This window comes from Pelophylax lessonae (genome assembly GCF_965119305.1).
Source record: "Pelophylax lessonae genome assembly, chromosome: 4".
In the NCBI taxonomy this organism is placed as follows: Eukaryota; Metazoa; Chordata; class Amphibia; order Anura; family Ranidae; genus Pelophylax; species Pelophylax lessonae.
Window position 1 is genome coordinate 317,577,549 of NC_138771.1, and position 144,179 is coordinate 317,721,727.

Consider the following 144,179-nt stretch of genomic DNA (forward strand, 5'->3'; position numbering starts at 1 on the left):
GAGAAGGGATGAGTGGGATACTCCAACTGAACAAACTATGCACAATTACTGGGACTTCTGATTATAGATGGATGCGGCAAGGCCGCTGCTTCACCATGCCACTAAAGTGGAGTAGAATTAAGCAAACTGCACTGTACTCTTCAGGGTCCTACTTGGCTGGCACCCCTTTTTTCCCTACTCTTCAGGGTTTTACACGGCACCCCCTTTACTCTGACACACTGTGTGAGCTGACCCTTTATCCTCTGACTTCACTGGAGTAGTCCCCTTCCTGGGCAGATCCTTTGGCAAGTCCCCTGGTACTCACGGACACTGTTTTTCCCGGAAGACTCTGACAGCAGCTCCACTGTCAGCTTTACAGGATCCTTTGCAGCTCAGCTCCAAACCTGGTTCGCTAGGCCGACCGCCTATAACCACCTTCCTCATGCAACAGGAGGAGAGACAGCCGTCCACCTCCTCCTGGGACTCTGCTTCCCGCCAAAGACAGCCCTGTCACATGTCCCCTCAGTTTTATGAGCAAGCCCAGGATGCACTGCAAGAGTGCCCTCCCACTGGAACTCCCACAAAAACCAACGTGTCACTGGCCAGGTTTCCTCCACTGTCCAACAGGCTCCCCTATTGGATGCAGTTAGGACACTCCCTCAGACCCAGTGAATCACCTGGGAACATGCAACAGGCAACCTGTAGCAGATGGAGCATAAAATTCTTTGAACCTAGCATCTAACTAGGAGGATGCTACACTTTATTATAAGTTTCCTCTGGCTGGCCCAATGATTCCACAGATTCTTCATCTTCTGCTCCAGCAGCAGAGAGGAATGGCCCATACATAATAAATTGTAAATTACTTTCAGTGCAGTAATTCTTGGAATCCATAGACAAAAGATATCCAGAAGTACTTAGGACCCACTGTATTTGTACTTATAGTCTTTCACTGGAACATCTCCTGGGTTCAGTGTTAATAAAAATAAATGTAGTCCATCATTCACTTAAAAAGGATAAAACTACAGTTTATTTATTTATGGACTTATTTTATTTGTATTAATACTGATCCATGGTGAAGGAGAGGTTCTAGTGAGAGACTATAACTACAAATACAGTGGCTCCTAAGCGCATCTGGATATGTTTTGTCTATGATTTTTTTTATCCACCTTTCCAAGTGGTTATATCAATAGCAGCTGTGGACAACCTCTGGGACTCTTGTAATTTTCCATTCATACAGATTTTGGCACCAGATTCCTTTGAGAATTTATACTTGGAACCCAGGCTGCATAATGATGCCACCCCTGGGGCCAGTTCCATGACAGCCTGAACCCTGACGAAGTGGGTTGAATCTGGCCAGTTGAAGGAGTTAAAACCTCTGTAAGTTTTCCTACTTTCTGCATCCCTGCTGAGAAGATTTTATCAAGTTTTCAATTCTGTTGACCATACATTCAGTGACAGAAAATGTCTTTAACTATGATAAAGATAGCAATCAAATTTCAAACTATTTTACCAGACTATTTTTGCCATCTCTGTCATTGTTTTACATTTTACACTCACTACCTTTCCTGGTGACCACACAGGAAATGAGGGGACATTTCTCCAGTTGGAACACATGATGGCTGTCTTTGGGTAAGTGAAGGCACCAGAGTATAATGAATACAGTAGTAACACAGAAAGCAGACAAACAAAAATCATTGGGCACCTGGAAAAAAACATTGTTAAAATGAGAAAGGAAGAGTGTGTCAGAGATGAAAAAAAAGGATAGAAGGGCTGTGCTAGGTCAAGATAGCTGCACAAGGAAACTGGCCAGAAGGCCCAAAATTCAAGACCACAATCGAGGAAATTGGAACAGAAGGTAAAAAGAGAATCAAATATATAAAAACAAAAACAAAAAAGGGTTAGGAGTGCAATAACCTCCATATATTCAATTTGCAATATCTAATGCTGGAAGGCCTCAGGAGTAGGGAAAAACAAGCTAAATGGCACAACAGTAGGCACAGGAACCAGGAACAAATGGAGTCAGATCCTAATAAATAATATGGACAAATACAATATTATGGACGCAGGCTTTTGTTTGCTTCCAAGATCCTTTTTTCTCCATACAAGGGGGACCTCAGATCCCCCCCCCCCCCCATTTGAATGAGTATCAGGTACATTGTACCCCTGCTCATTCACCAAAAAAGCATCAAAGAGAAATAAAAATAAGAGTCAAGTTTTTGACAAAACCTTTATTAAAAAATAGCATCCCTCGATGTAAATCCATCGTCAATAACGCCGCCTGCCGCATCGCTGATCCGAAAAATCTAAAAATTCATAAACGATCCTCCCCCTGGGACAGCCTCCCAGTGAATGCCTGCTCTGCGTTTTGACATTTCTTATATGAGTAAGGGGCGGGGCCACCTGGCTACATCACCCAGTGGCACCGCCCCCTTCTGACGTCACAGGCCCAGCATGCACCAGCCCTGCTCCTTACCTATATAAGAAATGTCAAAACGCAGAGCAGGCAATCAGCAAGAAGCCGTCCCAGGAGTGTTTTTTTTTTTTTTTTTCCAGATCGGCGATGTGGCGGTCAGCATGATTAACGATTAATTTACATTGAGGGACACTATTTTTTTTTTTTTATAAAGGAGTTGTCAAAAACTTCTCACTTGTTTTTATTACTTTTTGACACTTTTTTGGTGAATGGGTAGGGGTACAATGTACCCGATTCTCATTTACATGTCGGGGGCTGGGAGTTTCCAATTAGCACTCTGCCTGTACACCCCCACAACCACTGGCGATGATTGTGAGGGTTGAGGCACTTGTTCCCATCAACATTGGGACAAGGTGTGTTGGGGTGGGGGGGTGGGGGGGTGAGCCCCCCCTGCCTCAAAGCACCCGCCCCCCATGTTGTGGGCATGTGGCTTGGTATGGTTTAGGCACTCACTTGTCCCCCCCTTTCCTGTCCTGCCAAGCTACATGCCTGCATAAGGGTCTGGTATGGATTTCAGGGAGGACCCCACGCCATTTTTTTTTTTATTTTGGCATGGGGTTTCCCTTAAATACCATACTAGACCCAAAGGGCCTGGTATGGACTAAGGGGGGCCCACACCATTTTTACTCTTTATAATTTTAATAGCCAGGTGCCAGCAATTGTAACTGTGAGTCATTTTAAATGGGATTTTACGCATTATTTTTCTTTAGAAATATCATTTTTGCTGCAGCATGTTTTTTGCATGCTACAGATGTGCTACTTTACAGGCACATTAAGAGGACCCCCCAGGCACTATACGTTGAAGAATTTTTCTTTTTTTTTTTTCACTTTAGGCATAATTAAAATCATTGCTTCTGAAAAAACAATTATTTAAAAAAAAATTGTTTTTATTGATACATGTCTCCTAGGACAATACCAAGACAACCATACCAATTTTACTGCCAATTACTTGCATATAAGCCTTCAAAATGGGCACTTTCAATTTTTCCTGCTCGTATCCCATAGACTTCAATGGGGTCCGCCGTTCGGGTTAGAACATTTCCCCTGTTCGGGATTTCTGCTGCGAACCGAACAGGAGAGTGCCCATGTCTAGTTGCAGCAACAGATAAACAGTTCTTCATTACAAATGTAAGCAATCTGAATAATTTACAAACTCAATGTTTACACACTCCCGCACTCAAGATGGCCGCCAAAGTCTATCTAGAGTTCAGTGTCTAATCCAATTACTTTCCTCTCTCAAGACACTGAAAGAAGTCTCTAAGGGACCAATTCCCTTTACATGGTTCAGCCTTCCCATGCCTTCCTGCAGGTAGGAAGGCTAACTGCTCCTGCCTACAAGTAGCTGGAAGAAACATACTTGACCTAATCAAAGCACATCAAATGTAAGTCTAGGCATCTCAGAAGCACATGAAAGCACACCACATTTGACTCACTCAGTCAGAAGCCCACCTCTACAGAAGCCCATAAAGAGAAAGTAAATCAGGAAAACAGTGAGCTTAGCAGCAATGAGATGTCTAAAGAAAAGTTGATTACAGGGAATGAATTTAATATTTGCAGTTGTTATGTGCTAATTACAGTATACAAAGGTGATGGGTTTATGAACCAAAGCTTCCTTTTTATTGTAAAGGTATGCATGTGTATTAAAATACACAAACATCTACTGAACCAATGTTCGTATTGTTTCTTCTTTGATAATTACTTTGTTTATAAAGTTTATTACTTTATTAAATAAATATTAAATGCACTTTCTTTACTTTCAAAAACTAACCACACACCGAGATGCCCTTTACACTCTGATGCAACCATCATTGAACACAATCGATATAGCAAATTTTCCCTCATGCATTAAATATATACTCGTTTAATGTCTCATAACTCTGATAGGGGTTGTGTAGACTTTGAGTGTCCTCAGAGTTGTTCTTGAGAAGACTGGAGACATCATTTAGTGGACTCCACAGAAGATAGCGGTCACCAGAATTCATTGGAGAACATTCATCTGGTTGAGGCTTTGGCATTGAATATGGGTTTTCTGGTGCAACTTCTCTTTTTGGTATCCGACCAATGACAAAAGTCAATAAATTCAGTATTAGCTCTAGGAGCTCAGCCACTGTGCAAACAGACACTCCAATCCAAAGGCCCACCAGACCTCCTATACTAGAAAACAGGTCCACCAGCTACAAGACAGAGAAAAACATATAAATTAAACTTTACATATAAAGCACATATTTGTGCAGCTCTGCATCCTTTAATAAACCATTAAATGCCTTTTTTTGTAAATGTAACTAGTGTAAGTACTGCCCACCTCTGTGACCAGGTGCCCGTAAGTGGGGTGAAACATGTCAGAGGGGCATGGCTGGAGCAGCGCTGGATGAGCCAACATTCATCTACATACTAATGCACTGGGTTGGTTAGCGGTGCCTTTGCTTCTCTTTGATAATGCTCTTACACCTCTTAATGGTGCTCTGGAGCCAGCTCCCTTCACTGCAACCAGCGGGAGACCTCTGTCTCAGCTTAGAGCCACACTGCAAGTTTCATTTGGATCATAGTGTATATATGATTTTGACTTGGTATTAACTTCTTATAAATAGCAGAACTCAAATCGGGAGAGGAAGGGGCAGGACTTGGCTCCAATCAGAAATGCTGCAGGAAAATCTGCTGACAAGGAATATGCTGATAGGAGGAAAAAGTAAAGTGTGTAGAGAGATGTCCTCATCAGTCTACTGTCTCAACTTCACTGTTCAATCAGCAGTCTGGAGAAGGAGAGAGGATACAAATATATTCTTTTTATAGTCTTTTAAGGTAAAACAAAATGTTGTGTCATCCAGCTGACTGTGCTTTGTGGCAGGACTGTGTGAATCTTAGAACATGATGGACAAAAATAGAGTAGTAGAAGTTGGCAGGTATTCCTTCTCCTTTATATATATATTTTATTGGGGTGTTTATCTGGTTGTCTAGAGTTCAGCTCTCATTCAGCGGTTTTCTAGTAGGTTGTAATAGAGCACAATACTTTAAGGCTCCGTTCACGCATGTCCGGCCGAGGGTTCGTGCTTGGGGTCCAGTGTGTTCCTGTTCACCCAGGTCCGAATCGGGTCCGACTTTTAGCCTGAATTTGCAACTGAATCTGACCAGAAGAAGCACGGGGCCTTTTTTTTTAATCCAGACCATAGCTGTCCTGCACATGTGTGAACCGGCTCCATTGAGAGACGGTCACCGGCATCCAATTCGTCTTTTGTGTGAACCCAGCCTTAACCTTTTTCTCTATCCCATTAATATAGTGGTAAAAGAGCTGCAGTGTGCAATTTAGCCGAGCTTTTTGGCTTAGAGTGCTGCCCCATTCTTCCAGTCATAACCCAGCTTTTTAGGAAATTACAGAATGCTGAAATAGAAGCAGGCCTGGATACTTTTGCAAGCTGTGTACAAAAATATATTGTATTGACTGTATTAAATAGTCTTTTCTGTAGCTGATGGAAGTTCAGTTTAAACTGAAGGCAGACAACTCCTATGTATATCTTCTAAGATGGCCTCACTTTTCCTCACCCGTTTTAATTTCGTTGACTAAAATATTTTCATCAACTAAATTAAAACTATTTTAGTCAACTTAGATACAATTAAAACTAAAACAATTCAGATGACTGAAATATGGCTAAAACTAAAATGGCCTTTTAGTCAAAGGACTAAAATATGACTAAAACTAAAATGGCATTTTAGGCAAAGGACTAAAACAAGATGTCAAAAAATTAACACTGCACTACCACATAAGAATAAGTAGGGCGCATCTATTAGGCTGCTGAAAGAAAAAAAAAAATAAGAAAAAGGCTTTTCTTATTTTTTTTCTTAATTTTTAATGTTGGCAATGTATTCAGGTAATATGTGCAATGACGTTACAGCCAATTTAGAGTTTACAGTTTTCTCTGGGTTTTTTATATTTAAAAGTTGCACTTTTGATTGTCAAAAAGCAATATTTTAGTATATGAAACTTCGTTTTATTTATAAAGACGTTATATATCACAATGAATAAATCTGTGTCTGTAATGCACGTTCAAACTTTAATACCATAACTAATAACATGTTATTAGATTTTTACATCGGGAGTATATAATGAGTTTAGAAATTCTAGAGAAATGCTTAAATAATGCATTACAATTTAAATAAACCCATTCAATTTTAGTCAACTAAAATGTACTGGAGATTTTAATTGACTAAAATGTACTGGAGATTTTAATTGACTAAAATGTACTGGAGATTTTAATTGACTAAAATGTACTGGAGATTTTAATTGACTAAAATGTACTGAGGATTTTAGTTGACTAAAATACAACCAAAACTAAAAAAATTCAGATTACTAAAATATGACTAAAACTAAAATGGCATTTTAGTCAAAAGACTATGACTAAAACTAAATCGAAATTGGAAATCAAAATCAACACTGTTCCTCACCTGTATAAGGTACCATAGTTTGTTTCATATCTTACCTGCATTGAGGGCACTTCTTCTATTAGTTCATAATTTAGCTGCTGGTAATAAACCACAAGCTTTACTATATTGTCCCTGATGGAAGAAAAGAACACATTTTAGGGCATTAAACTGAGTTTATAATAGAAAACTTTTTAAAAATGTTTAAGTAAAATTTAGTAGAGACAACTTTGTAGGACACAGGCTCCAGGCGTAAATTTCATTTGGGTACGGCGTTGCATGACCACGCAATTGTCAGTTAAAGTTGCACAGTGCCGAATCGCAAAAAGTGGCCTGGACGTAAAGCAGGAAAATCCTCCGGTGGTAAAGTGGTTAAGAATAATCTGTGCGGACTAGCTTTGTGATATATAGCGGAAAGCAGATAGCAATATCTGCTCTCCATTATAACTGTCTCCCAGTTTTCAGCAAAAGATAAGGCATTGAAGTAAAACGTTTTTATATTGGCTCACTTACACTACACATTCTGCATTTACTGTATGCACAAAAAATAGCCTTTGTTGAATACTTGTTCCACGTAACACATTTTCAGTTAGTTCACATCAAATCCCTAGAATGGTGTTAATCTTAATGCATCAAAAACACAATATTTTACAAATGTTGATATGTTTGTATATGTTCAAAGCGGAGCAAATACACGGCATCTAGTATAGACAACCTAAAATGTGAATGGAGTGACTTGCACCTTTAAGGTTAAGTGTCTGACTTTTGAGAGGAGCTATAGGGGAAGGCATTATGGCAGAAGTACAACCATTGTTGTCATAGGCCTGCACTAAATATAAATCTAGAAACAATGTGAATTAAAATAACAAGCAGAATAATATAGGAACATCTGACTCATTTGGAAGAGCTGCATTTTCCTTTTTCATCAGCAATTTGTGTGTTTTTGCCACTTTAGTGCTTCTTCGTTTGTTTAACAATATTGTCATTTAGCAATGAAATATCCACAAAGCGAAGGATATTGTGTCTTCCTTGCTATATGACTCTAGTGTAGATAAGAGTAATGGCTGTTATAAGGTATATAGCGGTTATAATACTAACATAGTTCAAACATCTGTTTTACAACTCATTTGTTTCTTAGCCATTTCTTTCTCTGCCCTATGCACATTACATTATAAATCAATGCTTTTTGTCTAAAATACTTCCTGGGAGACAGTCCATAAATTAATCAGTAATTATGTTATTGTTTTTATATCTCTAGTATGATTACACTGTGCCTTTTATTCAATCATTTCTTATTTTTAATAAACCTTTTTTATTTTTCTAAAATATTCTTCTTTTTTTAATATCTTTATATCCTTGGAGGATTTAGAGGTCAACGTAAACTTGAGGCTGACTTGATTTACACATTTTATTGAAATCCGTAGGTGTCTGGCTTGGTTTCTGCTTTGCTGGTGTGAAATTAATTCAATAATTCACATATGTGTCTGCATTCTCACATATCCATTCTGTATCTTAGACTACTGGGCAATTAATAAATGTAACCAAGCACAGGTACTATATCTTGATGAGTTACTGTGTACTGTATGGCCCAAAAGGTACTATTTTCTTTCTTTTTTCACACTGCTGTTACACCAAATCTTTGCCAACATAGGTTTTAATAAAAATTGCTGGGAAGACAATAGAGGTATAGTTCACCTTTACCAACAAAAATGCCTATACAGATAAGGGATGTCTGTAGATAAAGCTGTGTAGCTTTGACCAGAATTGAATAATGCCCTTGCTATAGGTGTAGGCCATTTGCATATCTCATGAAGCCTAACTAGAAAATTCACAGTGAACCAAAATAGATTAGCCTGCCGCTCAGGGCTCTAATGAACTTAGGAAGCACTGTGAACGATATAGATGTCCGCTGCTGTTGGAATGCCGACTGGGGAATGGAGCTTGTTCCAGCTCCTGTGAACACTGAAGAGAGGAAAGGGGGGGTCCCCAGTGCCGCACGTCCAAACATGTAAAGTGAAAGTGAAGAGAGATAACCTCAGCATGGGCTCCCACCAGGCCACGCCTGCTTCTTGTTTCGCTCCGCCCCTTGGTGCTTAGTCATGGGTTGCTAAGGACGTTGCCAAAAGAGGCACCGCTGTGACTGTTTGCCTTCACCATCACAAGAGTGAGCTCTTTCTCTGATTCAAACCCCTCACATGTGCTTTCTCTCCCCTGATGCAGTAGCTCTGAGCTCAGCGTTTAGGAGCGTTTGAAAAGTTAAACTACCTCTTAAGACTGCATGCAAGCCTTCAGTCAGGGGAGTGGTGAAATAGGCATGTAAACCACAGTTTTAGTTACCCCCTGAACCCCACATGGGGTTGTACACATGCGGCAGCTGTGATGCTTTGTGGTGTGGGAAAAAAATACCTCCTGTTATATTCAGTGGGCAGTATGGTCACTGAACACAACCCATTCAAGTGAATAGGGATGCATCACAACCACGAGTTAAACACTAGACTAGTAGTTGTGGAGTGTTATTCCCATTCACAACACACATCATTGTTTGGTCTGTTAAAGTGGACCTTGCACTACAATATAAAGTTTGCTCATAAGGTCAAGTTTCCTTCCCCAGTACAACTCGCTGGCTGATAGTGTTTCCAAAATAGACCTGTAAAGAAAAAGTTAGATTTGCCTTAACCTCCCAATACTTATTGCTGGGCATGATGTCATTATCCTTCCAGGGAGATTCCTGGAATTATGAATACAGTCATGAGATGATAGTCCCTTAACCACTTCCCTCCCAGCCTATTGTCAAATGATGGCTGAGTGGGACATTTGTCATTCCGGGTGGACATCATATGATGCCTCGTTCCCAAAACACTGTGGCGCGATGGAGTTGAGAGGTAAGATTACACAATGCAGAGAGTTCAAGGTTGAGGAGGTTGAGGTTCAAGGTTGAGGAGTAAGTAACAAAGAAAGTTTAGGGTAAGGATTAAATAATGCACAGAGTTCAGAGGTCAGAATTAAGTCACACAGAGTTCAGGAAAAAGTAGTGCAGAGTTCAAGGGTTTAGCATTAAATGACACAGAGAGTTGAGGGGTCTGGTTTAGGCAGGTAACTCACAGATTACGCCTGCTGCCCCCCAACATCCAGCATCTGACTTCCATACTATGCTTCCATGCTTCCTGGTCATCCTGCTGGGGCCCAGTATCATCCCTAGGGGAAGGCTCCTTAGAGTAAATTGACACTTGGGTTATACTGTACAGTGCAAGTTCAGTTTGGGTGTACGCATTGCAAAATGTACTGTATGGTGTCTGGTTCCTGGGGACGCTCATTTCCCAAGGACAGACCTCTCACAATGGGGATGAATGATAACCTTACTTTAGTATGTTCTCCATAATGGATGTGTGAAAGGACGTACAGAGTTCAAAGGGCTGCAATTAGAACACATTCATTGTAGCACACCTACAAATTACCTGGTAAAAGAGCTGTATTCTCAAAAATATACAGTACCCCACAAAAGTGAGTACACCCCTCGCATTTTTTGTAAATATTTTATTTTATTTTTTTATGTGACAACACTGAAGAAATGACACTTTGCTACAATGTAAAGTAGTGAGTGCACAGCTTCTATAATGGTGAATATTTGCTGTCTCCCCCAAAAAAAAACACACAGCCATTAATGTCTAAACTGCTGTCAACAAAAGGGAGTACACCCCTAAGTGAAAATGTCCAAATCGGGCCCAATTAGCCATTTTCTCTCCCCGGTGTCATGTGACTTGTTAGTGTTACAAGGTCTCAGGTGTGAATGGGGAGCAGGTGTGTTAAATTTGGTGTTATCGCTCTCACTCTCTCATACTGGTCACTGGAAGTTCAACATGGCACCTCATGGCAAAGAACTCTCTGAGGATCTTATACATAGTAGGTAAGGTTGAATAAAGACAATAGTCCATCCAGTTCAACCTGTGTAGGTGTGTGTGGACCTATTCATTTCTCATACCCCTAAATATTTTGATCCTTGAGATGTACATCCAAGAGTCTTTTAAAAGTAGCCATACTCCCCACAGTTACTACCATTTGTAGCAGGGAATTCCACAGTCTTGTAGCTCTTACAGTAAAGAACCCCCTGCGTAGCGAGGTTAAATCTCTTCTCCTCTAAACGCATTGTATGACCACGTGTCCTCATGCATTCCTTGTGACTGAATAGTTTTTGTTCTATGCTCTGATCACCGTTGAGGTATTTGTAAATCGCTATCATGGCGTCTCTACTCCAGGGAGAATAAATCTTGTGCTTCTAAACGCTCTTCGTAATTAAGGTCCTCTAATCCCCTAATAAGTTTTGTTGCCCTTCTCTGTACTCTCTCAAGCTCCAATACATCCCTTCTGAGGACTGGCGACCAGAACTGGATAGAATACTCCAGATGTGGTCATACCAGAGTTTTATAAAGTGGTAGGATTATAGTTTTATCTCTGGAATACATCCCCTTCCTTATGCATTCCAAAATTCTGCCAGCTTTGGAAGCTGCAGCTTGACATTGCATGCTATTGCCTAATCTACCTTCCACTAAGACCCCCAGATCTTTCTCCATTTTTGATACCCCCAGATGTTCCCCCACTAGCTTGTATATTGCTTTTATGTTATTGATCCCTAAGTGCAATACCTTGCACTTATCCACATTAAACCTCATTTGCCATGTAGTTGCCAAATCTGTTATTTTGTTCAGGTCATTCTGTAAGATTTCTGCCTCACGATGTAAAGTTCTTGCCCTGCTCAATTTTGTGTCATCTGCAAAAACTGAGATTGAGCTACTGATCCCGTGCTCAATGCTTTTTATAAATAAATTGAACAAAATTTGTCCCAGAACTGAGCCTTGGGGGACCATACTTACCACCCCAGACCAGTCTGAGTATGCATTTTTTATTACCACCTTTTGGACATGCCAGTTCCGTATCCAAGAGCAAACCTTGTTTTCCATGCCTGTCGCCCTTAATTTATAAATCAAGTGTTTGTGGGGAACTGTATCAAACGCCTTAGCAAAATCCAGGTACACCACATCCACAGGTCTCCCACTGTCTAGCTCACAACTAACTTCCTCGTAGAATTTTAACAGATTGGTTTGACAAGAACACCCCTTTGTAAACCCGTGCTGATTACTGCTGATGATGTTGTTTTCTTTAGCAAACTCTTGCATATAGTCCCTTATCATCCCCTCAAGATGTTAACATACTATTGATGTCAGGCTGATCGGCCTATAATTTCCCAGGACTGTAACGCTCCTGCGTTTTATGTATAATGTGGATTTACAGCTGCAGAAATATTCCACTTCAGTAGTCATGTAGAGAAACGCTGAGACACCAACCCCAACTCCCAAGACTCATCATGTGTGGATAGTCTCAATTCAGCAAGTAGATACACACACTCAATAAGATGTTCCTAGAGTGACTTATATGTATAGTAATATAGTGATGATAGGCTGAAGAGACAGGTTGGGTAGAGATGGTAGATGACAGACACTTGAAAGGAATGTTCTTGAAAGTAAGATAGTAGCAGATGGGATGCAGATAGGTTTAGCAATCATGTATGGTAGCAGATGATAGAGTAGCAGGTGAACATACAGGATAGACCAACCCAGTGCAAGAGCAGATGGTATTAGTCTCAAGAGCTAGCAATCTTAGTTAATGCAGATATAGTAATAGTCCTTAGTATGCAGAGCTAGATAGTGTAAGCTTTAGTATGAAGGTTATAGAGGTTTCCCCTGTGGGGTACTTATCACTAGTAGCAATGTAGTAGAGGAGAGGTTCGGCAAGAGCGGATGATCCGGTAGTGGGATACAGGGATCAGCAGCGTGGTTCCGATAGAGAGGTATGCTTGCAAGCATGAGAGCTTCAAGGCAGATTATGCGGCGTTAAACGAACATGTGAGTGAGACCACCGGAGGTTGAAATAGCCGCTCCAGCGGCGCTCAGTGATGACAGCATCGGTCTTAAAGGTGTATGCGCACCTTACCAAAAGAGAATGGTGGGGCGCATACACTTAGGAAAAGTGGAATTAGGGTACCAAAGGTACCAGAACATTACAAGGACATGCCTCTGCCCTTGTTTGAATATCGGTATCACGTTGGCTTTTCTCCAGTCCATTGGTAAATTTCCTGTCAAAATACTGTCAGCAAAGATCAGGAACAGTGGTCTAGATATAACCTTACTGAGTTCTTTAAGTACTCTCGGATGTACGCCATCCGGGCCTGGTGATTTATTTGTGTTAATTTTATCTAGCCTTTCCCTTATTCCACCCTCTGATAGCCATAGTGGCAAGTCCTGTAAAGTACTGCCAATGCCAACCAAACCGTCATGGTCAGTGTACCCATCCTTTTCTTGTGTAAAGACTGAGGAGAAGAAAGCATTAAGCACAGCTGCCTTATCCATGTCCTCTGTAACCATCCTCCCCTCATCGTTAATTATGTGTGCAGCATGCTCTAAACTCGTTTTTTGCTGTTGATATATTTAAAGAATTTCTTAGGGTTCTTTTTACTATCCTCCGCTATTTGTCTCTCGAAGTTGATTTTAGCCATTTTGATTTTGGATTTACATTTCTTATTTAATTCCTTGTATAGCTGGAAAGCCGATAACGTCCCCTCCGATTTATATTTCTTGAAGGCCATTTTTTTTCCCTAATAAGTTTATTTACATTATGGCTAAGCCAGCCAGGTTTGGCTTTGGCTCTTTTAAATGTATTTCCCATTGGAATGCACTGTGAGATGCTTTTGTTTAATATGTTCCTAAAGCATTCCCATTTTTCCTCTGTGTTCAGTGTTCCTAGGGTTTGGTCCCAGTTTATTTCCTCTATCATTGAGCACAATTTGGAAAAGTTTGCCCTTCTGAAGTTTAGGGTTCTTATGTTCCCCTCATGCCTTGCTATGTTGTGATTTACGGTAAATGGGATCGTCCTGTGATCGCTAGAACCCAGGTTGTCGCGGACTCCTACATCTGAGATTAGATCTGGGTCATTAGTAATTAATAGATCCAACACTGCATTCATTCTAGTAGGAGAATCCACCAACTGAGACATGTAGTTGTCCTGTAAGGTTTTCATAAAGAGACGGGCCTTTAGTGAGTGTGCAGTCCCCTCTTCCCAGTTAATGTCGGGATAGTTGAAGTCCCCTAATATGATGACTGGCCCCAGCTTTGCCACGCTACCCAACATTGACATGAATTCCAACTCTACCTCCTTCCTTTGGTTAGATGGCCTATAACAAACCCCCACAATTACTTTCCCCTTTTCACCTTCCCTAAGGAGCTCTACCCACACGGATTCTAACTCCGTACTCATCCCTTCCATAATATCATTCCTTTCCACCACCCTTACATTATTCCTTCCCTGTCCTTCCGATACACAGAATACCCTTGGATATTGGCCAGCCAGTCGCGCCAAGTTTCTGTTATTCCCACAATGTCTATGTCCTCCTCATGTACTAACATTTCCAACTCATCCATTTTATTAGCTAGGCTCCTGGCATTTGCATATATCCCTCTTAGTTTTGTGGAAGTTGATATTGCATAGTGCCTAATTTTATTTCTGTTTGGGCTGAGGGTTGTCCGCACAGACCCCCCAATTTCAGACGCTACGGACCTGCTGTCGCTACTGCCCCCAATAATACTCTCTGTCCTTAGCTCACTCCTAACTGACTCTACCACTGGGCCCTCCCACCTTCCTCCTAGTTTAAAAGCCCCTCCAACTTGGTGGCCATCTTTATCCCCAAAAGAGCTGTACCATCCCCATTAAGGTGCAAACCGTCTTTACGAAAGAGCCGGTAGCCGACTGAGAAGTCAGCCCAGTTCTCCAGGAACCCGAACCCCTCCTTCCTACACCAATTCCTCAGCCACTTGTTCAGTTCCCAAAGCTCCTTCTGCCTCTCTGGTGTGGCTCGAGGAACAGCCAGTATTTCAGAGAAAACCACCTTGGAGGTACTATTCCTCAATCTAGTCCCTAAATCCCTGAAATCATTCTTTAGGATCCTCCACCTTCCTCTTACTTGGTCATTGGTGCCAACATGCACCATGACTGCTGGGTCCTCCCCAGCCCCACCCAACAATCTGTCTACTCGATCCGCAATGTGCTGAACTCAGGCGCCCGGTAAACAACATACTGTTCGGCTACCGCAATCGTTTTGACAGATTGCCCTATCTGTCCTCTTGATAATTGATTTTTTTTCTGAAAAAAAGAATTGTTGCTCTACATAAAGATGGCCTAGGCAAAAAGAAGATTGCCAAGACCCTGAAACTGAGCTGCAGCATGGTGGCCAAGACCATACAGCGGTTTAATAGGACAGGTTCCACTCAGAACAGGCCTCGCCAAGGTTGACCAAGGAAGTTGAGTGCACATGCTCAGCGTCATATACAGAGGTTGTCTTTGGAAAATAGACGTATGAGTGCTGCCAACATTGCTGAAGAGGTTGAAGGGGTGGGGGGTCAGTCTGTCAGTGCTCAGACTGCACGCCGCACACTGCATCAAATTTGTCTGCATGGCTGACGTCCCAGAAGGAAGTCTCTTCTAAAGATGATGCACAAGAAAGCTGCAAACAGTTTGCTAAAGACAAGCAGACTAAGGAGATGGAATACTGAAATCATGTCTTGTGGTCTGTTGAGACCAAGATAAACTTATTTGGTTCAGATGGTGTCAAGCGTGTGTGGCAGCAACAAGTGTGTCGACAAGTGTGTCTTGCCTACAGTCAAGCATGGGATGCGAGTGTTATCATCTGGGGTTGCATGAGTGCTGCTGGCACTGGGGAGCTACAGTTAATTGAGGGAACCATGAGTGCCAACATGTACTGTGACATACTGAAGCAGAGCATGATCCCCTCCCTACGGAGACTGGGCTGCAGGGCAGTATTCCAATATGATAACGACCCCAAACACACCTCCAGGATGACCACTGCCTTGCTAAAGAAGCTGAGGGTAAAGGTGATGGACTGGCCAAGCATGTCTCCAGATCTAAACCCTATTGAGCAATGAGCATCTGTGGGGCATCCTCAAATGGAAGGTGGAGGAGTGCAAGGTCTCTAACATCCACCAGCTCCATGATGTTGTCATGGAGGAGTAGAAAAGGACTCCAGTGGCAACCGGTGAAGCTCTGGTGAACTCCATGCCCAAGAGGGTTAAGGCAATGCTGGAAAATAATGGTGGCCACACAAAATATTGACACTTTGGGCCCAATTTGGACATTTTCACTTAGGGGTTTACTCGCTTTTGTTGCCAGCAGTTTAGACATTAATGCCTGTGTGTTGAGTTATTCTGAGGGGACAGGAAATGTATACTGTTATACAAGCTGTGCACTCACTACTTTACGTTGTAGCCAAGTGTCATTTCTTCAGTGTTGTCACATGAAAAGATATAATAAAATATTTACAAAAATGTGAGGGTTGTACTCACTTTTGTGAGATACTGTATATGTGGTATTCATATGAATATAGCAATACTCTAAATAAGGAAATTCAGGCTCACCTTAAATTTTCCACATCTTCATAGCCGTGTCTGATTTGAATGTGCTGTGAAAAGTAGTCCTGATAAATGAATACAACATGTATATATATATATTATCTATAGTTGTTAAATATTTACATGTTTTAGCAATATGTGTACTGTATATAAAATTATTTGTTTTCAAATAATTTTATGAAACCATGCCTGAAGAAGGAAACTAAGGGGGAGATTAACTAAAACTGTTGCACACAGAATCTGGTGGAGCTGTGCTGAATAACCAATAAGCTTCTAATTTCAGCTTGTCCAATTAAGCTTTAACAATACAACCTAGAAGCTGATTGGTTACTATGCATAACTGCACCAGATTCTGTGTTCATCAGTTTTATTTAATCTCCCTCTAAGTGTTTTGAAAACATGCACCTCAAAATATATTCAGTTAGTCGCACACAAAAGGTATCTCTTACATTTCTACTTTCCTACTGCTACCCATGGCTAACATGGTACAACATTTTAGAATACATCTATCTATCCATCCCACTATAGGCTGTTTTAGTTCATGAAGGTGCCCCAAACTTTGTGGTTAGAAGAAGAACAGCAACAAATACCTGGGATGCTTTTTTTAAACAGTGTGGATGGCGAGTTTGGGTTTAGGCCATTAAAGGGAATATATCAGGAAGCAAAAAAAAAACAAATATAGGCCACATATGTGTTTTGGGACATTGGAATGGGATGTATTTTGCTATTACTGCCCTAGAAACTATTTGCAGCCCGGACCCGTTCCCTTTACACCTTTTCTTGCGCTAATGCCCTAACAAAACACATAGTAACGTGCAGGGCTCAGGTCACAAATCTAACAGACCAGGATAAGAATCCCTATTTTCAAAAATATTTGATGTTGAATTTAATGACATTTGTCAAATGGTTTAAAACAGGGTGCCTTAAAGTTGAATTAAAGTGTAACAATAATAAATAAACTATGAGCACTGTTAGGCTCTTTATTAGGGAAAAGACATGGAACTAAACCCATCAATTTACCTATTTCCCAAAACAGTTGCTTCCAAGGAATGCCATGCATGATAACTGTCACAGTTGCTTGTACTTTCAACTGAACTGTCAAGCCATCAAATGGCTGGTATCATAACTGATCACATGTGCAGCACCATGGCAACCGCAGAGCTGCAGATCAAACAGAGGCTATGATGACAGCTTCCATAGCTGTAAAGGATAGGAGGGTTTAGTTTAGCTTTAAGTTGATGTTCAAGCTTTGTCAATTGGGCCTACTGTGTGTGAATGACATCCAATGCACAAGTACAGTAGATGCTAACAAGCGTATACTGCAGTACACCACAATGCACATATGTGTTGCAGTCCTGTTCAATAAAAATTAGTTTTATTCATTTATTTGCATTGTGGTGCTTTGGCATTTGGAATAGGCTGCATTAACACAATTTATGTTAAGGTGTGTGCGATAATTCACAGTAAAACTATGAAGGGAACCTAAAGGAGCACTAAGCAGTGTCTATGTACATATCTGTGTATAGTCACGTTGTTGTCTTAGGCAGACAAACTCAGCTTTGCACTGCTATTTGCGCAAGTCCCAGTGATGCTTCAAGGGTTCAGCAGATATTTTCATGTTGTCCTTTTAAAGGAAATCTATACTGGCAGCAGTGTGTTGGCTGTCATTGATGACACACTTTTTACATATCTAGATGTCCGACTGTATTTGACTTTATTGTGTTGTAAGTCACTAATGGGAAAAAAAGCATGCAGCAAGTAAGATCAGTAACTGAAGTCAGACCATCTGACCTACATACTATTTCCAGATCAGAAACCCTAGTTTCACATATATACAGCTCTATGAGCTTCCATGTCTCCAGAAACACAGGGAAAAGGTCCCAGCAGCATTTTAGAAATCGCAGTCTACACAGGAACCGCAAATATGATTCCCAGTGAGTGCTGTATGCAATTAAGTTTAATGGGACTCGCATGCATCCAGCACGTTTTTCTGTGTGGGTGGTTGCGGCTGCAGGAACGGTTGCAGACCCACATTGGGAACCACCCACACAAATGTGAACCTAGCACGACTCAGAAATGACCAAAGACAATATATTAGCATTAGAGCCAGGAAACCAGCATTTTCGGAAGGAGGGATCAGTAATGACAACCCGGACATTATTCTCATTACAGGTTTCCTTTAACCAGTTTCCGACCACCCACCACAGTTTCACTGCGGCAAGGTGGCTCGGCTGCACGAACCGATGTAACTGTACATCTGTCACAACGGTGACTGTAACTGTACATCGGGCCCACGCGGGGCTAGGGGGAAATTATGCAATCTTCTCTCCTGGAACCCTTTTCGGTTCCAGAGTGAGAAACGAGAAAATAAACTGTGATTACACAAGCACTACACTGACACCAATACACATAGGCACACATTTAACCCCCTGATCAACCCCCAGTTAAACCCTTTCACTCCCTGTCATAATGCACCCTATATACAGTATACAGATAATTTACTGATCACTGTATTAGTGTCACTTGTAACTTCAGTTAGTGTGAAAGACAATTAGTGGTAGATAGAGGTAGTCCTAGTTTAGGGTACACGCCATCCCCTAAGAAATATTTAACCCCTGATCATCACCAGTTAACCTCTTCATTGCCCTGTCACAGTGTCACTATTATAGTGCACAGATCTATTTTCTGATCTCTGTATTAGTGTCACAGGTGACATCAGTTAGCGTTAACGTTAGCGTCAATAAGGGACAGCGTCAGATTGCCCGCTGTATATTTAGTAATACATTTTAACCCTTTAATTGCCAGTGACGCACACACACACTAAACACCTCCATTACTAGTTTAGTGTCTGAATGGATCAATATCTTTGATCTGATCAGAACGATACTAGCGTTCCCAATAGTTTAGTTTAGTGTTCCCAAAATGCAGCGTTAGCACGACAAGCCCTAACATCTACCAGCACATGCATTTAGCCCCTCCGCAACCCCCCCCACAAGAAGTGCAGAATCAGCAGATTACTGTCACTTCCAATACACAGCACACTAAGCCGCAGCATTAGCAGAGTCAGGCCTGATCTCTGCTAGCACTAGCAGCTCATTTTTTGGTAGTGGTTTAAACAGGTGCTTTTTTACCCGTGAGTCCCACAAGGTACCTATAAATTTATTGGCCAAAATGTCCAAACAGAGGTACACTAGTGAAGAGGCCTACACAATGCTGAGCATGACAGATGAGAGTGATGGGGAAGCCTCACTGTCAGAATCAGGCTCAGTATTCGAACCTGTAGAGAGCAGCGGCACCCTGACAGATCGCTCAGACAACAAAGTAGTGGTCCCTGCTAAGGTCAGGTGTACCCGACCCCGCACTTCTGTTGCTGAGGTGCAACAATTGCAGGGTTCTAGTATGAAGCAGAGTGTCCGTACTAGTGCCGCTCAACCTTCTGGTGAACTGGCAAGCATCAGTGGAATAGTACACCCTGGTCATAGTCAAACCAGCACTGCAGTAACATTTGGTGATGTGGTGAGTCCCATAAGTGCAGTGTAAGCTGATGCGGTGGCTAGCACAAGTAGTGTCCCGCAGCCACCAATAATTCGAAGACCGGCCCGTAGAGCCCATAGTGTCCTTCCTGATGCGCTTGCAAATCCTGATTGGGAGCCCACCACTTCTGCAGTGCCCGTATTTCCCCCATTCACTGGCCAACCCAGAATTCAGGTGGAAACAGACGATTTTACTCCCCATGGTTTTTATGAGCTGTTTTTCACGGAAGATCTTTACAGATATATTGTGGACCAAAGCAATTTATATGCTGATCAATTCATTGCCACAAATTGCAAATTTGACCCTTGCCAAAAATTTGCATGAGAACGTATCACTGTTTCCAAATGTAAAACTCTTCTGGGCTTATCCCTCCTCATGGGCATTATTAAAAGAGTGAATTGCAGTCATATTAGTCCACTGACCCAATTCATCATATGCCTGTGTCCTCTGCTGCCATGGCCAGGACTAGATACGAGCAAATCTTGCAGTTCATGCACTTCAGTGACAATGAACACTGTCATCCTCAGGGTGACCCTGGATATGATTGGCTCCACAAAATTCGGCCCCTCGTAAATCACCCATGGGCTGAATGAAAAAAAAGAACATTGCATGTATGCCCATCATTAGAAGTGGGTGAATGCTGGGAGGTCTAATGGTGGGCAGCGGTCGGCTTTCATGTAAAAGCAATCCTAGCAGATAATGAGCTGCTAGACTGCTTTTACAAGCCGTGGGAGGGAACTCCCCCCTCCCGCCGCCTTCCACAGTTTTCTCGGGCTCTCCTGTCCCACCAGGTAACCCAAGACTGCAGAAGGTGGTTCCATCAGCTGACCATAGAGCTGATTGGAGACCAGAATGGCTCTAATCATCTCTATGGCCTAAGTCACCGGAAGCTACGAGCATTTCATGACTTCAGTTTCGCCAGATAGAAACAGCACCATTGGGAAATTGGGAAAGCATCTTTTCACACCAATCTTGGTGTGGTCAGATGCTTAAAGGGCAGAGGAGAGATCTAGAGTTGAATAGACCCCAATTAAAAAAGAAAAAAAGAGTACCTGTCACTACTTATTTCTATCATAGGGGATATTTAAATTCCCTGTGATAACAATAAAAATGATTAAAAAAAAAAAAAAAAAATGAAAGGGAAGGGAAGGTGTCAAAATAAATAAAAAAAATCAAAATAAATAATAAAAAGAAAATACAAACAAGCACCCCTGTCCCCCTGTGTTTGCACACAAAGGCGAACGCAAACATAGGTCTGGTGTCATAAGTAAACAGCAATTGCAGCATGCATGTGAAGCATCGCCTTGATCATCCAATGAGTGCCGGGTCACACTTGTGCGATGCGGGAAGGCTGCGAATTTGCAGCCTGTTCCCGCATCGCAAACGCACATCTGGCAGTTCACACTGCCATACGCGATACGCAGGGGGTGTCAATGAAATGTTAACGACACCCCCAGTTTGATCGCATATCGCAGTGCGATCTGACAGTTCGCACAGGATCGGATCGCACAAGTGTGAACCACTGTGCTATCCGATCCTGATGCGGCTGAAAAAATGCCTCATGTGCGTGTTTGGTGCGGGTGCAGTGCGAATTTAGCCATGCAAAGTGTATGGCTGAATTCGCACTGCACATCCGATCGCATGTAATGAAGGAGCAGTGCGCTCCGATATTACATGCGATCGCCGCACACGCGGAAGTGTGAACCGGCACTCAAGGTCAGTAATTCTTGCAGAAGACCTCCTCTGTAAATCTAAAGTGGTAACCTGTAAAGGCTTTTAAAAGCTTTTAAAAAGTTACATAGTTTGTTGCCACTGCATGGGCAAGCGCAATTTTACACAAAGTTGTCACACATGTACATGGGTATATGTGGAATGACATCCCAAAATACATTCTACTGCTTCACCTGAGTACAGGGATTCCACATGTGTAAGATTTTTTGGGAGAATAGCTGTGTACAGGACCCGAAAACCACCTTCAGGTTTTCTAAGGACGTAAATTGCCTATTTTACTTCCTCACTAGCTATCACAGTTTCGGAGGCCCTGTAATGTCAAGATAGCACAAAACCCTTCCTAAATAACCCCATTTTGGAAAGAAGACACTCCTTGCTATTTGCTGAGAGGTATGTTAAGTTCATTGAATATTATATATTTTGCCACAAATTTTGGGAAAATTACTAAAATGTTTTTTTTTTACACAAAGTTGGTATTTAAATGATATATTGCTCAAACATACCATGGCTATATGTGAAATGACACCCCAAAATACATTCTGCTGCTTCTCCTGAGTATGGGGATACCACATGTGTGAGACTTTTTGGCAGTCTAGCCGCATACAGGACCCCGAAAACCAATCACTGCTTTTAGGCTTTCTAAGGGCGAGAATTGTTGATTTTTCTCCTCACTACCTATCACAGTTTCAGAGGCCATAAAATGCCAAGATAGCACAACCCCCCCCAAATGACCCCTTTTTGGAAAGTAGACACCTCAAGGTATTTGCTAAGAGGCATGGTGAGTATTTTGCAGCTCCTATTTGTTTTGGAAGAAAAGCAATTTTTTTTTTCCTTTTTTCAATTTTCAATACTTTGTGACAAAAAGCAAGATCTGCAAAATACTCAAAATGCCTCTCTGCAAATAGCTTAGGGTGTCTACTTTCCGAGAAGGGGTCATTTGGGGGGGGGGGGGGTTGTTGTGCTGTCTTGACATTACATGGCCTCCTAAACTGTTATAGGCAGTGAGGACTGAAACCAACAATTTACACCCTTAGAAAGCCTGAAGGCAGTGATTGGTTTTCGGGGTCCTGTACGTGGTAGACTGCCAAAAAGTCCCATACATGTAGTATTCCCATACTCAGGAGAAGCAGCAGAATGTATTATGGGGTGTCATTTCACATATACTTATGGCATGTGTGAGCAATATATTATTTAAATGACAACTTTGTGTAAAAAAAAAAAATATATATAATTTTCCCAAAACTTGTGGCAAATTATAAAATATTCCATGGACACAACATGCCTCTCAGCAAATAGCTTAGGGTGTCCACTTTCCATTAAGAGTTCATTTGGGGAGGGGGGGGGGGGGGGTTGTACTATCTCGGCATTTCATGGCCTCCGAAACTGTGATAGGTAGTAAGGAGTGAAATCAACAATTTACGCCCTTAGAGAGCCTCAAGGCAGTGATTGGTTTTCGGCAGGGGAGGACTGGGCCGCTCTTATGTCCTGTAAAAAGGCTGCACCACCTCTGCCCCAGACATGCCTAAAGGATTCCTTGTGAAGAGAGGGAAAAAGTCCCCATCGCTGACCTACTGAGTGTGAGTTGAAGACAAGGACAGAGTGCAGGCCTCCCTCCCCAGCATGGATGGTGTAAACTGTGTCTGAGCAGAGGCCAGTTTTATGGTTCCATGCCCCACTTGAGACTCTCCTCCCCTGGCCAGCCCCAACTGAGCTGTCCCAACTTCCCCCCAACTGTCCCCTGCTGGGCAGGTTGGGAACCCGGATTCAGCTGGTGAGTAACGAGTACCTAGAGCAGGCTTCAGCTTGGAATGGGGGTCAGGAGAAAGATGGGAAGAGGGAGAGTGGGGCCGAGTCTCTGCAGCATGGGCCTCTGGTTTCTACTTGCCCCCTGGGGTGAAAGTTGCCAGTCTGCCCCTGGTTTTCGGTGTCCTGTACGTGGTTAGACTGCCATAAAGTCTCACACATGTGGTATCCCCGTACTCAGGAGAAGCAGCAGAATGTATTTTGGGGTGTAATTTCACATATACCCATGGCATGTGTGAACAATATCTCATTTCACTGACAACCTTGTGTAAAAAAAAATATATATATTTTTTGTCATTTTTTAAAATTCCTTGGGGTGTCTACTTTCCAAAAAGGGGTAATTTGGGGAGGATTTGTACTGCCCTGCCATTTTAGCACTTGAAGAAATGAGATAGGCAGTCAGAAAGTAAAAGCTGCATAAATTACAGTATATACACCATAATTTGTAGACGTTATAACTTTTGCGCAAACCAATAAATATACGCTTATTGAGATTTTTTTATCAAAGACATGTAGCTAATACATTTTTGCCTAAATGTATTACAAAATTGGGTTTATTGGATATCTTTTATAAGAAGTAGAAAATGTATTTTTTTTCTCAAATTTGCAGTCTTTTTTCATTTATATCACAAAAAATAAAAACCACAGAGGTGATCAAATACCACCAAAAGAAAGTTCTATTTGTTCGGAAAAAAAGGACATACATTTTGTTTGAGTACAGCATTGCATGACCGCGCAATTACCAGTTAAATTTACGCAGTGCCAAATTGCAAAAAATGGCCTGGTCATTAAGAGGGTAAAACCTTCCGGTCCAGAAGTGGTTAAAGCAAAGTTTTACTGAGAGAATCACAGAGGCTACCATTGCTGGTCTTCTTTTGTAGATGTTAGTTGCCTGGCTATTACTTTGAGCGACTTCATTACTTTGAGTCTCTGACATGGAACAAGTATAAAGATCAGTTAAATCAGAGTAAAGTCAGAAGCCCCTATCTGCATGCATAACAATTATTTTGGCTTTCAGCTTACAAACTAATTTCTTCATTCACAGTGAAGCAGAGTACTTCAACCTATATTTTCATTTCATATTCTAGGACCCACAGCTTTAAGAGTTCATTCAGTAAAGGAGTAGAGGCTATTCACTTAGCAAGGTAGATGTCCAAATCTTTATAAGTGAATGTTACTAAATAAGGTAAACATGATCACTTTGAAAACCCAATTACGTTTTAGAAAAAAATCCTTTTTTTTTGTTTTCCCTACACATGCTTGGGAAGTCAAATGGAACCCAGCTTCACCTTTTTTTTACCAATGCTGACCATACATTTTTATCCTTTAGTAAAATGATTTATATACTGTATGTTTTAGAAGCTAAACTTACCAAATATTTACTGCTTGGCCATTGTGATGAAGACAGCGTGAGTTGAAAATTCTCATCCCTAGCAATAAATAAATATTGTAAATACCATTAGAAGGTATAATATCAATCTGTTATATGTATATATATATTATATATATATATATATATATATATATATATATATATATATATATATATATATATATATATATATATATATATTTTTTTTAGGAAACATACAGTAGAAGAGTGATGGCAAGTAATTCCTTAGATAAGTGGATGACCAAATGGTCCATCGAGTCAGCCTCATTTTATTTTTGATTTATATATATAATCTTTTTTTGTCTCAGTATAGATAGTTACATAGTTACATAGGGGTTGATTTACTAAAGTCAAATTTGATGTGCACTTTTGAAAGTGCAGTTGCACTCTGTAAGAACAGTTTCTCCAGAGCTTAGTAAATGAGGAAGAGCTCTGCTGACGTCTGTCATCCAATCATGTGCAAGCAAAAATGCTGTTCTTTTTTTTTTACTTGCATTCAATTGGTTGTATTTTGTAAAGTGAAGCTTTACCTCATTTTCTAAGCTCTGGGCGTTTTCAAAAGTGCACAGTCTATATGCCTTTAGTAAATCAACCCCAGAGTTCATCAGGTTGAAAAAAGACACAAGTCCATCTAGTTCAACCAATACAAGGGGGAAAAATATCATACAATCCTTTATACACAATCATATACCCACAGTTGATCCAGAAGAAGGCAAAAAATCCTAGCAAAGCATGATCCAAGCAGGGGAAAAATTCCTTCCTGATCCCCCAAGAGGCAATCGGATTTTCCCTGGATCAACTAGATCTATGTTTGTCCCAAGCATGTTTGAATCCACCTACTGCTGACTGACTCACTACCTCTGCTGGAAGTCTTTTGCAAGCATCATCTACTCTGTCTGTAAAATAATATGTTCCTAGATAAGTTTTAAACACTCCTCCTGCTAGTTTGAAGTCATGTTCTTGATCTTGGCTTCATATTGGAAATCCTGACTTCTTAAACTTTATGTATTTAACTATTTCATTTATGTCTGTACATATTGAAGTGGACCTTCAGTCATTTTTCCATCTTTCAATCTAATAAATCCTCTGCCCTTCTTGTTTTACTTTGGATAGTAAAACATTTTATTTTCCTGCCAGTAAATACCTTCTACAGCCCACTTCCTCTTTCTTGTCTGGTAATTAGCCTAGGCTAATGACATCATGCACAGCTTTCTCTCTCACTCTCGTGGGAGTTTGCCAGCAAGGGAGGAGGGGTGAGTCATAGGAAAGCCAATGAGAGCTGCAGAGCTGGAGGGGGCTGAGAAGGGTGGAGATAACAGGAGACTGCAGAGATCCATGAGTATTCATCAAGAAAGGAGAAATGTGCAGGCAAGCAGTGGTGTGAGTGTGTCTGTATAAATGGGTGTGTGTGTGTGCCTGTATATATGTGTATGTGTGTGTGTATACTTATGTGTATGTGTGTCTGTGTGCCTCTGTGTGTCTGTTTAAATCCAGGAAGTGAACAGGCAGCAGCTTCAGCTGCCCACAGTTAAAATGGCTGCAGCCAGACCTAGTGTAGGGAGATTTCTGCAGCATATTTGGCAAGTACAGAATCACAGTATATATAAAATAATATGTAAAGTGGTTGGAGGGAAGCCTCAGAATGTCAAATATGTTTTTATTACAAAATATGTAAACACACTGTAGTTCCTCTTTAAGTTCCCGAAGTCTCCTTTGGTATGTTTCATCCCTCAGACCTTGCAGCATTTTGTTGCCCTTCTCTAGACTTGTTCTATCTTATCAGTACATTTTTGTAAGCAAAGCCTGTAATCAAAATGAGGTCTAACTGCAAATCTACAGTGTATAAGGGAACGATGACCTTCTATACCTGCTGGTGATCCCTCTAGTGATACATCCAAGAACTCTATCCTAGGTCTTTTTTTCTCAGAAAAAGGAACACAACCACACCGCCCAAAACCCCCTCCACCCCTCACACACACCCTCCAAACCTCATCAAATAGTGCGTACAGTCTAAATTTCACTAACAATGGGAGGGTCTAAAGGGGCATTAAATAACAGGAGTGCATTACGTACAGAGTGCAGAGTTCAGAAGGGGGGGTACACAGAGTTCAGATTTCAGGGGTGCAGTACAAACATAGTGCAGAGCTGGGGGGGGGGTACACAGAGTCCAGAGTTTGGGGGTGCGCTACATACAGAGTGCAGAGTTCAGCCGTCTTCCACAGCCACTTTCCTCTGCATCCCCAAATCCGTATCTCACTTTTGCCCCTCTTGGGCTTTTACCTCTCCATGCAATCCCCCCTCCACTGCCTCAATCTCCCCCTCCCTCCCTTCTTCAAAGCTTTACCATTGTCCACATGTCTTACTACTTTTGCTGCTGTAAGCACCCAGCCAACTCTAGTATGTCTTCTTACACTGTAGGTGGTTTCCGCCTCTCTCAATTGCAGGGAAATTGCAGTGCTCCCCAGGCACCTGCATCTCCTTTGTCCCCTTCCTGCAGTCAGTGGGAGCTGTTCATGGGGGTAAGATCTGCAGGAGCTGGCGGGGGACAAGCTGTCACTTGTAAACACAGAAGTCGGACTGGGATACCATTAAAGTTCATGTGCATGTAAAGGTAGGTGTCCCAATACTTTTGACAATATAGCATAGTATATATATATATATATATATATATATATACTGTATATATATATATATATATATATATATACACACAGTGCCTTGCGAAAGTATTTGGCCCCCTTGAACTTTGCGACCCTTTGCCACATTTCAGGCTTTAAACATAAAGATATAAAACTGTAATTTTTTGTGAAGAATCAACAACAAGTGGGACACAATCATGAAGTGGAACGAAATTTATTGGATATTTCAAACTTTGGTAAGAAATAAAAAACTGAAAAATTGGGCGTGCAAAATTATTCAGCCCCTTTACTTTCAGTGCAGCAAACTCTCTCCAGAAGTTCAGTGAGGATCTCTGAATGATCCAATGTTGACCTAAATGACTAATGATAAATAGAATCCACCTGTGTGTAATCTATTGTCTGTATAAATACACCTGCACTGTGATAGTCTCAGAGGTCTGTTTAAAGCACAGAGAGCATCATGAAGAACAAAGAACACACAAGCCAGGTCCGAGATACTGTTGTGGATAAGTTTAAAGCCGTATTTGGATACAAAAAGATTTCCCAAGCTTTAAACATCCCAAGTAGCACTGTGCAAGTGATAATATTGAAATGGAAGGAGTATCAGACCACTGCAAATCTACAAAGACCTGGCCGTCCCTCTAAACTTTCAGCTCATACAAGGAGAAGACTGATCAGAGATGCAGCCAAGAGGCCCATGATCACTCTGGATGAACTGCAGAGATCTACAGCTGAGGTGGGAGACTCTGTCCATAGGACAACAATCAGTTGTATACTGCACAAATCTGGCCTTTATGGAAGAGTGGCAAGAAGAAAGCCATTTCTTAAAGATATCCATAAAAAGTGTCGTTTAAAGTTTGCCACAAGCCACCTGGGAGACACATCAAACATGTGGAAGAAGGTGCTCTGGTCAGATGAAACCATAATCAAACTTTTTGGCAACAATGCAAAACGTTATGTTTGGCGTAAAAGCAACACAGCTCATCACCCTGAACACACCATCCCCACTGTCAAACATGGTGGTGGCAGCATCATGGTTTGGGCCTGCTTTTCTTCAGCAGGGGCAGGGAAAATGGTTAAAATTGATGGGAAGATGGATGGAGCCAAATACAGGACCATTCTGGAAGAAAACCTGATGGAGTCTGCAAAGACCTGAGACTGGGACGGAGATTTGTCTTCCAACAAGACAATGATCCAAAACATAAAGCAAAATCTACAATGGAATGCTTCACAAATAAACATATCCAGGTGTTAGAATGGCCAAAGTCCAGACCTGAATCCAATCGAGAATCTGCGGAAAGAACTGAAAACTGCTGTTCACAAACGCTCTCCATCCAACCTCACTGAGCTTGAGCTGTTTTGCAAGGAGGAATGGGCAAAAATTTCAGTCTCTCGATGTGCAAAACTGATAGAGACATACCCCAAGCAACTGATAGCTGTAATCGCAGCAAAAGGTGGCGCTACAAAGTATTAACTTAAGGGGGCTGAATAATTTTGCATGCCCAATTTTTCAGTTCTTTATTTGTTAACAAAGTTTGAAATATCCAATAAATTTTGTTCCACTTAATGATTGTGTCCCACTTGTTGGTGATTCTTCACCAAAAAATACAGTTTTATATCTTTATGTTTGAAGCCTGAAATGTGGCAAAAGGTCACAAAGTTCAAGGGGGCCGAATACTTTCGCAAGGCACTGTGTATATATATATATATATATATATATATATATATATATATATATATATACACAGTAAATACCCACAGATAGATAGATACAGCACATATACTGTGTATATACTGTATATATATATATATATACATATATACATATTTATATATATACAGCCATGCAGTCTTTCAAAAAATCAGCAGAGTAAGACACTTCTCCCGCCATTGCTTTCACTTTGCTAAGTGTGTTCACTGTCTGATGGAGCTCCCAGTGGCAATGCACTGTGGGGATTTGGTCTGACAGCCTTTCTCTACCAGCCACGCAGGCGTCTCGGAGCAGGGGTGGAGGTCACCATTGCGACTCCTGTAGCTACGCCACTGCCTATATATATTTATTGTGTGTATTTAGCTGTTTGCTTGGTGTTCATCTTTCATCTCAGCAGGTACTCTGACTAGCCATTATAAGTAGCATTTACAAATCTGTACATTGCAGCCCAAAGGTAGCACAATGGGAGTGTCAAATCAAAATGACTTTTATCTAAGCATTACCATGATATCTGAATATGGGCACTTGCTGAAAATACCCTAGCATAATGTTTTTTTAAGTAATCCTCAATGCCTCCAAATTATATAATTATGAGTGCTTTGTTGATACTCACTGACACTGAAGAGGACAGTGGCATTTCAGCTGATCGTGGGATAGTTTATATTCATACATTTCCACACAGTGATCTAATAAGAGAAAGCAGAACAGATTATTGGAGAGTGAGTTAAGTATCAGGTGCTAGTACATGTAAAGAAGGGGTTGACTGCACTCCAGTCCTCAGATAAATGCAAGCTATATTGGGTAAAATCCAGATAAGATGTACACACAAGCCCAAGACATGAGATGACAACACAAATGGTAACGCGTTTCAAGCAGATTGCGCTTACTCATAACACAATATACCTGTGTGGCAAGTTAACTTAAATATCAGCAATCTCAACTGAGAAAATTGGATGCAACCAGGTGTAGGTTCTGTCTACTTGTATCATGTGCTGCTCATAGATTTCGGGAATGTGTACTTACTGACAGGTGGTTCGCTGATATTACATATAGGTACATCAGTCCCAGGGGGTACTGGGAACTCCCACATTCTGCACCCACAGTTTTTGATCATTTTGGTCTGAGCGCAGGTTTTCCTGCAGGCCTAAGGAGAAATATGCATTTATATATAGTGTATATTTTATACATATGTACAGTATATTGTTTTTAGATGCAAACAAAGATAGGGTGCTACTAGAAATTTATGACTTCCTTCTGCTCCACAAAAAGCATGACCTAATGAAATGTTCTATCAGCATTAGCCTAATTAAATTTAAAATACTAAAAGTCATTCTAAATAAATCCTAACAACAACTTTCAGCTAGTTTATTTATTGCTTGCTGTATCTATGACATTTTTCTACACTTGATAACAAAATACATGTTTTATACATCCAGAAGACAGTATTCCTTAAATGTATTGACTTTCTGCACCCTCAGCAACTGAGTATCCAGAATTGTATAAGAAAGACTTGGGAATATTTTTTAACCTTCTTTTTATTCGATTTTTGTGAGTAGGAAATATGAAAACCACAAATTGCAACACAAGAGAACAGTATGATACACTACAGAAACACATCTCCCAACTTTTGATCTTCATAATGATCTTCATAATGAGGGACACTGGAGGAAGGAAAAAAACTGTGTCACGCTGGGGCGTGGCCAAACTCTTAACAGTGGGAGGGGCTTACAGGATGTGGTTAAACAAAACTTGGGCTTCCTGGTACCTATAAAATATGCTTTGATTGCTTTGCCTGTGTCTACCTTAAAGAAAAATGTCATTAAAATCAGGGACAGCAAAGCAACCAGTAACTGTTGAGACAAATAGTTCGATGAGATATATATAATGTACAGTATTGTGTATATAGTGCAGGAGTGTGTAAAGCAGAGCACAGGGGTTGGGTTTAGGATACATAACGCAGGCTGCAGGGTTTCAGGATGTGTAATGCAATGTGTTCAAGGATCAGGAGTATGTACCGCACAGAGGGCTGTAGCCAGTGCTGGATTTAGGAGTACATGACATATAGAGCACAGTCCAGGAGTGTATAATACAACACAGAATGCCAATATGTAAATGGACCCTAAGGCTTTTTTTTAGAGCTAACTCAATGCACCAAAACATCCAGAAAATCAGTTGGACTGAGAGCTGCTCAACCATTCACTAGAAGCTTTGTATTTTATGAATGACGTCCCGCTCTCCACCTCAGGCAATCAGAGAAAGCCTTGTATTCATTTATAAAATACAAAGCTTAATATGAATGGTTGAACAGCTCTCAGTCTGACTTAATCTTGTTCCGACATGGGAAACCCCATTCTACTATCGGAACACAATTAAATTTATGTGTAAATGCTTTACTTTTTAGTGTTTGCACTTTATAACCATACTTACCTAGGTGGATGCAGCATTGGTTCCCGCACCGGCTCTAAGACTGAGAACTGAGCGATCAAAGACTGCTGATCGCTTGGTTCTCGCGACTCCCTGAGCAGAGAGCTGGTGACTGTCAGTCAGCAGCTCTCTGCTTTGCCCCACCGCTGGAGCCCTGGGCTGTGGAGGGGATGGAAGCGGCTGATTCAGCATCTTAGCGGTCTGCTGAGAGGCTGGACCAGCTAACGGTCCAGGCTCCTGGGGGGATCCTTGGAACAGCTCTGTGATTCAGCAAACAGTGGAAAACTGTCTGCTAAAAAAGGGGTCACAGGAGTGCAGAACGAACTGCACTCCTATGAGCCATAGGAGAAGTACAGCCAAATTAGCTTTCCCTGTACTTCTCCTTTGATGTACAAGCCCCCATCCAATAAAAACAGTGCTATGCCTTGCTAAAAAAAATAGCATGTACCTGTGCAGCTCGTCTTCCCTGCATGTCTCCTAGTCCCAGAAGAAGCACTGAAGCAGCATCTCCTCCATGATGACAGGAAACATATCAGCAGCAGTGTCATGGTAGGCAAGAGGACACTTTGAATAATTCATCCACGCTGTGCAAACTACATGCTGGCTCCAACATCACAGGTGCCCGAGTTCAGACAATTTAACATTGGCTGGTTTAGAGGCTGCACATGTGCAGTGTGATCTAATCAGAAGGGGGACATTTGCACTGGCACCTGCTGCAGTCCGGGCAATTTTATACAGGAGCAAAGCCACTTTTTTTGCCAACCTTGGGCAGGACCCTCTGGGGGGGGGGGGGGATGTTTAGATCTCCCCTAACCCTCCACCCTTATCTACATCCCTGCAGACCTCAGATCAGTGCTGCCCAGAGTGGTGTGCCACCTCCAGGAAACATTACAGTAGGAAGAGGAGGAGGGGGGGGGCGGGTTCTGTGTCAGAGGTAGGTGGCGGAGAGATGCCAGTTGTTGTAGATACCTTTCCTTGTGGTGCGCGGGACCCAGACACCCCATGCCCTGGGATCCATTCCGGGACTTAGACCTGATTCGCCGGGACTCTGGGACATACATCATCTTCCAGAACGGTCCCAGCGAATCAGTTACGGTTGGGAGGTATGCAGGCTTCAATATGTTAGTGTATCTAAATCTGCTAGTACATACAACACTCCCTCCAGACTGACAATGCTGCTGTCTGCCCTGCTCTCTGTGATCCTTCATCCAGGGTCACTCTAATAAGAAGGTGTGATCCTGGCCAAACCACCTGGTAAAAACCGAAGGGGGAAAAGCTTAAAAAAATCAAAATCAAAAATAAAGTCACCATATTTTATGATTAGTAAGCTGCAATATATACATTTTTTGGTTTTGGGTTTAATACCGCTCTAAGGAGGATATAATTCCCAGAACCAATAAATAGTAAAAAAAAAAAAAAAAAAAAATAAATAAATTAATAGTAAATAAAAAAGAGGTACGGGGGGGGGGGATTTCAAGGGGAACAAGACAAGATTGGTAAAGCCAATGCCTCCCTGTAATTTATGTTTGGCGAGGTTTCTAGCGAATACCCAATGTTGCTTATTGGCCCAGAGGATGTTTTGAAACTGACTGGATTTGTTTAAGAAAAGAACTCAGAATTTTGATTGGCTGGGTCTGTAGTAAATAAAGAAGGCACAGATGGACATTCAGTTTTTGAATTCCATTTCTCCCAAAATAAGAAAATGTGTCCCTTTTCCAGTCTTTCTAATTTGTCACAAGAAAGGGTGGAAAGTTCAGTATGAATATTTTGTCCACTGAGATGGTGATTTTAACTCCTAAGTATTTCATGTAGTTGGCAGTCCACAGAAATGCAAAGCTTTGTTCTAGAGTATGAAGGAGCCCAGGAAGAATATTGATATTAAGGACTTCTGACTTTCCTAGATTTATTTTGTAATTGGAAAGGTTGCCATAATCTTCTAAGGTCTCCTTAGGTTTGGTGGGACATTTCAGGATGCGTGATAGAGAAAAGGAGATTCTCTGTGAAACCCACAACCTTATGATTTGTAGGCAATCCCTAAATGTTCAGGTTTACACACATGGCACACAGTAAAGGTTCTAGTGAGAGGATAAGAATTAAAGGGGAAAATGGGCCCAAGGCAATCTGAAGAAGTTTCATTAAATCTAACTACAGCAGAGGGACAGCAATAGATTCTAGTCAACAGAATATGCACTTACCTAGACCAAAGTATTCAATGATTTGCTTCATTAAAGAGGAAGTAAACTCTTAAAAATTGTTTTCTTTTTTTTCCCCCTGCAAAGTAAATGCATAATGTGCTAGAATGCATCGCATACTAGCACATTATGTGACACTTACCTGCATCGAAGCCTGCATTGTCCCTGCTGCCGGGCGCATCCATCTTCACCCGTCTTCTTCCGGGTCTGCGGACCCTGGCTGTATTACTGGCCGGAGCCGCATGCGCACGGGAGCATCCAGTCACAGCACAGGGCTCTGAAGAAACGGCACGGGCGGCCGTTTCTTCAGAGCGCATGCGCCGATGACGTCATTGGCTGCATGCACTGTAAATATCTCCTAAAAGGTGCAAGTTTAGAAAATATTTACAGCACCTATAGGTAAGCCTTAATATAGGCTTACCTATAGGTAAAAGTAATTAAAGTGAGTTTACAACCACTTGAACAACCAATTTACTCTGTCAAAAGCCCTTTTGGCATCAACAGATAATAGGCTTGTAAAGGATTTCCTCATATAGGCTGGATGGATTGTACAGTATTTAGTACTCTTGTAGTGTTATCTTTATGTAGCACAACCCCCTTTTGGGCTGCTGGTTAGCGGTATATCCTCTGCACTACCTGGACCCTGGGAAACATCCAACCCGCTAGGCACTATAGGTTCAGTCATTTTCTGTATAGTTCTGGTAAGAATACACTCAACACAACAGAAACCAGTTTATATGTTTACTGGAATGAAATGAGTAAAGCAAATAACTGCATAAGAAATATCAAAAATACTTATATAACCGTTGCAAATAACTGCATAAGAAATATTAAAAATACTTAAATAACCGTTGCTGTGGTGTTACTCCTCTAAAGCCCAATAATAGAGGTGGAGCCTAGAATATTGACACCCAGGTAAATGCTTAATTCACAAACAGTATATGAAATAAATGAGAGTGACAATAATGATCATCAGTTGTAGCTGCAATAACTATAATCCAAGTGTAACAACCCCAAGTTGTACTCTGTCCCTTTAAACTCAAGCCAATAACCTAAAGCAGATTAATAAGATTGTATCCTATATCAGGTAGCCCCCTTCAAGAAATATGGAAAGTGTAGTCTCTACTCTAGCAAGGCCTTCCAAATTCTTTGCCGGCAGTTGGAGCTCTTTATCACACTTCTGTGCGATATTTGTAATCCAGGGATAAAGATGTTTGTGAAACCCTAACTGCTGTCAGTGTATTCTGTATGCAAAGGTATACTTGTGGTTACAGGTGTCACCAGGCACTCTTATGTAGCCACAGTTTCCACATGTGACCCTCTCATCCACATATAGAGCCTCTCCTCCTGATGCTGCATCACAGGAAGACTCTCATCTTTCACTGTCTCAGACCATTAGTACAGCGCCACCCACTCTCCTCTCAGTTCTCTGGATCCATCACTCCCCGGTGACCGCCGACATCCACTCCACTGAGGAGGGGCGCCCCTCGCTCTAGGCCGCACTCCCAGGCCTCTGTCTCCAACAGTCCTTCAGCAGCTCTTCCTCTCAGGTCTCTCCTCCATGAATCCCAGAAGCAAGAGTGCGCACACTCGGCCCCACCCCAAGTACAGTGGGTATGGAAAGTATTCAGACCCCCTTCAATTTTTCACTCTTTGTTATATTGCAGCCATTTGCTAAAATCATTTAAGTTCATTCTTCTTCCTCATGAATGTACACACAGCTCCCCATATTGACGGAAAAACACAGAATTGTTGACATTGTTGCAGATTTATTAAAAAAGAAAAACTGAAATATCACATGGTCCTAAGTATTCAGACCCTTTGCTGTGACACTCATATATTTAACTCAGGTGCTTTCCATTTCTTCTGATCATCCTTGAGATGGTTCTACACCTTCATTTGAGTCCAGCTGTGTTTGATTATACTGATTGGACTTGATTAGGAAAGCCACACACCTGTCTATATAAGACCTTCCAGATCACAATGCATGTCAGAGCAAATGAGAATCATGAGGTCAAAGGAACTGCCTGAAGAGCTCAGAGACAGAATTGTGGCAAGACACAGATCTGGCCAAGGTTACAAAAAGATTTCTGCTGCACTTAAGGTTCCTAAGAGCACAGTGGCCTCCATAATCCTCAAATGGAAGACGTTTGGGATGACCAGAACCCTTCCTAGAGCTGGCCGTCCGGGCAAACTGAGCTATCGGGGGAGAAGAGCCTTGGTGAGAGAGGTAAAGAAGAACCCAAAGATCACTGTGGCTGAGCTCCAGAGATGCAGTCAGGAGATGGGAGAAAGTTGTAGAAAGTCAACCATCACTGCAGCCCTCCACCAGTCGGGGCTTTATGGCAGAGTGGCCCGACGGAAGCCTCTCCTCAGTGTAAGACACATGAAGGACTCCAAGATGGTGAGAAATAAGATTCTCTGGTCTGATGAGACCAAAATAGAACTTTTTGGCCTTAATTCTAAGCGGTATGTGTGGAGAAAACCAGGCACTGCTCATCACCTGTCCAATACAGTCCCAACAGTGAAGCATGGTGGTGGCAGCATCATGCTGTGGGGGTGTTTTTCAGCTGCAGGGACAGGACGACCCTGCAACCGAGGGAAAGATGAATGCGGCCAAGTACAGGGATATCCTGGACAAAAACCTTCTCCAGAGTGCTCTGGACCTCAGACTGGGCCGAAGGTTTACCTTCCAACAAGACAATGACCCTAAGCACACAGCTAAAATAACGAAGGAGTGGCTTCACAACAACTCCGTGACTGTTCTTGAATGGCCCAGCCAGAGCCCTGACTTAAACCCAATTGAGCATCTCTGGAGAGACCTAAAAATGGCTGTCCACCAACGTTTACCATCCAACCTGACAGAACTGGAGAGGATCTGCAAGGAGGAATGGCAGAGGATCCCCAAATCCAGGTGTGAAAGACTTGTTGCATCTTTCCCAAAAAGACTCCTGGCTGTATTAGATCAAAAGGGGGGTTCTACTAAATACTGAGCAAAGGGTCTGAATACTTAGGACCATGTGATATTTCAGTTTTTCTTTTTTAATAAATCTGTAACAATGTCAACAATTCTGTGTTTTTCTGTCAGTATGGGGTGCTATGTGTACATTCAAGAGGAAGAAGAATGAACTTAAATGATTTTAGCAAATGGCTGCAATATAACAAAGAGTGAAAAATTTAAGGGGGTCTGAATACTTTCCGTACCCACTGTATATACTCTCCCCCATGATCCTCCGCGGGTCCCAAAGCTCCCTTGGAGTATAGTCCCATCTGCCATCCATATCACAGTTTACACTCTCCTCCAGACTACATGCCCCACAATCCAGTTCGTCTATATATATATATATATATCCATATTTATGCCATCTTTATATATATATACAATAATCCCAGCTTATCTTCCCGGTGTGACATGAAGCCTACCTGATTCAAGTGTATGAGAGAATGAAGGTAGAGCACAAGTCTCTCAGCCAAGGAATTACATTTTGTTTAACTTGATTTCCCTTTGTACAGCATTGTCCTAGGGGAAAAAAATCTTCTGCTGGCCCTATATATTGTCATATGGAATAGCTTGATCATAAAAGTACAACCTTCTTCATTTTGGCATTCTTAAACCCCAAACACACTGGCCAAATGCCGGGCGACATCGGCCGGTTCAATAAAAACCAGCCGACACGCGGCCCGTGTGTGTGCCAGCCGGTCAGACAGAAGCTGGCCGTTTGGCTAGCTTCTGTCAGACATGCATACTGGAAAACCATTATCCAACTGACTCCCAATCAGCCATTGGCTGAGAGCGCTGACCAGAGTGTTCTGGTGGGGTGGGGGGGGGGGGGGCATTACCCTGTCAGAACACAACAGATAAGCGGGGGAGAATGGAACAAAAAACTCACAGTGTGTACCAGGCTTTAGGTTGACCCATACTGAGTTTGGTTTATCAAGATAAATATATAAAATGGATCTGTGTGGAAACATTTTACACAGCATTGACATAATTAAACCTTTTCCCACCCCAATTCTAAGGCTTTTCTATCTAACCCTGTCTAAAAAGAGATCTGTATACTTACCTATTCAGAAGCTACTCCAGTCCGGTCTCCAGCGTTAGATAGGCGTTAGATAGAATAGCCATAGAAAGGGGGTGGGAGTAGGCTTAGCCTTAGTTGGGTTTTGCCTGAGCTGCCACTTTAAATGTTCCTGTGCAAAACTGTTCTTAGCATGCAAGGTGAAGATTAGCAATACTTGCTTACACACTACCTATATTTGTCTTACCTATATAAACTGACTATTTGTTTTATTACTATTTAAATGAGAAATATAGTCAAAACTAACAAAATGCAGTCCTGTGACCCGTTTTCAACCGACAGTAGGCTAAAGCCTGCTATCAACTGACATCACTCAGACGGTCCAGGCTCAGGAAAGATCTTGACTTTAAAGTCAGGATCCACCCAGATGCCTCGACAGGCAGCTGGCTTAGCTCCTCATTGAGACGCAGGGAGACTGAATCAGTCGCTCCCACCCTCTGCACAGCCCAGAGATCCAGTGAGTGCTGGGGGGCAGAGCACAGAGCTGGTGACTGACAGTCATCGGCTCTCTGCTCACTGAAGACTGAGAACTGAGCAATCAGTGGTCTTTGATCACTCAGTTCTCAGTCTTAGAAGCTGCAGGGGACATATGCAACATCAATCAACTTAGGTCAGTATAATTTTTATTTTTAAACCCATATACCCATATATCTCTTTTAAGTGCACAGACTTTCTATTGCTTTCTAACTTCTACTTACTTGCATAAACTTACTATTTCTGTCTTACTACTACAAACACAAACTTTCTATTTCTGTCTCACTATTACTCACACTAACTTTCTATTTCATCTTAACCACTTTACCTCCGAAAGATTTACCCCGCTTCCTGACCAGGTCATTTTTTGTGATGCGGTACTGCGTTAATTTAACTGACAATTGCGTTTGTCATGCGACGCCGTATCAAAATTAAATTTATGTCCTTTTTTCCCACAAATAGAGCTTTCTTTCAGTGGTATTTGATCACCTCTGCGGTTTTTATAAACAAAAAAAACACTTTTGAAAAAAAAAAACAATATTTTTTACTTTTTGCTATAAAACATATCCAACCAATTTAGGCCAATATGTATTCTGCTGCATATTTTTGGTAAAAACATTTCTAATAAGGGTATATTGATTGGTTTGTGCAAAAGTTATAGCGTCTAGAAATTATGGGATATTTTTATTCATTTATTTATTTTTACTAGTAATGGCGGTGTTCAGTGACTTATAGCGGCACTGCAATATTGCGGTGGACAGTCAGACACTAACTGCCACTTTTGGCACTTTTTGGGGACCAGTGGCACTGATACAGTGATCAGTGCTAACAATATGCACTGTCACTGTACTTATGACACTGGCTGGGAAGGGGTTAAAAATCAAGGGGCGATCAAAGGGTTAACTGTGTGCCTAGACAATGTTTTTTTACAGTTTAGGAGGTGCTTTTACTAGGGTAAGGCATGGATCCATGTCCCTGCTTTGCAGGAACACAGGATCCATGCCTTCCCTACTGACAGAATGGCGATCTGTTTCAGGGCACCAATGGCAAGAGAAGGGCTCCAGGACCCAGCATCTCTACCAGCACTTCAGCAGGAGAAGGACTCTAGGACCCAGCATCTCTACCAGCACTTTCCTTTATAAGGAAGCCTGTCAGTGATTACAGTTACTGGTTGATCTTTGGCTCCTCCAGTGCGTTATCTCCCTGATATTCCTGTTCCTGTATCTTCTGTTACCGACCCAGCTTGTCCCTGACCTGTCTCATGCTTGCTTCCTTTGTTCGACCTCAGCTATACACCTGACCACATCTGCTCTGATACCCACCTGGCTCCTGACCTAGGCTACCTTCTGACCACGCTCCAGTCTCAGCATTATCCTGAGATAAGTCCTGCAGATTCCTGCAACACCTCACGGGCGCCACCTGTCTGCTGATTCTACGCCAGGACACCAGCTGTACTCTGGAACCTCCTGCACACAGTTCAGCAGGCGACCCGTGCTACTTTGGGCCTGATCTCTCCTGTTTTCACCCTCGGGGGGGGGGGGGGGTCTGGAACTTAGCCGCAAGGAAAGCCTTCTCTTCATTGTGGCCTCCAGCACCAGGTATGTGATAATCTGCCTTGTTTACTTAGGCAGACCACCGTTCTGCCACTGTGCTGGATGATCAGTCGGTGCCCGAACATAAGCTCCCACTGTGCATAATCATAGCAGGAGTGGGCTGCTGGTGGCATGCATGTGTGCCCCGAACCTGCAGGTGTCAGATCATATACTAGGTACGTGATCTGGCGCAGCAGAGCCACCTTGCCACTGTGTATTTAAGTTATACAGTCGGCAAGTGGTTAAAAGAGAAGTCCTTTGTTAATAGAAAACACACATACTCACCTAGGTGGATGAAGTATCAATCTGATGCTACATCTGTCCCCTGCTGTCTCTAAGACTGTGACAGTTACTGGCTCTCCACCCTGCTCTCCAGCACTCACTGGAGCGCTGGGCTGTGGATGGGTGGGAGCGGCAGACAATTTAAAACAAAAAAAAAATGTTTTTATTATTTTTCTGCTATTAAACACATCCAATAAAAAAAAAATATAATAACTCAAATTTCTACATCAACAAAATGTATTCTGTTACATCTTTTTAGAAAATAAATCCCAATAATTATATATTGATTGGTTTGCTCAAAAGTTTTAGCATATACAAACTATGGGATATATATATATATACTGTATATATATATATTTTTTTACTAGTAATGGCAGTAAACAGCGACTTATAGCTGGACTGCGACATTGCAGCAGACAAATCGAACACTAAGTGATACTTTTGATCCTTTTTTGGGGACCAGTGCCACCAATACAGTAATCAGTGCTAAAAATTTGCACTGTCACTGGACTAATAACACTGGCAGGCAAGGGTTTAACATCAGGGGTGATCAAAGGGTTAAATGTGTTCCTAGGGAGTGCTTACTAACTGGGGAGGATGTGCTTGTATTGTGAGGAGGCAGAGATCTGTGTTCCTGCTTACCAGAATCACAGGATCACTATCTTCCCTTCTCACAGAACGGCGATTTTCCTTGTTTACATAGGCAAGCCGCCGTTCTGCTTCTCTCGGGAATGATCAACAGGTCCCGGGGGGCGACACTGAGTCTGCTGGAACCACTGACTGGCTCCCGCTGTGTCCAATCACAGCAGGGACGGGTCAATGGCAGCGCGCGTGCACGCCCCAGACCAGGAAGTGCAGATTTACATACAAGTATGTGATTTTGCACAGGAAAGCCACCTTGCTGCAATATATATATATATATATTGTGACAGGAAGTCAGGTAAATCTGGGAATGTAGTCACTGAGAGGAGATACATTCCCACCTGCTTTGAAAAGTTCACTGATACTATAGGGTGTTGGCTGCAAAAAGAGCCAGCAGGAAGTTGAAAACCATTCAGCTGTTCAGAATGAGGAGATCAAGGCCTCTATAATTTGTCCAGAGAAAATCTATTGAGTGCTGCCTCCTGTCGCCGTGTGGGCTGGGAGAGGAAGGCAGACATACGTGTACCTCCCGACGCCGTGTGGGCATGGGAGAAGGACTGCTGCCTCCTGTCGCCGTGTGGGCTGGGAGAGGGGGACAGTCGGATGTGTGCCTCCCGACAAGCTGGTGAGCATGGGAGAAGACCCCCTACAGCGATGTGAAGCTAAGGAGGGTAACCACGAGTGAAGACGTCTCAAAGGTGAGAAGACAAAGTGTTCCATGTGAAGAGTGTGAAGAGTAAAGGGACCTGTTAAATGAACTGTGTTCAATGTGAAGAATCTGAAGAGTAAAGGATCCTGTTATAAATGAACATGTGCTGTGTGAAAGAAAACAAAGGGACATGTTCAATGGACAATGTTTGTGCTGTGTGAAAAGCAAACAAATGGACATTTGAGTGTCTGCTGTAGGATCAGCAGTGTCGGCCCAACAGTAGGTTGGAAAGACTTCTTAGGTAGGTTCCAGCGTGAGAAGGTAGCCGCCCACAGAGGCAAGGATTTATTTTGTCTTTTATTTTATTTTGATGTTTTTGCTGCATGCACTGGTATGAAGAAAATTGACCTAATAAACCAAACTATTGTTTTCAACCTCTGCTCGGCTATCTCTCTGTGAAAACGCACCCCCAAAGGGGTCATCCACGCCTACCACCGAGCTAATCCCTTACATATGGTGGAGGTATGCAGTGGGCATAAGCAGAGATCCCTGCAAGGAAGTGCAAATGTTTGATGAACTTTGTCTGGTGCATGAGATTGCACAATCTATGTGTGCAGGAGAGAAGATCCTGAAAGAAAAAAAAAAAAAAAAAAAGTGTTTTAAAGAGACAGCGGTCTCAAAATTATTTGATGAACTTTGTTGTGTCTGGTGCAAGTGACTGCACAAACTGTGTGCGCAGGAAAAGAGATCTTGCAAGAGAGAGAACAACTACATGTGTTAAAGAGACAGTGGTCTGAAAATTTTTTTGCTGGACTGTGAAAAATTTGTTTGTGGAGTTATTGAAGATGGGGCGATCCAAACGCCTGAAAAATGCAAAGATAGATGAAATGAGAGACCGGATTCTATGGATGGAGGGGATGCTACCATTTGAACCAGCCCCATCCATGCCTAAAGAGAGTATACTAAAGAGGAAGGTTGTTGTCCCTAGCAACACTGATGAAACTGCTATGGAGACGCAGTGTGCTCAGATGAAAAGTAAGCTCAAAATGGAGGAGATGTTGAAACAACTGATTATATCAAATACAGCTCAACAGCAGGCAAATGCAGCTCAACAGCAGGCAAATGCGGATTTTCAGCGGAGCTTTGCAGCTCAACAAAAGGCTCATCAAGAGAGCATGGCAGGCTGGAAACAGAGACGCCAGCAGCCAATGGAGGCCATCGGTTTGGAGGAAACCGAGTATGTGTGCAGGGCTGAGTTGGATGCCTTGCAACGGAAAATGGAAGAAAAGGAACAAGCCTTGGAATTGCTTAAAATGGAGCATAGAAACTTGCAGGAAACGAATGAACTACTCAAGTCTCATGTGTTACAGTGGGAAGAATCCACTGCTCTTCTTTTGGTCGAGTTGCAAAAACGCAGAGAGACTATAATGGAGAAAGATACCATCCTCATGGAAAAGGAAAGTGAAATTCAGACTTTGCAGAAGCAAAGTATGGCTGATATGTTGGAGTTGCGTAATCAGCTGGAAAAAAGTCTTCAGTCTTTGGGAGCTACAAAAATAGACCTGCAGGAGTCGCAGGAACAGAATGTTGCTCTGAAAGCGACATTGTCTCTCAGCGACAAAGAGAAAAGTGAAAGAGAGGCTAAATTACTGAGTACTGTGTATGAGCTCACCACTTTGAGCAATGTGGTAGATGAATTACGTGCAGACTGTGAAAGTTGGAAAGGTGAAGCCCAACGTTTCCAGCAGCAGTTAAAGGAGAAAGAAGCCTGTGTGGCAGAATTACAGTCTCATTCCCAGAAACTAGCCAATGAGGTGAAGGCTCTTATGCAGGGAAAAGGAGATTGTGAACATAAGAGGGAAAAAGTAGAGGCACAGCTTCTGGAATCGCAAGTCAAGGTGTCAGAAGGTGACCGATTGTGTGCTAAGCTGTCAAAGAAGGCAAACCGACTGCAGGTTGAGTTGGACAATGTTACAAATCAGCTTTCTCAAGCAGACAGCAATTCTAGAGAAATTGCGGAAGATTTTTCTATCTTGGAAACGCAGCTGCAAGACACGCAGGAACTCTTACAGGAAGAGAGGTGTCAAAGGCTGAGTTTTAGCACAAAGCTCAAACAAATGGAAGATGAGAAAAATGGCTTCCTGGAACAATTAAAAGAGGAGGCGGAAGCAAAGAAAAACCTATCAGAGCAAGTCGCAACATTGCAAGCTCAGATAGCGGATATGAAAAAACGCATGGAAGAAAGCGTTGGTTCATTACAATGTGTTGAAGATGTGAAAAAGAAGTTTGATCAGATGCTTGGTGAAGAGAAGACTGTGTCTGCAAAATATGCAGAAGAACGCGCACGTGCAGAAACGGAGGTGCGTGATAACGAGAGCAAAGCCCTGTTCTTGGCTCGCTCTTTGGAGGAAGCTCTAGAGTGTAAGGCTGAACTAGAAAGTGTTAACAAACAGCTGCGTACAAAAATGGAAGAATTGGTCAGCTCCAAGGATGATGTTGTGAAAAGCGTTCAGGAGCTAGAAGAGTCTAAGTGAGTCTTAGAACAGCAAGTAGAAGAGATGAAGATTCCGTTGCAGGAACTGGAAGAGGAATTCCAGGCACCAGAGGATCTGTCCCAAAGAGGGGATAGTGTGCCTGATGCAGTTTTTAAAAGGATCAGTGTTTTGGGGTCTGTCCTGAGTGAGCCTCAGAAATGTGATGACACGTGGCTTGAATCACCCCTTTGGAATAAACCGTTCCTTCAAAAACTTCAAGCATTGGAAAATGTATCATTAGAGCTTCAGCAAACAAAAGAGTTGTGTAAGAAATGTGATGATTTCTCAGTTCAGGCTGAAAACCTAGTGGAGAAAACTAAAGCGGAGAAAACTAAAGCAAGTGATATAAATCTGGGAGAAAAAAGCAAACGCCACCTAGTGGAGAAAACTAAGGCTGTTGGTGAAAACGTGAAGCAAATGAATAAGTGCCTTTCAGGGAGTGTTTCCAAAATGGAACTGGTGAAAGACGGGTGGCAGAAGTTTGATCGTGATCTTGAGATACATTCCATGTGGAATTCAGATAGAGAAAAGGAACTAGGTGACCTTGAGCGGTCAAATAGTTCAGCAGAAAGTGCATTGAAGAAACCTGTAAAAGAATGTGTTGCAGTTCCATGCTTCTTCACTGATGCAGAGAGGAGGTCTATAATGGATACCACCCAGATCGCTGGGTTCAACTGTGTTGTTGCCTTTAACCCCTATGTTGGTGGAAGGAAAGTTGATGATGTTCTGGTTGGCTACTTCTGTGAAGAGTTTGGCAAGAAATATAAACTGAATATCAAATCAAATAGTAGGCCTTTACTGCGACTCGCTCAGGAGGGCGAAAAGTTTAAGAAGTTGATGAGTGCAAATGCTTCAGATCTGCCTATGAATATGAAATGTTTGAATGATATTGATATCTCTGGGAAAAGGAACAGGGGTCACTTTGAAGAAATGTGTGACAGCCTGTTGTCTCAATTGGAAAATCCTCTGCACAGCATCTTAGAGCAAGCAAAGCTCAAGAAGGAAGATCATTCCCTTTTACAACAAAAAGTCAATGATTGTGTACAGCTGTATGGAGAGGCAACTCAAGTCACAGAGGGATGTCAAGAGTCCCTACTTGGAACAAAGCTTAGTGAAGCAAAGGTTCTCAAAGTTTTGTGGAAAACATTTATGGATTGCAGAGAGAGGCGTCTTAAGAATGTTGAAGACATTAAGACTAGCCCAATTGAGTTGCCTATGGATCACGGTCCTCCATGGTGGATTGGACAGACGGTTATGAGGGACAAGCTGTCTGACATTTATGAGAAAGCTGTCAATGAAGATGACAGAAACGAGAAGGAGCAAAATTATGCCAAAAATGCAGTTGAAGAATGTGTATATGAGATGAGAGACAAACTGTGTGGCATTTATGAGAAATCTGTCAGTGAAGATGACAGAAACAGTTTCATCCGGAAGCTTGAGGATAATAGGAGGCTTATCAGTGAGTCAGCAGTGCCTGACACATGCGTGCCTGGAAATATGTGTCCCAACCCTAGGGTTGAAACAAGAGGGGGGGGTATGTGACAGGAAGTCAGGTAAATCTGGGAATGTAGTCACTGAGAGGAGATACATTCCCACCTGCTTTGAAAAGTTCACTGATACTATAGGGTGTTGGCTGCAAAAAGAGCCAGCAGGAAGTTGAAAACCATTCAGCTGTTCAGAATGAGGAGATCAAGGCCTCTATAATTTGTCCAGAGAAAATCTATTGAGTGCTGCCTCCTGTCGCCGTGTGGGCTGGGAGAGGAAGGCAGACATACGTGTACCTCCCGACGCCGTGTGGGCATGGGAGAAGGACTGCTGCCTCCTGTCGCCGTGTGGGCTGGGAGAGGGGGACAGTCGGATGTGTGCCTCCCGACAAGCTGGTGAGCATGGGAGAAGACCCCCTACAGCGATGTGAAGCTAAGGAGGGTAACCACGAGTGAAGACGTCTCAAAGGTGAGAAGACAAAGTGTTCCATGTGAAGAGTGTGAAGAGTAAAGGGACCTGTTAAATGAACTGTGTTCAATGTGAAGAATCTGAAGAGTAAAGGATCCTGTTATAAATGAACATGTGCTGTGTGAAAGAAAACAAAGGGACATGTTCAATGGACAATGTTTGTGCTGTGTGAAAAGCAAACAAATGGACATTTGAGTGTCTGCTGTAGGATCAGCAGTGTCGGCCCAACAGTAGGTTGGAAAGACTTCTTAGGTAGGTTCCAGCGTGAGAAGGTAGCCGCCCACAGAGGCAAGGATTTATTTTGTCTTTTATTTTATTTTGATGTTTTTGCTGCATGCACTGGTATGAAGAAAATTGACCTAATAAACCAAACTATTGTTTTCAACCTCTGCTCGGCTATCTCTCTGTGAAAACGCACCCCCAAAGGGGTCATCCACGCCTACCACCGAGCTAATCCCTTACAATATATATATATATATATATATATATAGTATGCGGTCAGCAAGTGGTTAAAGTCATGATCTCAATAGAGTCTGGACTAGCTGAGTGGTGTCAGCCAACAGCTGACTTTAGCTGAATATCGGCTGAATGCGGGTCACAGGAGTACAGAACTAAGTGTACAAACTTACAATTACTGTGTCTTACTATTACTTACACAAGTTGGCAATTTTTGTCTTACTAGTCATTACGTACACCAATGTACTATTTTTGTCTTAGTATTACTTACATAAACTTTCTATTTCTGTCTTACAATTACTTACACAAATGTTCTAGTTTGGTCTTTTAAATTTTTTTTTTAAATATTGCTTACAAACTTATTATTTATGTCTTACTAATACTGTTGTTTGTTAAAAATGTACTGTTTCTGTTTTAATATTATTTATACAAACTTACTGTTTCTGTCTTACTATTACTTCCATTTCTGTCTTCTGTCATACTATCACTTGCTTACACAAACTTTCTATTTCTTTGTTAGGGTCCTTTCACACGGGCGGTCCGTATGTCCGTTTTTCATCCGCAATCGGATAATGCATGTCAATGGGATTGCGGATGTCAGCGGATGACCATCTGCTGACATCCGATTTGCGTCCTTTCCGATCAGTTCAGTTTTTTGGAATGGAAGAGAACCCTATTTTTCTTCCATTTAAAAAACGGAACGGACGCAAAGACGCAATCCCATTGACATACATTATCTCCGTTTATCATCCGCAAACGGATGGGATGATAAACGGACATACGGAATGGACACTCCAGAGTGTCATCCGTGTCCGTGTAAAAAAAAAAAATAAAGTGCCCGAGCGGAGGAAAATACGGTCCGCCCCGTGTGAAAGGACCCTTACTATAACTTACCCAAACTTACTATTTTGGTCTTACTGTTGCTTACACAAATTCACTACTTTCTTGGGATTACTTATTTACCCCAACTTACTATTTATTTTTTACAATTGTAGCACCCCCTTCCCCAAAGGCATGGCGGTACACCAGACACCGGGTGGGCTGACATGTCACCTCAGGCTTAAGTCTCTTAGTCATGGCGGGACAAGTAGAACAATGGGTGCCAGTCACTTTTAAATAAATAAAAAGGGTTTTAATATTCACAGCCAAATGGGATAGAGGGTTAGGGGTTGCAGATACTCAGAAATAAAGCATGCCTCTGGTACTACATGCATCGCATCACAGAGAAAATAGCTTTTAAGTCGGGACTCATGTTGCTGTGTTAGGACTCTCTAACAACCAGCACTAGCACCATCCATGTTCGGATTGCTTTTCAGAGGCATTCGACAGGTAGTGTTATGATGCCTCCTCATCACCTGTTTCGACCCTTTTAATGCCATACCAACTTGTAGCAATCATGTGCATTGCATAAGGTTGCGGGGAATTTGTGGCGTTTCCCCATTCACTTGAATGGGTTGCATCTGCTAAATGTGTTGGAGGGGGTTATATTTTTCAATGGGTGCAAAGCATGGCAACCTTGGCATGTGAATACTGCTGCCTTTAATGCTTAAGGGGGGGGGGGGGCACTAAAACACTAAAAACGTGGCTCAACTGCACTTCTGTATCGACCCCCCCCCCCTCTCAACTACAAGTCTAGAAGAGCCCTTAGAGTACAGGAAATTGTGGGTTGGTAGTAAGATTCTGAATTCGTGGGCTACAGCTCTAGTAAATTTCACAGGTTATAGATTTGTGATTTGAAGTTAATACATTTATTACCTAATCAGGGTCGTTTCAATGTGGCTATTAAAATGTGTAAACAATAATTACCTATAGCAATCAATTATGAGTTAGTGAACAGTAATATAAAATCTGTTACATTGTTGCTGTTTTGGGTAACTTTAGCTGATTGTACCATGTTATAGAAAAAGAATGAATAACAGAAAAGTATGTTTGAATTTTTATGCATCCTGGCCAGGCTAGGCCCTCCAATTTGATCTATTCCATTATGTACACAAAGCTCGTCCTTTTTTTTTTTTTCTTCTAAATATAATCATAATGGGTTATAGTCATTCTTCCAGAGGATCTACTTAACCATCAGGTGACTGTAATCAGATAAGTAGTGAGAGGCTCAGAAAGCAGATTATATGAAATGTTGGAGAAACTGGACAAAGCATTTCCATGTACAGTATTCAGATGATTCTCACAGTCAAAGGCTTACCTCTCGGCTGTAGTCAGTTCCATAAACATCTGCATAATAATTCCTTACGCCATGACCACTGCTACATCGGCTGTTGTATGGTTCTTGCAAACGTTTGACATGGACCTGTCACAAAGAAATGTTTTTATTTTTTGCTACAAAAAGTGCTTGCAAATTCCAATCTTTTACTGGGATAGGTAAGTAAAGAGTAATAAAAGGGTTAAAAAAAGACTGAGAATAACATTAATTTAACAATAAAGTATAATTATGCTTTAGAACATTTCTCAACAAGCTGGAAAATTGAGGATATTGATTTTATAGAAATCTTTGCTCTAAAAGAAATGTTCCCAACAATCTTTTTCTTGAAATTTGTTCTGGAATAGGGACAGGGTCCCAACTGTAGGTTCATTGGATCCAGTATAAAATTGGCCCTATTATGTATGTATGAATGTGAGTTAGGGACCTTAGATTGTAAGCTCCTTGAGGGCAGGGACTGATATGAATGTGCAATGTATATGTAAAGTGCTGCGTAAATTGACAGCGCTATATAAGTACCTGAAATAAATAAATAAATAAATAAGTTACTGGACCTTTATTTCTGAAGACCTGTAGGGATCCACTTCCATTTTCTCACAAGACCACAAGTTGTTATGGAGTGCAAGCATCAGTTTTAGCTTTGCATGGTGCCCATTTTTTAATGGCGGCACATTTACATGCAGCACATTGCCTGTCAGTGTAATAAATAGCATCATCCTGTTCACAGTGCCATGATGAACCATTGAGGGTGTTACATCACCTCTCATTGTCCTTCTTTGTAGTAAAGGTGAAACAGTGCACCATTTTTGGTGTGGCTTGGTGGGGACAGAGTTCCATTTGCTTCTTTTTTTTAATTAATTATATTGTTTTGGAATATTAACTAAAGACTTGTTTTGAAAGCACAGGTGGTAAGGCTCTAAAACTAGTAATGTACAGGGGAAGTTGGGATGCTCAAAGACAGAATGGGCTAGCCTGCTGAATGTTATCTCAAGAGAAAAAGGCAGAAACCTTTTGGGTGCATTATTTCTATTTATTGGACTGCATTTATTTCATTTACTAAACTCTGAGTTAAAAACCAGATTAGAATGGGAAGGACTGCAATGGCTATTATAATGGAAAAGCAGGGGTTGTTAACATGCCATATTTTAAGTAAGTGACCATAGTCCTGCTGTTGGGTAAGTTACATTTTAAGACATGAAATAGACTCACATTATCTATAGAAAGAGTTGTATTTGCACAAAATGGGACTAATTAAGACTTAAGAGCACATTGGCCACTGACCAATGCAGAACTAGGAACTGGCTATGCCTAAAATCAGCATGCTTTACTGATAGCGTGACTAATCCAGCTGCCTAAATTTATGTTATCAAAAAAGAAGGAGCTTGCTATAGTAAAGCTTAAACTTGGTGTCTGCAGGATCTTAGCTTATAGAGTATCTAAGGTCAAAATGTAAAACCATTATATTCATTGAACACACACATCGAGTTTCACTTCATTCCAACAACAGCACAACCTTATAGTGAAGCATTAATAATTAAATGATAATTTACTGAAAAATAGAAATGCACCTACAAAAGTGTGTAGGGCATGGCATGAAGGTGACTTGGGAGACAGAAATGCCTGAGGAGCAGTCAGAGAACCGCTCAGCTGAGGAGGGAGGAGGCTGCTGTCACTGCAACTGCAAATAGTGTTCAACCCGGGACTGGAATGTCCATTGTCACTGTAGATACATGAGCTGTAGACACAAGGCATGTTTCAAAGTCAGTCAGCTTCTTCATCAGCCTGTCTATGCTGGGCAGTATTAACTTGGTTATTCTATGATTACCTTGGTCACATGGAGGCAGCTATCCAATTGGATGCTGGCGCCCCATGTGACTCTGGCAGCCATCTCGGGTCAGACAGTGTCTATTAAAGCTCCCAGGCTTGGAGTGCTTTTTTTGACTTGCTAGTGTAGGGAAAGGGTCACTGTCTGTCAGGGACAGTACTTAGAGATAGGAAAAGGACCAGAAGAGAAGGGACAGTGAAGGGCCCAGGTCTTGCTCTCAGGAAACCTTCCCTTTTGGGTGTAGACCAGCCAGGCTGCATTCTGCTCTTCATCGTAGACGCATCTTCCAGTCTGCATTTTACTGGTGCACCAATTTTTCTGTTGAAAGTGGCTTCGGTCGAGTGTGCTCCCTGCTGGGCCTGTTGTATTTTCTGAAGTTTTCTACAATATATTGCTACAGAGAGTGGATGCCTTAGAGACTGCTTTTACACAGCCACTAAGCTACATTCACCACTAATACTCTTAAAGGGATACTGCACCACCTAAAGAAGGGCCCCACCGAAAGCCAGCCAACATTACCTATTAGGCGCCAGGTATTTCCTGCCACCTTTGGGGGAATCCCTATACGAGAAACTCATACGTCAAGCAGCTATAGGGAATGTATTCATAGTGTGCACGCAAGGACAATATTATAGTTACATAGTTTGCGAGGTCGAAAAAATACATCAGTCCATCCAGTTCAACCTATGATGTGTGTGCGTGTTTGCTGTTACCTATAGGTACAATTATACTATATTATACTTCTGCGTTTGTGGATGCCATTCTAGAGACTCTAGTTGCCCCCGTTACAGTTCAGTTTAACTTGCTATAGTCTTTTGAGTGCCATCTAGTGGGTCATTGATCACTCATTCATGTTAGTGCCCCTAATACTGTGTAATTGCCTGCTCATTGATTTATGCCTTGTTTGATAGCATTTGCCATACTACATTTAATTAATTCACCTCCAAGTTGTTTGTGGCCTTATTCCTGTGTATTATTAGATATAATGGTACCTTACTAACTCTTAGGTCACACAGGTATAAAGGGTTTTGGTCTATGACCAAGTGTGTCAGTGGGAATTGAGCAGTTAAGAGAGTTGTGGCAGGACAGAGTACCCACCAGCAAGAAAGGGCTCCTGCAGGGGTAAGCAGTACATCTGTATGCTGTCACCATAGAACTCCTTTAAAGCTCATCTCCATGCAAGCAGCTAAATACACAAATTAAATATATGTATGAGAGCTGCTCTACCTGCCAAAAGTTTTGTATTTTTGTCAATAAAGTTTTGAGATTTACACAGCTCTGCATCATAACACAGTCTTGCCTGATAGGGCTGTAGACCTTACCTTTTTTTCTGCTGCAGTTTTACTTTCACTTGTAGGTCTCCACCCTACAACCTCACCTTGTGACTGGACAGTGAAAACACAAATGAGCTAATGTATCTGTCAGACTGAGCTCATGTATCTATTACATTGCTCTTTTTCCTATCAGTGTGCTCTTTGCTCTACATCACTTTTAAAACAGTAGTAAACCGCCATGCTTTTTTTTTTTTTTTTAAACCTGCAAGGTAAAGTTTTATTGTGCTAGTATGCATCGCATACTAGCACAATATGTGAAACTTACTTTAAAACGAAGCCATTCAGCGATGAGCTGTCACCGCTGACAGGGCTTCCATCTTCACCTGGTCTTCCTTCCGGGTTCACATCCCCTGGCATGCCCATGGTAGCCGCTATTCATGGCACAGGGCTCTGAAGGAATGGCACGAGCATGCTGTTCCCTCAGAGCACATGCGTCGGTTCCGAGTGCATGCACGGATGATGTCACCGGCCCATTCACAAGTAAATATCTCCTAAACGGTGCACGTTTAGAAGATATTTACTGTACCTATAGGTAAGCCTTATTATAGGCTTACCTATAGGCAGAGATCAACCATGTGAGTTTACTCCCACTTTAATTACTTGTGTTGCATTTCTCTGAGTTCTGCTTTTCCTTGCGATGCATTCAGCTAGGCCATAGAAGTGCATAGCTGTATGCACTTGTACTTATGTAAACGCCAATACTTTTTTTGTATCATCATCTGCCTGCGTATGTACGATTGACATATTTCCCAAATGTGGAAGTTTCACATTTCGGAAATACTTCCTATGTGTAAGTGTGGGTAAATGCCAAATCAAAAGAGCATCAGTGTTTCCACAAGTACAAGTGCGTACAGCCATTCAATTCTTTAACTGAGCTGTATGTGCTACCTGCTGCTTTCCAGGCATGGGAAAACACTGGGAATGGTTTGCTTTCACCTCTCACTGTCCGTGTGCATGTATCCTCAAGGATTAGAGTTGCAATAATTAGTGCATTTTATATCTGCCTGGAGATAAGCTTCAAACCCATTTAGTACAATAACCTTTGGAACATTCTTTGTCTTGGAGCAATTTAGAAGGAGTAACTTCATACCTTCACTACGCCAATGTCTGACTCCTGCCCAGGAGGAATGTTGACTCCCTCATCTTCCGGGAATGGCATCTTCCCTTGTCCATGCAGAACTACTCTCAATCCTGCTGCTGTGCTCACATTACTCATATATTCATTCTGCTCAATATAAAGCTCCATAGTCAGACCTGTCAGTGACATAAGCAATGTACATATTATTGTATTGGCAGCATAGGTATTTGGTTACTAGTATATTCACAAGAATGGTCTTATGGAGCTTCTGGCCTAAAATAATTGTCCGCAGTGACTGGAAACACAGTTCTTCTGTCTATAAACTTGGACTCTGGAGGGTAAAGGGGGGCATTAAATACTGTAGATGCAAACCCCAACTGAGCCCCCATTCACATTGAATGTGGCTTTGAAATCGCACAATTTCAAAGCCGCATCTCAGTGTGACTTTGGGTGCGACTTTGAAGACATCTGTGTGGCTTCATGCACAGATGTCTATTGAAGTTTCACACAAAACTGCTAAGAGTAATGCATGTACTACTTTTTCAAATTGATGTGGCACTGCAAAGTTGGCATTGCGTCAATTTGAACACTGCCATTGTCGGCAATAGGATCCGACTTGTCTTGCAATTTGACCGGTTAAATCGCATGACAAGTCGCTCCAATTTGAACAAGGACTGAATGACACTGATTGTTGAAGCATTGTGTATAAACCTAAACAATGGCCATACAGTGCCTTGAAAAAGTATTCATATCCCTTGAAACTTTCCACATTTTGTCATGTTACAACCAAAAACGTGAATGTATTTTATTGGGATTATATGTGATAGACCAACACAAAGTGACACATATTTGTGAAGTGGAAGGAAAATGATATATGGTTTTTAAAATGTTTTACAAATAAATATCTGAAAAGTGTGGTGTGCATTTGTATTAAACCCCTTTACTCTGATACCCCTAACTAAAATGTAGTGGAACCAATTGCCTCCAGAAGTCACCAAATCAGTAAATAGAGTCCACCTGTGTGTACCAAGCTTTGAACATTTCATGGAGCACTGTTCAATCCATCATCCGAAAATGAAGAGTATGACACAACTGCAAACCCACCAAGACATGACCATCCACCAAAACGGACAGGCCGGGCAAGGGGAGCATTATTTACAGAAGCAGCCAAGAGGCCCATGGTAACCCTGGAGGAGCTGCAGAGATCCACAGCTCAGATGGGGTAATCTTTTCTAATCTAAACTATTAGTCATACACTAATACAAATCTGGTCTTTATGGAAGAGTGGCAAGAAGAAAGCCATTGTTGAAGGAAAGCCATAAGAAGTACAGTTTGCAGTTTGTGAGAAGCCATGTGGGGGACACAGCAAACATGTGGAAGAAGGGGCTCTGGTCCAATGAGATCAAAGTTTAACTTTTTTGCCCAAAAAGCAAAACGCAGATGAAGCTGATTGGTCAGCGAAACGCGTTGGCGGAAGGTCACCCACCTGCTGCTGTTCATCTGGAGCTGTGCTTATGAAGTGTTTGGAAAAGTTTTTTTTAGAAAAACTGTGGTGGAAGGCAGAACGCTATCAGTGCAGTGCGGCTCTATCAGCCAGGCAGTATCAGTAAGGCTGGGCTCACTCATCCCTGGATTTGGACTGCATAGACTGCACCGTTGGGATGTGTTCACGGTAGCACTGTAGAGCAGGGGCTAAGACCTGGTGTATCTGCTTAGCATAGCATCAAGGCAGTGACAGAGAGGAGTTCAACAACGGTCTGGTGGCTCAGTGACTGCACATGTCTGGTGCAAGTCTGAGCCAGCTTCTTACCTTTCCCGCTGTCTTCACCCTGCCTTCCTCTGGGACCCCAACTGGTCTAAGTTACCCCCGTGAGCTGTCTGAACTTCAAGCCCTTAGTGCCCTCTTACATAGCAGTGGATATGTGAGTAATAGAACTGTCTCTCCCTTCTCTTGAATCTGTATGCTGCTGCTAATGGCGATATGAAGAGATTTCTGTTTCTGTGATCACCTTTTCACTGCACTGCTTATCTACATTTGCTGTTTCTGTGCATGGCAGTTTCTGGAGCCCCTGGGACTATTCCCCCTACATTATCTGTGGACCACAAGACTGTGTCACTCCATCTACTATTAATCCATGGTGGAACTTAATAAGATTTTGAGACTTTTTGCTCCATTGATCAGTATCTCTTTCCATGCAATCCTATCAACCACAGCTGTGTGATCAGTGTTGTGAGGGCTCCATTCTATCACTCAAGTCATTTGGTTCATTCACATAGGATCACTAACATTTCCTTTACAGGTTTATTTGTGGGATTTTTCCAATTCTGTGAAGTGCCATATTTCTTATTGCCTTCTTGACTGTTTATTGTACTTCACGTGTTTTTTTCTTATTAGCTCTCCAATTGCATACCGGTGAGTTCAGTATGTTTCATGGATACCCATTATTTGGGGCTATCAGTTTGATATGATTGTCCAAGATGATCAGCACTGATTTTTACCAAGCTGGTCTGAGCCCTTGTTTTGATTGATTTGTTAGACATTTGTGGGCATTTTTTCATGACGCTACTGCTCTCCACCGGTTTTGCCCGTCTTCCAGTCTGAGCACAGAGCACATGAGGGCAGCAAACAATTCATCTGTTGTTGCTGTACCCTGGTGTTACTCTGCTCATTAACTGGATTTCAATTTGCTCCTTGTATGCCATAAATCTTCATTGGTTCAGATCATTTATGATGTTGAATTTTTGCAGCGGATGCATGTAGTGTGCATGTTTTTAGCGACTAGGTAGTCAATTTTCTATGGTGGTGTGATGGAAGGTTTTTTGTCTATTTTAGCTCCCTTGTTCCTGGATTCAATAAACTTATTTTTTTTACTTGGAACTCTGTGGGTGTGTTTTTTGGAAAAATTACTCAATCTATACCTCTATACTCTATAGTATATGGGACTTTTGGACATTTTCTTCTGTATGTCCTCTCTTTTTCTAGAAAAACTAACACTGCACATCACCCTGAACATACCATCCCCACCGTGAAACATGGCGATGGCAGCATCATGTTGTGGGGATGCTTTTCTTTAGCAGGGACAGGGAAGCTGGTCAGAGTAGACGGGAAGATGGATGGAGCCAAATACAGGGCAATCTTAGAAGAAAACCTGTTAGAGTCTGCAAAAGACTTGAGACTGGGGCGGAGGTTCACCTTCCAGCAGGACAATTACCTTAAACATACAGCCAGAGCTACAATAGAATGATTTAGATCAAAGCATATTCATGTGTTAGAATGGCCCAGTCAAAGTCCAGACCTAAATCCAATTGAGAATCTGTGGCAAGACTTAAAAATTGCTGTCCACAGTTGCTTTCCATTCAATCTGACAGAGCTTGAGCTATTTTGCGAAGAAGAATGGGCAAAAATGTCACTCTCTAGATGTGCAAAGCTGGTAGAGACATACCTAAAAAGACTTGCAGCTGTAATTGCAGCAAAACGTGATTCTACAAAGTATTTACTCAAGGGGGCTGAATACAAATGCATGCCACACTTTTCACATATTTATTTGTAAAAAATGTTGAAAACCATTTATCATTTTCCTTCCACTTCACAATTATGTGCCACTTTGTGTTGTTCTATCACATAAAATCCCAATAAAATACATTTATATTTTTGGTTGTAACAAAATGTGGAAAATTTCAAGGGGTATGAATGTTTTTTCAAGACACTGTATTTAATTTAAATAAAATATTTATTTTCACCTTTTTTTAACCTTTGTTGCATATCAGCATGGCAGATCTCCTGAAGTTCCATTGCAGGCACTTTCTGCCTACATACGTACATGCACTCAATTAGAAGAGTATGTGACATGTGACAAAGCAGCAAAACAATTAGTAGACAGGGACATAGTGTTGTACCCTGTGGAAGGAGGTGCTTGTATATAGCAGGACCTTCTTAGCAGGACCGCCAGGTATTATTTTAATTAACAATGCAGATTTACAGAGTTTGTCAAGACAAAAACAAAACATATCGAGATTGAGAAGGACTTAATAATAATTAATAACATTAAAATGTTAAAGGTTTTGGTTAAGACTTTAGTGAGTGGGTTAACATATGCTCAATTATGGGACAGGGTCATCCAGTGCCCAAGCCAAAGAGGACAAACTACAACACACAGTGGCAAAGTTATAAAAATATCCCTGCGTCAGGAGTGTCACTGGAAGGAAAAATATGTCTCAGCTGAGGTAGTGTCATTGGAAAGAAAAAAATTTCCCGCATTACTGGAAAACAAATGCCCTTGCATTAGTGATGTCACCAAAGGGAAAAATGCTACTGTATTTGTGTTATCACTATAAGGAAAAATGCCCCTGCATCGGTAGTGTCTCTGAACTAAAAATTGTCTCTGCATCGGTAGTGCCACGGGCAAGATAAAACATTGTCAGTGGTGTCACTGAAAGAAAAAATATCAATGAGTCAGTGATATCACTAAAAAGGAAAAAATGCCATTGAGTTGGTGGTTTCAATGGAAGGGGAAAAAAGTCCCTATATCAGTGGTGTCACTGAAAGGAAAAAAATGTCCCTGGGAATGATAAAAGCTTTCATTCTATGCTATCTAGGTTCATATGATACCTCACATGACAAGGGAAGACAGAAAGAAGGCCAGTCCACCCTCATTGCCCAGTGGTGCCTCACTGAGATGGAGAAGTGTTCTCAGTAGGCACCTACTCTCTTCCTCCCCAGTCCCACAGTAAGCTGCAATTGGAGGAAGGATAGAGCACAATCCTCCCTCCAGGGACTATAGAGGCCCCTGTTCCTTCTGACCGGTGTGACGCTGCAGGAGAATGGAGTAGCTGAAACTCCCAGTGCACCATGACCACTCCACATACACTATATTACCAAAAGTACTGTATTGAGATGAAGATTATATACAGACAGGACATATAGAGAGAGAGAGAGAAAGAGAGTGCGAGTGCAAAACAGTTTGTGTTGTGTGACAGTTTTGCAGTTTTTTTTTCATTAGTGGGAAGGGCCGGCGTGCAGTGGTAATACACTATATTACCAAAAGTATTGGGATGCCTGCCTTTAACTGCACATAAACTTTAATGGCACCCCATTCTTAGTCCATGGGGTTCAATATTGAGTTGGCCCACCCTTTGCAGCTATAGCAGCTTCAACTCTTCTGGGAAGGCTGTCCACAAGGTTTAGGAGTGTGTCTATGGGAATGTTTGACCATTCTTCCAAAAGCGCATTTGTGAGATCAGGCGCTGATGTGGACAAGAAGGCCTGGCTCACAGTCTCTGCTCTAATTCATCCCAAAGGTGTTCTATCGGGTTGAGGTCAGGACTCTGTGCAGGCCAGTCAAGTTCCTCCACCCCAAACTTTCTCATCCATGTCTTTATGGACCTTGCTTTGTGCACTGGTTCAAATCATTTGGTGGAGGGGGGATTATGGTGTGGGGTTGTTTTTCAGGGGTTGGACTGGGCCTTTTAGTTCCAGTAAAGGGGACTCTTAATGTGTCAGCATACCAAGGCATTTTTGACAATTTCATGCTCCCATGAGCATGGGGATGGCCCCTTCCTTTTCCAACATGACTGCGCACCAGTGCACAAAGCAAGGTCCATAAAGACATAGATGAGCAAGTTTGGGGTGGAGGAACTTGACTGGCCTGCACAGAGTTCTGACCTCAACCCGATAGAAAACCTTTGGAATGAATAAGAGTGGAGACTGCCAGCCAGGCCTTCTTGACCTTACTAATGGGCTTCTGGAAGAATGGTCAAACATTCCCATAGACACACTCCTAAACCTTGTGGACAGCCTTCCCAGAAGAGTTGAAGCTGTTATAGCTGTAAAGGGTGGGCTAACTCAATGATGAACCCTACGGACTAAAACTGGGATGCCATTAAAGCTCATGTGCTTGTAAAGGCAGGCATTCCAATTACCTTTGGTAATATAAAGGCAGGTCTATAAATATTGGGACATCGACACAATTCTAATCTTTTTGGGTCTATAAACCATCACAATGGATTTGGGATGAAACAAACAAGATGTGCTTTAACTGCAGACTTTCAGCTTTAATTTGAGGGTATTTACATCCAAATCTATGTCTATGTCCCAATATTTATGGACCTGACTGTAGTGTATTAACACTGCACCCAGGGGCCTTCCAATGAATGAGAAAAAACTGCAAAACTGTCACACAACACAAACAGTTTTGCACTCACACTCTTTTTCCCTCTCCCTCTGTATATCCAGTCTGTATATAATCTGCGCAGTAATCTTTTCAGCAAATGTGCATCTGCTATAACACAGGTCAGTCACTTATGGGCTAGGAATTGAACGCTGATCTTGTAATCACCATAACTGAAGCCGGCTTTGGTGGCATTTAACACATCTGTTTGCTCAATCCTTGATGGCGGGTATTTTGGTCCATTGAAGGTATAACAGTTTCCAAGCTTCGGGTTCAAGAAAGTGGTGAAATAGCTAGAATACAAAAGGAAATATATAACAAATTTATACATTGGAAGAATGTATACATTTTGGATCTGTACTGAAGAGGTTTTAAGGTTAGATGGAAATTTCTTATCTGCATTGGATCTCTTCTGGTAGTAATAGAAATATTGCCCTCCCACATTTTCTTCTACGGCTGGCCATACGCAGTGCAAATTTCTTTTCTGCCACCTGTGGTGGCAGGAAATAAATTTGTGCGATTCCCCTATCAACACACAGTGATGATAGGGGAATCAGCCCTTGTGTTTTCCTGGCGGGGGTGGCAGGTGGGGAAGCCATCCCCGCTGGATGAAGACATTGATGATCGCTAGAGGCCATAGTAGCCGCTTGCGATAATCTGAAGCAAATCTGGCAGGCTAGTTGTACCCAAGTTGACTTCACACAGAAGGCTTTTTATCTTAATGCATAGAATGCATTAAGGCCCCTTTCACACATACAGTCCGTTTGTCCGTTTCTCATCCATCCGTTGATGGATGAAAAACGGACATCAATGCATCTCTATGTAAAAACGGATGACAACTGATGATCATCAGTTAACATCCGTTTTCATCCACGTCCGTCAATGTCCGTTTTTTTGAACGGATGAATGCCCTATTTTTCATCCGTCAAAAAAACGGATCGGACGAAAAACGGATGACAGCGGATGAAAAACTGATGTCAACTGATGACAATGGATGACAACGGATGAAAAACGGACGACAACGGATGAAAAACGGATGTAAAACGGATAACAACTGATGAAAAACGGATAACAACTGATGAAAAACGGATGAAAAACGGATAACAACTGACGAAAAACGGATGAAAAACGGATGACAACTGACGAAAAACGGATGAAAAACGGATGAAAAACTGATACATTTGACGTGACTGAACTGATGAACTGAACGGACTGTATGTGTGAAAGGGGCCTTAGATAAAAAAAAAAACCTTCTGACTTTACAACCCCTTTAACAAGGATTACAGTTCAAAACAATATCCTTTATCTACCTTATCCTTGCAATCTGGGATACTTCATCACAGGTAAGTGATGTGACTAAAGCTGTAGGGATTTTTTTTACGTTTTGCTAAACTTCAGCTTTAAAGTGGTATTAAACCCAAACAGAAAAATGTTATATGTTGCAGCTTACCAATTCTAGGAGGTCTTGGCTGCATTAGGTTTCTTTTTTAGACTTCCTTTCCTTTATTTTCACCGGGTGATCCTGCCAGTAAGTCTGTTGTTTTTCAACAGAATAAGTTGTTCAGCAGATGTAGCATTTAGGAGGTTAAGACAAATAATTTGCCAATGAGAGGGGTGCTTAAAATGGTCAGCTTTTATTTATATATGAAAAACCTTTAGAGTCGGTTCACACTAGCGCGACTTGTCAGGCGACTTGCCAGCCTGACAAGTCGCGCTCCCTCGCGGTCCATTGACCACTACAGGACCCGTTCTAATAGGAGCGACACAAGTCCTGTACTATTTCGGGGCGACCTCAGAGCGACTTGCATAGACTTCCATTATGTAAAGTCCCTGCAAGTCGCTCTGAAGTCGTGGTGCACGGGACTGCACAAGTCACCCCCGAAGTAGTAAGGAGTCGTGTCGCCTCAGTGTGAACCGGCTCTTATCCCAAAAGGAAAAAAAAATGTTTGTTTTAGTGAACCCTTATATAAACACCTGAAATATACACAAGATAATAAATATTATAAATTACATTTTTTTACCCTACCATATAGCTGCAATTGGGGTCTCTGATTTCTCCCCTTCCCCACTGTTCCTCCTTTGCTGGTGATAACATTCCTTCAGTTGTCAGACGTGCGGTATCTGACGTGACGCTACCTCGCCCCCTGAGACGCCGGCTTTTGTATCTACCGCGGGACGCCGCAATTTTACTGTGTCTGCTTGCTTTTATTGAAAAATTGTAAGTGCATTTCCTATTCAATTTTCGTTTACCATTTACTGGATTACGCTATGTGCCTTTTATTTCTTCCTTGCACTTTTGGTTCTTACTATCCCTGGAGCTGATTACGAGAGTCCATATCTAATACACATCTCCTCCCATGACAACTGAAGGAATGTTAATATTGTAGTCCTACATCTAAGCGCTGGGGGCCTATCCATTAATTTGGGGGCCTTAGTTTCTGGTAAGCAGCCATTTCTCATACTCCTCACTAGTGTATTCCTGCTTCACCACCTCCTTTGGATCACAGTCTTCCCTCTATCACCGTCCATCCTGGGTCTTGTTGTTCTATTGGTTCATTTTATTTTTGTAATGGACTCTTTTTCACTGAAATGCACAGTTTTTGATATGGATATGTCACTATATCACTTTATATGATTTGTATTTTTTGAGTATCACTTTTACATTCAATACCGGTTTGTTGTTAGCGCTACATATTTTATTGGGATTATTGTTTTTGGTTTTCTATAGATCAAGCGTATTTGCTGCTTTCATTTTCATTATCACATTTTTTCTCATTTCACATTTATAATTCTAGCGCAGGATTTTTTTGGATTTTATAATAAAAATGCTTAGGTGTGAATCGAGCCTAACACACACCTATCTGTCAATCGAACTATTAAAAATTATACATGGTCGTTTATTGGTAAAATATGTCTTTAATTTTGTTGTATTAAAAAAAAAAAAAATTATTACAGAAAGTATTCTTTTTATTAGTATAAAATATTTATTATTGCTTTTATTACCTGCAGATATCTTTGTTCACTGATTTTTCAATTTCACAGTGCGCTACTGTCAGCCTGTTTATTTCTGTGAAACTGAGAAGGCTAGCAGATGGGAAACAGGAAGTCTGGATGTAGAACAGTGGGCTGGAATGGTCAGGGCATTGCCGTCTCATCACACAGGGGAGTGGGCAAAGCCTTGACCTGACTTCTATTTTGATTATCATGCCAGGGCTTTCCATGGAATGCAAGAGCACCTCCCCCAATGATATAATGACTATACACTGTAGTCACCTCAGAGCGGCAAAACGCAAAAAAAGGACAATGGAGGCCTTTGGAAACAGAGGAAGCAGCATTGTATTTTGATTACCCAGTTAAACCCTGTAAGGTTTTATCCCCTTCATGACCAGAACATTTGTTGCTATTCAGCACTGCTTTTATTATTTGCTTTATATTAATCAGCACTTTTTTATTTTTCTGCAATATAAATGAAAAAAGACCAAAGAGTCTTTTATGAGTGGTTATGAGTAAGCGATCTACAGCATCGTGAAACGCGTCAACCCGACACGTCTGTTTGTGCACTGTCTGTTTGCTTCATTTATGAGGAATAAAGGAGTTCATTTGCTTTCATCTTACTACCTTGAGTGCGGTCTCAATTTTTGGACTTTTCTGCGTTTGGATGACGGATCTGACCTGCACCAGGCTTTGAACTTGCACCTGAGCGGCTTTCCCTTTGTCTGTTCCACAGGTCATGGTAAGGGCATGGCAAAGGTCATGGCACATGTGATAGTACAGGCATGGCACAGGTCATGGTACAGGCATGGCAAAGGTGATGGTATAGGCATGGTACAGGCATGGCACAGGTGATGGTACAGGTATGGCACAGGTGATGGTATAGGCATGGCATAGGTGATGGTACAGGCATGACACAGGTCATGGTACAGGCATTGCACAGGTCATGGTACAGGAGATGGTATAGGCATAGCACAGGTGATGGTATAGGCATGGCACAGTAGGTAAAGGCATGGCACAGTATGTACAGGCGTGGCACAGTAGGTATAGGCATGGCACAGTAGGTACAGGCATGGCACAGGAGATGCAGTGCTGCGGGCATGGTACAGGAGAATGTCCTGTATCATGCCCGCAGTACTGCATGAGGAAATTAAGGGGCTGCGGAGGAGTCTCACTTACCTTTCCGTGAGGCGCCTTTGATTTAAAAATCACCCCGCCCGGCGCCAATACGTCACCGCGAATGTGCAGCCGATGCTCGGGAAAACCCATACACGTTTTAAAAAGACAGTGACTCGAGTATAAGCCGAGGGGGGCATTTTCAGCATGAAAAAACATGCTGAAAATCTTGGCTTATACTTGAGTATATATGGTATATATATATATATAATGTGTGTGTGTATATATATATATATATATATATATATATATATATATTTATATACAGTATATGTGTGTGTATATATATATTATATATGTGTATATATATATATATATATATATATATATATATACACACATATACACACATCATTTTCTTTCCTCTATTGGTTACTAGATGGACTTGTGTCTTTTTTTCAGCCAGACTAGACTAACTATGATAAGCTGTACATTATCCACATTGCTGAGTTGGTTAAAAAGTTCTGAAAGTGTTCTTAAGAATCGTTTGATTTATCTTTTTCCAACAATAAAGGAAATAACTTACAGGGATTCTACATTATTTGGCTTAAAGGGACAGGATAGTGGTTTTGAATACATTTTCTTTCTTTGTTATGGCCTGGACTAAAAAATAATGAAATACTTTTTTAAGTCATGTAAACATAAAATATTGGAAAGTGTTTTGTATTTTCATATGCAACCAGAAGGTAGCACTCTATTGTCCATTTTCCCTTTTCTTTTTTAGCTATCTAGGTTTTTGTTGAAACAAGCTTATTTGTAAGTAGGGTGCAGCGCATGTGGCAGCAGTATCTCAGCTAGACAAGTGCAGTAGAAAACTTGTATTGAAGTAAGGCAATGACTGTTCACAATAATCCAGTGGAATGCCTGCCAAACCAGGTACTCTCACCAATTCCAATGATGTGAAGATGTCAGGTATCAGTTGGGTTGACAGCATCTGTTAAGAGAGTGGAATGCGGTCTGGCCATCCAGTGCCTCAAACAGGAAGCTGTCTAAAGGAGTTGCGGCCTTACGCTTTCCCTCCTCGTCAGGAACCTTTCCCTATTGCTAGTGCTGTCCCTAACAGGCGGGATACCTGTCCCTACTCTACCAATTTGCAAAAAGCATGCCAAGCCTGGGAGCCAAGGCTTTAAGTAGGCTCTGCCTGGCCCAAAATGACTGCTAGAGACACATGGTGTGTCAGCATCCAATCGAGTGCTTCCCAATTGACCCTGGAAACTAGTGATGAGCCGAACACGCCCCTGTTCGGTTCGTACAGAACATGTCGAACAGGGAAATGTTCTAGTAAACATGCAAACTCCATTAAAGTCTATGGGACACGAACATGAAAAATCAAAAGTCCTAATTTTAAAGGCTTAAATGCAAGTTATTGGCCCAAAAAAGTGTATGGGGACCTGGGTACTGCCCTGGGGGACATGAATCAATGCAAACATTTTTTTTTTAAAACAATCGTTTTTACAGGAGCACTGATTTTAATAATGCTTAAAGTGAAACAATAAAAATGAAAAATTCCTTTAAATATCGTGCCTGGGGGGGGCCTTAATGTGCCTGTAAATTAGCGCATTTGTGCAATGTTTGTAGCCTGCTACAGCAATACTGACATTTCTAAAAGAAAAAATGTAATTTAAACTTGCTCGCGGCTTTAATGTATTGTCGGCTCCCGGCAATACAGGTAAAAAAATGAAAAAAGCGGCAAAGGGTCCCCCCCCCCCCCCCAGTCCATACCAAAATTTGAAAAAAAAAATGGCGTGGGGTTCCCCCTAAAATCCATACCAGACACTTCTCCGAGCACACAGCCTGCCTGCCCCCCCCCCCCCTCCTGAACCATACCAGGCCACGTGCCCTCAACATGGGGACAGGGGTCTCTTCCCGACAACCGTGGGCTGTGGTTGTGGGGGTCCCCAGCCCCCTCCCCATGTGAATGGATATCGGGTACATCGTACCCCTATCCATTCACCAAAAAAGTATAAAAAAAATGAAGACAAAAGACAGTTTTGGAAAAGTCCTTTATTAAAAAATAAAAAAAATAGTGCCCCCCGATGCCGTTCTCCCGAAAATAGAAAAAAAAAAAAAAAAAGAAGAAGCTCGGGCGACCCATGTTCAGTCGCCAATGGCTGCGAGCACTGACCAGTGTGTTCTGGCTAGGGGACAGCCCCCCTGTCAGAACACAATAGAACAGTGAGGAGATTGCTGTACTAGCTCAGAATAGTTAGTACAGAGACCTCCTCGCAAGTTGCTTAAAAAAAAGCTTTCCATGTGTACCAGGCTTAAAAGTGTAGGTAGTAAGAACTACCTGAATCTGGCACAAGTGGCAGTACTTGAATTCTCCTTATAGTCTTTATAAGGCATTATATGTTGTAAGACCTAGTAAACCAGTTACCACTTTAAACTAAGCATATCAAAGCATTTCCTAGTGAATCCCTGTGGAAGCCATCACAACTCATTCATCTAAGTCCACAATCAATATGGATTTAACACGCATCTGTCCTAAACTAGCCTGCTTCCTCAATTTGTATTGTAAAGCTTAACTCCAGGCAACTATATAAAAATAGCATTGAAAATACATTTATTTTACATAGAACTAGTTTAAATACACACATATGACTTCAATTTCATGCCTAATGTAATCCTGTCATTATTGTACATCTGCTTCTTCATCAACCAATAAAATGTTAGGGTAAGTTTACAGCCGTGACCGGAAGTTCGGATTCTAATTGCCGCTTACTGCGGGCACCGAGTGGTCCATACCCTTATGCATCTATGTAAACTTAACTGTGTTACCTATTATTTTTAATTAAAATAATCTTATATACTACACTATAGAGTACCTGTTTATTATCTTTCATGAGTGAACTACTAAGGGGCATACACCTACGTTTGGCTATTTGTCTACAACATCCTCTTAGCCGAGCCATCATCACCATTGGAGCTTCACGGAGGAGTACTACATCTATGACAAACGCTTTGTATTATCCATTACTGAGGTGAGCAGCCACTGCACTCAATGTCGGATTCTATGTTGGGATTGTTCACATCAGTGACACTGTTTGATTGATTTGCATCATGTTTTGGATCATCATCTTTTGCCTCTTTACCAATATTATTTTCTGCACTTTGACATGGACTTCTATATTGAATTTCTCTTTATAAAATAATAAAAATAAAAAAAATAAAAAAAGTAAAAATATACATGAACATTTAATTAAGGATATATATATATTATTCACCTGGATTTTTGCATAGTTTCCCTGATATTTATTATTACTTTATGAATATTTAAATATTGTGTTTTATTTATGTGATACAGTTTGTGATTGGGTTCACACAGCAAATGCCGATTTTTTCACAGTTTTTTAGTTTCATTGGTATGTGGTGACACAACAGAAATCGGCAGCTTTTTCTCATGGCTTTTTCACTGTTTGATCACTTATACATTTCACCTTTATTATTATTTACATTTACTTCACTGGTAGCGCATTGGTCATTCGTCTTTATTTACCCACAGGGAAATATTTTTTCCTCAACAAAAGTGGAGTTACGCTTTAAATGTAGTATAACCTGCAGAGATGTCCACAGCCTTGGCAGGAGAGCCTGCATTACAGGAACGACTGATTAGAGGAAAATCTTCTGGCAGTTAAAGCAGCATTCATAGAATATATGAATATTAACGTTATCCTTTCTCCTTGAATTCAGCTTCAAATGTAAAGACAGTTATTTTTCTTTAGTTTTGGATTTGGTAAAAAAGAGTTAAACCCCTTTTTGTTTTGGTATGTGGTCTAGGTATGTGGATGCCTTAAGAGTTCCCTTCACTGGAACTAAGGGGCCAAGCCCAACCCCTGGAAAATAACCCCATGCTATAAGACCCCCTCCACCAAATGATTTGGACCAGTGCACAAAGCAAGGTCCATAAAGACATGAATGAGTGAGTTTGGGGTGGAGGAACTTGACCAGCCTGCACAGAGTCCTGACCTTAATCCAATAGAACACCTTTGGGATGAATTTGAGTGGAGACTGCGAGCCAGGTCTTCTTGTCCACATCAGTACATGACCTCACAAAAGCGCTTCTGGAAGAATGGTCAAACATTCCCATAGACACACTCCTAAACCTTGTGGACAGCCTTCCCACAAGATTTGAACCTATTATGGCCGCAAAGGATGGTCCAACTCAATATTGAACTCTACAGACTAAGACTGGGATGCAGTGGCGTAGCATGGGTTGTCAGCACCCGGGGCAAGGCAAGTAATTTGCGCCCCCTAACCTGCATGATTTCAGCACTCGAGTCTCTGAAACCCTTACCCCCCCTAAGCACATGTATTGTTTGCTATGAAAATACTGATGTAATTACTAATTAAAGTAAAATGCATCTAAATACAGGTTTGAATGACCAGAGTGCCCCCTTTCAATGCAGAGAGACCAGCGTGCCCCCTTTCAATGCAGAATGACCAGCGTGCTCCCCTTAAATGCAGAGAGATCATCGTGCCCCCTTTCAATGCAGACAGACCAGCGTGCCTCCTTCAATGTAGAAAGACTTACCTGCAGCCGCGGCTTCTCCTCAGTTCCCCGCGTCTCCTCGAGTCCTCCTCGGCCAATGGCATGCGTTCGCCTTTCGGCCAATCAGGAAGCGGGTCTGGGACCCGCTTCCTGATTGGCCAGGAGGATCTGTGTGACAATAGCAAATTTTACTTCGCTAATGTCACACAATGGGGGGACTCAGGGCGCACTGCTCTGCGCCCCGGGTCCAGCCTTTTTTGAAGCCTATTAGAGCCTCTGGCTCTAATCAGGTGATTAAAAAAAAATCCACTCTGTGACAGCACCAAGCTGCTGACTTACTCGCTGCGAAATTGACCGAGCAGTGAGGAGAGGCAGCATAGGCCGGGCTTGGTTTCAGGGGAGGACTGGGCCAGGGGGCAGGGGGACAATTGCCCCCCGGGCCACTCTGATGCCCCATAAAAAAGGCTGCATCGCTTCTGCCACTGACATGCTGGTGGTGAAGAGAAGTAAAAAGTCCCCACTGCTGACCAACTGAGTGCAGGATAAAGTCAAGGACAGAGCCCTGCCCCCCCCCCCCCCCCAGCATGGATGGTGTAAGCTGTGTCTGAGCAGAGACCAGTTCTATGCCCCACTGGAGACTCTCCTCTTCCTGCCAGCCCTGACGGAACTGTCTCAGCTCCCCCCAACTGCCCCTGCTGGCCAGGTGGGGAAACCAGATTCGGCTGGTGAGTAGAGTACCTGAAGCGGAGCTTCAGCCTGGAATGGGGGTCAGGAGAAGGCCCGGGAAGAGAGAGAGTGGGAGGGGGGGCTGAGTCGCTGCACCATGGGCCTCTGGTTTGTACTTGCTCCCTGGGCTGAAAGTTGCCACCCTACACCAATGGACAGTTGAGGCACAGTCCAGCCCCACCCAAACCCGCCATTTGGACATCTCCCAGCCTAAAGATGGAGGCAGCCGCAGACAGTGTGTGAACTGTGTATGTCAGAGTCAGACAGACAGAGTGACACTGCAGATGCGCCCCCCCAGATGTTGCGCCCGGTGCGGCCGGACCCCCCTGCACCCCCCACGCTACGCCACTGCTGGGATGCCATTTAAGGTTCATGTGTGTGTAAAGGCAGGCGTCCCAATACTTTTGACAATATAGTGTAAGTCCCTATTGGACCATTTACCCTCATTTATTACGGTAGTGACAACTCTAAAATGTTGGGTTTACCCCCGCGTTCTTCTTCAGTGGTAATAATCTCCAACCGCCTCTAAAGACAGCAATATAACTTGACAGACAGTCTAACCTTTCCCACTCTACACAGACCTAAAATATCCAAAGTTTATCCCTGAGATACACTTTAACTGTGCTATGTAGACTTTTCTACGTTAGCTTCTATAGTATGACAAAAAGCCAGCGGAGTTTTGGAAAATGGGAAATATAATCTCTGCTGACACAATCCTAAACCATGACGTATTGACCCATAATTGTCATTAACCCCTTTACAACCACCTAACACATATTTTCAGCATCCAGGAGGTGAGCTTTAATCCTGGGCACCACATCACTGTGTTTATGATAGGAGTCTGCTCAATTGCGCACCCCTAGCACCCTCTGTTGGTGACAGCCCTGGGTCTCTACTAACGATCTAGATCTGGGGGAACTGGATCCAGGTCACAAAATTGGTGTGAAAGCCTCTGATCATAATGATTAGGGATGATCGAACGGTTCGGGTCGACCCTCGGTTCGACCCGAACATTGGCTGTTCGAGGTTCGGCCGAATTTAGAACTTTTTGCCCAAAAAGTTTGGAATTCGGCAACCAGAACCGACCAAAATGCAAAGGGACAGGAAATGGGCTTTAAAAGCCCATGATTGGACCAGAACCATTAGCAAAAGCCAATTGAGGGGGCAGGAGAATGCTAGAAATGTGATTGGAGTGACTAGGGGGTCCATAGGCCAATCCTTAGTGAATACGCCCCCCAGTATATAAGATAGCCCCCCGCTAAATTCCTAGCATTGTTATACAGGGACATGGAAGAGAGTGGAAGCAGTTCGTGGACTTCTGCTACAAAGTGTCATTTAGCATTTATTAGTGTGAGGAAAGGGATATCTAGTGTAGTTAGGGTGCTCTTTTACACTTTAGTTAGCTTTAATTATTCAGTTTCTGCAGGGAAAGTGTTAAGTGCCAGGGTGACCGTAGTGTAGTGTAGGGTGAACTGACAGTGACTGCTATGGCAGGGTGACCAAACCCTTCCATATCAGGGTGACCGCTATAGAGAAAAGCTAGTTTCTCTGAAGTCACTTTTGCTGCAGTAATATGGCTTCGCCCCTGTCAGCTTGCTTTTTGGCTGCAGGCGTCTATAGGGATTTTTTGAGCACATGTTTGGAGTCAGGCATGACATCTGAACATGTGTATAGGGGGTATATATACACACCCATGTATGTATATATACACCTGCACATATATAGGTGTGAAAGGAGCAGAAAACACTACTTGCGCTAATGAAATAATTAACACCAATATAGTTACGCTCCTATCACACCTATATATGTCTCAGTGTAAAATACATATAAGTATGTGTGTATATATACCACTATACACAAGTTCAGAGGTTTTGCCTGCCTCCAAAAACCCCCAAAAAATGCCTGCAACAACACACCTGGGCGTTTTTTTTTTTGGCGCTAGCGTTTTTTTGGGCATTTTTTTGGGTTCTTTGGAGGCAGGCAAAACATCTGAACTTGTGTATAGTGGTATATATACACACATACTTATATGTAATTTACACTTAGACATATATAGGTGTTATAGGAGTGGAGCCATATTCGTGTAAATGATTTCATTAGAGCAAGCATATATTTCTGCTACTATCACACCTATATATGTCTGTGTGTATATATACCCGTATGCACAAGTTTAGATGTTTTGCCTGCCTCCAAAGACCCCAAACAATGACCAAAAAAACGCTTGCTACTAAACCGGCAAGGTGTGAAAAGAGAGAAGCCACTAACCTGTTCTATAAGTGACAAAATACAAACAATCTTTTTTTTATGGTTCTGGACATGCTACAGAGCTGAAACTTCACAGGTACACTTTTTAGACCCCACAGATACTAAATCCAAAGATATTTTTTTTTTTTTTTTCAATAATTGGCTCTCTATCAAAAATGACAATTTTTAAGAACTTTTTTTGTGTGATTAATAGTCTCTGGGGTATGACTCAGAACCCTAGGCACTTTTTAGGGGCATTTATTGGGTTTTAGGGCTTCAAAATGGTGTTTTTTGATTACCGAAGTTCGGGTCCCATTGATTTCAATGGGGTTCTGAAATCCGGGCCGAACTTTTGGGAGGTTCGGGTGTTCTGGTCGAACCGAACTTTTCAAAAGTTCGATCATCCCTAATAATGATCACTCACTTTGGAGCCTTTTCCTTTGTTGTCACTGACGGGAAAATTTGAAGGGGCAGGAAGGAAAACTTTTCTCGATCAACGAATCTTGGGGCAGTGTATGTGGTTATCGCTCAGAAACTACATTCATTTTAAAATTAAATGTTAAAAGCAAAATACAATTTTCGAACGACATTTGTCTATTCATCGAATGTTCAAAGAATGCTCGTACGAATATTCCTACAAACATTCTGGTCCAAAAATCTATCTGTGTAAGGCCAGCTTTAGATCTATTTCACACTATTGTAGCTCTGTGAGCCAGGTTTGCCTGGGCACAGCAGTCCATTAATTTGAATGGGCTGTTGTGCCTGGGTTTCATGCACTATTTTTAAACGCTTTTGCACCATGCGATTTCCCGGCAGTTCCTGCACCCGCAAATACGCTGCATTTTTAGTTGTGTGGGGGTGCCATTAGGAATGAACATCAGCTCAGAACATTTTGTTTGGCGGTGGTACAAGGTAATGACATACAAATATACAGCTTACTTTAACTGCTTGCTGACTGCTCTATAGCAGTTTTTTCTGCTATAGGCCACCTGTCCTCGCAGGATCACATATATGTACGTGATACTGCACTTCCGGATATCGGGCACGAGTGCACGCCGGCGGCGGCTCACTCCCGCTGTTATTCTACACTGCGGGAGCTGATCAGCAGGTCTTGCAGGCTTGATGTCAGCCAGCACCCACTGATCATTCTGTATACAGACAGAACGCCGATCTGCCTACGTAAACAAGGCAGATCACCGTTCTGTAAAGCAGGAACACTGATACATGCCTTCCACTAGTAAAAGCACCTCCTCCACTACACCGAATCAACAGCTAGGCACACCTTTTGATTGCCCCTGATGTTAACCCCTTCCCAGCCAATGTAATTAGTACAGTGACAGCGCATATTCTTAGCACTGATCACTGTATTAGTGACACTGGTTCTCAAAAAAGTGTCAGTTAGGTGTCCGATTTGTCTGCTACAATATCGCAGTCCCGCTATAAGTTGCTGATCGCCGCCATTACTAGTAACAAAAATTAAATATAGTTAAAAATTCTATAAATATATCCCATAGTTTGCAGATGCTATAATTTTTGCGCAAAGCAATCAATATACGCTTATTTTAATTTTTTTTTTTTTAACCAAAATATGTAGCAGAATACATATTAGCCTAAATTGATGAAGAAATTTGATTTTTTTAAATTTTTTGGGATATGTTTTAGAGCAGAAAGTAAATAACATATATATATATATTTTTTAAATTGTTTGTCGTTTTTTGTTTATAGCGCAAGAAATAAAAATACAGAGGTTATCAAATACCACCAAAAGAACGCTCTATTTGTGGGAAAAAAAAGGACATCAATTTTATTTGGGTGCAGTGTCGCCGAACACGCAATTGTCAGTGCCGTAGCGCAAAAAAAAAATATCTTATCAGTGCAATATCACAAAAAATGGCCTAGTCATGTCTTCCGGAGCTAAAGTGGTTAATAAAAATTACTATTTTGGGCCAGTTCTTCTTTGATAAAAAAAATCTGAAGATATCTATTACTATTACCCATCGAATGAAAGCCCAATCTATCCTAAAAAAAAACAAAAAAAAAAACAAGGTGCATTCAACCTGGATACACTAAGTAGTTGCGATGATATGTACAGTTTTTCTAACACATGCCAACATTGCAAAATTGGGCTTGGGCGTTAAAGTTTGTTTTGACCTTGGTCATGAAGGGGTTAATAACTTATTGACATACACCACTGAGTAATTTATACAGAATTTAGGGATCCAATAATAATATTAATAATAATAAATATATAATGGTATCTATAAGTATTTAGTAGATGATTTACTGACCTTTCATTACAAACCTCATCGTGAAAAACGCAGGAAATCAGCATGTCCTTTAGTTGGTGTCCCAGTTCCATCTGATCCTGGGTACTTAGCTGAGACAAAGCAAAAGCAAAATTTCTTTCATGTTGGTGACCGTGCACCCCCTCTTCAATGTTATCTGGTGATGGATCTGTCAAATAGTCCATTAGAGAATGATACTTTGACAAGTTAAGTTGTGAAATTCTGGCGCGATTAAGGTTGCAAAATGTCACAGCTGGAAAGGGAAGCCTGGCACTGTTGACAAGCGTGACCTTTTCTTGGGTGGGGTATTGCAGATAGGTAGCCGTTAACTGACTGCACTGCCACAGCATACAGCCTAGCACCAGCAACACAAATGCTGTCCAACAACAACTTCTCCACCGATCCTGGGAATGTATAATATTGGGCACTCCATGAGCGCTGGTATGACGTAGGGTACGGCTGCAAATTGACCGTAAAGAGGTGCTCTGCTGCGAGGTCATGTGTGAGCAGTTCTAGAAGTCCAGTACATTAAATCATCAGCCTATAGATGAAATAGGATGGGAAGAGTTGGCGATTGTCCTAAATTATTGTCACCACTTCATTCGGATTTAAAAACTCAGTTGTCAGTACCAAGAGCTTACTGGTCAGTAAAGTCAGGAAGTCTATGGTTTATATAACCCAATTAACATGAAGCGATCCTTCCCTGGAGATCCTACCTTGCTGTTAATTAGAGGCCAGGTAATTAAAAAAAAAAGGGAAAGCGGCTTTAAATAATCTTCAGCAGTCCCAGTACAGGGAGTACCAATCTATTTACTTGTTTCAAAAAGAGATAACAATGATGTCTCAGCGTCATAATTTCTGGAGCATGAAATAACCGTAACAAACAATTATGATTAATGAGTGCTCTTAGTGACTTTGTAAATAAATAAAAAACTGAAAAATGAAAGAAAATGGCACAAGGAATATGGGTTGGTAAACAGTAGCAGATGTCCCTCATTTTAGAGAGCGGTCAGTACATGGTAAAATAGAGGATTATATATGCAAAAGTGGTTATTATAGTTTCTAAACATATTACAGTTTCTGCCTTACAGAGAATATAAAACCATTCAGATAAATTCCTGCTCTGAAAGAAAGGACAATATCATGTCCTTATCCTTAATGAAGTCTCATTATCACAATCACATATTAGCGGCAATTCTAAATAAAAGCCAAATCATCTTTTAGAATGTGTTTGGACGACGGGTGCCAGAGCACCCTTGCAACATGTAAAAAACCATAGGTATGTGCAGCCTATTGCATTAGGCCAGGGGTCTCCAAAGTACGGGCCACGGGCAGAGTTGTATAAAGTACTCGAAACCCATACTTGAGTAAAAGTACAAAAGTGACTTAAGTGGAAGTGCTCGATCAAAAAGTGACTTGAGTAGAAGTACTAAAGTATTCAACATTTTTTGTACTTTTTTGTAGTTTTTTTAAAAAATGTTGCTACGTAAGTACTGAAAGTAAAAGTACCAGTAGTTTTGAAAAAAAAATTGCTACTCAAGTACTGAAAGTAAAAGTACAAGTACTGTGTTATGTAGTTATTAAAGAAAGAAGTCAAAAGTTTGAACATCATATTGTTTTTTATTATTTCAAATGCAGTTTTTATTTATACATACAGTAGCATTTATCTTCGTATGCGCTGATAATACACATGTTTTGAGCTTCATGAAACCTGCCATCTACTGTTCTGGCAGTGGTAATTTTTATAATAGTAACGAGTAACTATGCAGCACAAAAAAAAAATATCAGAGTAGAAGCATTGAAATCATCTAAAAAATGTAGTGAAGTAAAAGTGGAAGTAGGAGAAAAAAATTCTACTCTAGGAAAGTACAGATACCGCCTTTCCGTACTTAAGTACAGTAGTGAAGTAGTTCTACTTAGTTACTGGCCACGGGCCACATTCAGCCTTTGAATTGTTTTTTTCCGGCCTGCAGAGTGAGTCCTCAGACTCACTGCAGGGTCGGTTTCTGCTCAAGCTTTGTCAGGTAGCAGGACCTGCGCTGCATACTCACCCCTGGCAGTATACAGTGCAGGTCCCACAGCCTGACAAAGCCCGCCAAACCAGCGCCCTACTAAGTTGTTGATTGCTGGGACCTGCTGCACCTCCCAGGTCCCTCTTAGCATCAGTGTCTTTTACCGCTGTCACATGCCTGACGAAGGGCTCCTGCGTGGCTCCGAAACGTTGCACTGTTTTTTGATGTGATCTTTTTTGCAATAAAGCTTTTGGACTGCTTTTGCAAGATCCATGGTGTGCTGGTGAATATGTATGTACCTGTAACAGAGCCAGTGTCCAGCTGGTGATCGCTTCAGCACCCAATCTATATATGTGCCTATATACCAGGAAGGTGTGCGATGGGAATATGAACTTTACTTTATTTTACCCCTGTAATTTTGCATACTTCTTGCCTGTGTAACAGCTGGGCGGAAACCGGAGATGCAGCAGAACAGCACTTCTCTGATGGGGACACAAATGTGGAGAGGTGGCTTTAATGATGGACACAAATGTGGAAAGGGGTGCTCTAGGGGGGACACAAGTCTGCAGGGGTCTCTGATAGGGACATGTATGTGCAGGGAGGCTCTGATAGGGACAGAAATGTGTGTGTGTGGTTGGAGGAGGGGCTCTGATGGAGATACAAATTCTCAGGGGGTCTCTGATAGGGACACAATTGAGGTGGTCTCGTCTCTGATAGGTATACAAATGTGTGGGGGAGCTCTAAGGAGGCCACAAATATGCGGGGTTCTCTGATAGGGACACAAATATTCAGGGGGACTCTGATGGGGACACAAGTATGCAGGGGAGCTCCTATGGGGACACAAGTATGTGGGAGGGCTCTAATGAGGACACAAATGTGTAGCGGGGGGGTCTGATGAGGATACAGTGTGTGGGGGGGCTCTGATGGGGACACAAATGTGTTTGGGGGCTTGGATGGGGACACAAATGTGCAGGGGGCTCTGATGAGGACACAAATATGGAGGGGGTTCTGATGGGGACACAAATATGGAAGGGGGCTCTGATGGGGACACAAATATGGAAGAGGGCTCTAAGGGGGACACAAATATGCAGGGGGGGCTGATGGGGACACAAATATGGAAGGGGCTCTAAGGGGGGCACAAATAATATGCAGGGGGGCTCTGATTTGGATACAAATGTGGTAGGGTCTGGTAGGAACCAAATGTACAGAGGTACAGTGCCTTGCAAAAGTATTCGGCCCCCTTGAACTTTTTGACCTTTTGCCACATTTCAGGCTTCAAACATAAAGATATAAAACTGTAATTTTTTCTGAAGAATCAACAACAAGTGGGACACAATCATGAAGTGGAACGAAATTTATTGGATATTTCAAACTTTTTTAACAAATAAAAAACTGAAAAATTGTGCATGCAAAATTATTCACCCCCCTTAAGTTAATACTTTGTAGCGCCACCTTTTGCAGCGATTACAGCTGTAAGTCACTTGGGGTATGTCTCTATCAGTTTTGCACATCGAGAGACTGAAAGTTTTGCCCATTCCTCCTTGCAAAACAGCTCGAGCTCAGTGAGGTTGGATGGAGTGCGTTTGTGAACAGCAGTTTTTAGTTCTTTCCACAGATTCTCGATTGGATTCAGGTCTGGACTTTGACTTGGCCATTCTAACACCTGGATATTTTTATTTGTGAACCATTCCATTGTAGATTTTGCTTTATGTTTTGGATCATTGTCTTGTTGGAAGACAAATCTCCGTCCCAGTCTCAGGTCTTTTGCAGACTCCATCAGGTTTTCTTCCAGAATGGTCCTGTATTTGGCTCCATCCATCTTCCCATCAATTTTAACCATCTTCCCTGTCGCTGCTGAAGAAAAGCAGGCCCAAACCATGATGCTGCCACCACCATGTTTGACAGTGGGGATGGTGTGTTCAGGGTGATGAGCTGTGTTGCTTTTATGCCAAACATAACGTTTTGCATTGTTGCCAAAAAGTTTGATTTTGGTTTCATCTGACCAGAGCACCTTCTTCCACATGTTTGGTGTGTCTCCCAGGTGGCTTGTGGCAAACTTTAAAACAACATTTTTTATGGATATCTTTAAGAAATGGCTTTCTTCTTGCCACTCTTCCATAAAGGCTAGATTTGTGCAGTATATGACTGATTGTTGTCCTATGGACAGAGTCTCCCACCTCAGCTGTAGATCTCTGCAGTTCATCCAGAGTGATCATGGGCCTCTTGGCTGCATCTCTGATCAGTCTTCTCCTTGTATGAGCTGAAAGTTTAGAGGGACGGCCAGGTCTTCGTAGATTTGCAGTGGTCTGATACTCCTTCCATTTCAATATTATCGCTTGCACAGTGCTCCTTGGGATGTTTAAAGCTTGGGAAATCTTTCTGTATCCAAATCCGGCTTTAAACTTCTCCACAACAGTATCTCGGACCTGCCTGGTGTTTTCCTTGTTCTTCATGATGCTCTCTGCGCTTTAAACGGACCTCTGAGACTATCACAGTGCAGGTGCATTTATACGGAGACTTGATTACACACAGGTGGATTCTATTTATTATCATTAGTCATTTAGGTCAACATTGGATCATTTAGAGATCCTCACTGAACTTCTGGAGAGAGTTTGCTGCACTGAAAGTAAAGGGGCTGAATAATTTTGCACGCCCAATTTTTCAGTTTTTTATTTGTTAACAAAGTTTGAAATATCCAATAAATTTCGTTCCACTTCATGATTGTGTCCCACTTGTTGTTTATTCTTCACAAAAAATTACAGTTTTATATCTTTATGTTTGAAGCCTGAAATGTGGCAAAAGGTCGAAAAGTTCAAGGGGGCCGAATTCTTTCGCAAAGCACTGTATGTGTGAGACGGTAACACAGATGTAAGGCCCTGTGCACACTGGAAGTTTAGCCCCCGTGCATGATGTTACAGCATTTGGGTGTGAGCAGGGGATACAGGTGCACCATCCGGCTCTACTGCTGACAGCCTGTCAAATTCTATTCTATTCGGCTGCAGATTAATTTATAAATACGAAATGTATGTGACAATCAACTGTGAATTACATAGTTACATAGTTACATAGTAGGTGAGGTTGAATAAAGACAATAGTCCATCCAGTTCAACCTGTGTAGGTGTGTGTGACTGTAATCATCTAACATAGCCCTTTATCTCCTGATCCTTGAGATGTAAGTCTAAGAGTCTTTTGAAAGTCACCATACTACCCGCAGAAACCACCTCTTGTGGTAGACAATTCCACAATCTTGTAGCCCTAACAGTAAAGAACCCCCCACGTTGCCTGAGGTTAAAACGCTTCTCCTCTAATCGCATTGTATGTCCTCGAGTCCTCATGCAATTCCTTCGAATGAACAGCTTTTTTTCTAAGCTGAGATCCCCATTAAGATATTTATAAATTGCTATCATGTCCCCTCTCAGATGTCTCTTCTCCAGGGAAAATAAATCGAGCGATTGCAGCCGCTCTTCATAGGTAAGGTCCTCCAATCCCCTAATTAGTTTAGTTGCCCTTCTCTGGACTCTCTCCAGCTCCAACACATCCCTCCTGAGGACTGGCGACCAGAACTGGACAGAATACTCCAGATGCGGTCGGACCAGAGTTTTATAAAGTGGAAGGATTATAGTCTTATCTCTGGAATACATCCCTTTCTTTATGCATGCTAATATTCTGTTGGCTTTGGAAGCTGCCGCTTGGCATTGCATGCTGTTGCCTAATCTATCATCAACCAAGACTCCCAGATCTTTCTCCATTTTTGAGTCCCCCAAGGGTTCCCCTCCTAACATGTATTGTGTTTTTATGTTTTTGGTCCCCAAGTGCAAAACCTTACACTTCTCCACATTAAACCTCATTTGCCATGTCGTTGCCCACTCCGTAATTTTGTCCAGGTCATTCTGTAGGATATCTGCTTCATGCTGTGCAGTTATTGCCCTGGCCAATTTTGTGTCATCTGCAAAAATTGATAACGAACTACTGATCCCGTCCTCAATGCTGTTTATGAATAAATTGAACAAGGTTGGTCCCAGGACTGAGCCCTGGGGCACCCCGCTTACTACCTCAGCCCAGTCTGAGTATGCGCTGTTTATTACCACCCTTTGGACACGGCCTTTTAGCCAGTTCCGTATCCAAGAGCAAACCCTGCTGTCGATACCTGCAGACCTTATTTTATAAATTAAGCGCTTGTGGGAAACTGTATCAAACGCCTTAGCGAAATCCAAGTACACCACATCCACTGGTCTCCCCCTATCTAGCTCACAGCTCACTTCCTCGTAGAATGCTAAGAGATTGGTTTGACAAGAACGCCCATTTGTAAACCCGTGTTGGTTACTACTGATGATGTTGTTGTCTTTAGCATACTCTACGATATAGTCCCTTATCATCCCCTCCAGAAGTTTACATACTATTGATGTCAAACTGACAGGCCTATAATTTCCCGGGATATGTCTCTGGCCCTTTTTGAATATCGGAATCACGTTAGCCTTCCTCCAATCCCCTGGTACATCTCCTGTCCTAATACTGTCAGCAAAGATTAGGAACAGTGGTCTAGATATAACCATACTGAGTTCCTTGAGCACTCTCGGATGTACGCCATCCGGGCCTGGTGATTTGTTTGTGTTAAGTTTATCCAGTCTTTCCCTGATTTCCCCCTCTGTTAGCCATAGTGGCAAGTCCTGTGTATTACTACTAACCATACAGTCATGGTCAGTGTACCCCTCCTTTTCCAGTGTAAAGACTGACGAGAAAAAAGCATTCAGCACGGTTGCTTTTTCAGTGTCCTCTGTAACCATCCTCCCATCATCGTTAATTATGTGTGCAATATGCTCTGCCCTAGTTTTTTTGCTGTTGATATATTTAAAGAATTTCTTTGGGTTTTTTTTACTATCCTCCGCTATTTGTCTCTCAAAGTTGATTTTAGCCATCTTGATTTCTTGTTTACACTTCTTATTTTCCTCCTTGTATTGCTGGAAGGCCGATACTGTGCCCTCTGATTTATATTTCTTGAAGGCCAATTTTTTTCCCCTAATAAGTTTTTTAACGCTACGGTTTAGCCAGCCAGGTTTGGCTTTGTCTCTTCTAAATTTATTCCCCATAGGAATGCACTGCAAGATGCCTTTGCTTAATATGTTCCTAAAGCATTCCCATTTTTCCTCAGTGGTCAGGGATCCCAGGGTTTGGTCCCAGTTTACCCTTTCCATCATTGAGTACAATTTTGGAAAGTCTGCCCTTCTGAAGTTTAGGGTTCTTATGTTCCCCACTTGCCTTTTTATATTGTTATTTATACTAAATGTGATCATCCTGTGATCGCTAGAGCCCAGATTGTCCTGGACTCCTACCTCCGAGATTATGTCTGGGTCATTAGTGATCAATAGATCCAGGATTGCATTCTCTCTAGTAGGGGAATCCACCAACTGTGACATGTAGTTATCCTGTAAGGTTTCCGTGAATAGACGGGCCTTATGCGAGTGTGCAGTCCCCTCTTCCCAGTCAATGTCGGGATAATTGAAGTCCCCCAATATGATGACTGATCCCAGTTTTGCCGCTTTACCTATTAGTGCTAAAAATTCCAGCTCTACCTCCTCCCCTTGGTTAGGTGGCCTATAGCAAACCCCCACAACTACTTTTCCCTTATCTTCTTCCCTATCGAGTTCAACCCACACAGATTCTAAATCCATGCTCATCCCATCCGTAATGTCACTCCTTTCTAGCACCTTTATATTGTTCATGACATAGAGACATACCCCTCCCCCTCTTTTTCCTACCCTGTCCTTCCGGTACACAGAATACCCTTGGATATTTGCCAGCCAGTCATGTGAGGGGTCGAACCAAGTTTCTGTTATTCCCACAAGGTCTATGTCCTCCTCATGTACTAACATGTCCAACTCATCCATCTTATTAGCTAGGCTCCTGGCATTAGCATATACCCCTCTTAGTTTTACGGAAGTTAAACGTGATTGGCGGTTATGTTTATTTTTGTTTGGTCTGCTGTTTTTCCGCACAGACCCGCCAATTGATGTTGTTGACCTAATGTCGCTGCTGACCCTACAACTGCCTTCAGTCCTCTGCTCCCTCCTGACTGATTCTACTTCTGAGCCCTCCCCCCCGTCTCCTAGTTTAAAAGCCCCTCCAACTCGGTGGCCATCTTTCTCCCCAAAAGAGCTGTACCGTCCCCATTAAGGTGCAGCCCATCCTTACTAAAGAGCCGGTAGCCGACTGAGAAGTCAGCCCAGTTCTCCAGGAACCCAAACCCCTCCTTCCTACACCAATTCCTCAGCCACTTGTTAAGTTCCCTAATCTCCTTCTGCCTCTCCTGTGTGGCTCGAGGTACAGGCAGTATTTCAGAGAAAACCACCTTGGAGGTCCTTTTCCTCAATCTATTACCTAAGTCCCTGAAATCGTTCTTAAGGATCCTCCACCTACCTTTAACTTTGTCATCTACAGAATTAATCTACAAAAAAAAAAAAAATAAAGTGACATTGAAATGGAACTCCTATAGATTTAACCTTACATAAATTGTGACAAATTTGGTTGTATACATAGGCTCAAAAAAGTGCAAGTATTAAATTACTGTGCAAAGGTGCCATTTGAATCAACACATTATCATGATGAATAAAGTCAATAAAGAGTGACAACAAAGTAAAGTGCTGGGTGCTCCACAATGTACAACCACTTCAAAGGTGCTTCAATGAGGCAAGAGATGCTCCCAAATAAAAGCAGATGGCCTATTACCCCAACTAGTGGATCTCAGTAAAGGAAAAGGAATTGGCAGCACTCCAGGTTGAGTCAAAATCCAGATTTATTGACTGGACATCCAAATATGACAATCGTGACAAGGTAGACGCGTTTCACACACTGACTGTGTGCTTAATCATTAATCATTACCAATTTTTTAGTGGATCTCAGTTACAGAGATCATAGACAGCCTGCATTCAGTATTTAAGGTGTAGGTTTCCATGGTGTAAAAAGCATGTCTCCATACCATGAGTGAGATGGAATCCGTTCATCAGAGTAACATGTATAAAGCAGCAAGGAGAAGCCTCGTAGCGTGAATCAGTCAAATAAATGTATTAAAAAATAAAAACACACTTACTTTACGGCAAAGAAAAACCAGCATAGCAAACAAGCCAGTCGAAGTGTCACCCATCTAGCCAGCCGTGATTATGTCACACGTAGTCCTAACCCGACGCGTTTCCCCAAAAATTGTGTCTTTTGCAATCAGAGAATTTGTAAGTAACTTTTTTTTTTTCAGCCGTGAGTATGTGAAAAATGCACAATGTGGTCCTCAAAGTGAAACTTTTGGAGACCCCTGCATTAGGGTGTGCACCCCAAAGCTTAAACACGTGTGTTTATGTGTGTGTCTGTATATATACAGTATCTCACAAAAGTGAATACACCCCTTACATTTTTGTAAATATTTTATTATATTTTTCGTGTGACAGCAATGAAGAAATGACACTTTGCTGCAATGTAAAGTAGTAAGTGTATAGCTTGTATAACAGTGTAATTTTGCTGTCCCCTCAAAATAACTCAACACACAGCCATTAAGGTCTAAACCGCTGGAAACAAAAGTGAGTACTCCCCCAAGTGACAATGTCCAAATTGGGCTCAATTAGCCATTTTCCCTCCCCAGTGTCATGTGACTTGTTAGTGTTACAAGGTCTCAAGTGTGAATGGGGAGCAGGATTTTCCTGCTAAAAGACCAGGGGGTTTTTGCGATTTTTTACTGCGTGACTTTAACGGACAATTGCGCGGTCGTGCGACGCTGTACCTAAACAAATTTCACGTCCTTTTTTTCCCACAAACAGAGCTTTCTTTTGGTGGTATTTGATCACCTGTGCGATTTTTTGATCACGCGCTATAAACAAAAAAAGAGCGTAATTTTTGCAAAAATAACAATATTTTTCACTTTTTTTTATATGATATTCCCCCCAAAAAAAATGTAAAAATCAAAATTTTTTAACATTTTCGGCCAATTTGTTTTACGCTACCTATGTTTGGTAAAAAAAATCGCAAAGAGCGTATTTTGATTGGTTTGCGCAAAAGTTATCGCGTTTACTAACAAAGGGAAAGATTTTTGTCATTTTTGGTGTTTTTTTTTTTAACGAGTAATGGCGGCGATCTGCGATTTTTTTTGCGGGACTGCGACATTGCGGCGGACACATCGGACCCTTGACTGACATTTTTGACACTTTTGGGGGTACCAGTGACATTACTGCAGTAATCAGTGCTATATATATGCACTGTTACTGCAAAAATGACACTGGCAGGGAAGGGGTGTAAAAACAAAAATCAACGGTTCTACATAGTAGAACCGTCTGATCTTCATTTTTACACAGGGGAGAATGACAGGCGGCTTGTTTACATAAGCCGCTCTGTCTTTCTCCCGCTGTACCGGCGATCGTAGTGTGACCGGCGGACATCGGGTCCGCCAGTCACACTCCCGCACTCCTCCGTGAACGAGCCGAGGCGGGCGCGCGCTCGCCCGCTATTGGCTCTAGAAGGAGTGACAGGCGAGCGACATAGACCTACGTCACTCTGCCTGGCCGGGGCTGACTGCCACAGTAAATATACTGTGAGCAGTCGACAAGTGGTTAAATTTGGTGTTATCGCTCTCACTTTCTCATACTGGTCACTGGAAGTTCAGCATGGCACCTAATGGCAAAGAACTCTCTGAGGGTCTGAAAAAAAGAATTGTTGCTCTACATAAAGATTGCCTAAGCTATAAGAAAATTGCCAAGACCCTAAAACTGAGCTGCAGCACGGTGGCCAAGACCATACAGCGGTTTCACAGGACAGGTTTCACTTAGAACAGGCCTCGCCATGGTCGACCAAAGATGTTGAGTGCACATGCTCAGCGTCATATCCAGAGTTTGTCTTTGGGAAATAGATGTATGAGTGCTGGCAGCATTGCTGCAGAGGTTGAAGGAGTGGGGGGGTCAGCCTGTCAGTGCTCAGACCATACACCGCACACTGCATCAAATTGGACTTCATGGCTGTCATCCCAGAAGGTAGTCTCTTCTAAAGATGATGCACAAGAAAGCCCACAAACAGTTTGCTGAAGACAAGCAGACTAAGGACATGGATTACTGGTGCCATGTCCTGTGGTCTGATGAGACCGAGATAAACTTATTTGATTCAGATGGTGTCAAGCATGTGTGGCAGCAACCAGGTGAGGAGTACAAGGACAAGTGTGCCTTGCCTACAGTCAAGCATGGTGGTGGGAGTGTCCTGGTCTGGGGCTGTATAAGTGCTGCCACCACTGGGGAGCTACAGTTCATTGAGGGAACCATGAATGCCAACATGTACTGTGACATACTGAAGCAGAGCATGATTCCCTCCCTTCAGAGACAGGCCACAGGGCAGTATTCCAACATGATAACAACCCCAAACACACCTCCAAGATGACCACTGCCTTGCTAAAGAAGCTGAGGGTAAAGGTGATGGATTGGCCAAGCATGTCTCCAGACCTAAACCCTATTAAGCATCTGTGGGGCATCCTGAAACCGAAGTTGGAGGAGCGCAAGGTCTCTAATATCCACCAGCTCCATGATGTAGTCATGAAGGAGTGGAAGAGGACTCCAGAGGGCAACCTGTGAAGTTCTGGTGAACTCCATACCCAAGGGGGTTAAGGTAGTGCTGGCAAATAATGGTGGCCACACAAAATAGTGACACTTTGGGCCCAATTTGGACATTTCCACTTGGGGTGTACTCACTTTTGTTGCCAGTGGTTTAGACATTATTGGCTGCATGTTGAGGTATTTTGAGGGGACAGAAAATTTACACTGTTATACAAGCTGTACACTCACTACTTTACATTGCAAAATAATTTCAAAAATGTGAGGGTTGTACTCACATTTGTGAGATACTTTGTATATATATATATATTTTTTTTTTCTGCTCTTGCTAAAAGAAGTTCCAAACCAAAAAAAAAAGAAAACTCATGCAGCTACCACATCTGCAGTATATATTTTTTTGTTCTTTGGGTTTAAACCAAGGGCTTCATTGCTAAATCACTTAAACTAAGGGGACCAGATTTTTAAAATCAAATCCGGGGACATATTTATTTATTTATTTTTTATTGGCAAATGGCACAGGACTGCATAATACACAGAGCGCTGGGCACAGGACTACAAAATACACAGAGCGCTGTGTACAGGACTGCATAATACACAGAGCGCTAGGTAAAGGACTGCATAGTACACAGATCACTGGACACAGGAGTACATAATACACAGAGCGCTGGACAAAGGATTACATAATACACAGAGCGCTGGGCAAAGGATTACATAATACACAGAGCGCTGGGCACAGGACTGCATAATACACAGAGCACTGGGCAAAGGACTGCATAATACACAGAGGGCTGGGCACAGGACTACATAATACACAGAGCGCTGGGCACAAGACTGCATAATACACAGATCTCTGGGTACAGAACTACACAATACACAGAACCCTGGGCACAGGACTACATAATATACAGGAGGGTGTTAGGCATAGAATACAGGGTTCAGAGGTTTGCTATGCACAGAGGACACTTCTACCCCCACATCCATAGCTCACAGATTATCTATGCAGCCACCTCTTAGCCCTTCCCCCACTACAGCTAAACTCTCCATCTCTCCATTCAGCTGCATCAGCTCTGACCCCTGCTTCCCCACTGCCTTCACCTGTGTACAAACAGACCCCCCCCCCCCCCCCTCTACTCATCTCCCATTCTCAGCCTTCCACACAGTACATTTTTAGCTCTGCCTCTCCTCCACTGAACAGCAGCAGGAACGGCAGTGAGATTGTCCGGCGTCTGCATCTGAGCCACCAGGCTGTTTCTCAGCCAGCATGGGATGCCCGTCTACATTAATCCGGTCCTGAGTCCGGGGACAAACTTGGATCGGGGACAGTCTCCTCAATCCAGGGACTAGGGACGTCTGGTCACCCTAACTTGAACATCTTGTGGCAGGTAGGTAGACATAATGGCAGTGAAATTATATTAGACTCTTGCCAAAACCTACCTCACTATAGGGCACAAAAGATGTATGGAGCATCGGGCCTCATTCACAAGTGTACATCAATGGGAAGGGCCATGTTTGCTTCCACGGACTGCTGGGTGCTCTCTGCATCCATGTACAGGCAGTTCCATCCATGTCTATTGAGATGCAATGGCTGCACAGCCACAGCTCCTAGTTTTACAGCTGTGTGGGCCCCTGAATGCAGACAGTGTGCGCTGGGAATACGCACCTGCACTGATGTCAAATTGGGAGCAGCTGCTACATCCCAATAGACGAATAGATGAATGGGACTGCCTGCATGTGGATGAATGGAAGAGCAGTACATCTTGTGTGGGCAAACACAGCCCTTTGTTCGGGTTTACACTGAAGTACATCTGTTTGAAAAAGACCCCAGAAAGAACACAGCACTCAACAGGAGAGGAGGCATCCGATATTTCAGTAAGTTTGTCACATGCAAAAGATTCTTTAAAGTGGTAGGGAGCAAAGTTTAGCAAAGCAGACGAGACAGGTAAATATTAACTATGTTGTTCTTTTATCAGAATATTCAAATGACATTTCCCAAAAGGGGAAGCTCCACTTGTCTGGCTACTCTCCCCCTCTGCTGCCACATTTGGCACCTTTTGGGGAGGGGGAGCGGTACCTCATTTTGACAGGTACCCGTTCCCATATCCGGCTCAGTTCGTCGCAGCAAACTGGGCCGGAAGTTCACCCCCCCCCCCCTCCTTTCCTTGCAGCCGGTCTATCCACAAAGCGCAGAGCACTAGGAAACTGGCTGTGGAGCCGAAAGGCTTCACTGCTGGTTTCCCGTAGTCAACATGGTGGTGGCAGCACCCTATAAACGATTGATTAATCAGCTCGGGTGAGGACAGGTTGGTGCCCTAATATTAAAAGTCAGCAGCTATAGTATTTGTAGCTGCTGACTTTGATTTTTTTCTGAAGGAGCCTGGAGCTCCTCCTTAACTTGTAATTATATGTTTAATTCAAATTTTCTAATTTAAATCTTGATATCTTCTTGATATTTGCGTATAGTCTAAGCAAGATCTTCATTATATTTTTATATATTATATTATATTATATTAGACATACTGTATATTTCATAAATCTGTTTTACACAATAGCAAACAATTTTAGCAGTGCTGATTTAAAGTATAACCAAAACTTTTTTTTTAGTTTTGGATAGAGTGGGGAGGGATTAGATCGCTTGCCAGTTTGTATTGCAGTTGTGCCCCTATTAGAAAGATTTGCCCTCTTTATGTGTCCTGTTTACCATTATCATTGGAAATAAAAGTAAAAACAAAAATCCCAAAATTTGGGTTGTCCCCAGAAAAGTATTAGAGGGAAAATCTTTTAATGGAGACACTAGTTCTGGTGACCTGGTGGTCCCCAAGGAATTCCCTTAATTTGCAAGGATTTCTGCTCAATTACTGTTTGGTTATGTGACAGGAAGAGAAGGTAGATCCATGATGGGACATAGATGGCAAAAAAAAAAATCTGACAGGAATTATAACCCTCCCTTTCTCTAGCCTGAATGAAAAAAAAAATTGCCCATACAGTAAAATCTTGGATTGAAAGTAACTTGATTTGAGAGTGTTTTGTAAAACAAGCAACATTTTTGTAAAGGCCCGTACACACGTACCGATCGTCGGCAGACAAGCGTCGGCCGACGAACGATCTGCCGATTGTACGCTTGTTAGTATGATGCCTCCGACAGCCGTCAGCGCACATTCGGCCGAAAAGAATCTGTCTTGCAAGCATTAAAATTTTTGTATGCCGACACCAGAACAGCCGATTGTTCGCCAGTCAGTACAGAATTCGGCCGACAGACAGCAGATTTGCAAGACTGGGCATGCTCAGAATAGAAAAAACACAGGGAAAGTTAACCATTACATGACATCACTTCTGCAGTCGGCTGTAGTCGGCGGACAAAATTCTTGTGCAGTCTTTGCACTTTTCAACAGACACCGACAGCCCGGGGACAAAAGACGGCCGATCGTTCGCCGACGATCGGTACGTGTGTACGGGGCTTTAAACAAGCAAGTGTCTTGATATACAAGAAGTGTCATACGCAATAACTTTTGCGCAAACCAATCAAAATATGCTTATTGCGATTTTTTTTACCAAAAATATGTAGCAGAAAACAAATTGGCCTAAAATGATAAAAAAATTTAGATTTTTACATTTTTTGGGGGGGGGGGGAATTTCATATAAAAAAAATGTGAAAAATATTGTTATTTTTTCAAAATGTTGCTCTTTTTTTGTTTATAGCGCAAAAAGTAAAAATCGCACAGGTGATCAAATACCACCAAAAGAAAGCTGTGTTTGTGGGAAAAAAAGGACGTAAATTTTGTTTGGGTATGGCGTTGCATGACCGCGCAATTGTCAGTTAAATTAGCACAGTGCCGAATCACAAAAAGTGGCCCAGACGTAAGACAGCAAAATCCTCCGGTGGTAAAGTGGTTAATGAAGGTTCAATATTTACAAACTCACATGGTTGATGAATAAAACAGGTACATCTAAGTATGCAGGCATCGGGGGTAAAGCTGTCCATATAGACCGTCCTCCGCACCGCCATCGACGTCATCCCTTCCACACTGCGCTCCATGAGCACTTCAAGCCTCGCTTTCAGATCGCTCTAATGCAGGGTAGTCTTCCCGGTCACAATTGCAGACTAACGGTAGTGAGACCTGGTGGTGAGGAGGATGATCTATGTGGACAGCTTTACCCTGGATGCCTGCATACTTAGATGTGCCTGTTGTAATCATCAACCATGTGAGTTGCTAAATGTTGTACCTTCATTAAATGTAACCATATTGCTACACTTAGAGGCGCCTCTCTTCTCATTTATACTCTGTCGCTCCTGCTGGATTTTTCTTCTAATCCCCTTGTGAAGGCTGCCATTTGTGGATGGACATTTTACGGTTACACAACCTATCAAATTGCTATAATTTTTGTTTCCATTATTTCTTATGGGGAAATTTGCTTTGATATAAGAGTGCTTTGGATTACAAGCATGTTTTTTGGAACAAATTATACTCGCAATCCAAGGTTTTACTGTAGTTCGGCTTTAAGTATGTCTACTTATTATTTTTAACTCCTTATGAAAATGGATAAAAAAAGCCTTAGAAAAAGTTGGCTGTTGTTTTGTTACTGTAACAAGTAGAAAATTACTGGATTTTTTCGTTTTTTTCACTTTCTTTCTCCCACTGTATGGTATGGAAACAAAGTATTAGTAATACAGTTTCTTTTTTTAGAATATACAGTATAGGATATAGTCTAAAATATGCTGGTATACTCTACAACATGGCTTTCCTTTTTTAGAAGGATACTGTATGCTTTAACAAGACAATGTCAAATAAATTATTTCTTGCTATGGTTGTTAAGGAAATATTACCTAAACCCTTTAACTGAAAGGAAGTACATGCAAAGCCAAATAAGCAAGTTCTCTAGAGATCATTATCCTGTTTCTTACAGCACATAATATCTGTGCTTAACAAGATAAAGAAGACAGTGACCTCTTACACCTACGCAGAGCTTACATGACATGCTACCTATAATTGGTATATTTTTAAGCAAAGTTAATCCAGCTGAGCTGTGCATGTTCCCCAATGAGTCTGTCAATAGGATCCTGCTTTTGACATTTACCCTACTGAACGCCATACTTTGTGAGTAATATTGTGCATAAATGTGCTCAACTCCGCAGGTTTTGTAAGGGGTTGAATTATGTGTATGGTATGAATCAAATATTACCAAATTATTATTCTCTAATCTGATTTCTCTAGAATTTTTTTTTGAAGAGTAAAATGAGTCAGTCACTTTTCATCAGAATGGATAATGCACTGGAAAATTACATATGCTTGCTCTGACAAACTGTCAGTGACCTAACCACAGCAATCCAGAAGACTGCACAGATCCAAACAACAATGGTGGATGGATCACCTGGAAAGGGGTATTACCACTATTCGGCCCACCTCACACAGATCCAGGGAAAACAGAGAGGCCAGTTCGCTGCTTCAGTTGAGAGGACAGGTGGGACTGGGTGCTAGCCCCGGCTCGCATCCGTGTATACAACTTGGGAAAGAAATTGTCTGCACACCTCCGCCGGTCCAATAGATTTATTGAAACATGTGTAAAACTGCCACCAGGACAAGCACACAGACCATGGAAAGGTTGACGCGTTTCACACTGGCAACGTACTTCTTCAAAACCTACTACAAATGGTAGCTACTGCAGGGAGAATGGCTACGTTTAAAAGACTCTTGAACGTACATCTCAAGGATAAAAACATTCGGGGTATGGGAAATTAATACGTCCACTGACACAGGTTGAACTGGATGGACTTTTGTCTTTTTTCAACCTTAACTACTATGTAACTATGTACTAGGTTTTGAAGAAGCACGTTGTCAGTGTGAAAGGCATCACACAAATCCAGCCGCAGAAGACAGAAGTCGTAAAAACAATCGCAGAATAAAGTGTTTTCCAGAAGGTACTCCAGCCTTGCAGCTTAGTAGGCCACTGTCTAGGACATCCTAAACCATTTATTAGATAACACTAACCCTTCTGACATCAAGCAAGGTAAGGTCCATTGAACAATAAATGTATGACAACAGACCCTGTGATGTACTGCATAGGGTCCAAATCTGTATCAATCCCATTTCCCCTAGACATTTTTCAAATTCTCCTGTTTCCCTTACAAAATCGATGCATAAGGATATTAAAACCATTGCTGACCTCATGGAAGACAGTGAACTACTACCTTTTCAGAATCTCATAGAGAGATGTACAATCTTGCCCAAGGACTACTTAATATATGCTTCATTAGCCTTGTATATAAATCAGCCCCCTTTACCCAATCTCATCTTACTAGAACCAATCTGGTCCTATTTTAACTCCACTACCTCTACAACCAAGAGTATATCACACTTTTATCATCATCTTCACTCTAAGCTCACATTTACAAAAAAATATTCTATTGCAAAAATGGTAAGAGTAACTGCACTTTTCAGCTACAGATAAACAATGGAAAAAAGCTTTATTACATAACTAAATGTATAAATTATTAGGAAACAGCCCAAAAAATCCACCTCAAATGGTACCTTACACCATACTCTATTAACACATTTTTACAGTCTAGTGATAATCAATGTTGTAGGGGTTGCAGACAGATAGGGACTTTAGCACACAAGCTCTGGTCCTGTGTACACATGCGTAGTTACTGGAAAGCAGTTTACAAGTTATTTCAGAGGCAACAGGAGTTATTAGTTATGCTAATCCAGCTCAAGCCCTTTTGAGTGTTAATTCAGATCAATTCCCATCTTGGTCCACCTTCTGGCTCTCAATATTTTATTTGTAGCCCACCTAATTTTAGTTATGCTATGCTTTCTAACATTTCCAAGGTTAAGTCCCACCTAGATGTGATTTATAAATATGTACAATAATGGCATAAATTCCACCATAAATGGGATATGTTAAAAAGATTCAGACGTATTCCTTGAAAAACTGAGTATATTTATTTTTATGTCTTTGTGTAGATTCTTTCTATCCTTGCTTGTTTCTTCTTCACTTTGAGATAATGTCATAGATATGGATAATTGATGGAATATGGTTTACGCTCATGTGCTATCTCAGGACGGAAGGTATGTAGAAGAGAATAAAGGGCTAGCCGACTGCCTTAATGAATACTTCTGTTCAGTTTTTACAGAAGAAAAAGAAGGAAAAAGAAGGAAAAGGACCTCCACTTGAAAGGATGACTAATGAATCGTTTGATGCATGTGTCTTTACAGAGGAAGACGTTCTAAGATTGCTGTCTAAAGTGAAGACAAATAAGTCACAGGGTCCTGATGAGATACACCCAAAATTATTAAAAGAGCTTAGTGGTGAGCTGGAAAAACCATTAACAGATTTATTTAACCAATCATTAGTAACAGGAGTCGTCCCGGAAGATTGGAAATTGGCAAATGTCGTGCCCATTCACAAGAAAGGTAGTAGGGAAGAATCGAGCAACTATAGACCAGTGAGTCTGACATCAATAGTAGGCAAATTAATGGAAACCCTATTAAAGGATAGAATTGTGGAACATCTTAAATCCCATGGATTGCAAGATGAAAAACAACATGGGTTTACTTCAGGGAGATCATGTCAAACAAATCTTATAGATTTTTTTGACTGGGTGACTAAAATAATAGACGGTGGAGGTGCAGTAGACATTGCATATCTAGATTTTAGTAAGGCTTTTGACACTGTCCCACATAGAAGACTTATCAATAAACTACAGTCATTGAGCATGGACTCCCATATTGTTGAGTGGATTAGGCAGTGGCTGAGTGACAGACAACAGAGGGTTGTAGTCAATGGAGAACATTCAGAACAAGGTCATGTTACCAGTGGGGTACCTCAGGGATCTGTACTGGGACCAATTTTGTTTAATATCTTCATAAGTGATATTGCAAAAGGCCTCGATGGTAAGGTTTGTCTTTTTGCTGATGACACAAAGATATGTAACAGGGTTGATGTTCCTGGAGGGAAACGCCAAATGGAAAAGGATTTAGGAAAACTAGAAGAATGGTCAGAACTCTGGCAACTGAAATTTAATGTGGATAAGTGCAAGATAATGCACCTGGGGCGTAAAAACCTAAGGGCAGAATATAGAATATTTGACACAGTCCTGACCTCAGTATCTGAGGAAAGGGATTTAGGAGTAATTATTTCAGAAGACTTAAAGGTGGGAGGACAATGTAATAGAGCAGCACGAAATGCCAGCAGAATGCTTGGATGTATAGGGAGAGGTATAAGCAGTAGAAAGAGAGTGCTTATGCCGCTGTACAGAACACTGGTGAGACCTCACTTGGAGTATTGTGCGCAGTACTGGAGGCCATATCTCCAGAAGGATATAGATACTCTAGAGAGAGTTCAGAGAAGAGCTACTAAACTAGTACATGTACACTAGTAAACTAGTACATGGATTGCAGGAAAAAACTTACCAGGAAAGGTTAAAGGACCTTAACATGTATAGCTTGGAAGAAAGAAGAGACAGAGGGGATATGATAGAAACTTTTAAATACATAAAGGGAATCAACTCGGTAAAGGAGGAGAGCATATTTAAAAGAAGAAAAACTACCACAAGAGGACACAGTTTTTTTTTTTTTTTCCATAATGTTTTATTTAGAATGTAAAAAAAAAGGGGTGATACAGGTACATCGTAAACTTACAAACGTCTAGTCCAATTCACATTTTAGGAAAGTTAAAAAAAATAAAAAAAAAACATAGTGGAGTTACGTAACATAAACGAGAGATATAAAAGGATGAAATCATTGGAGCAACAGGAAAAACTCCGTAATGTGCGAGAACATTCAGTACAACATTTTAAAGTAGCAAGGTACGTGCATAGTGCAATTATAAGAGTTGGAGAGATAAAATGCCAAAAACTTATCCAACGGCTGCTTCAGCAAGGCAAGAGGATGGGTGTGAGTATAAGTTTGATTCTGAGAATGTGTAGGTGGGACTTCAACAAATAGGAGGTAGGTGCTCTTATGGACAAGGGCAGATTTGGTCCTGACCTGTACATGCATGTATTGGAGAATATGAGATGAGTGTAACGATGTGTGATCGAAACAATGCAGGTGGGTGTACATATATAGGGGAGATGGAGGGAATAAGAAAGAAGAGAGAAGAAAAGGAAAGGGAGCGAGGGAGAGATAGAGAGAGAAAAAAAAAAAAAAAAACACAAACAACCACAAAGGGATAGGGTGTCGACAGGTTACATAGTTACATAGTTACATAGTTAGTGAGGCTGAAAAAAGACACAAGTCCATCCAGTTCAACCTATGTGTGTGTGTTTGCTTTTAACCGTACATTGTATACCCCTGTATGTTGTGGTCTTTAAGGTGTCCATCCAATAGTTTTTTGAAACTATCAATGCTCCCCGCTGATACGACTGCTTGCGGAAGAGAATTCCACATCCTTACCGCTCTTACAGTGAAGAACCCCTTTCGCACTTTAAGGTTAAACCGCCTTTCCTCTAGTTTTAGTGAGTGGCCACGTGTCTTATTGTATTCCCTTACTCTAAATAGTTTGTTCCTTATGCTAGGGTCGCCAGTACAGTATTTGTACATTGATATCATATCCCCCCTCAAGCGTCTCTTCTCCAGAGAGAATAGGTTCAGTGCTTGTAGTCTTTCCTCATAGCCGATGTCCTCCATTCCCCTAATTATTTTTGTTGCCCTTCTCTGGACTTTCTCCAGTTCCAGCACATCCTTCCTGAGGACCGGTGCCCAGAACTGGACAGCATACTCCAGATGTGGCCGGACCAGAGTCTTGTAGAGTGGAAGAATAATCTCTTTATTTCTGGAGTGAATCCCCTTTTTTATACAACCCAGTATTCTGTTGGCTTTGCTTGCAGCGGCTTGGCATTGCATGCCACTTCCAAGCCTGTTGTCTACCAGTACCCCCAGGTCCCTTTCCATCCTAGACTCACCCAGAGGTTCCCCCCTAGTGAGTAGCTTGCTTTCTGGTTTCTGGCCCCCAAGTGCATTACTTTACATTTTTCTACATTAAATCTCATCTGCCATGTAGTTGCCCACCCCGTTATTTTGTTCAGGTCTGCTTGCAAGATTTCCACATCCTGCATAGAAGATATTGGCATGCCTAATTTAGTATCATCTGCAAATACTGAGATTGTACTAGATATCCCCTCCTCTAGATCATTTATGAATAAATTAAACAGGATTGGTCCCAGGACAGAACCCTGGGGGACCCCACTTTCCACACCCGCCCAATCCGAGTACTCCCCATTAATCACCACCCTCTGTACTCTCCCCTGGAGCCAGTTCTCTATCCAGGTACTCACCTTATGGTCCATACCTACCTTCCTTAGTTTGTACAGTAAGCGTTTGTGGGGAACGGTGTCAAAGGCCTTTGCAAAGTCCAGATACACCACATCCACAGGCTTACATTTATCAGGCATCTCACTTCATCGTAGAAGGTTAATAGATTGGTTTGGCATGAACGATTTTTCATGAATCCATGCTGATTACTACTTATAATACCGTTTTCATTACTAAAGTCTTGTATGTGGTCCCTTATCATCCCCTCCAAAATTTTGCAGACTACTGATGTGAGGCTAACCGGCCTATAGTTACCCGGGATATATCTCGGCCCCTTTTTAAATATTGGTACCACGTTGGCTTTTTTCCAATCAGCTGGCACCATACCTGTCTGTAAACTATCCTTAAAAATCATGAATAATGGTCTGGCAATCACCTGACTGAGCTCATTTAGAACCCTTGGGTGCAAGCCATCCGGTCCCGGGGATTTATTTATGTTAAGTTTCTCTAGTTTAGCTCTAAGTCTATCTTCTGTTAGCCATGGCGGCACTTCCTGAGGTGTATTATTTAGTTCGGCCTTACAAGCGGGGTTCGTGTAGCCCCCCGATTCCTTTGTGAAGACTGAAGAAAAGAAATTATTTAACACTTCCGCCTTTTCTCTGTCCTCAGTGGCCATTTTTCCTTTATCATCTTTTATGGGGCCAATGTGTTCTGGCCTCGCTTTCTTACTGTTTATATACTTAAAGAATTTCTTGGGGTTCTTTTTACTCTCCTCCGCTATATGTCTCTCGTGTTCTATTTTAGCCGCCCTGATTTCATCTTTACATTTCTTATTACACTCTTTGTAATGCTTAAATGCTGCCAATGACCCCTCAGTCTTGTATTTTTTGAAGGCCTTTTCTTTAGCTCTAATATACATTTTTATGTTGGAGTTTAGCCACCCAGGGTTTAGTTTTGCTCTTTTAAATTTATTTCCCTGTGGAATGCACTGGCCCACCCCCTTGTTAAGTATGCTCTTGAAGCACTCCCATTTTTCCTCCGTGTTCTTTGTTCCCAGGGTTCTATCCCATTTGATATTTTCTAGCAGCGAGCGCAGTTTAGGGAAATTGGCTCTTTTGAAATTCAGTGTCCTTATATTACCCTTGTGTTTCCTATTACTGTAATTAATACTGAAACCAATTGACCTATGGTCACTGTTCCCTAAGTTGTCCCGTATTTCTATATCCGTGAGCAGGTCTGTATTGTTGGTAATCAGTAGGTCAAGTACCGCATTGTTTCTTGTCGGTGCATTCACCATCTGACCCATGAAATTGTCCTGCAAAACATTTAGGAACTGCCGAGCCTTGGCTGAATGCGCGGTTCCTTCTGTCCAGTCTATATCTGGATAATTAAAGTCCCCCATTATAATGACATTTCCCATCCTTGCTGCCAATCCTATCTGTAACATGAGGTCCACCTCACCCTCCTCCCTCTGGTTGGGGAGCCTATAGCATACGCCCAATATTACCTTCCCCACCGTGCCTTCCCTTTGAAGCTCTACCCATAGGGATTCTGCTTCGTCCATAGCTCCATTATTAATATCATCCCTCATATTTACCTGTATACTGTTCTTAATATACAAACATACCCCTCCCCCTTTTTTACCCTCTCTATCTCTGCGATAAAGGGAATACCCCTGAATGGTCGCCATCCAGTCATGAGAGCTGTCAAACCAAGTCTCAGTTATCCCCACAAAATCTAAGTCCTCCTCAAACATCAGCAGCTCCAGCTCTCCCATCTTGTTGGCCAGGCTTCTGGCATTGGTATATAAGCCTCGTAATTTTGATGTTTTTAGGCTGCTCTCTTGATTTTTCCCCATACGCACCCTGGGTATAGGGGCTCCGAACACCCTACCGCTAATGCCCCCATTTCTGCCCTCTGAAACTTGCTTTCCACTGGCTAATTCTACATCTGTACCCCCCCCCCCATTCCCTAGTTTAAAAGCCCCTCAAACTTTTTGGCCATCCTCTCACCCAGTACGGCTGCACCCACCCCATTTAGGTGCAATCCGTCCCTACCAAAGAGCCGGTGACCGACTGAGAAGACGGCCCAGTTCTCCAGGAACCCGAAACCCTCCTTACTACACCAGCTCCTCAGCCACTCATTAACTTCCCTAATCTCCCGCTGCCTCTCTGGTGTGGCTCGAGGTACAGGTAGTATTTCGGAAAATACTACCTTGGAGGTCTTAGTCCTCAACTTAGCGCCTAAGTCCCTGAAATCGTTTAGGACTCTCCGTCTTCCTCTGCCTATGTCATTGGTACCCACGTGTACCATGACAGCTGGGTCTTCCCCAGCCCCACCCAATAATCTGTTCACCCGATCCGCGATGTGCCGAACCCGAGCGCCTGGCAAACAACAGACTGTTCGGCGCACACGGTCTATGTCACAGATTACACTATCTGTCCTTCTAATAATTGAGTCCCCTACCACCAGCATCTGTCTTTCCTTTCCCTTTCTCCCGGCCTCACTGAAGGAGTTCGTCCCCTGGCAGCTAGGGGCGTCGCTCTGCTCCAGCAATGCTGGTCCCTGACTGGTTTCCCCAACATCACACAACGGGGCGTATCTATTGGGGTGCTCCAGCCCAGGATCAGCCTCCTTGACTTGTCCCCTTCTACCCCTCCTAACTGTCACCCCTCTGCTCTGCTCAGATGCCTGCATCTCCGATACTCCGCCCACCTCTGTGCAGGCCCCTGTCTGCACCTGATTGGTACGATCCTGGCTCTCCTCCGGTATGGACATTCGTCTCAGTGTTGCCAGCTGCTTCCCTAGATTCAGGACCTGAGCTTCCAGGGAAGCAACGTGCACACATTTTGCGCATTTGTATTCGCCCTCGATCGCATGACCAAGGAACGCATACATATCACAAGATGTACACCGAGTCGCATCCCCACACCCGCCGGGCATTGTACCTACTATCTAATCTAATGGGGATTCAGCGATTTAAGTCTATCCTATGTGGCTATTTCCTGGCTTCCTCAGTTACCTTCTCACCCTCTGGTATTCCGCTCCACTCACTTGACACCGGTCAGTCACCCAACACTCACAATCTCGCAGCCCGGTCAGACGCACAACGCTGAGTCGCACAGCCCGGTCAGACGCACAACACTAAGTCGCACAGCCCAGTCAGACGCACAACGCTAAGTCGCACAGCCCGGTCAGACGCACAACACTAAGTCGCACAGCGCGGTCAGACGCACAACATTCAGTCGCACAGCCCGGTCAGACGCACAACACTGAGTCGCACAGCCCGGTCAGACGCACCACACTGAGTCGCACAGCCCGGTCAGACGCACAACACAGAGTCGCACAGCCCGGTCAGACGCACAACACCGAGTCGCACAGCCCGGTCAGACGCACAACACCAAGTCGCACAGCCCGGTCAGACGCACAACACTAAGTCGCACAGCCTGGTCAGACGCACAACACTCAGTCGCACAGCCCGGTCAGACGCACAACACTCAGTCGCACAGCCCGGTCAGACGCACAACACTCAGTCGCACAGCCCGGTCAGAAGCACAACACCGAGTCGCACAGCCCGGTCAGACGCACAACACCGAGTCGCACAGCCCGGTCAGACGCACAACACCGAGTCGCACAGCCCGGTCAGACGCACAACACCGAGTCGCACAGCCCAGTCAGACGCACAACACTCAGTCGCACAGCCCGGTCAGACTCGCAACACAGTCGCACAGCCCGGTCAGACGCACAACACTGAGTCGCACAGCCCGGTCAGACGCAAAACACTGAGTCGCACCGCCCGGTCAGACGCACAACACTGAGTCGCACAGCCCGGTCAGACGCACAACGCTCAGTCGCACAGCCCGGTCAGACGCACAACACTCAGTCGCACAGCCCGGTCAGACGCACAACGCTCAGTCGCACAGCCCGGTCAGACGCAAAACACTGAGTCGCACAGCCCGGTCAGACGCACAACATTCAGTCGCACAGCCCGGTCAGACGCACAACACTGAGTCGCACAGCCCGGTCAGACGCACCACACTGAGTCGCACAGCCCGGTCAGACGCACAACACAGAGTCGCACAGCCCGGTCAGACGCACAACACCGAGTCGCACAGCCCGGTCAGACGCACAACACCGAGTCGCACAGCCCGGTCAGACGCACAACACCAAGTCGCACAGCCCGGTCAGACGCACAACACTCAGTCGCACAGCCCGGTCAGACGCACAACACTCAGTCGCACAGCCCGGTCAGACGCACAACACTCAGTCGCACAGCCCGGTCAGAAGCACAACACCGAGTCGCACAGCCCGGTCAGACGCACAACACCGAGTCGCACAGCCCGGTCAGACGCACAACACCGAGTCGCACAGCCCGGTCAGACGCACAACACCGAGTCGCACAGCCCAGTCAGACGCACAACAGTCAGTCGCACAGCCCGGTCAGACTCGCAACACAGTCGCACAGCCCGGTCAGACGCACAACACTGAGTCGCACAGCCCGGTCAGACGCACAACACTGAGTCGCACAGCCCGGTCAGACGCACAACACTGAGTCGCACAGCCCGGTCAGACGCAAAACGCTCAGTCGCACAGCCCGGTCAGACGCACAACACTCAGTCGCACAGCCCGGTCAGACGCACAACGCTCAGTCGCACAGCCCGGTCAGACGCAAAACACTGAGTCGCACAGCCCGGTCAGACGCAAAACACTGAGACGCACAGCCCGGTCAGACGCAAAACACTGAGTCGCACAGCCCGGTCAGACGCACAACACTGAGTCGCACAGCCCGGTCAGACGCACAACGCTCAGTCGCACCGCCCGGTCAGATGCACAACGCTCAGTTGCACCGCCCGGTCAGACGCACAACGCTCAGTCGCACCGCCCGGTAAGACGCACAACGCTCAGTCGCACAGCCCGGTCAGACGCAAAACACTCAGGTAGTGATAGGTACTCCCAGACACTCAGGTAGCAACAGGTACTCACAGATACTCAGGTACTCACAGATACTCAGGTACTCACAGATACTCAGGTACTCTCAGGTACTCACAGGTACTCAGGTACTCACAGATACTCAGGTACTCACAGATACTCACAGGTACTCAGGTACTCACAGGTACTCACAGGTACTCACAGATACTCACAGATACTCACAGATACTCACAGGTACTCACAGATACTCAGGTACTCACAGATACTCACAGATACTCAGGTACTCACAGATACTCAGGTACTCACAGATACTCACAGATACTCACAGGTACTCACAGATACTCACAGGTACTCACAGATACTCACAGATACTCAGGTACTCACAGATACTCAGGTACTCACAGATACTCACAGATACTCACAGGTACTCACAGATACTCACAGGTACTCACAGATACTCACAGGTACTCACAGGTACTCAGGTACTCACAGATACTCAGGTACTCACAGATACTCAGGTACTCACAGATACTCAGGTACTACACTACACCCTCAGTCAGTGTACAATCTCAGTCACCAGTCTTACTTACCTAGTGTATGTCCCTTTAAGTCTGACTCTAGCAGTTCCTGGCTGTTTTTTTTTTTTCCCTCAGACGGTCAGTCTCCGCTCTGCACCCGCCTCCCTCTGTCACTTCCCGGTCAGCCTTTGCTCGCTAGTCTCCTCTGCTCCCTCTCTGTCTGGGGGGGGGGGGTCCGCACTACTCGCCGCCCGCCGCAAAAAGGGGGGGGGGTTTACTGTTCCGCTCGCCACCCGCAACAAGAGAGGGGGGGGGGTTACCGACCCGCTCGCCGCTCGCTCGGTCAGACGCAAAACACTGAGTCGCACAGCCCGGTCAGACGCAAAACACTGAGTCGCACAGCCCGGTCAGACGCAAAACACTGAGTCGCACAGCCCGGTCAGACGCACAACGCTCAGTCGCACCACCCGGTCAGATGCACAACGCTCAGTTGCACCGCCCGGTCAGACGCACAACGCTCAGTCGCACCGCCCGGTCAGACGCACAATGCTCAGTCGCACAGCCCGGTCAGACGCAAAACACTCAGGTAGTGATAGGTACTCCCAGACACTCAGGTAGCAACAGGTACTCACAGATACTCAGGTACTCACAGATACTCAGGTACTCTCAGGTACTCACAGGTACTCAGGTACTCACAGATACTCAGGTACTCACAGATACTCACAGGTACTCAGGTACTCACAGGTACTCACAGATACTCAGGTACTCACAGATACTCACAGGTACTCACAGCTACTCACAGGTACTCACAGGTACTCACAGATACTCACAGATACTCACAAATACTCACAGGTACTCACAGATACTCACAGGTACTCACAGATACTCAGGTACTCACAGATACTCACAGATACTCAGGTACTCACAGATACTCAGGTACTCACAGGTACTCACAGATACTCACAGGTACTCACAGATACTCACAGGTACTCACAGGTACTCACAGATACTCACAGGTACTCACAGATACTCACAGGTACTCACAGATACTCACAGGTACTCAGGTACTCACAGATACTCAGGTACTCACAGATACTCAGGTATTCACAGATACTCAGGTACTACACTACACCCTCAGTCAGTGTACAATCTCAGTCACCAGTCTTACTTACCTAGTGTATGTCCCTTTAAGTCTGACTCTAGCAGTTCCTGGCTGTTTTTTTTTTTTTCCCTCAGACGGTCAGTCTCCGCTCTGCACCCGCCTCCCTCTGTCACTTCCCGGTCAGCCTTTGCTCGCTAGTCTCCTCTGCTCCCTCTCTGTCTGGGGGGGGGGGTCCGCACCACTCGCCGCCCGCCGCAAAAAGGGGGGGGGTTTACTGTTCCGCTCGCCACCCGCAACAAGAGAGGGGGGGGGGTTACCGACCCGCTCGCCGCTCGCTTCTGGGGGGGGGGGTCGGGGTTCGAGCGCCGCTCCCCGCCGCTGCTCTCCTGGGGGGGGGGGGGGTTACTCACACGCGGTCGGTCACGCACACACTCAACACACACTCCTCTCTCCTGCACGCCCTGACAGCCTCTGATCCCGCGCTCTGCTCCACAGCACCACCTGCTGGTGTCTTGCTAATTGACCTCTTGCACTGAGGTGTTACATTGTGCGGGGTGGATGGTTTGGTTTGAGTTATGGGGTCTTGTCTCCCAAACTGATTAATCTGTCATTAAAATTGTGGTGAGTCCCAGCATGTCATGTGTGGTAAACGGCCGATATCTAAGTATGTCTGAGTGTCTGAAACTTCCATGAGGATATCAGGAACAAGAGTAAGGCGGGTATGGGTGCTTGATCAATGTAGTGTGTTCATCGTTGACTGGTAATCGTCGGATGATTGGAAATGGGTCCAGGTAGCCCAAATGGAGATGTACTTGGAAGTGGAGTCTTTAGCTGTTGCTATCAGTTGTTCCATCTCGGCGATTTTATTTACGCGTTTGAACCAAGTTTGAATCGAGGGTATTTGTGTTGAACCCCATAGAACGGGAATGCACATTCTAGCTGCGTTAATCAGAATTTTCGATAAGGATTTGGCCTGGGATTTCGCAGGAGAATGCGAGTAGTGAAGGAGGTATACTTCGGGTTTGAATTCCAAATCGCATGTGGTGATTTGGGTTATTTTTTCATGAACTTTTGCCCAAAAGGGTTGGATAGCCTGGCATTCCCAAAAAATGTGAAGTAAGGATCCAGTTGCCTGGTTGCAACGCCAGCATTTGTCCGAGATGTCCGTGTTAAACTTATGTAAAAGAGCTGGTGACCTGTACCATCTGGACTGCATCTTGTAATTACTTTCCTGGATCGTAACGTTGTGTGAGTTCTTGTGTGTGCAATGGTGAATGTGTTCCCATTGTTCCGCTGATATGTCTAAGTTTAAGTCTTTAGACCATGCCTTTTGTGCTTTGCCTGAGTCAGGTTGGTAATTTTCCCATAGCATGTTGTAAATGCTAGATATTATATGTCGTTGGGGTGCACTCATAGAGCACAGACGTTCGAAAGGTGTCAGTGGTCTATGCAAGGTAGTTTCTCGATTAAGGGTGTTAAAGAAATGCTTGGTTTGCATGTAAGACCAGAAATTTAGTTTGGAGTTTTTCCATTTGGATTGTATTTCGTTTAGTGTCATGAGCTTACCCGATTGGATGAGATGATGGAGTCTTATATCTGAGCAGGGATTGTCTTGACTTACAAGCGTATTCTCAAGACCAGGAGGGAATTCAGGATTTCTGAGAAGTGGTGTCATTGGGCCAGGGGCCTCAGATATTTTGAAGGAGCTGCAGGTAGCCTTAAAACTCTGAATAGTAGGGCCTATCAGTGGGTGGTCAGAAAGCGTCTTGGGGATCTGTGTTTTGCGTAACCACGGGGTGGAACTTAAGCTGGTAAGGGAAAAGGAATCTTCTAAGTCAACCCAGTCTTTAGTGGGGCGATGTATGTTCCAGTCGACAATTCGGGAGAGTTGGCACTCCCAATAATAACGATGTAAATCAGGGAGAGCAATACCTCCCTTTAGTTTTGGAGTAGTAAGAAGCGCGTAACTTAGTCTGGGGCGTTTTTGGTTCCAAAGAAAGGAGGAGCATAGACGCCTATAGGTTTGAAAAAAGGTCTGCGGCAATTTGATAGGGATGGTTTGTAGGAGATAGAGGAGACGAGGAAGCACATTCATTTTGAGAATCGCCGCCCTGCCAAACCATGAAAAGGTAGGGTTTGTCCATTTTTTAAGATCTTGTGCAATGGTTTGCAGTGTGGGAGTGAAGTTAAGCGCAGGGCCGATCCTGGGCGGGTTCACGGGGTTCACCGCACCCAGGCGCCGCGAGCTGAGGCGGGGGAGGGGCGCCGAAGCTCCAGTGGCACTGAGTCCTCTCCTCCTCCAGCGGCGTACACAGACCAGCGCTGTGACACAGGGGAGAGACTAGCTGCGGCGCCGGTCTGTCCTCTCCTCCTCCAGAGGTGTACACAGGGCCGGCGCTGTGACACTGGGGAGAGGCGAGCTGCGGGCTGTCAGAGTGCCCCCCCTCCCCCTCCCTTATCAGTGCGGGAGAAGAGAGAGCGGCCGGTGTCTCTCACATGCTTTAGTCCACGCCTATTCTGTCTCCATTGGCCACAGCGGAGGGCCAATCAGAAGATCCACATGCAGCACTATGGACAGGGCTCCACCCCTCTGCACTCGGCTCCTCCCCCAGGAGCCTGTAGTGAGCCTAATGTCTGAGGCTGTCCCATGATGTGTCCTCATTCTGGAGCCTGACAAAAGTAAGTGTCCCCAGACAGGGGAGATACTGTAATGTAAAGAAAGACTGTAGTGTGTGAGCAGACTGGGGGGTATTTAGGGGGGTGTGATCAGAGTGGGGTGGGATATCTAGGTGGGGGGGTATCTAGGTGGTGTGTTTAGAGTGTGGTGGGTATCTGGAGGGGGGGGGGGGTGGTCAGAGTGAGGGGGTATCTAAGGGGGTGTGATCAGCGTGGGGGTGGGTATATGAGGGGAGTTTTCAGAGTATGGGGGGTATCTGGGGGCTGTGATCAGAGTGGGGGGGGGTATTTGGGGGGTGTGATCAGAGTGGGGGCTGGTATATGAGGGGTGTTTTCAGAGTAGGGGGTATCTGAGCATGTGATCAGAGTGGGGATATCTGGAGGTGTGCGATAAGGATGAAGGAGTATCTGGGGGGGGGGGGCGTGATCAGAGTAGGGGGTATGATCAGAGTGGGGGGTAGCTGGGGGGCGTGTTCAGAGTGAGGGTATCTGGGCGTGTGATCAGGGTGGGGGTATCTGGAGGTGTTTGTGATCCGGATGGTGGGGTATCTGGGGGGTGTGATCAGAGTGGGGGGTATCTGAGCGTGTGGTCAGGGTGGGGGGTAGGCTCCATTTGGTGGGCTCTGGTAAGCTGCATTTGGTGGGCTCTGGTAAGCTGCATTTGGTGGGCACTGGTAGGCTGCATTTGGTGGGCACTGATAAGGCTGCATTTGGTGGGCTCTGGTAAGCCACATTTGGTGGGCACTGATAAGGCTGCATTTGGTTGGCACTGGTAGGCTGCATTTGGTGGGCACTGGTAATCTGCATTTGGTGGGCACTGGTAAGCTGCATTTTGTGGGGACTGGTAAGCTGCATTTGGTGGGCACTGGTAGGCTGCATTTGGTGGACACTGATAAGGCTGCATTTGGTGGACACTGATAAGGCTGCATTTGGTGGGCTCTGGTAAGCCGCATTTGGTGGGCACTGATAAGGCTGCATTTGGTTGGCACTGGTAGGCTGCATTTGGTGGGCACTGGTAATCTGCATTTGGTGGGCACTGGTAAGCTGCATTTTGTGGGGACTGGTAAGCTGCATTTGGTGGGCACTGGTAGGCTGCATTTGGTGGACACTGATAAGGCTGCATTTGGTGGACACTGATAAGGCTGCATTTGGTGGGCTCTGGTAAGCCGCATTTGGTGGGCACTGATAAGGCTGCATTTGGTGGGCACTGGAAGGCTGCATTTGGTGGACACTGATAAGGCTGCATTTGGTGGACACTGATAAGGCTGCATTTGGTGGGCTCTGGTAAGCCGCATTTGGTGGGCACTGATAAGGCTGCATTTGGTGGGCACTGGTAGGCTGCATTTGGTGGGCACTGGTAAGCTGCATTTGGTGGGCACTGGTAAGCTGCATTTGGTGGGCACTGATGAGGCTGCATTTGGTGGGCACTGGTAGGCTGCATTTGGTGGGCACTGATAAGGCTGCATTTGGTGGGCACTGGTAAGCTGCATTTGGTGGGCACTGATAAGGCTGCATTTGGTGGGCTCTGGTAAGCCACATTTGGTGGGCACTGATAAGGCTGCATTTGGTTGGCACTGGTAGGCTGCATTTGGTGGGCACTGGTAATCTGCATTTGGTGGGCACTGGTAAGCTGCATTTTGTGGGGACTGGTAAGCTGCATTTGGTGGGCACTGGTAGGCTGCATTTGGTGGACACTGATAAGGCTGCATTTGGTGGACACTGATAAGGCTGCATTTGGTGGGCTCTGGTAAGCCGCATTTGGTGGGCACTGATAAGGCTGCATTTGGTGGGCACTGGAAGGCTGCATTTGGTGGACACTGATAAGGCTGCATTTGGTGGACACTGATAAGGCTGCATTTGGTGGGCTCTGGTAAGCCGCATTTGGTGGGCACTGATAAGGCTGCATTTGGTGGGCACTGGTAGGCTGCATTTGGTGGGCACTGGTAAGCTGCATTTGGTGGGCACTGGTAAGCTGCATTTGGTGGGCACTGATGAGGCTGCATTTGGTGGGCACTGGTAGGCTGCATTTGGTGGGCACTGATAAGGCTGCATTTGGTGGGCACTGGTAGGCTGCATTTGGTGGGCACTGATAAGGCTGCATTTGGTGGGCACTGGTAAGCTTCATTTGGTGGGCACTGGTAAGCTGCATTTGGTGGGCACTGGTAGGCTGCATTTGGTGGGCACTGATAAGGCTGCATTTGGTGGGCACTGATAAGCCTGCATTTGGTGGGCACTGATAAGGCTGCATTTGGTGGGCTCTGGTAGGCTGCATTTAGTGGGCACTGGTAGACTGCATTTGGTGGGCACTGATGAGGCTGCATCATAGCATTAATCTCTTGTATCATATCTGCAGTCTCTGACCATCTCCTGTCTGGGGGCTCTGTCTAACAGACTCTCTAACAGATGTCCTCTCTGTGTCCATTAGATAGACCCCCCTCCAGTTCCCATTAGAGTACTCTGCTTCTCTTCCTGTAATTTGTTTATTGTTAAGAGATCGTAGGAGGGTCCCGGGGTAAGGAAGACTTCTTAGGGGAGCATCTCTGTGTTTGAGTCGTTGCCATAGAAACATGTGTAAAGGGGAGGAGCTAGTAAGATGACCATGCCCATATGGGGGCGCCAGAAAAATTTCTGCACCCAGGCGCCTGTGACCCTAGGATCGGCCCTGGTTAAGCGCGTAAAGATCGTGCAGTTTAGCAGGGAGGCGAATCCCCAGGTATGTGATCGCGTCTGCCTTCCACAGAAATGGGAAGTTGTTTTTACAGCAAGTGATCTGGTCCGCAGGCAAGTTTATGTTGAGTGCGTGAGATTTCTCGAAATTAATTTTAAAATGTGAAATGAATTGGAAAAGGCACATATCTGCCAGAAGATTTGGGATTGAAATGTGCGGAGACGTTAAAAAAAGTAGGACATCGTCCACGAATGCCGCTAGTTTGTAGTGGTGATTCGAAATTTCAACCCCCCTTATGTTTGTATTTGAGCGGATTCTATTAAGGAGGGGTTCAAGAGTGAGGACAAACAGGATGGGGGAAAGTGGGCATCCCTGGCGTGTTCCATTATGAATTGAAAAGGCATCTGACAGGAGGCCGTTTGCCCTCACCTTGGCCTGAGGGCCATTGTAGAGTGCGAGGACAAAACCAAGGAAATGATCCCCCAGGCCTATAGCTTTCAGAACAGCCGCAAGATAATCCCATGCCAGCCTGTCAAATGCCTTTTCGGCATCCAGTGATAGAAACATTCCCCTCTGGTTTGATTTTGAAAGCCAATGGTGTATATTTATTGCTTTTAGGGTGTTGTCCCTAGCTTCCCTGCCTGGGACAAAGCCCACTTGATCTCTTGAGACCAGGTGTGGAATGATTGGAAGGAGGCGATTGGCTAAGATTTTTGCATATAATTTGATATCTACATTTAGTAGTGATATGGGTCTGTAACTTGAGGCTTGTGTGTGGTCTTTGCCAGGTTTGGGAATCACTGATATATGTGCTTCCAAAATGTTTGTTCGGGTGGGTTGACTATCCGACAGAAGATTAAAGGCTCGAAGGAAGGGTTTGGAGAGTATGTCTGAGAAGGATTTGAAGTACGCTACTGATAGTCCATCAGGACCCGGACTCTTCCCTGGTTTCATTTGTTTTAAGGCTAGGTCCAATTCTGAGAGTGATATGGGGTTGTCTAGGGATTGGGCTTGGGAGTCTGATATCGGTGAGGGAGCATATTGTTTTAGAAACTCCTCTATGATCTGAGAGCAGGATCTATTTTCATCAGGCAATTTGTTTTCTGGAGGCAATTTATACAGCTTAGAGTAGAAGTCCGCTAGGTGATCAGCTATATCTTTGTTTTTGGTTAAAGAATTTCCACTAGAGGTTTTGAGTTCTCTTATCGTCAGAGCAGCTCTCCTGTCTCTCAGTGGGTTTGCTAACAGTTTCCCGCTTTTGTTGCCCATTTCATAGAAGAGCTTCTGGGAAAGAGTGTAGTTACGTCTAGCCGTTTGTTTAAGTTCTTCTAGAAGAAGAGATCGAATGGAGGAGAGTTCCTCTAGGGTATTCTGGAGTTGGGAACGTTTGTGTAAATTCTCTAGATCTTTAATTTTGTTTAAGAGTCCATTTATCTTTGCCTGTCGGGATCTTTTCCTAGCTGCGGCCATGGCAATCAATGAACCCCTGATATAACATTTGTGTGCCTCCCACTGTATGAGAGGTGACACTTCTGGTGTATCATTGATCTGAAAAAAGTCAGCAAGGCGAGACTTCAGAGTAAGAATATTTTGTAGGTCAGTCAATAGGGATGAATCTAATCTCCATGTTTTATTCGGGTTGCACTGTTCCGGAAATTCCAAAGTTAGTGATATAGGGTTGTGGTCGGAGAAGAACAATGGTTCTATTGAGGTTGCCGTAATAAACGGGAGGTCTTTTTGTGAGATCCAGAAGTAGTCCAATCTAGAATACCTATTATGTGGGAATGAGTAAAATGTGTAGTCTTTATCCTTAGGGTGTAGTGTACGCCAGGAATCGTGAAGAAGGAGTTGCTGAAGACGCAAGTTGATTCTATGTAGTGCACGGTATGGTAGGGATGATGTGCCTGTCGAAGTATCTATTAGGGGATTTATTGCAACATTAAAATCGCCACCCATAACTAGCATTCCTTTTTGGAAAGATGCCAGCTCGTTAGAGATATTATTGAAAAAGCTAACTTGAGCAGTGTTAGGACTGTATATATTTGCCAGGGTTACGGGCTTACCCCATATGCAGCCCTTTAAGCAAAGATATCGACCATTTGTATCTACCAGTGTATCTTCGATTATTAGAGGAGTGTGTTTTGAGACTAGTATCGTAACCCCTTTAGTTTTACCCTCGTTATTTGTGGCATGAAATGCTAAAGGAAAGTAGTGATTACTCAGTTTGGGAACTTTGCCCGTTTTAAAGTGCGTTTCTTGCAGGAACACTACGTCTGCATGCAGTTTTTTCATATAAGTGAGGAGTTGCGATCTCTTTTCGGGAATATTAAGTCCTTTTGCGTTTAAGGAGACTAATTTGAGGTTTGGGCAATTTTTATGTGATTTTGGTTTAGCCATATTGTAAGCGAGGGATGACAGGGTAGGTAGCACACACGAGGGAAAACAAAAAAAAAAAAAAAAAAAAAAGAAGTGAGGGTGATAGGTTTTTAGTGGAAGGAGGAGAAAGGTGAGGAAGAAAGAAAGTAAGGTGAAGCGATGGAGGGAGGAATTAGGTGGGTGCAAATGTAGTGGTGTAGCAGGGGTTGTTACGAGTAATCCAAGGGGCAATTTTAATTGAATGTGTACAGGGGGGTGGGTATATCCGACTGCGAGTACAGACCTGCTAACTCGACTATGAGCAGGTATACGTGTGAGATGCCGGGTAGGTTCAGCACCTAAGATCAGGTGCTGAGGTGAGGGGTGACTGGAGTCGACGAAGAATACACTCCAAAATACGAGAGAATGTGCGTGGATTAGAGCCATGACGCACTGGGGTTCTTTGAGAGAAGAATGAACAGGGGTTTGAGAAAAGTCGTTTTCCTGTGTAAATTGAGATGTAGTAATGATGTAGTTCGGGCGAGAGTGTGAATGGAGTGGAATCAAATAGTTTAGATTTTATCATGAGTGAGAGGGTGATCAGATATGGAGGAATTGGAAGGATTTGTTATGTGTATAAAAGAAAAAAAAAAATTTTAAGAGGTAAGACACGTACCTGATAAGTTGTTCGCATTTACCTGCAGCCAAAAGTTTCAGTTGGATTGCAACTCGTGGAGATTCTATTTTCTCTCAGGATTGTCTAAAACAGAACATCGTTAGTAAAGATGCATAACAGATTAAACCAAAGTTAACGACTATCAGTCAAATATAAAAAAAAAAAGGGAAAGGTTATAGACAACAACTATTTAGTGCGTGCATTGAGTGAGAAGTGGGTCCAACAAAAAAAAAAAAAAAAAAACAGTACACGCGGCCAAAAAAAAAAACAGTACACGCGGCCAAACAAAAAAAAAAAAAAAAAGGGCTACTTCCAAGTCCTGGGAATTCCTTTTCAGTTTTTCACAATCTTCATCTTCTCCTGTGTCTTGTTAATGGAATTCAACTGTATTCACTGTCTGAATGGTAGGCTTCAGAGTATGTTCAGATGGTTTTACAAAAATCTATAGTAAGGACCGCATAGCAGAGCAGGTGGAGGCGAATACTTGGAAGAAAGAAAAAAAAAAAAAAGGAAAAACACTTGCTTTCTTGAACTTCATGTAGATCTGAGAGAGTGGCTGGATTGGTGCAAACAAGAGTAACAAAGTAGCATTGGCTAAAGGTGTAGTGATTAGTATGGGGTGTCTTTTTCGTTGTATCCAACCGGTAAGGAACATTGAAGTCAAGTTGAGAACAGATCAGAGAGACATAATCAGAGTAAGTGGTAAACTTATTACTCGTGCCTGGCTTTGCGATGGACCGGTGATGTCGGTACACTATCTCTTCCGGGCGAGCTTCTGTTCACTGGCGGCGGGGATTCATGTTGGTTCGGCCTACGCCTTCTGGGATCAGACGCATTCCTGTGCTGTTGTGAATCCATTGGTTCAGCTTCCTGAATGAAGGGGAGTCTGAGGTCTGCATACCAGTTTGGCAGGTCAATCAGGGGGATTCGCATGGCCTCACAGAAGGAGTGGAGATCTTCGGGTCCTTTAAGTGAAGCCATCCTGCCTGTATGACCCGCGACTAGACAAAATGGAAACTTCCATTTATATGGAATTTCCCGTTCTCTCAGGATGTCCAGTAGAGGTCTCAGGTTTTTCCGCTGTTGTAACGTGATTGGGGAAAGATCTTGGAAGAGCTTTATCTCCGCCTCACGGTATTGGATATGACCTCTTTGTCTTGCTCTGGAAAGAATCTCCTCTTTAATTCTGAAATTTACGATGCAACATATGACATCCCTTGGAGGATCCGTATCGCGTCCTCTTGATCTAAGAGCTCTGTGCAGCCGCTCGTATTCTATATTTGCTTCAGGGGGTCTGCCTAATAGGTCATTAAACAAGGCGGTCACAACATGGCGTAGGTTTCCTTGTTCCACTGACTCTGGTAGGCCACGTACTCTGATATTATGGCGCCTGCCCCTGTTATCTAAATCTTCAAGGTGTCTATGTATTTCTCTGAGGTATTGAGTGTGGGTGTCATCGTGATTTCTCATTTCTTGGATAGAGGTTTCATGACGAGCTGTGGTCTCTTCCACTGTCTCCACTCTGGAGGTGATAGATTGAATGTCCTTTTTAAGGTCAGAGATGGCTGCAGAAATTGCTGCAGATAGGGTGTCTTTGATGTCACCCGCTACCGCTTTCAGGTCATCTAAGCTTGGAGTGGTTGCTGGGGGTGGCTGTGCAAGTGCTTGGGCATAGGATAGAACGCCGCTGTGTTCCGGACGGCGTGTATCACTGGGTGGTTGTGTTGCGTTCTCCATATCTTTGGACTGCGAATTAAAGAGTTCAGGAATACTGCGCCCCTGTTGCAGTGTATTGTTAAGGGGAGAGCGGGAACGTGTGGCTGAGTTGCTGCGATCAGACTTCCCCATTACACGTATTGTAAGATCCCTGTATGTCGCTTATAGTGAACCCCAGTGCATCAGGGCTAGGGTTTTAGGTAGCCATCATCTTGGATATAAGCACATTAAATAAAAAAAAAAAAAGTCTGTGAATGTACTAGGATGATCAATCAGAAAGCTCAGCAGTGCTTTAGAGAAGGTTAGATGCTGGGTGTTGATTTAACTGCAGTATGCATTAAGCTCAGCAGCCCAGTAGGTTTTGTTTTAGCCTGGTTGCATATGCTGGCCTCAGCTGATATTGAGGGGCCCAGGTGCGGGGGAGTTACTGTCTGTGAGGGATGGGGCCCAATGTAATTGTGATGCTAAATGCGCTCACCAGGAGTGCCTGACGAGATCGGACCGTTATCCAGGCAAGGCCGCGGCTTCCGGGTGCAGGTAGGCCTCGGACTCTGCGTGAGGAAGGTTTCCACTTCTCTTCCCCAAAGTGGGTTGCCGACAGCTCGGCCGGTCAGGGTCCCTGGTCAGGGGGCTGCTCGATGGTGCAGGGGAGTGTGTCTACACGTCCGTGGATGCGGACGGCCGCGCTAGGCGAGGCCGCGGCTTCCGCCTATGGGTAGGCCGCACCTCTTCCCGGATACCGATCGGGCCGTTTGTAAAGGCAAAAAAAAAACCCCCGACGTGCTGGGCAGGTGTAAAGGCACAATGCAGTGTGCTTGGCTATTATTTAGGGGCTGTATGTGGAGAGGATGGCTGTAGATTTGTTTTGAGGGCTCGGAGCTCTCGGTCCTGGCGTCCTCCCTCATCGACTTCCGGTCACGCCCCCCGACACAGTTTTAAATTAGAGGGGCAAAGGTTTAAAAGTAATATGAGGAAATATTACTTTACTGAGAGAGTAGTGGATGCATGGAATAACCTTCCTGCAGAAGTGGTAGCTGCAAATACAGTGAAGGAGTTTAAGCATGCATGGGATAGGCATAAGGCTATCCTTCATATAAGATAGGGCCAGGGACTATTCATAGGATTCAGATATATTGGGCAGACTAGATGGGCCAAATGGTTCTTATCTGCCGACACTTTCTATGTTTCTATGTTATCTCATTCTTTAAACAGCTGTGATGTGACAGATACTATTATGATAAGTTTACAATGTTTTATACATTGTTTTTTTAGACCACGTAGGTCAGTGTTTGTACACTGTATAAAAAAACATTAAAAATGAATTAAAAAAAAAAAGTCTGTTCTCAATTAAATGGCCAAGATCACCATGCACTGCACTAACTACTGATTGGGATTCAGAATGTTTGTACTGATTAGTGCTATGGTTAGTGTTGAGCGAACACGGACTGTATTATTCGTGTTCGTACCGAATAATTGGATTTTTTTTACCCGAACACGGACACGGACACTTTACTGTATGTTCGGGTAAAAATCCGTGTTCGGTCGTTTTATTTCCGGGTTTTGCATGCTTTGGCGCTCTTTTCATGGTGGGCTTTCAACAGCCAATCAACAATCGTTTAACTGGTGTGCCTTAAGCCATCCCAGCCATGCCTGCAAATGTCTTAGTAGCTGTGATTGGCCGTCTGAAGCATGTGACCAAGTCTTTATAAGTTCGAGGCAGCCGCCGCAGCAGCGTCATTCTGCTGCTTAGCTAAGGGACAGAGCACACATCAATGTGCTGGCTGCTGATTAGGGAAAGATAGGCAGGAAAAAACCATTTGTGTCCGGATAGAATTGAGGGACAGGTCGGAGTGTTTAGGCAGGGCGAGTTGTAGGCATTTTAGGGATAGAGTCTGCTGAATTATAGGGTCAGTGTCTTCTACAAACTACAATCGATATTGCTGTGTGGGGGGTGGGGTGAATCTGCACTCAATCCTGATCTACGATCTCTTCTCAATCCTGTTAGGGACAGAGTCTGCTGAATTTTAGGGAAACTGTGTTCTACAAACTACAATCGATATTGCTGTGTGGTGTGGGATTGGAGATAGGCAGGTGTCAGTGATCCACATCCATTTTTCTGTGTGTGAGCTGCAGTGAACACAATCTTTTTGGGCTGCAGTGAACACAATCTTTTTGGGCTGCAGTGAACACAATCTTTTTGGGCTGCAGTGAACACAATCTTTTTGGGCTGCAGTGAACACAATCTTTTTGGGGTGCAGTGAACAAAATCTTTTTGGGGTGCAGTGAACACAATCCTTTTTGGTGTGCAGTGAACACAATCTTTGTGGGGTGCAGTGAACAAAATCCTTTGTGGGGTGCAGTGAACACAATCTTTTTGGGGTGCAGTGAACAAAATCCTTTTTGGGGTGCAGTGAACAACATCCTTTTTGGGGTGCAGTGAACACAATCTTTTTGGGGTGCAGTGAACAAAATCCTTTGTGGGGTGCAGTGAACACAATCTTTTTGGGGTGCAGTGAACACAATCTTTTTGGGGTGGAGTGAACAACATCCTTTTTGGGGTGCAGTGAACAAAATCCTTTTTGGGGTGCAGTGAACAAAATCATTTTTGGGGTGCAGTGAACACAATCTTTGTGGGGTGCAGTGAACACAATCTTTTTGGGGTGGAGTGAACAACATCCTTTTTGGGGTGCAGTGAACAACATCCTTTTTGGGGTGCAGTGAACACAATCTTTTTGGGGTGCAGTGAACACAATCTTTGTGGGGTACAGTGAACAGAATCTTTGTGGGGTGCAGTGAACACAATCTTTGGGGGGTACAGTGAACACAATCTTTTTGGGGTGCAGTGAACACAATCTTTGTGGGGTGCAGTGAACACAATCTTTTTGGGGTGGAGTGAACAAAATCATTTTTGGGGTGCAGTGAACAACATCCTTTTTGGGGTGCAGTGATCAAAATCCTTTTTGGGGTGCAGTGAACACAATCTTTTTGGGGTGCAGTGAACAAAATCCTTTGTGGGGTGCAGTGAACAGAATCTTTGTGGGGTGCAGTGAACACAATCTTTGGGGGGGTACAGTGAACACAATCTTTTTGGGGTGCAGTGAACACAATCTTTGTGGGGTACAGTGAACAGAATCTTTGTGGGGTGCAGTGAACACAATCTTTGGGGGGTACAGTGAACACAATCTTTTTGGGGTGCAGTGAACACAATCTTTGGGGGGTACAGTGAACACAATCTTTTTGGGGTGCAGTGAACACAATCTTTGTGGGGTGCAGTGAACACAATCTTTGGGGGGGTACAGTGAACACAATCTTTTTGGGGTGCAGTGAACAACATCCTTTTAGGGTGCAGTGAACACAATCTTTGTGGGGTGCAGTGAACAACATCCTTTTAGGGTGCAGTGAACACAATCTTTGTGGGGTACAGTGAACAGAATCTTTGTGGGGTGCAGTGAACACAATCTTTGGGGGGTACAGTGAACACAATCTTTGTGAGGTGCAGTGAACACAATCTTTGTGGGGTGCAGTGAACACAATCATTGTGGGGTGCAGTGAACTCAATCTTTGTGGGGTACAGTGAACACAATCTTTGGGGGGTACAGTGAACACAATCTTTTTGGGGTGCAGTGAACACAATCTTTGGGGGGTACAGTGAACACAATCTTTTTGGGGTGCAGTGAACACAATCTTTGTGGGGTGCAGTGAACACAATCTTTGGGGGGGTACAGTGAACACAATCTTTTTGGGGTGCAGTGAACAACATCCTTTTAGGGTGCAGTGAACACAATCTTTGTGGGGTGCAGTGAACAACATCCTTTTAGGGTGCAGTGAACACAATCTTTGTGGGGTACAGTGAACAGAATCTTTGTGGGGTGCAGTGAACACAATCTTTGGGGGGTACAGTGAACACAATCTTTGTGAGGTGCAGTGAACACAATCTTTGTGGGGTGCAGTGAACACAATCATTGTGGGGTGCAGTGAACTCAATCTTTGTGGGGTACAGTGAACACAATCTCATACTTCTGAAGATTTGAGGGTGCTGCCTGTTCCATACTCCCCCTACTCCTCATTTAGCCTTTTAGGGGTACAAACAATAGTAATTGGGGCCTAGTGTGGTTGTGTACGTGTGATATACATACACTTTTTTTGGATCATATTTTCTATTCCGCTATTTAATCAAAAACCTTTGGGGATCAGTTAAATTGGGGGATAGTCTGTGTTGGTACGTGTGAGAGAGATCCACCTTTCCAAGTTGTTGGGGTTCATCTCATACTTCTGAAGGTTTGAGGGTGCTGCCTGTTCCATACTCCCCCTACTCCTAGCCTTTTAGGGGTACAAACAATAGTAATTGGGGCCTAGTGTGGTTGTGTACGTGTGATATACATACACTTTTTTTGGATCATATTTTCTATTCCGCTATTTAATCAAAATCCTTTGGGGATCAGTTAAATTGGGGGATAGTCTGTGTTGGTACGTGTGAGAGAGATCCACCTTTCCAAGTTGTTGGGGTTCATCTCATACTTCTGAAGGTTTGAGGGTGCTGCCTGTTCCATACCCCCCCTACTCCTCATCTAGCCTTTTAGGGGTACAAACAATAGTAATTGGGGCCTAGTGTGGTTGTGTACGTGTGATATACATACACTTTTTTTGGATCATATTTTCTATTCCGCTATTTAATCAAAAACCTTTGGGGATCAGTTAAATTGGGGGATAGTCTGTGTTGGTACGTGTGAGAGAGATCCACCTTTCCAAGTTGTTGGGGTTCATCTCATACTTCTGAAGGTTTGAGGGTGCTGCCTGTTCCATACTCCCCCTACTCCTCATCTAGCCTTTTAGGGGTACAAACAATAGTAATTGGGGCCCAGTGTGGTTGTGTACGTGTGATATACATACACTTTTTTTGGATCATATTTTCTATTCCGCTATTTAATCAAAAACCTTTGGGGATCAGTTAAATTGGGGGATAGTCTGTGTTGGTACGTGTGAGAGAGATCCACCTTTCCAAGTTGTTGGGGTTCATCTCATACTTCTGAAGGTTTGAGGGTGCTGCCTGTTCCATACTCCCCCTACTCCTCATCTAGCCTTTTAGGGGTACAAACAATAGTAATTGGGGCCCAGTGTGGTTGTGTACGTGTGATATACATACACTTTTTTTGGATCATATTTTCTATTCCGCTATTTAATCAAAAACCTTTGGGGATCAGTTAAATTGGGGGATAGTCTGTGTTGGTACGTGTGAGAGAGATCCACCTTTCCAAGTTGTTGGGGTTCATCTCATACTTCTGAAGGTTTGAGGGTGCTGCCTGTTCCATACCCCCCCTACTCCTCATCTAGCCTTTTAGGGGTACAAACAATAGTAATTGGGGCCTAGTGTGGTTGTGTACGTGTGATATACATACACTTTTTTTGGATCATATTTTCTATTCCGCTATTTAATCAAAAACCTTTGGGGATCAGTTAAATTGGGGGATAGTCTGTGTTGGTACGTGTGAGAGAGATCCACCTTTCCAAGTTTTTGGGGTTCATCTCATACTTCTGAAGATTTGAGGGTGCTGCCTGTTCCATACCCCCCCTACTCCTCATCTAGCCTTTTAGGGGTACAAACAATAGTAATTGGGGCCTAGTGTGGTTGTGTACGTGTGATATACATACACTTTTTTTGGATCATATTTTCTATTCCGCTATTTAATCAAAAACCTTTGGGGATCAGTTAAATTGGGGGATAGTCTGTGTTGGTACGTGTGAGAGAGATCCACCTTTCCAAGTTGTTGGGGTTCATCTCATACTTCTGAAGGTTTGAGGGTGCTGCCTGTTCCATACTCCCCCTACTCCTCATCTAGCCTTTTAGGGGTACAAACAATAGTAATTGGGGCCCAGTGTGGTTGTGTACGTGTGATATACATACACTTTTTTTGGATCATATTTTCTATTCCGCTATTTAATCAAAAACCTTTGGGGATCAGTTAAATTGGGGGATAGTCTGTGTTGGTACGTGTGAGAGAGATCCACCTTTCCAAGTTGTTGGGGTTCATCTCATACTTCTGAAGGTTTGAGGGTGCTGCCTGTTCCATACCCCCCCTACTCCTCATCTAGCCTTTTAGGGGTACAAACAATAGTAATTGGGGCCTAGTGTGGTTGTGTACGTGTGATATACATACACTTTTTTTGGATCATATTTTCTATTCCGCTATTTAATCAAAAACCTTTGGGGATCAGTTAAATTGGGGGATAGTCTGTGTTGGTACGTGTGAGAGAGATCCACCTTTCCAAGTTGTTGGGGTTCATCTCATACTTCTGAAGGTTTGAGGGTGCTGCCTGTTCCATACCCCCCCTACTCCTCATCTAGCCTTTTAGGGGTACAAACAATAGTAATTGGGGCCTAGTGTGGTTGTGTACGTGTGATATACATACACTTTTTTTGGATCATATTTTCTATTCCGCTATTTAATCAAAAACCTTTGGGGATCAGTTAAATTGGGGGATAGTCTGTGTTGGTACGTGTGAGAGAGATCCACCTTTCCAAGTTTTTGGGGTTCATCTCATACTTCTGAAGATTTGAGGGTGCTGCATGTTCCATACTCCTCTTCCTCATCCTCCCTTTAGGGTAGGAAAAAATTTAATCGGGCCTAGTCTGTGTTTGTACGTGTGAGATACACAGTTTTTTATCCTATTCCGCTATTCAATACACACCCTTTTGGTGTAAAAAACATTAAATTGCGGCATAGTTTGCATATTTGACATTTGCATATATTGTGCCTTGTTGCGCTGTTTTGGGTACTCCACCAACATGGCCAGTGGCAATGACGCCATTCTCAGCTTAACTATCCCACTTCTATGCCTCCTTGAAAAAACAATTTGGGCGATGATGGAAGAGGATGTGGCACAGGATGAGGAGGAGGAGGAGGAGGATGAAGAGGTAACATTTCAAAGGCTTTCAGGGCAGTCATTCGCAAGGGGCTCCGAGGGTGGGTTCCTGCACACACAAACGCCAGGGACACAATTGTCCAGCAGGGGCACAGTTCTGGAGGATGAGGAGGATGAGGAGGAGGAGGAGCTGGAGGAGGAGATGGAACCATGTTCACAGCAGGGTGGCACCCAGGCCAGCTCATGGCCATCACTGGTGCGTGGCTGGGGGGATACAGAGGACACGGACGATACACCTCCCACAGAGGACAGCCTTTCGTCGCCTCTGGGCAGCCTGGCACACATGAGCGATTACATGCTGCAGTGTCTCCACAACGACCGCCGAGTTGCCCACATTCTAACTTGTGCTGATTACTGGGTGGCCACGCTGCTGGATCCCCGTTACAAGGACAACGTACCGTCCTTAATTCACTCACTGGAGCGCGATCGCAAGATGCGCGAGTACAAGCGCACGCTGGTAGACGCCATGCTGCTGGCATTCCCATCTGACAGCGGGGCCACAGTGGAAGCACAAGGCAGAGGAGGAGGAGGAGGAGGTCGCCAACGCAACCAGGGCACCGCCAGCACCTCAGAAGGCAGGGTTAGCATGGCCGAAATGTGGAAAAGCTTTGTCAGCACGCCACAACAAACAGCAGCACCAGCAGCTCAGATGGAACGTCTTAGCAGGAGGCAGCATTTTACCAACATGGTGGAGCAGTATGTGTGCACACGCCTACATGTAGTGAATGACGGGTCTGCCCCCTTCAACTTCTGGGTCTCCAAATTGGGCACATGGCCTGAGCTTGCCCTTTACGCCTTGGAGGTGCTGGCGTGCCCTGCAGCCAGTGTATTATCTGAACGGGTATTTAGCACGGCTGGGGGCGTTATAACAGACAAGCGCAGCCGCCTGTCCAGAGACAATGTGGACAAGCTCACGTTCATTAAAATGAACCAGGCATGGATCCCACGGGACTTTTCCGTACCTTATGCAGAATAGCAATGGATACCGACCTTACCCACCCATTGTTCCATTTTTGCTCTTTCTCACTCTTTTGGGGTGTACCCTCATTTAAAATTTTTGAAAAGAAGCAGTGTTGGCTACCTCGTCCTCCTCCTCAGGGCCAGATTAATGTAGGGGCTATTGGAGCTGCAGCTCCAGGCCCCTACCTTTTATATAGGCCCCGGGTTGGCCATATTCACTGTTACCGCTCTTCTGTCACTTGTAAACACAGAAGTCTGGCTTCTATGCTCGCTTCCCCAGGCAGCACCCTCAGAACCTCCCCACACAGCGTGAAGGCCGGACAAGGAGGGACAGTTGGCGATGCATGGATGTGTTTATGGGCTTCAGAGACAGCATCCCATGTTGAATTAGGCATGCATGGCTGCACCCTTCCTCCTCTGGGTGCATGGCAAGGCACGGCCCTTAAGGCCCTTCAAAATCCTCAGCACCAAGCCCATGATGCTGTTAATCCGGCCCTGGTCCTCCTCCACCGCCGCTTCCACCTACACCGCCCATAGGTGTGCGCAGCCTATTGCATTAAGGTGTGCACCCCAAAGTTGAAATACACATGCATGTGTTTGCCAGCAGGGAGAGTAATGTATCGGGGCCATGTACCTGTAGGCAAGGAGAAATAGAGCAGAGCAGGTCCCAGGGAGATCTTTCCCATCTCCTCACTGGCAATGCTATGTGCCCTAGGTGATTAGGGTGTGCCCAGGCACACCCAGCACACCCTGTGCGCACGCCTATGTCACCGCCACATCCACCACCACCTCAACCTCCCTCCTACTCCATATGGGCCTCGTCCTTCAGAGATGAAGAAGAACATTGTTTTATTTTTCTGTTTTTTTTTGTTGTTTTAAGTTATTTCCCTATCCACATTTGTTTGCAGAGCACTTGCCATGCTCTTAATTACGTTTTGCTGCCATTTGCAGCACTCTAGCCCTTTCCTTTGGTGTTTTAGAGCCATTTTAGTGCCTTAAAGTTCGGGTCCCCATTGACTTCAATGGGGTTCGGTGTCCGGGAAAAGTTCGGTAAAAGTCCGGGACACGGACCCGGACTTTTTTTTAAAGTTCGGCCGAACCCGTCGAACACGGACATCTAGGTGTCCGCTCAACCCTAGCTATGGTACATTGACATATTGTGGGTGTTTTTAATCCTTCTTTTTAATAAAATTGTTTTAATTAGTATGCACTATTGGAGTATTTTAGTTCCTCTTTCATATATGAAGGATGAAGGAGTCTGTGACCTGCTTGGAGAAAGGCATACTTGTGTTACTAAGTTGCATAAGACCACTCAGTCTTTTGGGAGTCATTCGCCTCTGGTAAGCACTCTTTGATGACACTGCAGTGGTGGGTATTCACTGGGAGGATTGTGCTTAGAAAAGAGAACACAGAAGTTTCACTGGCACCTCACAGGAATTTGATTTATGTTCTGCAATTTTTGATTTACTGCATGTTAGTATGATATAAACATATATTGTTTATGAACACTTCTGGAACACTTCTAGACACTAATTTACTTTTCAATATGATCACATATAGTTTTTTTAGTTACTAGAAATAACGCTGCATATTTTGTTTTTAGTTTATTTTACACTGTGTATCACGAATTGTGCAATCTGTTTTTTCTGGGAATTTAAAAACGTTAGCGCTGTTCTACTTCTAAACATTTCTATACACCCATACAAAATAAAAGCATTTATCATTAAAAGGATGCAGTATTTTTAGTTATGTACTCTGTTTATCTGTAGCCAAAACTTTTATTTTGTATGTAGTTTTGTATAGAGTGGGTGAAAGTTCCCATTTTTATTGCTATCTGCATCTTCACTGGAGAGATTTACCCACGCTACGTTGTCTTAGTGAACCTGCGATGTCCCACATAAAGTCCTTGTTATGTCGGTGGCAGGAAAATATTTGCCCCCTCCACCTAAAGGGCAACCCACTCTACTCACAGCTATAGGCTGCCCATACTGCCACCTCAATCACACGCAGGACTCCCTCAACACGGCATGCCAAAATAGGCACCCATATCTCATGGGGTTCCAGAGCATACAATAAGCACTGGCCTTTCCTAGATGACTGTGAAGCCCAGTGCAGAGGATAATTCAGTCCTTTACTGAACATCCCTACTGCACATACAGTGCTTTGCGAAAGTATTCGCCCCCTTGAACTTTGCGACCTTTTGCCACATTTCAGGCTTCAAACATAAAGATATAAAACTGTAATTTTTTGTGAAGAATCAACAACAAGTGGGACACAATCATGAAGTGGAACGGAATTTATTGGATATTTCAAACTTTTTTAACAAATAAAAAGCTGAAAAATTGGGCGTGCAAAATATTCAGCCCCCTTAAGTTAATACTTTGTAGCGCCACCTTTTGCTGCGATTACAGCTGTAAGTCGCTTGGGGTATGTCTCTATCAGTTTTGCACATTGAGAGGTTGGATGGAGAGCGTTTGTGAACAGCAGTTTTTAGTTCTTTCCACAGATTCTCGATTGGATTCCGGTCTGGACTTTGACTTGGCCATTCTAACACCTGGATATGTTTATTTGTGAACCATTCCATTGTAGATTTTGCTTTATGTTTTGGATCATTGTCTTGTTGGAAGACAAATCTCCGTCCCAGTCTCAGGTCTTTTGCAGACTCCATCAGGTTTTCTTCCAGAATGGTCCTGTATTTGGCTCCATCCATCTTCCCATCAATTTTAACCATCTTCCCTGTCCCTGCTGAAGAAAAGCAGGCCCAAACACTGATGCTGCCACCACCATGTTTGACAGAGGGGATGGTGTGTTCAGGGTGATGAGCTGTGTTGCTTTTACGCCAAACATAACGTTTTGCATTGTTGCCAAAAATTTCGATTTTGGTTTCATCTGACCAGAGCACCTTCTTCCACATGTTTGGTGTGTCTCCCTGGTGGCTTGTGGCAAACTTTAAACTACACTTTTTATGGATATCTTTAAGAAATGGCTTTCTTCTTGCCACTCCATAAAGGCCAGATTTGTGCAGTATACGACTGATTGTTGTCCTATGGACAGAGTCTCCCACCTCAGCTGTAGATCTCTGCAGTTCATCCAGAGTGATCATGGGCCTCTTGGCTGCATCTCTGATCAGTCTTCTCCTTGTATGAGCTGAAAGTTTAGAGGGACGGCCAGGTCTTCATAGATTTGCAGTGGTCTGATACTCCTTCCATTTCAATATTATAGCTTGCACAGTGCTCCTTGGGATGTTTAAAGCTTGGGAAATCTTTTTGTATCCAAATCCGGGGCTTTAAACTTCTCCACAACAGTATCTCGGACCTGCCTGGTGTGTTCCTTGTTCTTCATGATGCTCTCTGCGCTTTAAACGGACCTCTGAGACTATCACAGTGCATGTGCATTTATACAGAGACTTGGTTACACACAGGTGGATTCTATTTATCATCATTAGTCATTTAGGTCAACATTGGATCATTCAGAGACAGTTTGCTGCACTGAAAGTAAAGGGGCTAAATAATTTTGCAAGCCCAATTTTTCAGTTTTTTATTTGTTAACAAAGTTTGAAATATCCAATAAATTTCGTTCCACTTCATGATTGTGTCCCACTTGTTGATTCTTCCCAAAAAAACACAGTTTTATATCTTTATGTTTGAAGCCTGAAATGTGGCAAAAGGTCGCAAAGTTCAAGGGGGCCGAATACTTTCATAAGGCACTGTAGCACTGGTCATGCGATCACTTTGTGCCCATTGTAGGGAAAGAGAGCACCAGGGAACTATATTACCTGGCATTGCACACCACAAGAAGGCGGGCAGTGGAGAATAGCCAGGACCCATCCTCCCTAACAGTATGGCCCTGTTATAGGTCTATATCATGCCAAACCCTGTGAAACATGAAGTCTGGCTGATAACAACCAAGCAAGACACAAAAGTTATGATTAGGGTTGAGCGAACCCGGACTGTATTGTTCATGTTCATACCGGACCTTTGGGTATTCGGTACCTGGACCCGAACCCGGACATTTCACTGTATGTTCGGGTACTGTCTGTTGTTCGGTAACGTTATTTTAATGTTTTGGCGCGGTTTTAATGGCGCGCTTTCAACAGGTGCAAGGCAGCCAATCAGCAAGCGTTTAACTAGTGTGCCCTAGAAGCCATCACAGCCATGTCTACTAATGGCATGGCTGTAATAGGCCAGTGCAGCATGTGACCCAGACTCTATATAAGCTGGAGTCACACAGGGCCGCGCATCACATCACACGGCTGGAGAGATTGCTTGTAGGGAAAGCATAGGAGGAACAATCTGCTTTATCATACAGCGATCTACATTGATTCGATTTTGTGGGGTGCAGTGAACAATGTTTTTGCCCGAAGGGCGAGATAGGAGTTTACTGTAGGGCCAGGCTGGAGAGATTGCTTGTAGGGAAAGCATAGATAGGAACAATCTGCTTTAATCAGACAGCGATCTACATTGATTGTATTGTGTGGGGGTGCAGTGAACAATCTTTATGCCCTGACCTGAGCCAAGTGAGGAGGAGAAGGGAGAAACAAAAAATGTTATTTTCAGTATTTAGGGTAAAAAAAATTATTTTTAATTTTTTCATTCAAATGGGTTTTTTTTATTGTTTTATTCAATAGCAGAATAGAACAACAGTATTCAACCTGGCTGTTAGGCGTGCGGTGCTGCACCTTTCATGCAACCTCAGTGCATATGTGTGTGCTTAATCTGCATATAAAAAAGAAAAAAAACATTTTTTCCTTCATATTTAACTTTAAAGAATGTATGTCAGACAGACATTGCTTTTCTAACCTGCTCTTCAAAAAGCACAAATGTGAGGGGAAAATAATTCTTTTACAGTATTTAGGGTAAAAAAAAAATATTTTTCAGTTTTTCATTCAAATGGGTTTTTTTTTTATTCAATAGCGGAATAGAACAACAGTATTCAACCTGGCTGTTAGGCGTGCGGTGCTGCACCTTTCATGCAACCTCAGTGCATATGTGTGTGCTTAATCTGCATATAAAAATAAAAAAACATTTTTTTCCTTCATATTTAACTTTAAATACTGTATGTCAGACAGACATTGCTTTTCTAACCTGCTCTTCAAAAAGCACCAATGTGAGGGGAAAATAATTCTTTTACAGTATTTAGGGTAAAAAAATTATTTTTCAGTTTTTCATTCATACATTACAGTGAGATACACCCATTGCATACTGTTGTATTGTGCCTTGCAATAGAAAAAACTATTTAGGGACAAAAAAAGTTGATTGTGGCCCTGTCTGCATATGTTACAGTGAGATACACCCATTGCATACTGTTGAATTGCGCCTTGCAATAAAAAAAAACTATTTAGGGGACAAAAGAGTTTATTGCTGCCCTGTCCGCGTATGTTACAGTGAGATACACCCATTGCATACTGTTGAATTGCGCCTTGCAATAAAAAACCCATTTAGGGGACAAAAGAGTTTATTGCTGCCCTGTCCGCGTATGTTACAGTGAGATACACCCATTGCATACTGTTGAATTGCGCCTTGCAAAAAAAAAACTATTTAGGGGACAAAAGAGTTTATTGCTGCCCTGTCCGCGTATGTTACAGTGAGATACACCCATTGCATACTGTTGAATTGCGCCTTGCAATAAAAAAAACTATTTAGGGGACAAAAGAGTTTATTGCTGCCCTGTCCGCGTATGTTACAGTGAGATACACCCATTGCATACTGTTGAATTGCGCCTTGCAATAAAAAAACTATTTAGGGGACAAAAGAGTTTATTGCTGCCCTGTCCGCGTATGTTACAGTGAGATACACCCATTGCATACTGTTGAATTGCGCCTTGCAATAAAAAAAAAACATTTAGGGGACAAGGAAAGTTGATTGCGGCCCTGTCCGCATGTTATAGTGAGATACACCCATTGCATACTGTTGAATTGCGCCTTGCAATAAAAAAAAAACATTTAGGGGACAAAAAAAGTTGATTGGGGCCCTGTCTGCATATTTTACAGTGAGATACACCCATTGCATACTGTTGTATTGCGCCTTGCAATTAAAAAAACAATTTAGGGGACAAAAAAAGTTGATTGCGGCCCTGTCTGCATATATTACAGTGAGATACACCCACGGCATACTGTTGAATTGCGCCTTGAAATAAAAAAAAACGATTTAGGGGACAAAAAAAGTTGATTGCGGCCCTGTCTGCATATGTTACAGTGAGATACACCCATTGCATACTGTTGAATTGCGCCTTGCAAAAAAAAAAACATTTAGGGGACAAAAAAAGTTGATTGCGGCCCTGTCCGCATATGTTACAGTGAGATACACCTATTGCATACTGTTGAATTGCGCCTTGCAATAAAAAAAAACTATTTAGGGGACAAAAAGATATTAAATTGAGGCTTAGTCTGTATCTGTACGTGTGAGATACACTCGTTGGATACTGTTGTTCTAGTCCGCTATTCAATAAACACCCATTTAGGAAAAAAATATTAAATTGCGGCCTAGTCTGTATCTGTACGTGTGAGATACACTCATTGTATACTGTTGTTCTAGTCCGCTATTCAATAAACACCCATTTAGGGAAAAAATATTACATTGCGGTTTAGTCTGCATAGTTTACTGTGAGATACACTCGTTGGATACTGTTGTTCTATTCCGCTATTCAATAAACACCCATTTAGGGGAAAAAGATTATGTTGCGGCCTAGTCTGCATATGTTACAGTGCAACAAAGCACACAGGTCTCGCATGGAGGCCCAGTTACTGGTGGTGAAGTGGTGCTGTTCCGCAGAGCGACTATTGCGTGCGTGCTGCAGCTGAAACTCCACTATGGCCTGCTGCTGCTCGCACAGTCTGGCCAGCATGTGCAAGGTGGGCACGTCACATATGAGGCGGTGAGCGGGAAGGTCGAAGTTACGCTGCAGCGCTGACAGGCAAGCAGCAGCAGGGTGAGAACGCCGAAAGTGCACACAGACGGCCCGCACTTTCTGCAGCAGCTCTGACATATCGGGGTAATTTCTAAGGAACCTCTGCACCACCAATATCAGCACATGCACCAGGCAAGGGATGTGTGTCAAACGGGCTAGGCCCAGAGCTGCTACGAGATTTCACCCATTATCGCACACCACCAGGCTGGGCTTGAGGCTCACTGGCACCAACCACTCATCGGTCTGCTGTTCAATGCTCCTCCACAACTCCTGCGTGGTGTGTGGTTTTTCCCCCCAAACAGGCAAGTTTTAAAACTGCCTGCTGTCGTTTACCCCTGGCTGTGCTGAAGTTGGTGGTGAAGGTGTTACGCTGACCGGATGAGGAGGCGATAGAGGATGAGGAAGCTGAGTAGGAGGAGTTTGGAACAGGAGGCAATCTGAAGCGCACTGCAATCCTCGGTGGTGGAAGGACATGCGCCAAACTGCCATCCGCCTCAGGCCCAGCCGCCACTGCATTTACCCAGTGTGCTGTTAGGGAGATAAAACGTCCCTGACCATGCTTACTGCTCCACGTATCCGTAGTTAGGTGGACCTTGCCACAGATGGCGTTGCGCAGTGCACACCTGATTTTGTCACCCACTTGGTTGTGCAGGGAAGAGATGGCTTGCCTGGAAAAGTAGTGGCGGCTGGGCTCGACGTACTGTGGGACAGCCACTGTCAGGGAAGAAGAAGTAAGCGCAGGCACATAGTTATGTGCAGACGGAGAGTGTTTGTTAACCAACGGAGAAAGCCTATTTAGCCAAACCTATGGACTTTGGATTCCTGTTCACTTTCCACGCCCGCCACTAAGTGGCGCCAAATGGCCTATATAAACACCTGCTGCTCTAGGACCTTGCCTTATGGCCTACAGCTTCCTGCTTCCTGTTTCCTGTTCCTGGTGTTTTACTCTGTTGCTGTCCTGATCCGTCTGACCACGCTTGAACTCTGCCTGAACCGACCCCTGGCTTGCTCGTCGACAACGTCTCCGCTTTATCCTGCTGTCCTGCCTGAACCTGACTACTCTGCTGCCTGTGATCTGCCAGCCTGCTAAGCATCTGCTGCCTGTGACCAGTCAGTCTGCCAAGTACCTGCTGTCTGCGTCACGATCCAGTCTGCATCCAAGCATTCACGGACCTCACATCTGCAGCCTTCACCATCTGAACTTCTAGGCACTCGTGCCACTCCAGGCTTCTGTGTCTCCTGTTTGCATTATCAGGGGTACTAGGCCGGAGGTGTAAGAGATCGCCTTCCTCTCCACGTCAGGCTCCATCTCCAGGTACGTGACAGCCACCGCCATAAGGCTTTTAAAACTCTGCATCTCCAGCAGACGGAATAACAGCATTTCAAAGGCCAGGAATTTTAAAATGCTGGCATTCAGGGCCAGGGATCGCGGGTGGGTAGGGGGGTACTTCCTCTTCCACTCCAGTACTTGGGAGATAGAAAGCTGAACGCTTCCATGGGACATTGTGGAGATGGTTGTTGTTGACCCAGGTGGTGGTGTTGCTGGCAGAACCTCTGTTTGCGGGGTGGCAGGTGCCACTGTCACTACAGAGGTGGATGAAGAAGCTGATACTGCAGCAGAAGAGGAAGCAGGAGGAGCCAGAGACCTTTCTTGGTTTTTGAGGTGTCTACTCCACTGTAGCTCGTGCTTTGCACTTAGATGTCTGGTCATGCAGGTTGTGCTCAGGTTGAGAAGGTTTATGCCTCGCTTCAGGCTCTGATTGCAAAGCGTGCAAACCACTCGTGTCCTGTCATCAGCACATTGTCTGAAGAACTGCCACGCTAGGGAACTCCTTTGAGCTGGCTTTGGTGTGCTCGGTCCCTTGCTGCGTTGGGCAGTAGCAGGCGTAGTGTCTAGGGCACGACCGCTCCGCTTTTGCACCATGCTCCCTCTTCTGCTGTGCTGGTGGCTCTGTGCGACCACCGCCTCTTCCTCCTAACTACTCAGGTCACCTGCATGACGTTCATTCCATGTGGGGTCGAGGACCTCATCGTCCTCCACATCATCTTCCACACAGTCTTCACCCCTGCAACCCTTGTCGGTCTCCACAATTCTGAATTGCGCAGCAGTTGGCACCTGTGTTTTGTCATCATGCGAGACGTGCTGCGATGGTCCTTCCATGTACTTATCTTGAGACATAAGTTGTTGGGCATCGGTGCACTCAATCTCTTCCACTTCTGGGGCAGGGCTAGGTGGATGGCCCTGGGAAACCATGCTAACAGAGTCATCAAAAAGAAGAAGAGACTGCTGCATGACTTGGGGCTCAGACTGCTTGGCTGATTTGCAAGGGGGTGAGGTGAAAGATTGATGGCCATCGGCTGCAGGTGGCAACTCTGACCTTTCAGCAGAAGACTGGGTGGGAGACAATGTGAAGGAACTGGAGGCACTGTCAGCAACCCAATCTACTATCCCCTGTACTTGTTCTGGCCTCAACATTTGTAGAGGCGCATTAGGCCCTGCCAAATACTGCTGTAAGGTTCTGCCGCCTACTCGCAGCTGAGAAAGGTGTTTCACTTGTGCGTGTAGCTGGCACAGATCGACCATGTCCTCTCCTTGCAACAGGAGCTCCACCAGCAGCACCACCACCCAGCACTAACATGGCAGAGCAGTATGTGTGCACACGCCTAGACGTACTGAATGATGGGTCTGCCCCCTTTAACTTCTGGCTCTCCAAATTGGGCACATGGCCTGAGCTTGCCCTTTACGCCTTGGAGGTGCTGGCCTGCCCTGCAGCCATTGTATTATCTGAACGTGTATTTAGCACTAGGGGCGTTATCACAGACAAGCGCAGCCGCCTGTCCAGAGCCAATGTGGACAAGCTCACGTTCATTAAAATGAACCAGGCATGGATCCCACAGGACTTGTCCGTACCTTGTGCAGAATAGACATGTATACCGGCCTTACCCAGCCATTGTATTTGATCTTTCTAACTCTTTTGGGGTGTACCCTAATTTAAAAAGAAATAAAATTAAAAACCAAAACCAGTGTTGGCTACCTTGTCCTCCTCCACCTCCGCTTCCACCTACACCGCCACATCCACTGCCACCTCAACCCCCTACTCCATATGGGCCTCGTCCTCCTCCTCCACCGCCGCTTCCACCTACACTGCCATATCCTCCGCCCCCTCAACCTCCTACTCCATATGGGCCTCGTCCTCCTAGATCAAGATGATTATTTTAAATTTTTCTGTTTTTTCTGTTCTTTTAAGTTATTTCCCTATCCACATTTGTTTGCAGAGCACTTGCCATGCTCTTAAGATGATTTTGCTGCCATTTGCAGCCCTCTAGCCCATCCCATGTTTGTTTTAGAGGCATTTTAGTGCTCAAAAGTTCGGGTCTCCATTGACTTCAATGGGGTTCGGGATCGGGACAAAGTTTGGGTTAAGTCCGGGTCACGAACCCGGTCTTTTTTTTCAAGTTCGGTCGAACCCGCTGAACCCGAACATCCAGGTGTTCGCTCAACTCTAGTTATGATACATTTATAACATGTTACTCAGCGTGTTAGCTGGAAAAAAAAAGCCCTGCTGCAATACATTTTAGAATATCCCTAAAGAGGTTGTTAGCCAAAGAGCACAAAGTTTATTATAAACTAGCAGCCAAAAACATGTTCCCAGCTCAGGAAGATCAAGAGTTCCTGAATGAGAACAACAACTATGGTAAGAGTGTTCTGGTATGTGAGTTCTAATTATATTGCGGCAACGACAAAAGAGTTGGAAACTATATATTTGATTCTGATACTGAAGTGGTGAAATATAGGTTATTTTTTAGAGTGTGTTCCTCCTTTTTTTTTTTTTTTTTTATTAAATCGGAATCAGAATTTTGCTTTAACTTTACTAGTCTACATGCATCACATTTGCAGGGCTCATAATCTTTTGAGCCCATTCTATTTCCTCTCTTTGATTTTTGAGAATTAAACTGGATAACGGAATGTAAGGCCCATCTATAAATTAGCAATGGAAGACTCAGCTCTACTTGGTTCTTAATTCATACATGCTTTATTTGATTGTTTCAGCTGTAGCTAATGTTTTGTAATATATATCCCCTACATCTTGGCTTTAGGTGAGAAATTTTAGTATGATGTGTGTGGCATTGTTATTGGTAACATGTATTGGTTAAATATGGCCAACTCAGGAGAAAAAGATCTGCATTTGTACAGAAAGTGGAATGTCAAAAGACAGAGAGGCAACATCCCTTTTCCTGCTGGTGTGGTGTCCTATTCTGAACCATTTGTCCATCTATTTCCATATAATGATTTGCAGCTCCACATTGGAATAGAGCACTCTTCTTTTCTGTGCAATATTTATTTTTTATATTTACTATAAAGAGGTATGCGCAAATAATCTGTCTCATTGAGCTTACTTTAACAGATTATATCTCTTGGTGCTTAATTTACGGACGCATATACATATGTGAAATTTATTGATATTTTAGTGCAAATCTCAACTCCTTATTTAAAAAAAATAACTTTATCCTTTTTAAAAAGTAGCAGAACATAAGTTAAAAATACCCTTTTTTACTACCACTTTATCCTAGCTGTATGTTTAGCGTTGTGTTTGCTTGATCTAGATTTTGGAATATGGAAATGGACCTGGCCTCTAAAAAAGAAGCCTTGCTATTTTAAATAATGAAAAAAGTTTGAGTAAGACAGTAGGTGTACATCAGCCAAAACTACCGGTATATAGGCCCTGCACTCCTGCAGTCCTTGACAATGGAGTAGAATGACATAGCCAATAACAGCCAGATTATTATAATTGTAAAGAACTTTAAATCAAACTGGATATGGTTGGGGACATATCCACTTTCCGTCTCTACACCTTTTTAGAATACTCTATAACAGCTTGATGAAACACGGTTGATATGCTTCTGTTTAGGATACAGTCCCTATGCAACTTGTGGGGGATCTTGCATAAATATACATAGGTTACTAAGCCTGTCAGTATGCTATAAAAGCTCTGAGATCTCCGGTACGACTACTAAATATTGTCACATTACATAAATATTTAAAGGCTATTTAGGCATTCCCTATAACCTGTCAGTGTTCTTTTATGTATAATACATTATGTTTGCTTCGGGTGGTACATAGCTATACATAAATTAACAATTGAATGCAGTAATTGGACGACTGTAAACAGTTCACACTGGAGCTCACAGATTGTATCCAGATGCATAAATTCATAAAATATAAAGACACATTATTGAAATACCAGCCTGTTTAAAAAAAAGGAAATTATATAAAAATAGCACAAACCATTAAAGCTGAAATTTTATCTGCTTGCTTTTTTAATTCCCTGCTAACCCCCATCCCCACCTCCATACACACACAAACACCAGCTTATTAATTAACCACTAATCAACCAGCCAATAACCATTTTATTGCTGTCCGGAGGCTTAAACAGGCACCATGACGTATCAGTATGCCACCCAGGGCCAGCCCTACCATGGGTCCCTGTGGGTCCATGGGACCCAGGCAGCACTTTAAGAGGGGCGGCACTGCCTGAGGACCCAAGGCTCCCTCCCTCCCTGTGGGTATGTCCCTTTTCTGGAGGTTAAATATGTGGGGATGTCTCTTTGCTGGATTGGGCTGTTTCTTTACTATTTGAGGATGTCTCTTTGCTTTATGAAAATGTTTCTTTGCTTCATGGAAATGTCTCTTGCTAAATATATAGGGATGACTCTGCTGGATTGGGCTGGCTCTTTACTATTTGGGGATGTCTCTTTGCTTTATGAAAATGTTTCTTTGCTTTATGGAAATGTCTCTTGCTAAATATATAGGGATGTCTCTGCTGGATTGGGCTGTCTCTTTACTATTTGGGGATATGTCTTTGCTTTATGGAAATATCTCTCTGCTGGATGGGAGTGATTTTTTTTTTCGATGAGTGGGCAGCTTTTAATTTTTGGACTCAGGCAGCACAATGTTTTGGGCCAGCCCTTACGCCCCCCCTTTTTTTGTGCAGTGGCGCTCCCTCTGGGGCACGCAGCGACACAATCTGCGAACACTGTGTCTGAAAGTCACAGCTGATTGCAGTGCTCGGTATGATAAGGTGACTAGATTTTTAAAATGAAATCTGGGGACATATTTTTTTTTATTGGCAAATGGTAAACTATTTTCTAAGCAAACTTTCCAAAAATGATATATGCAGTGTATGCGGTATGTGTTTATAGATTGATTGTATGATATATATATGTTATTTTTCACATTTTGTCCATGATATAAGAAAAAAAGATACTTCTTAGAATTTTTTGGAATATGACTACCAAATGTTAAAAAGAGAAAAAACGTTTCAATGCATATTTTGTATTGTATTCTTACCAAAAAATTTTGGTTCAACAAAAACAATTTAACCACTTTAGCCCCGGAGGATTTGGCTGCTCAATGACCAGGCCCTATTTTGTGATTCGGCACTGCGTGAATTTAACGGACAATTGCGCGGTCGTGCGACGCTGTACCCAAACAAAATTTACGTCCTTTTTTTCCCACACACAGAGCTTTCTTTTGGTGGTATTTGATTACCTGTGCGATTTTTATTTTTTGCACTATAAACAAAAACAGAGCGACAATTTTGAAAAAATAACAATATTTTTCACATTTTTTTATATGAAATTCTCAAAAAAAAAAGTAAAAATCTAAATATTTTAACATTTTAAGCCAATTTGTTTTCTGCTACATATTTTTGGTAAAAAAAAAAAATCCCAATAAGCGTATTTTGATTGGTTTGCGCAAAAGTTATTGCGTTTACCAACTACGGGAAAGATATATGTCATTTTTATTGTTTTTTTTTTTTTACTAGTAATGGTGGCGATCTGCGATTTTTTTTTGCGGGACTGCGACATTGCAGCGGACAGATCGGACCCCTAACTGACATTTTAGACATTTTTGGGGGTACCAGTGACATTACTACAGTAATCAGTGTTAAAAAAATGCACTGTTACTGTTAAAATGACACTGGCAGGAAGGGGTTAACTGTACTGGTGATCAAGGGGTTAATTGTGTCCCTAGGGGCGTGATTCTAACTGTCAGGGGGCGTGGCTTATGAAGTAATCACAGAGACATGCGATCCTATATAGCAGGATCACATAGTCTCTGTGATCACTTCAGGGAGAATGAGAGAAGGCTGTGTTTACATCAGCCGTCTGTCCTTCTCTCTCTGCTGCGGGAGATCGCGAGTGGCCGGCGGCCATCGGAGCTGCCGGTCACACGCGCTGGCTCCCCAGCTAACGAGCGGAGGTGGGAGCGTGCCACCGGTGGCGCGCTCTCGCCCCCTAGAGTCTTCTGAGTGAGGGACCTAGGGCTACGTTGCTTTGCCCAGCAGTAGCTGAGTGCTACAGTAAATGTACGGTGGGCGGGGCTGAAGTGGTTAAATTAACAATTCAGAACAGTAAAAGATTGCATGGTAACAACACGTAGGATACCTTTGAACATAAGTAATCAAATGATAATAGCTAACTGTTATAAGAATTTAAGTTTTTATGGTGTCAGTAGGTTCCTGAGCACTGTCTTTCCTTAAAGGATTAGCCCATTCTCGAACAGTTCAACCCCAAAGTCTGTGTTCCAGCTTGAATCTACCAGCGGCACCTCTAATTGGCTGAAAGCAGTCAGCTGACGCTCTCAGCCAACCAGTGACTCCCATCCATAAAACTAACTTGAAAAAGGTATGTTTCTTTTTCAAGCTAGTTTTATGAATTGGACTCACTGAGTGACTTAGAGCGTCAGCTGACTGCTTTCAGCCAATTAGAGGTGCCGCTGGCTGGCCCTGCAGGAGCCTTCCAATTTAGAGAGATTTCTAAACCGGAAGAGTCAGGATGCTGTGAGGTTTATGCTGTAACACAGACTTTGGGGTTAAAATATTTGAGAATGGTGAGCCAGTGCCAGGGATATCCTTGCACCATAACAACTTCATTTAGATTAAGTTGTTTTGGTGCCTGGAGTGTTCCTTTAATATTTCAAGCACATGCCGTTTTTATGGGACCAGTTAAAGCTAAAAGCTGAAGATCTATTTGTGATTAGATCATAGACATACTACATATAGAACTTAGAGTGTAGCAGTGTGGTTATACACAATGGGTCATATGAATAAAGAGCAGTTCTGGGGCAAAGTGTTTTGCACCAGAAGTTCTCTTAATACACATCCCCAATTGGCCAAATTTATCAAAATAAAACTGGAGCAATGTGGAGGCAAAGTGCTAAATTTGGAGCTATTGTTTTAGAAACCAATGTAATGTTTCTGCTAACTGCTCCACACTCAGCACTTTGCCTCAGAATTGCATCAGTTTTGCTATGGTAAATATACCACATAGTGTTTAGGCACTCATTTCATAAGCAACACTTAAAAGACATGTTGAATCCTTATAAGATGTTAAAAAAATGCGACAATGATGGGCACTGAGAGATGGCAATGATGGGCTCTGATAGGCGGCAATGATGGGCACTGACAGGCAGCACTTATATGCGGCAATGATGGGCACTAATAGGCGGCAATGATGGGCACTGATAGGCAGCACTGATATGCGGCAATGATGGGCACTGATAGGCGGCAATGATGGGCACTGATAGGCAGCACTGATATGCGGCAATGATGGGCACTGATAGGCGGCAATGATGGGCACTGATAGGCGGCAATGATGGATAGGGTTGAGCGGACACCTAGATGTCCGTGTTCGACGGGTTCGGCCGAACTTTAAAAAAAAGTCCGGGTCCGTGTCCCGGACTTTTACCGAACTTTTCCCGGACACCGAACCCCATTGAAGTCAATGGGGACCCGAACTTTAAGGCACTAAAATGGCTCTAAAACACCAAAGGAAAGGGCTAGAGTGCTGCAAATGGCAGCAAAACGTAATTAAGAGCATGGCAAGTGCTCTGCAAACAAATGTGGATAGGGAAATAACTTAAAACAACAAAAAAAAACAGAAAAATAAAACAATGTTCTTCTTCATCTCTGAAGGACGAGGCCCATATGGAGTAGGAGGGAGGTTGAGGTGGTGGTGGATGTGGCGGTGACATAGGCGTGCGCACAGGGTGTGCTGGGTGTGCCTGGGCACACCCTAATCACCTAGGGCACATAGCATTGCCAGTGAGGAGATGGGAAAGATCTCCCTGGGACCTGCTCTGCTCTATTTCTCCTTGCCTACAGGTACATGGCCCCGATACATTACTCTCCCTGCTGGCAAACACATGCATGTGTATTTCAACTTTGGGGTGCACACCTTAATGCAATAGGCTGCGCACACCTATGGGCGGTGTAGGTGGAAGCGGCGGTGGAGGAGGACCAGGGCCGGATTAACAGCATCATGGGCTTGGTGCTGAGGATTTTGAAGGGCCTTAAGGGCCGTGCCTTGCCATGCACCCAGAGGAGGAAGGGTGCAGCCATGCATGCCTAATTCAACATGGGATGCTGTCTCTGAAGCCCATAAACACATCCATGCATCGCCAACTGTCCCTCCTTGTCCGGCCTTCACGCTGTGTGGGGAGGTTCTGAGGGTGCTGCCTGGGGAAGCGAGCATAGAAGCCAGACTTCTGTGTTTACAAGTGACAGAAGAGCGGTAACAGTGAATATGGCCAACCCGGGGCCTATATAAAAGGTAGGGGCCTGGAGCTGCAGCTCCAATAGCCCCTACATTAATCTGGCCCTGAGGAGGAGGACGAGGTAGCCAACACTGCTTCTTTTCAAAAATTTTAAATGAGGGTACACCCCAAAAGAGTGAGAAAGAGCAAAAATGGAACAATGGGTGGGTAAGGTCGGTATCCATTGCTATTCTGCATAAGGTACGGAAAAGTCCCGTGGGATCCATGCCTGGTTCATTTTAATGAACGTGAGCTTGTCCACATTGTCTCTGGACAGGCGGCTGCGCTTGTCTGTTATAACGCCCCCAGCCGTGCTAAATACCCGTTCAGATAATACACTGGCTGCAGGGCACGCCAGCACCTCCAAGGCGTAAAGGGCAAGCTCAGGCCATGTGCCCAATTTGGAGACCCAGAAGTTGAAGGGGGCAGACCCGTCATTCACTACATGTAGGCGTGTGCACACATACTGCTCCACCATGTTGGTAAAATGCTGCCTCCTGCTAAGACGTTCCATCTGAGCTGCTGGTGCTGCTGTTTGTTGTGGCGTGCTGACAAAGCTTTTCCACATTTCGGCCATGCTAACCCTGCCTTCTGAGGTGCTGGCGGTGCCCTGGTTGCGTTGGCGACCTCCTCCTCCTCCTCCTCTGCCTTGTGCTTCCACTGTGGCCCCGCTGTCAGATGGGAATGCCAGCAGCATGGCGTCTACCAGCGTGCGCTTGTACTCGCGCATCTTGCGATCGCGCTCCAGTGAGTGAATTAAGGACGGTACGTTGTCCTTGTAACGGGGATCCAGCAGCGTGGCCACCCAGTAATCAGCACAAGTTAGAATGTGGGCAACTCGGCGGTCGTTGTGGAGACACTGCAGCATGTAATCGCTCATGTGTGCCAGGCTGCCCAGAGGCAACGAAAGGCTGTCCTCTGTGGGAGGTGTATCGTCCGTGTCCTCTGTATCCCCCCAGCCACGCACCAGTGATGGCCATGAGCTGGCCTGGGTGCCACCCTGCTGTGAACATGGTTCCATCTCCTCCTCCAGCTCCTCCTCCTCCTCATCCTCCTCATCCTCCAGAACTGTGCCCCTGCTGGACAATTGCGTCCCTGGCGTTTGCGTGTGCAGGAACCCACCCTCGGAGCCCCTTGCGAATGACTGCCCTGAAAGCCTTGGAAATGTTACCTCTTCATCCTCCACCTCCTCCTCATCCTGTGCCACATCCTCTTCCATCATCGCCCGAATTGTTTTTTCAAGGAGGCATAGAAGTGGGATAGTTAAGCTGAGAACGGCGTCATTGCCACTGGCCATGTTGGTGGAGTACTCAAAACAGCGCAACAAGGCACACAGGTCTCGCATGGAGGCCCAGTTATTGGTGGTGAAGTGGTGCTGTTCCGCAGAGCGACTCACGCGTGCGTGCTGCAGCTGAAACTCCACTATGGCCTGCTGCTGCTCGCACAGTCTTTCCAGCATGTGCAAGGTGGAGTTCCACCTTGTGGGCACGTCACATATGAGGCGGTGAGCGGGAAGGCCGAAGTTACGCTGCAGCGCTGCCAGGCGAGCAGCAGCAGGGTGAGAACGCCGAAAGTGCGCACAAACGGCCCGCACTTTCTGCAGCAGCTCTGACATATCGGGGTAGTTTTTAAGGAACCTCTGCACCACCAAATTCAGCACATGCGCCAGGCAAGGGATGTGCGTCAAACCGGCTAGGCCCAGAGCTGCTATGAGATTTCGCCCGTTATCGCACACCACCAGGCCGGGCTTGAGGCTCGCTGGCAGCAACCACTCATTTGTCTGCTGTTCCATGCTCCTCCACAACTCCTGCGCGGTGTGTGGTTTGTCCCCCAAACAGGCAAGTTGTAAAACTGCCTGCTGTCGTTTACCCCTGGCCGTGCTGAAGTTGGTGGTGAAGGTGTTACGCTGTCCGGATGAGGAGGCGGTAGAGGATGAGGAAGCGGAGTAGGAGGAGTTAGGAACAGGAGGCAAACTGAAGCGCCCTGCAATCCTCGGTGGTGGAAGGACATGCGCCAAATTGCTATCCGCCTCAGGCCCATCCGCCACTGCATTTACCCAGTGTGCCGTTAGGGAGATATAACGCCCCTGACCGTGCTTACTGGTCCACGTATCCGTAGTTAGGTGGACCTTGGCACAGATGGCGTTGCGCAGTGCACACCTGATATTTTCCCCCACTTGGTTGTGCAGGGAAGGGATGGCTTGCCTGGAAAAGTAGTGGCGGCTGGGCACGACGTACTGTGGGACAGCCACCGACATAAGGTTTTTAAAACTGTGCGTCTCCACCAGACGGAATGACAGCATTTCAAAGGCCAATAATTTTGAAATGCTGGCATTCAGGGCCAGGGATCGCGGGTGGGTAGGGGGGTACTTCCTCTTCCTCTCAAGTGTTTGGGAGATGGAAAGCTGAACGCTTCCACGGGACATTGTGGAGATGGTTGTTGGTGACCCAGGTGGTGGTGTTGCTGACAGATCGTCTGTTTGCGGGGTGGCAGGTGCCGGTATCACTACAGATGTGGCTGGAGCGGCCGAGACTGCAGCAGAAGAGGAAGCAGGATGAGCCAGAGACGTTTCTTGGTTTTGAAGGTGTGTACTCCACTGCAGCTCGTGCTTTGCACTTAGATGCCTGATCATGCAGGTTGTGCTCAGGTTGAGAAGGTTTATGCCTCGCTTCAAGCTCTGATTGCACAGGGTGCAAACCACTCGTGTCCTGTCATCAGCACATTTTCTAAAGAACTTCCACGCTAGAGAACTCCTTTGAGCTGACTTTGGTGCGCTCGTTCCCTTGCTGCGTTGGGCAGTAGCGGGCGTAGTGTCTAGGGCACGGCCGCTCCGCTTCTGCACCCTGCTCCCTCTTCTGCTGTGCTGGTGGCTCTGTGCGACCACCGCCTCTTCCTCCAAACTACTCAGGTCACCTGCATGACGTTCATTCCATGTGGGGTCGAGGACCTCATCGTCCTCCACATCATCTTCCACCCAGTCTTCACCCCTGCCCTCCTTGTCGGTCTCCACAATGCTGAACGCCGCAGCAGTTGGCACCTGCGTTTCGTCATCATCGGAGACGTGCTGCGATGATCCTTGCATGTACTCATCTTGAGAAATAAGTGGTTGGGCATCGCTGCACTCAATCTCTTCCACTTCTGGGGCAGGGCTAGGTGGATGGCCCTGGGAAACCCTGCTGACAGAGTCCTCAATAAGAATAAGAGACTGCTGTATGGCTTGGGGCTCAGACTGCTGGCCTGATTTGCAAGGGGGTGAGGTGAAAGACGGTTGGACATTGGCTGCAGGTGCCAACTCTGACCTTTCTGCAGTAGACTGGGTGGGAGACAATGTGAAGGAACTGGAGGCACTGTCAGCAGCAAACCAATCTACTATCGCCTCAACTTGTTCTGGCCTCATCACTTCTAGGGGCGTTTGATGCCCTACCAAATACTGATGCAGGTTCTGTCGCCTACTCACACTTGAGGAAGGTGTTTCACTTGTGCGTGTAGCTGGCACAGATCGACCACGTCCTCTCCTTGCAACAGGAGCTCTACCAGCAGCACCACGACCCAGGCCACGGCCCTTATTTGACGGTCTCCTCATATTTCTGTAATTTAAGATCTTGCCCTAGAAAGGTTTTTATTGAATAGCGGAATAGGAAATATGATCCAAAAAAGTGTATGTATCTCGCACGTACAAAACCACACTAGGCCCCAATTACTATTGTTTCTACCCCTAAAAGGATGGATGAGGAGTAGGAGGAGTATGGAACAGACAGCACCCTCAAATCTTCAGAAGTATGAGATGAACCCCAAAAACTTGGAAAGGTGGATCTCACACGTACCGACACAGACTATCCCGCAATTCAATTGATCCTCAAAGGTTTTTATTGAATAGCGGAATAGGAAATATGATCAAAAAAAGTGTATGTATCTCGCACGTACACAACCACACTAGGCCCCAATTACTATTGTTTGTACCCCTAAAAGGATGGATGAGGAGTAGGAGGAGGAGTATGGAACAGGCAGCACCCTCAAATCTTCAGAAGTATGAGATGAACCCCAAAAACTTGGAAAGGTGGATCTCACACGTACCGACACAGACTATCCCGCAATTCAATTGATCCTCAAAGGTTTTTATTGAATAGCGGAATAGGAAATATGATCAAAAAAAGTGTATGTATCTCGCACGTACACAACCACACTAGGCCCCAATTACTATTGTTTGTACCCCTAAAAGGATGGATGAGGAGTAGGAGGAGGAGTATGGAACAGGCAGCACCCTCAAATCTTCAGAAGTATGAGATGAACCCCAAAAACTTGGAAAGGTGGATCTCACACGTACCGACACAGACTATCCCGCAATTCAATTGATCCTCAAAGGTTTTTATTGAATAGCGGAATAGGAAATATGATCAAAAAAAGTGTATGTATCTCGCACGTACACAACCACACTAGGCCCCAATTACTATTGTTTGTACCCCTAAAAGGATGGTTGAGCAGTAGGAGCAGGAGTATGGAACAGGCAGCACCCTCAAATCTTCAGAAGTATGAGATGAACCCCAACAACTTGGAAAGGTGGATCTCACACGTACCGACACAGACTATCTCGCAATTGAATTGATCCCCAAAGGTTTTAATTGAATAGCGGAATAGAAAATATGATCAAAAAGAAAGTGTATGTATCTCGCACGTACACCACCACACTAGGCCCCAACTACTATTGTTTGTACCCCTAAAAGGATGGTTGAGCAGTAGGAGGAGGAGTATGGAACAGGCAGCACCCTCAAATCTTCAGTAGTATGAGATGAACCCCAAAAACTTGGAAAGGTGGATCTCTCTCACACGTACCAACACAGACTATCCCCCAATTTAACTGATCCCCAAAGGTTTTTGATTAAATAGCGGAATAGAAAATATGATCCAAAAAATGTGTATGTATATCACACGTACACAACCACACTAGGCCCCAATTACTATTGTTTGTACCCCTAAAAGGCTAGATGAGGAGTAGGGGGAGTATGGAACAGGCAGCACCCTCAAACCTTCAGAAGTATGAGATGAACCCCAACAACTTGGAAAGGTGGATCTCTCTCACACGTACCAACACAGACTATCCCCCAATTTAACTGATCCCCAAAGGTTTTTGATTAAATAGCGGAATAGAAAATATGATCCAAAAAAAGTGTATGTATATCACACGTACACAACCACACTAGGCCCCAATTACTATTGTTTGTACCCCTAAAAGGCTAGATGAGGAGTAGGGGGGGTATGGAACAGGCAGCACCCTCAAACCTTCAGAAGTATGAGATGAACCCCAACAACTTGGAAAGGTGGATCTCTCTCACACGTACCAACACAGACTATCCCCCAATTTAACTGATCCCCAAAGGTTTTTGATTAAATAGCGGAATAGAAAATATGATCCAAAAAAAGTGTATGTATATCACACGTACACAACCACACTAGGCCCCAATGACTATTGTTTGTACCCCTAAAAGGCTAGATGAGGAGTAGGGGGGGTATGGAACAGGCAGCACCCTCAAACCTTCAGAAGTATGAGATGAACCCCAACAACTTGGAAAGGTGGATCTCTCTCACACGTACCAACACAGACTATCCCCCAATTTAACTGATCCCCAAAGGTTTTTGATTAAATAGCGGAATAGAAAATATGATCCAAAAAAAGTGTATGTATATCACACGTACACAACCACACTAGGCCCCAATTACTATTGTTTGTACCCCTAAAAGGCTAGATGAGGAGTAGGGGGGGTATGGAACAGGCAGCACCCTCAAACCTTCAGAAGTATGAGATGAACCCCAACAACTTGGAAAGGTGGATCTCTCTCACACGTACCAACACAGACTATCCCCCAATTTAACTGATCCCCAAAGGTTTTTGATTAAATAGCGGAATAGAAAATATGATCCAAAAAAAGTGTATGTATATCACACGTACACAACCACACTAGGCCCCAATTACTATTGTTTGTACCCCTAAAAGGCTAGATGAGGAGTAGGGGGGGTATGGAACAGGCAGCACCCTCAAACCTTCAGAAGTATGAGATGAACCCCAACAACTTGGAAAGGTGGATCTCTCTCACACGTACCAACACAGACTATCCCCCAATTTAACTGATCCCCAAAGGTTTTTGATTAAATAGCGGAATAGAAAATATGATCCAAAAAAAGTGTATGTATATCACACGTACACAACCACACTAGGCCCCAATTACTATTGTTTGTACCCCTAAAAGGCTAGATGAGGAGTAGGGGGAGTATGGAACAGGCAGCACCCTCAAACCTTCAGAAGTATGAGATGAACCCCAACAACTTGGAAAGGTGGATCTCTCTCACACGTACCAACACAGACTATCCCCCAATTTAACTGATCCCCAAAGGTTTTTGATTAAATAGCGGAATAGAAAATATGATCCAAAAAAAGTGTATGTATATCACACGTACACAACCACACTAGGCCCCAATTACTATTGTTTGTACCCCTAAAAGGCTAGATGAGGAGTAGGGGGAGTATGGAACAGGCAGCACCCTCAAACCTTCAGAAGTATGAGATGAACCCCAACAACTTGGAAAGGTGGATCTCTCTCACACGTACCAACACAGACTATCCCCCAATTTAACTGATCCCCAAAGGTTTTTGATTAAATAGCGGAATAGAAAATATGATCCAAAAAAAGTGTATGTATATCACACGTACACAACCACACTAGGCCCCAATTACTATTGTTTGTACCCCTAAAAGGCTAGATGAGGAGTAGGGGGAGTATGGAACAGGCAGCACCCTCAAACCTTCAGAAGTATGAGATGAACCCCAACAACTTGGAAAGGTGGATCTCTCTCACACGTACCAACACAGACTATCCCCCAATTTAACTGATCCCCAAAGGTTTTTGATTAAATAGCGGAATAGAAAATATGATCCAAAAAAAGTGTATGTATATCACACGTACACAACCACACTGGGCCCCAATTACTATTGTTTGTACCCCTAAAAGGCTAGATGAGGAGTAGGGGGAGTATGGAACAGGCAGCACCCTCAAACCTTCAGAAGTATGAGATGAACCCCAACAACTTGGAAAGGTGGATCTCTCTCACACGTACCAACACAGACTATCCCCCAATTTAACTGATCCCCAAAGGTTTTTGATTAAATAGCGGAATAGAAAATATGATCCAAAAAAAGTGTATGTATATCACACGTACACAACCACACTGGGCCCCAATTACTATTGTTTGTACCCCTAAAAGGCTAGATGAGGAGTAGGGGGAGTATGGAACAGGCAGCACCCTCAAACCTTCAGAAGTATGAGATGAACCCCAACAACTTGGAAAGGTGGATCTCTCTCACACGTACCAACACAGACTATCCCCCAATTTAACTGATCCCCAAAGGTTTTTGATTAAATAGCGGAATAGAAAATATGATCCAAAAAAAGTGTATGTATATCACACGTACACAACCACACTAGGCCCCAATTACTATTGTTTGTACCCCTAAAAGGCTAGATGAGGAGTAGGGGGAGTATGGAACAGGCAGCACCCTCAAACCTTCAGAAGTATGAGATGAACCCCAACAACTTGGAAAGGTGGATCTCTCTCACACGTACCAACACAGACTATCCCCCAATTTAACTGATCCCCAAAGGTTTTTGATTAAATAGCGGAATAGAAAATATGATCCAAAAAAAGTGTATGTATATCACACGTACACAACCACACTAGGCCCCAATTACTATTGTTTGTACCCCTAAAAGGCTAGATGAGGAGTAGGGGGGGTATGGAACAGGCAGCACCCTCAAACCTTCAGAAGTATGAGATGAACCCCAACAACTTGGAAAGGTGGATCTCTCTCACACGTACCAACACAGACTATCCCCCAATTTAACTGATCCCCAAAGGTTTTTGATTAAATAGCGGAATAGAAAATATGATCCAAAAAAAGTGTATGTATATCACACGTACACAACCACACTAGGCCCCACTTACTATTGTTTGTACCCCTAAAAGGCTAGATGAGGAGTAGGGGGGGTATGGAACAGGCAGCACCCTCAAACCTTCAGAAGTATGAGATGAACCCCAACAACTTGGAAAGGTGGATCTCTCTCACACGTACCAACACAGACTATCCCCCAATTTAACTGATCCCCAAAGGTTTTTGATTAAATAGCGGAATAGAAAATATGATCCAAAAAAAGTGTATGTATATCACACGTACACAACCACACTAGGCCCCAATGACTATTGTTTGTACCCCTAAAAGGCTAGATGAGGAGTAGGGGGGGTATGGAACAGGCAGCACCCTCAAACCTTCAGAAGTATGAGATGAACCCCAACAACTTGGAAAGGTGGATCTCTCTCACACGTACC

At 43.7% G+C, this 144,179-nt stretch overlaps 1 protein-coding gene across 1 annotated transcript; it reads right to left on the bottom strand.

Annotated features, from left to right (window-relative positions):
• Positions 1–4,247: 4,247 nt before the first annotated feature.
• Positions 4,248–73,450, bottom strand: LOC309555144 (epithelial sodium channel subunit alpha-like; the record flags this gene model as incomplete). The annotated part of the gene is made up of 10 exons (XM_082256983.1): positions 4,248–4,626; positions 6,925–7,000; positions 16,342–16,400; positions 24,776–24,833; positions 29,760–29,832; positions 30,170–30,290; positions 48,621–48,725; positions 52,885–53,048; positions 59,208–59,332; positions 72,954–73,450. The coding sequence occupies 10 exons, from the start codon at positions 73,448–73,450 to the stop codon at positions 4,291–4,293; spliced, it is 1,614 nt and encodes a 537-aa protein (XP_082113109.1). The 3' UTR covers positions 4,248–4,290.
• Between the last annotated feature and the right edge of the window lie 70,729 nt (positions 73,451–144,179).